A 124,608-nucleotide genomic window follows, 5' to 3' on the forward strand; every position below is an offset into this window, starting at 1 on the left:
ATTATCTAAACTTTGAGATATATATTTTTTATTTTTTAAAAGAGAAGTAATCAATCAATAAAATAATAAGTAATCAAAAAGCATTATAAAAATATTATTAATGTTGTGTTTATAAATGTATAAGTAAACCTTAAGTACAATATCTAAAAGGAACAATAAATCACTGTTTGTTGGTTGGTGGCAATGACTGATGGGCAAATACATTTTTGCTCTCAATAATTAGCAATGATTTACCCTTTTTCATATCAGAGTCCTTACAAGAAACCCCTACATTAATACAAGTTATTTCATTCAGGTAATGTAATTTAACAGGTCATTTATTCTTACCAGTGAGCAGTCCGAAAAGTCGCAAAGAATGCACATCTCTCAAATCCACTTTCTTCCACTAGCCAAAGCTATATAATCACTTACCTAAAACTACTATTAAGGGTTACAATATATGCATGTGCGAGTATGAATGTAAGTAAATATTAAATTCAGAGTAAATTGTTTACTTTTAAATTGATTTTATCATATAAGACTTTAAACAACAGCAAATAAGACTTAAGTGTAGTGTAGTGATAAATTTTGACTAATATTAGTTAATAATTTTTAATTTAGTTTTAGATTTTGATAAGGTGACTTATTGTATTTTTAGCAAAGAAACATTTTTAGTGCCTCAGCTAATTATTTAGTAAATAGATTATTGTGGTATTCATTAAAGAAAATTTAGCGTAACTTTGAACTAAATTAAGTCGTTGTGCTAAAATCCAAGAATCCGGACATTAAATGCTAATATGTAAAATACTTCGATAAGGATATTTTATTATACTAACTTAATTTTAAAAAAAGGAGTATATTGCCATTACTTTTTGATAATAATGTAAAAAATTTTAAAGCCAATAAAACTACGTATTGGCAAAAGTAATTGAGTTTTAATTAAAATTCTGACTGTCAATTGATTAGGTTGTCAATAAAACAGTCCACGTATTCCACACAATCTATGCATTGTTAATTCGAAACACGCAGTTTTCAGATTACAGACAGCAAACAATTGGAAGCCAGTAAAAATAGTTCTATAGATATGCTGGCCTATAGGAGTTAAGTTCCGGACACCGGCTGTGAATAATATTACCTCGTTGCCTCATTCTGCCCTCTACACCCTGCTGTTACATTGTCATTTTTAGCAACTCTGGCGATGATTTCTCGAAGCTTATTTTTATGCGAAATTTAATATTTCGGTATCAATTAACCTTAATAAATACGAACAAATACACATTAATGCTTATCAACTGTTTACCTTTTCCTGTTCCGCTTTTTTTTATTATTTGTTTAAGTTAATTGTGTATTTTAATTGTTAATTTTTTTAACGTTCTTTGGGTAAATTGTTGTTTTGCTAAACTGTACACACCCACGGTTTTCCTTTGTTTTGTTTTGGTACTGAGCTTTATTTATTTTGTTTACGTCTGTTGCCTTTCTGATCATTAAATTTTATTATTATATATGCGACAGTAACAAAAACCGATTCAAAAATATAAAGTAGGACTTTAGTTCAAAGACAAGATTCCTGTTTTCTTACTGGGTTTTTACGTATAGGTGTCACACTTCAATAAACAACAACATATAAAATTAAAACACTAGCCTACAAACTTAATATAAGATAATATTAACTATAGGGTATATATATATAATATTATATATATTCTGAAAATAATTTCGTTTACCGTAAACGAAAAATTCGTCAACTGTTTTCTGTTAGTAAAATTGTTTACAAGAGACCAATCACATTTGCTGTAGTTGTTCTATTAACAAAAAAATTATTTGAGTGTACTATTATTACCCAGAAAGTATATGAATAGAAATATTAAACAGGATATATGGATCAAGTGGATATTAAAAATTCTTTTTTGAATTACAATACTAATATTTAGTTTTAATAATTGTTTTGTTACGGGGATTCATAATGAGATATAGATATATAATAAATGTCTATATATTTATAATAGATATTCTCTTTAATGATAAATCACATTTTTGTTAGTATTAAGTTGTGGGGCTTTATACTGCAACATAACTATTTAATGTATATTCAAGACTTGATTCAAGGTATGTCTCTGAGTCTAATTTTTACAATAAATTGTAGTGCTCAACAAAATTTAACGCAGTTTATATTTTTAACTTCAGCTTTCTTTCGTTGTTAAATCAATTTCGAGGTAGTTTTCAGCACTTTTCTCTTCTACCTTCTCTTTTCTTCATCTCTTTTCTACCAAGAATTCAAAATCCATTCGAGTAAGTTCCTTGTTTTGTAAGATAACAACAATTTAACATATAGTGCCCTGTCAGATCTCATTCTTCTCTTTATAGAACCTGTACGTACCATTAAATTATATTCCCAGTTTCTCAAGATGATAGTCCCACCTGTACTCTGAAAGGAATCCTTTAATGATTTTTGATATGTTTCTATTTCAGTTGAAACTCCCTCATATCGATTTTTTTTATGATAGCACCTGTAAATTTTTCCAGTACAGCTTTTAAGATTCCTCCTCTTCTTTCTGAATGCATGAAAAGAGACAATTTTTTCTAAGCTGTAGTAGGTTCCTATCAAACAAGCAGTAAGGCTGCTTCGTTTCTTGTACATTTTTCTGATGTTCTGATACATATAGTGTTTATAGTGTATATAGTGTTTAATAAATGCATTAATCTAAATACAGAATCATTAACAATGTCTGAACTCATAATTAACTTAATTTAATTTCTTTGCTTCTTAATTGTTTGATGTCTCTACATAACAATCACTAAACTAATGCTGAAAATTATAAACTATTACTAAATCAATATATACGACTACAAAAGCACAACAAACAGAAATTGGCTTACGAAACTGAATTCATATTTAAACTACGGAATAAATCCACCATATAACTCATATACGCTGTTAGTGCTCAACTTAACTCACATATATACAGTAAATTTATGTCTAAATATCAGCTAACAGCACCAAAAATTTTATGATCACATCATGAAATTTATATTTATATATGAAATGTAATATTTCTTCATTTTAATAATATAACTAATAATAGATGACTGATATAATATACTTCTGCAAAAAAGAAATGTAAAAAAGAAAAAAAATTGATTTTATTAAAATACTCATAATTTGGTAATATCTTTTTTTGTTGTTGTAAAACAATTAATTTTAAGATGCAAGACAAAAATATATATCTTATGTACAAATATGAGATATTAAATATATAAGGTATACATGAATCATCTCAATATTGTGTGTGTGAATCTTCACTTGGAATAAGATTGCGTAAGTAAGCTAAAACAGCTTTGGTACCCTTTTCTAGTACTGAATGGCGAGGATTACGAAATGGGTTTCCAATAAGACACAAAAAACTTAAAAGTAAAAACAATTAATTTCAATCATTAACTCATTGAGCCTCACTTAAACTTACACAATATTTGTTAAATTTCCAAGAGTGGGGGGAACTTGACTGATATGATTGTTACTTAAATCAAGATTAAGTAAAGATTTCAAACCACCGAATCCTCTTTCAGAAGGATCAATGATTTTAATATGATTATCAGCCAACGAAAGAACCTCCAAATGCGGCAATTTGTAAATACAATTTGGAACATCTTCAAAGCTGTAAAATATTCTTTTATATTCTATTCTTAAATAAGAAAAAAAAGGCATTACCGATTGCTGGATAAATTGAGATCTGCTAAAGCTGTTAACTCTGCGAATTCATCTGGCAGTTCTGTTAATCCATTGGTGCACAAATTGAGAATCACTAAGCGTTTGAAGTATGCAATAGCGGGCGACAAGAAACGAATTAAATTATTTGACAAATTCAGTTCCGAAAGGTTCATCTCCAGGACAAAAATTCTGATAAATAAATATGTATAAATTAAGTTTTGAAACACATTTCTTTTAATATTCCTACCCATTCGGAAGACCATCCAACAGATTTTTGGATAAATCCACAATGGAAATAAGCTCTTCATTAGCAACACGAAAAACATCAGCTGGTATGTCCTGAAGTCCCATGTTCTTAACCGATAAGATGCGTTGTCTACGCATCATATCACTTAATTATAAGTTAAATGTATATCAGATATTGTATATCAGATACTGTAAGCGTATGTTTAGTTGAGTACTTACCGACTAGGATAGACAGTTTCATCATAACTTGTCTTAAAGCGTATGCGAGGACTGTTCAATCCATCCATGATGTTAGGTTAACTGTGATTGTTGTTATAAATACTAAACTTTAAAATGATTTTTTTAAGATATGATTTAGAAGAAGCAAGATACTGACTTATGCCCCAAGACATAACTGGGGAATCAATCAAAACATGATTATTGAACAGTAAGAATATATGATACTAGATATTACTGGATATCTCCTATAATTTAACTTTGTGAAAAATTAAAAGGGATTTTTTTTACAATTATTTGGTAATATTTAAAATATTGTAAATAGTTTACAAATAAATATATATAATATAATATATTTAATGTGATCGAAAAAAATATCAAACCTGCAGCCTCGGTAATGTATTAAATTATCAAACCTTACCGACCCTTTTAATGTCTCAAAAACAATTGTATAGAAAATTAAGAATTTTACTGATTTCCTGAGTTAAGAATCATATCTGAGTATTTCTAATTATTAGGTAGTATAGTAGTGACTGGATGGTGTTGTTACTCATATATCTGACAATACTAATCCAATTATACAAAACCAACAATCGCTCAATTAAAAAGTTAGATTGATTTTTTGATAAGATTAGAATATAATTGTTTATTACAAACTGCTCCAGACTGGTTCAATAGCTAATTCGATATTCCACAACTCAGAATTCCACCACTTGATCGAAACAATCAAGGAAAAGTGATTAAATTTGGCCAACAGAAACAGAGATGTATTTATAACAAAGTCAGACAGAGGTGTGCACTCTTTATAAATTTGGAACAAATTGACGGAACATGGTTGGGATGTATATGATATATTAATTCACTTAATAAGATTATTAAGATTTTTATATTTTAATAAATGTACTTACATAAACAATGAATACCAAAAGCGTTAAGAATTTTCAAGAAATTTTCTTACAGATTAATTGAAGGTCTAAAAATAGATCTTATATAATGTTCAAAGTATATGTATATATATTATGTATGTTATTATATATACAAACTACTGAAGAAGATTTTTTTTCTCACCTTTTACAATTTTTTCGTAACTTTTTATTACGAAAATTTCGACATTTGTTATAATAAAATTTTCGACCAACTTTGATAAGAATAAAATAAAACTAAATTTTTTTTATATCGATATATATTGTCATTGAATTTGGTCAAATACGTAGGTAACTACTTTAATATTAATAATAATATTTCTGTAATTTAATAATAAACTGTTTTTATATATATCCACGCTCTAGATATTTTGATGTTTACGAGATTTTTTGGTTAACGGCGAATGTATTCCTAAAGTAGGATCAAGTGGTATCAAAACGGTCCAATAGGCCCATGTCTGTCGCAATGAGCGTATTTCTCTACCTACGCTCTGGAAAAGAATTAATCATTACTTTTATTTATCAAATTTTTATATGTAACGTTGGTATTATATATGTAGTAATTATAATTATAAACCCTATTCAAGCTTGTTAGATACATAGAGCTACAGTTAGAAATTTTCCTTGCCATATCTCCACTGAATCTGAAAAATCTTTTCTCAATTGTTTTTAAAAAAAAATAACAAATAAATAACGTTTACACTGTGTATGGGGCAAGACATAAATTTAGTTTACTTACTACACTTACTAGGACCAAACCAGATCAATTGCCAACTGTTTAAAATTTTAATCCTTTTTGGTTCTACTGTAGGATTACAGTAGAAACAGTATTGCATAAGTTTTTCTCCCAAATAAACTGATCCAGTATTCAATCAAATCAATCTTATATATTCACCGTAAGTAGTATTCGTGGCAAGACTTATAGTCCAAGCAGTCATAGTCTAAAATTATTCAACATATTAGGTACTAATTTTTTAGACGATTTCAGTCAGATACAAAAATTTTTCCTTCCTAATGCTTAAACTGCTTCAAATTTTTTAAATTATCAGAATGGATTTATAGAACTAAAAAGATCCGTACTGACCCCATAATAATCTAACCTAATCGCGGCTATAGCAGTGGTCCACGAGATGGTTAAAAATGATCCATGTATCAAATTTAAACAAACAATATTATAGAGGTCCTTGCTCAAAAAAAGGTTGGGAATCATTGGATTAATGGTTCAATTGTATATTATAAAGTTATACACTTATAAAAAAAACAAGAGGAGAATTTATTATTTATAATTTTCAACTATCGTCTTTATTGATAACATCTGTAATTTCAATTTATAACTTACAATGCATATATTATATAATGTATACTTTAATCGTTTATTTATATATTATATATATATATATATTCAAATATTTATATATATTTTATGATACACAATATTATATAATAAAATTATTACTATTTAAATATATAGATATTTCTTTATAATTTTATATATACTTTAATATATGTTATATATAAATGAACAAATGTCCTTAATGAAAATAATTACATATATATCATATGTATGCTTACAGTTTAATTAAATTTAATATAAAATAATTATTTAAACAGAAACAAAACGTAATAAGGCGAATTGAGAAATATTTTCGTGAATTTATTCTGCGGTGAGATAATTTAGTTATATATTTTACGGTGATATGACTACAATGTTTTGTGATATTGATTTGTGCTTGAGAAGTGTTGGTGAGGTGTGACAGTGGGAACGAATGTTCTAAGGTTTATGCTAAAAGATATTCGTATTAATTGCCTTATAGTTGACTTTATTTTGACTCGCATGATTTTATAAATTTTGGATAAATTTTATATATGTGTATATATAAATATGTATTATATATAATTGCATTTAAAACTTCGCACAATTGAATAACTTCATAAGAACTTATATTAATTATATATTAATTTTTAAATTATTTATTGAATTAAAATAATATAAAAACATATATAGCACCGTGAAATATGCGGTTTATTAAAATATGAATCATTTTGTTTTTTGTTTTATTTGCTGTTTTTGTTTTGTACTTAAATAATATAATTAATTATGAATTAAAATTAAACTAATTTTTTTTAAAAACATATTAAAAATATTTTGTACATTTTGTTTAATTTTTACAAATAAAAATTTTATAATTAATTTTTTTTTAATTACTTTTTTGCATAAATTTTATCGTTGTTCATTTTAATGTATATGTAATAATATGAATATTTTATTTATTTGAATTATTTTTTTTTAAATTATTTCAATAAATTTCTTTTTTAACTTTAAAAGTTTTAATTGCAGTTTTCATAATATTGACATAATTTTTCCTATACATTTTCTATGAACTTGATTTGCTTGATTTTAAATTGATATTTAATTATATTTGCATTGTTATATATTTATATATGTATTTAATGTTTAATCATAATATTAATTTTATTTTACTTAAATGAGATTACAATTGCCTTTATAATTGACCTAAAATAATTCAAATGATTTATTTAATTTCGAAAGACCCTTCAATTTAAGTAATTAATATACTCTTTAATTTTTAATAGTAAATATTCGATTCATAAAATTACTATAAATTCTTTAATTTATTTTTGTAAGTGACTGTGATTAATTACATATATGTATATATATGTAATTTAGTTGTTCTTATTATACATATAGTTTATGATAATAATAATCTTCTGTTAAGACATAGGTACATTTTAAATTGCTGATTTTTTGAGATTTTTCATTGATTTTTAAGTGAAATATAGTAATTAATATTTATTATATATTATTACAAATTATATTAATTAATAAATGTACATATAAATATTTTTTTTTAATTAAACCAATAATTGTTGTTTGAAAAATAGATTTAGTAGTAAGTGTTTGGTGAAGGTGACGTAGTAGTTTTTTTTTTTAATTGAAATAGGCTATTTCATTTTTTGAGTGTTCTTTGTTTTTTTTTTAGATTTATATATATTTTAATATATTTTTGAATAGTTGTTATTAATTTAATTTTCTTTTTGTTTCAGTCTGGCCTTAAAATGTTTTGATTATTATTTAGATAGCTAACGAATTTTCTAATATTAAATAAAAATTCTTAAAAAATTTTTAAATTTATTTCATTGATTTTCTCAAGTCTTTTAAATTATTGTTGCGTTGTTACTTTATGTTAATAAGATATTTGCTTCTCGGTACTCTAATATATGCTCAGTACATGTTTCAACTTCATTTGTTTGGTCAGGAAAAATCATATGAATAACGACTATTATAGCTGTGATGTACTAGTGATAAAACTAGCTTATAATAAATTATAAGCATAATTTTTATGATTATTATAAAAATTTAATGCTCAGTTGATTTCCGTAACAGTTGTAATTTTTTAGTTTTTTTTTTTTTGTACATTTACGATTATTATTAATAAGTAAAAACAATTGAATTAATGAAGGTATCTTTTCAGAAGAAGGGTCTTTAAAGTCTTTTTCTGTTTACATTTATAGAAAAGTTTCAGCGAAAATTTAATTTTTATGTTATTTAACAACTAAGAACATTTTGTTTGATCAAATATAAGCCACAAAATAACTATTACTCCATTAAGTTTAACAAGAAGTCGAATTAAGTAGCTAACGTCCATCATTACTGATCATTATTCGAAGCTATAAGACTTGTGACTTGAAGCAGGAATATGTTTTGTATCCCAGTCCGGCTCTTTCAATACAGAAACTTAGATTCATTGGGAGATTTTTTCTTTAAACTTTCAGAGCTGGGTATATGATAGATCAAATCAATTTATAACATCATTACTACCATAATAATTTTTTTATTTTTACAAAAGTTCACTTTTGTAATAAGAGTAAATAGAAACCAATTGCAAGCAAACAAAACTAAAATTATAAACAGGACGTAGCTAGACTTTCAAGAAGGGACTTCAGTTCATTACCGTAATTTAAAAAAAATATTTATTTTATGAAATAATCATTAGTTATAAATATACATATGTATAAATGTGTATAAAACTCTTTCAAACAAGATAGTAGATGCACTAAAGGTAGATGCAAGTCCGTTCTAACAAGGATTTCTAGATGGACAGTTATTTCAAGGAAGGATTTCGGTTAATTTCTGTAATTAAAAAAAAATTATCTTGTGATGCATTAATAATGGATATTTATATGTATAAATATAGTTCTTCGCTTAATTTCAGGGATAATTTAGTCTTTCAATCAGAAATGGATAGAAAGAAGAGAGATATCATAATGTACTTCAAACTTTTATCAGTCCTTAGTTTTTCTTGTTAGAAATGGTCATAATAATGCTAATGCGAACATTTTTAATAATAAATTTAACAATTAATTTTAAGTAATAAATTAAGTGAACTTACTTAAACTTACTTAAAGTAAACTTTACTTAACTTGACTTATGATAAAAATTTTTGCTATGTAGACATTTAGAGAAAGATTTACTTTACTGGCTTCAAAATGAGCAAACATGTCTCTATAGTTCGATGACTAATTACACTAGTCAACAAAATTTTTAATCCGAACAACTGATGACAGTTTTTAATGGATATTGTGATCTTATTTGATCGATACTCATCTCAAATGTGAGATTAGTTTGCTGACTAAAATGTCAAATTTATTCAACATTTTGTAACTCATTATATGCTTTTCCAGATCTTTTTTCGTAACAGGTCTATTTATGATGTTATATTTGACTTTACTGTATTTTGACATACTACATATCTATAAAGAAGTCGTCAATAAGAAATTTTTAATTTTTAAAAGTATATGAGATTTGATTGATAATAGTATTATATTTTAAATGGGAGCTTAAGGTTCTGTATATATTTTTATCTTGCGTTAAAATACCAAATGCTACTGAAGTATATTTTTATGAGTACCGTCCAGCTAAAGAGTCTTTTAAATTCTTGTTTGATTTTATTTTTAGTTTTTTAAGCTACAATTAAATGATATGATATTCACTGATATTAAGAAAATATTAGTTATTAAGAAAAAAAATTACTGTAGTTTTTTTGTAAATAAAAATAAATAAATTTTTTTTTTAAATATTATTATATGACTACTACATTGAATTATAATTATCCAGTTAACTAGCGAGAAACTATGAATTTAGATAGATAGTTTATAGAAGATTTTAATATCAAAAGTACTTTTAATTATAATTTTAATTAATATATAATTATTTAAGTGCAACTATTATTTTTAAGACTGAGATATTTAGTGCTGTTTTAAATTGTAGTATGTGAAATAGTATGTTCTTTCAAATGCCTGACCTAAGTCAAAATGATTTTAATATATATATTTTATAAATATAGTTTATGAAACTATACAACATATGGAGTAGCAAAATAAATATATAAATATTAACAAATGCCATAATGAAGATTCAAAAAAAAAAATTTAATTTAAAAGTTGTAAAAATAATTTGCTTAAAATTCAGCAATTATTTAAATTTTTAAAATTTTTATTAATATTAATTAAATGCTTCGCAATCATTTAAATGAATTGCATTTACTTAGTTTTTCATCCAATATGACACTTAACGTTAAATTTAAGGACATTGATATGTGTTATAAATTTAATTGAATCTAATACATTCTTTGCAACTATCAACAACAAACTTTTATGTTTTAACATATATTTTTATATCTTTCAGATATTAACTACTACTAATTTTTAAGTTTAACAATTCGAACAAAACCATTTATTTTCAAAATATTAAATTCTGCTCATTCATTTCTTCAATAATTTTAATTTCTTTTAATTATTTTTTAATTTCTTTTAATTAGTTTATTTTAATTATATTTTTAATATCTTGTAGTTTGCTTTTGTTTTGTAAGTAGTCTTTTTGAGCTCTTTACTTCAGTCAATTAAGCTTTTAATTACTTTAAATTATTTTTAATTTTTCTATTTTATTTTTGAAAACATATATTTTTTGTAATTTTGCTGAATTTAATTAATTTCTCTTTTTTATTTTGCATAATTCTAAATAGTTTATTTTTGTTGTAAATATTAATAGTTTTCTTTATGTTTGATTTGATTGGTTTTCTTTCAAAGATAAATGCATTTAAATTTTCTCTCATTGATTTATTAGTATATATAAGTATATATATATATATATAAGTAGTTAGTTTCTTTCTTCTAACATTTTATAGTTAATTATTTAAGATGTAGTTTAATTGTATTTATTTTATTATTTAACTAAAATAATTATCGCGTTTTTGATAAATCGGCAGTGGATCGCTTGGTGATTCAGACTTTCGGTCTTCATCCTCATTAGTTGGTGAACTTTTCTTGGAACTAACCTTTGCCATTGCTTTTTCTATAGAAAATTGTAATAAATTAAAAGAAATTAATTAATAATATATTTAAAAGAATTTAACTAATTATTTTTTTAAATATCAGTTAATAATTTTCACTTTGCTTTAGTGCTGTAAAGAAATTCATTTGAGTTAGTAAAAAGTTAAAAGTTTTTATTTTTAATTATTTTATTTATTTCATTTACTGGTTGGTGTCCATTAAATACTTACACTGCAATTTTGAATTCAGTGTTTCTTGGTAAACTCGGTGACTGTTCAGTTTAGTGTTTGTGTTAGTTTCAACTATTTAAGGTGTTATTAGTGCTTTGATATTTTTATTATTATTATATATTGAAACAATATATTTTCTTTTTATATAATAAATTTTGAATTTCTTAATTATAAGATATTTCTCTAATATAGTGCATCAATGAAAATTTTCTTTTCATGCATCTTGAAATTGATGTACACTAAGAAAGCAATGTGAGGGGGGAGATCATTCTTCAACTAATTAATTTTACTCATAACAGGATTCTAGATCTTATGATATATATCACAATATTATATATATGAATGAAGTAAAATAATTTAAATACAATATATATATATATATAGTTGGACTATAATGTTTTGCGATATTGATCGATTATGAGGTCCTCCCAACGACTACCGCTGCAGTTGTGAATTAGAATAAGAAGAAAGAGAGAGAGAGAAGTAATCTTATCTAGCTCTGCTATAGTCTCGCACAAATTTACTTAATCGTCTCATTTTCTAGCCGTCCGATATCACAATTATAGGTATTAAAGACACTGCTTGTATTATTAAAATTGTACCAATTTTCTTAAAACAATTATAGATATAACCTTATAAAATGAGTTAGAATGGTACCTTCATTTTTGGAACCTAAGTGAGCTAGTTACTTTCTGAGACAGAATATCACTTGCATATATGCATCTATCTGTAATTCTTTGTTGCTTTTATGTATCTAAGTATAGTATTTATTTTGAGAATACAGTCCATATTATCCCCTGACTAAGTGAGATGGATCTCAAAAATAAGTATTGTACTCAAATTTAACATTATATATTAATATAATTCTCAGTAAAAAAAGTTTTGAATGGAATGGAAATTCATGTTCAAACAGTAAATATAAAATATAGATGCCTTTGTAGAAACCGCATGAAAACCGCAAATCAATTTGGAGTCCTTCCTAGTCATTTGTGTGTGGAAACCTACACGGCGAAATCCCACATTCTTTCGACAGTTATTACAGAAGTTGTTTGAAAGTTGAAAAAAATGACGAAATCTCTCCAGAAATAAGAGAAAGAAGAAGAAGTTTCCAGAAGATGTTATTTTTGAAAGAAATACTTTTATGACAGTTTAACAAAATGTTCATAGATAAGGACTGTGACTGCCTACCTTTGCTATTCTGAAAAAATTAATAATTAAAGAAGTACATCTTTGACAGTTTGTCGGATTGTTCTGCGATAGAGATGAAAAAACTATTATTTTGCTTAAATTTAACGAAGTGGATCTATTTTTAACTTCTTAGGTGTCTTGCGTGAAATGTAGATAATACCTAAAATAGCGAAGAGCTGCTATTTGCATATTTGCTGACTTGTAACTACAACTAACCAATCTAACCAATCTAACTAACCAATAATTCCAGTCTGATTGGAAGCTCAGGTATTAGCATAGCTAATAGTCAATGAAAGGATTACTTATCAATCTCTTACTGATTTTTCTGATAGCAATTATGCGTTTCATAAACTTAAGGTTGTGCTTTGGCTTCTTAACAATTTGAATGGTGTTCTGTATTTAATTTCCTTTTTTGAATAAAAATTTAACTCAAGCTTTCAAAGCGTAAAATTTCAAAATTCCCTTTATGCTTAGATGACATTACTAATATTTACCCATAAACTATTAATTTGATTGAAATTTTTTTTTTAAATGTCTATATAAACTTTTTATACCATTTTTCTTAGATTTTCATGGTGTTTTAGGACGGGACTTTGGCTTTTGTTTATTTTAATCTATATGTGTTTAAATAAACTTGACCTTTAACTTCTTGCGCAAATGTAATGAAATGATTTACTTTATAATTATCATAAATTTTATTTAATATAGCAATTCATATGCAATATAGTAATTTCGATATATGATTTAATTAGTTTAATAATGAAATTGAAGATTTTTTCTGATTATCTTTATTATGAATGATATCTGCAATTTATCAACTCATTTAACCATGCAAGGTGCACCTGGAGTAATAATTGCATTTCAACGTATATACCATATATATGAAAATTACACCGCAATATCATTTTATATAATTATAATCTTTAATTTTATAATAATTTTGTAATTTTTTTATATTTTATTATAATTTATTTGTATATTTCGTATTAAAATTTCCAATATAAAACAAAACGAACACAAAAGCAATTTGACAAACATATCTCAAGAACATTGAACAATTCTACGAAGAAAAAGTTAACATTAACTAAAGCATAACTTAAGGCGTATAGTAAAATAATTGCCTTGAACTAATGTGTGAATAGCTCTAATTTGGTGTTAATAATTAATAAAAATTAGTATTTGTGAAAGTGAAATATAAGTATTTTTATTTTGTGTATATTATATATATAATTTCAAATAAAATAATTATACAAACCTTTTTCAATTACTTCTTGTCATTGTTGTTGTTGTTGATGTACTAAATGTTGTTGTTTTTGTTGTTCTTGTAGATTTTTTTTTAGTTTTAGTATAAAAATTTGATATTTTGATATATGAAATTTTTAAACATTTAAGAGGTATCATGCTGTAAATTTAACGTCGCGTGTCAATTGTTGCAGTTTTAGTTGTTGTAGTTGTTGTGATTTGCTTTTGTACTGACTATGCGATTTTGCTGTATATTTTGTTATATTTGTTGTTGTTTTTGGTTAATGTAATGTGTTTATTTCAAACAAATTATTTTTTTTGTTTTTGCAACATATGATAAATATGATAGCATAATTATAGGCGCGCAACGATAATATGTTTTTATAATGTTTAATAATATTTAATATCACAAAAACATAAACAAAAAATTGTATTTAAAAAAACTATATAGGTATATATATATATGTATAAAATAATGCAAACAAAACAACGAACGCGCACTTAGGATCTCTACTTTTGATTAGTTTGACTATTTGGGTTACCTAAAAAAATGCAAAAAAAAATAAATAAATAAAATAAAATAAAAATCAAGGCAAAAATGAAAGAAAATATTATTTAATATATAAATAAAAATAAAAAATTAATTAAATATAATAATAATAATAAAATAATAATTTTTATTGTGTTAGAACTGTTATAAAAATTTTTGAACCGCTATGTAAAAACATTTGTAAATGAAATAGTTGATTAAAAAAGCTTTTAATGCAACCCCCGTAAATCTTAATTATTTAATCAAATGAAAAACCTTATATAAAAGATAATTAGATTTAGATTGTTTTTAGTTTTCAAATAATTTGATATGTAAATCTTTTATAACCCAAAGAAAAGTACTAGATTGACACATAAATTTGTATTAAAAAAAATAAAAGAAAAAATTTATTATAAATTTCAATGAAATAAGAAAATTTGGAATTTTGATATGTCGAATGTTTAGTGCAAAATGATGTTTGACATGAAAATGATTAGGATTTGATGGCATGAATGCACTAATGTGTGTGGAATCAGATTTGTGTGAATGTAGGGTGAATGAGTTTTTGTCATGTGTCTCGAAATATGTAATAAAATGAATATTGAAAGTTGATTTTTTGCGGAGAAGGGGAATGAGAGAGACCATTGATGTGACATGACAGATGAGTTTTGTGAAATTTCAATAAATTTTGATTATAGACGAAACGTTTTTATTCAATTTTCATCTAGAAAATTAGAAAAAAATACATATTGAAAAAGATAAATTGTAGATTAGACAGAGTACAATAGCACATATAATAGTTTTATTAGTATTAAATACATATTCATAGAAATATAACTGATTTGCTCAAGAAATATATATAAATATACATAATACATCAATAAATATGAACTTGTAATAATTACACAATGAAAATATGAAATGAAAATTTACAAAATTTTAAACAAAATTATTAAAATAAGAAAAAAACTTTAGAAATTGCCGTAACATATAAAAAACAGTACTGTCAACGATTAGTAGTAAAACACAATAAATGTTATTACATATATAAAAAACATATATAAAATGTTAATTTTTAAACAAAAATAAAAATTTTGTACTTAAACTTGCATTGCAGAACTAATTTCATATAAAATTCAACTCATAAACGAAACATATTTTACATTTAAAATTATTGTACAAATCATATAAAATAAATATGTAAACAGTGGCTTTGGGTTATTAACACTTCAGTGGGTACATTCTTTAGCTTGGAGTGGGTCAATATGGTTATGGTATCCAAATTTAATAGCACTTACCAGCTACTATTTTGCTCATTTGCATCACTTGCTGCGCCAAAATTTGATTCAATTGCAAGAGATGTTCGCGCTGTTTTTTCTCTGCATTTATTTTGCTAGGAGGCAAGGACTCACTTTCCTAATTTGTTAAAAAAATTAGAAAAATAAATATTATTTTATTTGCTAAACAAAATATACAGTTTTTAACTTACATTGGCTGTACTTATTGGCGCTTCAGCTAACATTTTTTTAATGGATTCCACTTTTTCCTGTCGACGTTTCTTTTCTTCAGGCGATAGTTCTGGAGTCTAACGAAAATATTTTTTTTAATTTTTATTCTAATTTATTAATTCGGAAATAATTTTTAATATATAACTACATAAAAAAGTCATACATAGTCATAAATAAACAGAGTTCATATATCAGCATATATCAGAATAGTGATTAGTTATTATATACGAAGTATGTAACAGTTATCATTGGTGTATAAGAACTCACGCAGAGAAATTGCGTATTCCCTATAACTCTCACTGCAGAAGTTGTAGAAACCCGCAGGAGAAAGAAACAATAATACATTTTCTCTGTGAATGCCGGCTCTAGCATCCAGAAGATATAGGTTCTTAGGAAAATACTTTTGTGATAGTTTATCAGACTGCTCAATGGTGAAGATGAAAGGCCTATTAAATTACCTAAATTCAGTGGGATGGATTTAGTCTCTACTCTTCTATACTAGGGTTCTTGCGAGGAATGTGGTAACAAAACGACGAAAAATCGCTAATTGAGGTACATTTGAAGGTACCAACCAACCATGTAACAGTTAATAATTAAATGCGGTTATTGTCTTAAAATAATGAAAATATTCAATATAAATAATTCACCTATGAATAATTATATAAATATATCCTGCAAACAAAAAACTATATCTCTAAGTGTGCCATGTGATATTATTCCAAAAACTTATTTATTTATATTCTATTGTATATTAAAAATAACAATAAGCCCAAAATGAAAGACAAGACAGTATCCAAAACAATTTTTAATAAAATTTGATTTGCGATGAACTACAAAATATGTACTAGTACCTTCTGCTCAAAAAGTATTCGGATTTAGTAAATAAAACACAAATTAAAATTTTATTCCAAATTTATTTTATGTTCTTCAAAATATGTTCCTTCTGAAGCGATACACATATGCCAACGCTTAACCCAATCTTCCATACACTTTTCGTCGGCCCGTGCAGGTATGGCTTTTAGTTTCTTCGGCGAATTCTCTTTTACCGATTCAATCGACTCAAAACGCTTACCACGAAGGGGCAATTTGAGTTTCGGGAACAGGAAAAAGTCGCACGGCGCCAGAAATGGCGATTATAGTGCCTGAGCGATGACAGTAGTGCCGTGTTTGGTCAAAAAATCGCGTACAACAAGAATTTTCCATAGTAAAAATCGCTAAATGCACTTGAGATAGTCTCACATTAAGAGCTGCTGTAAACAAACTAATTGACAGATGGCGCTCAAATGTCAAAAAAGAGTGTATCAACATAACTAAAAAAAAACCTTGAAAAAGGTCTATTACTTAAGGAGTAGTTAACAAACAACACAATCCGGATACTTTTTGAGCAGAAGGTATACTGGAAAATACAGTACTATGAATTAGTAAAAATTTTCAGATATACTTGTTCTCATTATACAAAACAGACTTTCCTATATCTTTAACTAACAATGCTATGCCAGTTTTCGGAATTACATATGTTGCACAAACAATACAGTCTTTTTCATACCAACCCGGAATCTGTGATATAACACTTTTCCTGCTACTATACTTACAATATACCACCTTAGTCATTTTGTTTCAAAAATGACAGCAGATTTAAAGCTTTAGTAACTATAATGACGATTAAATTTTAATTTAATAAAGTTTTTGCATTATATCATTATGTATGAAATACTTTATCAATGCTACATTCTCTATAATATATAGTATTTTTACTTGAAAATATATTGCACCCCATTCATGACTAAAAATATGTAAAGCCAATTTCAACTATAAATTATAACCCTATAAGTTGAACCCTATTTTGCAGAGACTTCATTCGATATAATGATATTATTTATTCATTCGATATAACATGCCCACCAAAATATCGGTTTGCTCGTATACCAAAGCCGAACAAATCCCAAGAATGCGTTTTGCGATCCTACTCGCGTCTATAAAACACACACTAGCTCTATAAAATTAAACTCTCAGCTTTGTTGAAAGTGATAATACTAACAGAAATTTTTCTTTAAAAGTTAAAGTAGTCTCTTATGATCCTTTTCGAATATAACATAATGGAGATAATTGCTTTTTTCTTAATAATTAGTAGAGACCTTCGCATGGATCTTGTATATTTTATTAGATATACTAAAAATTTGTTTTGCAATATTATGGGGCGTTTAAGTTAAGTTAATAAACAAATACAAAACAAAGTGGTACGTTCCAAAGTAATTTGAATGTTTACATATAAAACGAAAAAGAAAAGGAATATCACCATAAATTCCATAAATAAAAAAATTTCGAATAATGCTGTTAAGAATGCTATTAACGTAAGGCTTACCTTTTCTGGTATATATCGTTCCGGTATAACAATTTTGTTTGGTGCCAATAATAGATTATCTATTGTGTTTTCAGAAATTTTTTCTCCATGTCCCAATGCAGAACGTACAACGTCCGGTGCATTCATACGTGGACGTAATGCTACTTCCATGTCTAAATCATCTCGAGCACGCCAGTTAGTATTCTATAAAAGAAATTATAAATTTAATTAAAGTCAATAATAATATGTTTAAAGTTTTCAATAAAGAAATCATTTTTAACATTTAATAGTAAATATGTAAAACCCAGCAATTGTGAAAGCTTAGTGGAGCAATTATAGCAAAAGGATGTGAAGATTCGGAATCTAAGAAAAATATAAAAATTACTGAATGTCTCAAGTCAGTCAATTCAGCATTTCTGAAGGATGTGAAAGTATGATTCGGACTGTCCCAATAACCCATTTTCAATATATTCAGCATAACGACATGCTTTTACAAAGTAGACTTTCAACGGAACCGTGTTCCTTGAATGTAATGTTGAAATGGTTTTGCTCTTCCTATATGATTTGTTTTGTTTCGTAGGTTAAGGCATCATGTGCTATACTCATGTTGGGAAACAATCTATATATAGTATAATGTATGGCTATTTAACTTGAAAAGAAATCTTTAAAGTATCTAAAAATGTATTTATAAAATGTATGTAATGTTTTGGTATTCATTTTGAAAAGAAATTTTAGATAAAACTTCCCCCTCTTAAGAGCTTTCCCACCATATTTAAAGTTATTATTTATTAACACAAAACTACTTACATTTCTGTTCATATCATTCTCAGCTTGAACATGTTCCATAGCCTTCACATTGACATTGTTGGGTGCAGTATAGTGACGACGTTTCTCGCGTGGTACAGCTCGTCTATGTTTGTGTTGTGATGGGACCTTTTCTATAACTTTCTCAGTATCCTCAGAAGCTGAACCAGCAGACATTTCATTCATAATTTGACGCGCAACTTCACTTTGGAAAACAGGGCCTGGACTTAAATCGGTAATGCTTTTATTTAAACTCTGCATAGAATCAGTTTTTTGCCTTAAAGCCGTCTGTGAGGAATCTCGTGAGTGTATATTCATTTGATGTTGTTGCTGTTGTTGCAATTGTTTAGCAAAGTAAGCATTCGCTAATGGATTAAGATGTTCTCTGCTCGTGCCATTTGTTAGATGATGTGCATAGTTACTGTTCTTATCATAACTGTTACTATAGTAATCAGGATATTTCATGCCATTTGTTGTTGTTGAAGTACCATGATAATGACCATTTTGTTTGTTGTGATGTTTACTATGATGATGTCTTGGTTTTGGTGGTTCAGTGTAAGTACGCGGCAGTGATTTAGAACGGTTGTTAGTGTGATAATCCTCCATACCAATCATACCACCATTGGTATGTTGATAAGCGCTCATGGCAGCATGCATTTGTTCTTCTTCTAAAACTTGATCCAAATTTTGTGTGGAATTACTTAAACCACTTCGTTCACTACGATCTCTATGGCGTCGCTCCGATTCACGTTTCACAATGCGTACTGTTTTAATTTCCTGTTTTTCTTGATTACTCAAATTTGCAAATGGATTTGTGTCGAGAAAACCATCACTATCCACTCCACTGGTTTCGATATTGTCACTGGAATCGTTGTAACGATAGTGTTGACGTTCACTAACCGATAGACGTCGTTGTGGTTCGTTGTTCAGACTATCGCCAGTATTGTAATCACTCAATTTGCTCGATGTATTGGAACAATTCAATATATTTGCACTGGAATTGGCTGAACTGGTGTCCACATAAAGTGGTGTGGACAAATTTGTGCTGGAATCATTTAATTTGCGATTTACACTTAGCATTGAATCCAAATCGGTTTCAACCCAGCACGTAGAGTTAGCACGCTTCTTTATGCTACCGCCATTGCTGAGATTGTCCTTATTCCCGATTTCTTGGTACAAACGACTGGAATTCTCGGTTAGCTGTCGCACTGCTGTGCTGAGTTCTTGACGTTGTCGTTGCATATCACCCACTAGTGTTTGTACTCGTTTCAATTCTGATTCCAACATTGCAGTCGTATTGCTCGCGTATGTGTCGGAGACGAGTATACTTTGTGAACCACGCGTCGTTTGTAGTTTTTGGCGTAGTATCAGCAATTCCTGTTCCAAGCGCGTATTGCCAGCTACAGTTTGTTCCAATTTCTGTGGAAAAAAATTATGAATTCAATCAAAATTGTTTGGATTTATAAATGCCACATGCTGTTATGAGACAAGCATTAATTAATAATAAAGCAAATGCATTATGTTTTATGTATGCTGCCATGGATTCTTATTAGCGAAGTAGAAATAGATCGTCTGTTCTAAGTATGTGTCATTATATTGATGCTAAGAACCTGGGATCTGTATTTTAAAAGGTTATTAAAAAACGGTGTTTAGAAATAAATTTTGGGCTGTTAAACATATGTTATAAAAAAGGTTGTTAATTGAAGTGGCAGAATACCCGAATCTTCGAGATTAAGTTAGGAAGGTAAAAAATTGATAAATTATAGGTAGGGAATTGTTCTTCAAAATCTTGGAAATTGTAAGTGATATTATATACTTTTTGAGCTAAACATCAGGTATTATATTATATCGCGTTCAGATATATGTTGCACTCCGATATTGAGGGGGCTCCGATATTGAATCTAACTTTTATTTGTTTATTTACTATTATTTAGTGAAATAGTTAGTATAACAGTTTATGCACTATTATTAAATAGTAAATTTATAAATTTACTATTAAACCCTGATCATTTGACGATGATTAGGAACAATCATTTATGAAACCTATTAATGTATAAGTTTTTATATTATTGCAAAATAATTAAAATTTAATACGGAATGTTATAGTGTGTACTTATAAATAGAAGAATATCACCTATGGAATTGTATAGTTACAAACATGATCAGAAAAACACACTATAGCCTGTACTGTTAAGAGGGCTACCAAGAAGAACCCATGAATGGGTTACGTTTAAATAAATAAATGTTTGATTTAGAGATGATATCTTATGAATTATGTTTTTTAATGAACTTAATAGTTAGTTCTTATATGACATCGAGAGAAGAAAAAAATTATTATAAAATATTTATAAAATTTAGATTGTTAATTCTTTTCAATTGTTTAAAAGTATTATTTTTTTGATTGAAATTTAAATTGAAGTTAATAAAAGTCATGCAGAGATATGCTAATACGATATGTAGTAAAGAGTAATATATATTATTTTAATAGATTTTTATCAAGAAGTTAGTTTGAGGAAAAAGTTTATTAAATATTGAGCGAAAAACATGCTAAATATTTAATTTTATGAATTAAAAAAATGATTTTGGCATTTATGTTCAAAGCTTTTCAAATGACATAAATTTTATTGCAAAATAACAGACGACGAATTTCCACTAGGCACCTCGTCTACCTTAGAATTCTCCGCCAGTAATTGATGAACCCGCGATAATTCGCGTTCTAACATATGTTGCTGCTTTTTAGCAGCTTCTAGTGCCAGTGGAGGACCACTAGTATCCTGTATTCGAGCACGTAAACCACCCAAAGCGCGTTCCAAATCTTCTTTGTCTTTCTGCAAATTTTGTAAGGTACCCGATTCTTCTTGCAACAATTGATCCAAGTGATACAATTGTTCAACTTTAGACTAAAAATTTTAAAAAAGATATTTTAATGAATCTTCTTAATAATTTCGAATGCTGTTTCATTTTACCTGCAATTCACTATTATTTGGAGTCAAACGATCCCATTGCTTTTGCTCTTCTTGTAATAGACGACGTTCTTGTAAGCGTTGATTGAATTCCAAACGGTCAAGTGTCACTGCTTCAGGCCGTTGTGGTTGTCTTCCATTGACATCATTGCGATATAAAGAACCCAGTTTTACCATGTTATCTACTAGATTCACTAATGGTTTACTCTTTTCATATTGTCGCTCCAAATCTAGTAAATGTTGTTTCAAATAATCCAAACGTTGTATGCTTTCAGCTCGTGTTAGTCCCTCAGCTGTGCGAAGTCGATTCTGTAAACGAAAATAAGTTTATAAATGAAAGATAATTCTGGTAAAAAAATAAAACATTATAATTCCATTTCCGTGTGCTTAAAACTAGCAGTTGATGTAAATGACGTGCTTAAGGTCATTATAAATGAAATGATTAATTAAAACCAAATAATTCGAATGTTTACAAATATATATATATATATATATATATATACATATATTTCTATCGTTAATAATAGAGTTTTAAGCTTTACCACAGATCATTTAAAGTCCTTATATCAAAAAATTTCATCCGTCTTATTTGCTTAGCGAAAAAAATTAATAAAAATTTTTAGGCAAATAATAATTTAAAGACCATTCTTTCAATCCACACCAGAGAATCTCTGTTATCATCTACCATGATTAGTTTAACTAAGAATTTTAATTAAAATCATTTTTTTTTGTGAAAAGCTAGTCATTTGTGTTTTAGTCAACTGTTTCCACTGTAGATCTAATCAAATATCAAAATAGCTATCACTTGCTGTTAGGACTATAATTCATGTTCTAAAGGGTAATTTATTTATTTTATTATTATAATATATTATATTGTAATGTATCTTTTATTAATCAGTGTTAGGTTGCATGCGAATCAAATGAGACCTATAGCTCTATATTAACAATACAGATAGGCTTTAATACTTGAAATTTGAATTATGTCTAAATCAAAGGCGACTGTATTGAGTATAACAGCCGTGACGTAATTCTATGTCAATTTATATTTGCAATACTAATTTTGCGGTTGAAAAAACTAAAGTAGAGTGATAAAGTAACATAGAGTCTAATATAAGGCAGTAAAATAACATAGACTATATTAACTATATGATTTTACTGTCATAAAGTTTTAGGAAGGTTAAAGTAACACCATTTGTTTATGATTATTTCTTCTTTGTGGGTAATGAGGTGGAAATCTTCTTGCACCGTGACCCAGTTCTACTCTGCAGTATAGGAACTAAAATACTCCCTCTCTTTCTTTGGAATTGATCCCACGCAAAAACAAGTTTTGTATTACTTCGGGTTGAGTGCCTAAATACTACTAACGCAAACACTTAATAATTTTTATAAAATATAAATAAATTTTTTTTATTCAACAAAATATTTAAATTTGTGAATAAATAAGTAATGCATATAAAATATGTATGTGTGTGTTATAAGGCTCAATTATATTTAAGGGGAATTATGATTAATTTATGAAAAAGTGGGTTAGTATTCTCTGTGAATAATATACACATATATAAATATATAAATTTTTAATTCCTTTTCGATTCCTTATTTCTGGAAATTAATGTATAATTCTATATATTATAATTTTTCTATGTCTATATTTATTTTTATGTTATTTACATTTAACCACCGACACCAAAATTTTGAACTTCTTAAAACCCAAACCACTTAGAGAGATAATAATAAAAATATATGAACCTGTACGTCATGAATATCGGTGCAACATTGCTCAATCGCACGAGCTGTGTTACTATTTTGCCGACGCAATTGTATTAACAACAGAACCAATTCTTCGTGGGTGCGACTTAGTAAGTCTCCAGCAGAAACATCCAAGTTCTACATAAAAATAACGCAAGATTCAAATCAAATGATAGTTATATAAAATAAATTAATGTTAAAATTAAAATTAAATCAAACAAAATGTAATTAATAAAAACAAAAAATAAATAAATAAAAAAATTTAAAAAATTTAAATAATATAAATAAATACAATAATTAATATAATATATTATAAAATATTGACAATGTAATTATAAAAAATATTATATAAAATACACAATACTTATATGTATTTAAATATGGTAATAAAAATAAAGAAAATGTTTATTATTCTTAATTTAGAATTTTTAAGAAATTCTGCAAACTTACTTTGAATAAAAAATAAATGAGATTAAAAATATAAAACCTAATACTTGTAAATAGATTATAAACAAAAATATTATATAAAAAATTAAAATATATGGTTACATTATATAAAAAATTAAAATATATGCTTACAATATAAGCAGTAATAAAACCTTAACATATTCCGTAAACTATTAAAATTTTAATTTCTGTTGCCTATTGACTTACCCGCATTTGAGTGCTAGTCTCCCGTTCCAGCATATCGATTTCAGCGCGACTACCAACGCGTCTCATGGGATAAGCCGCTGATTGCTGTTGTTGATATCCGTTTTGCATATGATACATATTGTTGCCATAATAATCATCGCCACCAATGCTGCTGGGATGCAGTGGTGTGGATGTCGCCAATGCGCTGCCTGTGCCTGTACCGTAACTAAAGTCCCCATAGGTGCCATTTCGATCCGTAAGCGAAGTTGTTTTTGCATATTTGGTGTCATGTGCGGTGCCATAGTAGGAATTTGTTAGTTTACTCATTTGATCGTAATCGTTAAGTGGGTTTTGTAGCTGCTGTTGTGTGTGCGGAAGTTGTGGATCCGATGGATCCGGTTTCACGGTTAGATTGCCTTTGGGTAAGTTGCGTACATTTCGTACCGATATTGAAGCTACAAAAATGAAAAGAAATTACAACAAAATACATTTAATACGTATTCAAATGCATTTTAAAATGTTTTGTTCAAAAGATGGTTTAGAATTGCAATAAATTTAAAGATAATAAAAAAGATAAAAGTGAAATGTTAGAAGTTGTAGGGAGCAATGCGTTCTAAAAGATAAATATTTACAAAAAAAAAACTATCATAAAAAATGCAAAATAATATATTTCTTTGTTTATGTTAATAATAAGGAACTGCATTTTACTGTTCGGAATATGTAATATATTTTATATGAAAAATCTAAATTATACTAACTATAGATTGGATACATCAAAAACTTTTAAATATTAACTACTTTATTGCTTAATATAAAATTTCAAATGGTTCAAGTCCTACTACTCGTTCAGATATTTACTACAAAGTATTATCTCAAAATATGTAAAATACATACACATCACTTACTAATCACTATCCGATAATTTGTTTCAATAGACTCAATTTAGTACTTTAGATTTTAGGTTTAGTTTTGGATGACTTAATATGCTCTCAACCGATAAATACCATTATAATATTTATATAGAAACGGAAAAATTAAATTTTTTTCGAGGAATATCTATATTCACACTTGTTAGTTTGGTTAACTTTCAGATATTTCTAGTCTTTTGAAGACACCGAACATCCGAATATAAGTAAATAGATCGAATATTGTCTGGATAATCATCTTAAATTGATTGAAAGTACCACATATTAGATGGTGCAGTTAAAATTGTTCAAAGTTCGAAATAGTTGTTGTGTAGTTTTAAAATTGCATAAATTATAATATTGGATAATGGACTACAAAATTTTCTAGGTTCTTCGGTCATAAAAAACTGATATGCAGAATAATTTTCTTTCAGTCACTTTCAGTTCTTTCTATTGTTCTCTGATTAAATACCTGTAATATTCTCAAATTATTTCGAACTCCGTCGCTTCGTCTCTTTCTTGGTCATCCTCTATTCTACTTTTCTAGTACTTTTAGTAACTTCTACATATTAATTTTTTGTAACACAAGTTAAACAGAATTTTATCATCAAGATATAAGAATGTACTGGCTGTAGAGGCGTTCTTCTACAGTTTTCTTTTGATAGGAATTTTGATTATGTGGTTCAGTTAATAGCGTCCTAAATAATTACGTTCTTGTTGAACTGGACCGAATGTGTTTTGAAGTACTGCTTTTATTCATTGGCCATAACAAAGTTCCACATGTAGCTACTGGTCGCCGAACTATCTTATATATTCTCATATGTCTTCCTAAGTAAGTTTCTTCGATGTGTTTTGCTATTTTAGAACTAAAATTAAAATGATATCAATTATTTCAAATACAATAATATGAACTGCTCTAATACAAAGTGTGTTCCATTTGGAAATTTAATTTTAAAGTTGGCACCACCATTTCGACAATTGGTAACCGATTTCTATTCAGTTATTCCGTTGGAATAAACGTTGGTATGCTTTACACATTGCTGGGATCATTCATCCAATCATTTTTCAAAGATACTCCCAAACAGAATATTATGGTTATTGGAGAACTAGTCTGAATAATACACCAACATCGCTCAAATAATTACAGAAAATATTCAATGAGAGTATAGTTTCACATAGTAGTTTTATGAATTGCCATTTACGATCATATAATTTCACTCCTCCGTATTGTTTTTTTTAGGGATATGTGAAGGCGTTGATATATTTAAATAAATATTGGTACTTCGACGATAATATTCACAGAGTTATTGCCAAAAAAACGGCAATGATTGTTCGAAAATTGCAAAACTATTTGATTTATGCCCTAAATTATATTTAAATGGCATACAATTATGTTTTCAATTAAGTCATTTTTATAGCAATCACATGTTATCAATATATTATTTTTTTTTAACTTTTAATATTAAACCTCTAAAATTACATTCCTTAGGTATTCCTCAAACATCACCGAAAATGTGCTAGAACAGTTTTTAAAAAGACCGCCTAGCCTAGCACCGGTCTTCTAGTTATTAATAATTAAAATATTAATAATTTTGATTTTATTTTCATGGATCATATCTGAAATGGATCATTCATGGATCATATCTGATTTGAAGTACGTAATTCAATTCATCCATGAGCTACATACTAAAAAATCCATCCACAAGTGTTATTAAGTCTAGACATATTAATTCAAGAATCCTTTAAGCCACCTTAATTACTAAAAGCCAGTACACATTCAGCATAGAAGCTTCTACATAATAACTATGCGTATTATTTATAAATAAATTATTTTATATATTTTTATATTACCTTACTAAATTAATAATAAAGTAAAAAATAATGAAGGAAGTACTTTAAATAGAAAATATTTAAAGGGGTAATCAGTAATGAAATACAACATCAAAACAAAACAGCTTGTTGTCATAATCTAGGCAACTGGAGAAGAGTACTGCCACATGCCAAAATCTGATAATGCGTTGTAAATAAATAATAAGAGAGAATTTTTGGACTGACGTTGAATATTATTTTTGACTTAGTAGAACTTTGAAATGAACATTTTCTCATTTTAATGAGTCCGGTTCCGGTTTTCACTCCATCAAAAATGTCGGTTGTTTTTGTTTTTCAGTTTGCGATTTAACTTCAGCTCGAAGCTATAACTCGAAGCCTGTACCAAAGCCTCCTACTGAATTTGTTGGAGTTGCTATGTAGTAACTGACAAACTGACATAATTATTAACAAAAGTCTAACATAAGTACGGCATTGGTTTAGGTGTCTAAAATGAGATTCTGTGGCACAAATTTGGCAATATACAAGTTCAATTTTTTTTTTGGAGTCTAAAAAATATATACAAGCAAACGATTAAATCCAAAAAAGTATTATCTGGCTATACCCGAAATAGCTGATTAAAAAAGATTTTTCAGGTATTTACAGGAACTTATTAACACAATGGACCAATAGGCCTTATTGGATTCCCTAGGGATAACCTAACCTACAGAAACCTATTTAGAGTCAGATTTTTTAAAACTAATTCAAAGTTCAAATGAAAACTTTTTTGTAAAAATAAATTTTTGTATCTTGTATAAAATAAACGAATATATTTAACAAGAGTAAGGAAGTTTTCCATTCCCAACTGGTATATACCACTAATACTATCTCACTAAGGCAGTTTTGCTCATTAAAGCCGCTAGTAAAAATAATTTACCACACAAAGTGCTTTTATGTAAATGAGCTCATTATAAATAAATCAATTGATTTAAGGAGAAAAATGTCGAGTGCAACCCTTAAAAATTTATTTTCCACAAAAGACATTGTTAACATTTAAAATATTTGTTGTATGGTTTATAAGTACAATATTAAAAAAAAACAAGCTATTTCATATGCATTAATCAGCTCATGTCAATGGAAACAACTAAATCTGAATATTAGGAATTGTTCTGATGAAGGCAAAAGCGAATTCGAAATAATGATCGAAATAATATCTAAAATTTTAAAAAAACAAAAACGACTTTAAAATATTTTTATTTTTAATCTAACAACTTAAAAATTAAAAATAAAATTAATAAAATTAACATAAATAGTTCTAGCTGCAGTGGAAACATAATATACCTATAGTCATGTACGGTCAGTCTAAAAATTAATATATGTAATTAATAAAAAAATTTTTGTTATTGTATTTCATTATTATATACTCCTTTAATACTATATCATTTTAAAATATATACTTCATTTTAAATACTCTATGTTATATTTTGAATACTCTTAAATACTTATTTTAATCAACCACTTATGTTCAGACCATTTTTTATTTTTAATAAAATTTTAATATAAATTTTTTAGCTAAATTTAGGTTAGTTCTATTTACATAAAAGTGTTTGATATGTTCAGCGAGGATTAAGTTCTGAATGAAAAAAAAAAAACAAATCTGCATATTTTTGCCACTTTAGTATACGAAAATGCAAAATTATTTTACGAGCTATTGTTATTTATGGAAAAATGGCAACTATAAAAATATTTACAATAATAAAAATTAAAAAAAGAAAATAGAATAGAAGAATATAGTTTCTATTTCTAACTAATAAAATACTCATTCATATGAATAAAGGATTTAAGTAGCATTTGTTTTTTACGAGTATATATTGTAGAAAGAAAGGAAGTAAATAAAAGTAATATTATTTTTTTATATTGTATTTGTAGAATAAAATTTGCTTACCATTTTTAGCTTAAATAATGTTTAATTTTTATTATTTTACAAACAGAAATGCAACAATAACAACAAATAAAATAATAATTGCAAATTGAAAACAACAAAAGTGGAACACTGAAACTGTACCTACGTTCCGCTACGTTAGATGTCCTTTAGTGTGTATTTTTAGTGTATTTTTGTACGCGTAGTGTACTTTATTGTGCGATTCGACTGTGTAAAGTGCAATTGCTAGATTGCTAGTTATATGTGTGTGTGCACACGCTTTGTGTGCGTTCATTGTGTACTGTACATTTGTAGTTTTGTTCATTTTGTTGTGATGGCCAATTATAGTGTGAATTTACAAATAATGTATGCAAAAATCAACAAAATCAAAATCAACTAAAATTTCAAATGGGTTTTTATATACACAAACATATACAGTAAATGAAAATGTTATTGAATTTCTACAAAGTCTAATATTTGCAAATAAAATGTTAAGTAATTTTTTGCTCTTTTACATACTCGCGTTTAGTAAAATCACAAATTATCATTACACGTAAGTGTTTGTTTATATGTAAATATTTTTTATTTTACATTTCGCCAAATTAAAATTAAGTTTTAATTGATCTCATTTAGTCTACTCATGTATGTCATATGTTGATTTTTGCACTGTGTCCTCTAAACTAATACTATTTACATGTGAGTTTGTGTTGGCGTCTGCTTCCGAATTTGCATTCATTTGTGTTATGATCGTCTTAACAGTTGAGATGTTTGAGTTCTTATCTTCGGTATCATTACCATTATTGCACAGATTTGGCGTATTTATCAAGCCACTTGACATGGAATCCCAGTGACGCAGTGTTTCACGATCTATTTCAGCCGATTTATAGGAGTTAATTGAGCTGCTATCTTCTCGCAACACCTCATAAACATCGGAGGAATTCGGATCTTGCATGTCATTCATAGCATCTGTCATTAATTGCACATAAACATCGTTTTCATTATTTCTGTCTGCAACGAAATGTTGTTGAAGTACAGCACTTTGTTCAGCTGATGGTGCCCCAGTCCGCATTGGTTCGCTATAGCGTGGTTTGAAGCTAGCACGTAGCTGTTGTGATATATTATCATTCACATAAGTTACATCTCGTGTGATTTTAACTTTGGTGTGCTTTTCAATTTCTCTTGTTGTTGGTTCCAGTCTTTTACACACTAACGATGCACCCGCTATGCGATCGAGATCATCTAGTGAACGTGCATGTCGCTGTGATACTTTTCGCAAACTTTCACGCCACAGTGTGTCCTCTTCCCACAACAACTCACCGCTTTGTGGCGCACCTGGAACTGAAATTTTGCTGTCATTATTGTTACAGTTTTCAGTGATTGTCTTACGCACTCTATGAGGCGTATTAAGCTTATGGTGTTGACTATGTGGGGATATAGACTCAATAACATGACCACCACCAACAACATTTTTAAGTGCTACTTTCCCTTGCTTTACATTTGTGTTCTTAGCATAACGTTCACTTGTGGTTGCCACTACACCTTGAGATGTGCTTGGAAATGTGTATGCTTGGTGTAGTGACTGGGCATGGTCTTGCTCATTTTCTGTATTAGGCATGTTAGTTGATAATTGTGCTTGGTTATGAATATTTTGGTTAGTTTGCAAATTACGTAATTTTAGTTGAGGGCTCTGCATTTGCTGCAGATGGAATGCTTGTGAAGTGACACTTGCATTTTGAAAGGGTTCACCAGTTTTCAGATTTTTACCCGTACTGTAGCTTAATTTTTCAATGTTGGTTTTCATTTTATACAAGTTTTTACTATCGATAGCTTGGTCTTTATCTGCTAAGCTCTCTACATCAATGCTGTGCCGCTCTATTGGATTGTGTATATGTGCTATATTGGAGCCACTTTGTGCATGTATATCGCGTTGATTATTCAATGTGATGGTATTATTTGTTGTTGGTGTGGTTAACATTTCACGACTACTACTTAACTCTGAGTAATAGTAGGGTGCAGATTGTTCTGAAATATTGCTATTATTGCGACTATGCATGGGAGTTAGGAACAGACTTTGTTCTTGGTCCACTGAAGTTGGTGTTATGCTGGTAGCACCTAACAAATCGAGCACGTGTTCCATATTGCTATCCTTGGTTTCAACTTCTAACTTCTGCAAGGAATCAGTTGAGGAAACAAAATGTATATTGCCATAGAAATGCTCATCGTCTTTATTTCTAAATATTTTAGGTGGTTTAATTAAATTTGTGAGTATATTGGCTCCAGCAGCCGCGGCTGTATCATTGAGTAAACTACTAGCACTTTCGTAGGTGCTGTTATTGTACAAATACAAATCGCTGTTTTGTAGTTGATGCAAATATGTATCGAGATCGGATGAGTTGAGTGTTTCTTCAAATTTCTCGCTCAGTGATTCGATTTCACTTATAGATTCCTCAGACAATGGGCGACGTGAACGTTGTCGTTCCAGTTCAGAGTCGGAGCCTTGTCTATGACGAAATTCTACCGAATCGGTTTCACTACTGTCACCAGTACCAGTAACAGTAACATTAAAACTATACTTATGCTGCAAGGAGCTGTTTGAAGGATAACGTATGGGTGTAGCAACAAATGAAGGCGAGTTCTGCTTCAATTTATTGTAGAGATCAAAATCCGATGAGTTATTTGAGCTGTTATCAGTTTGAAAACTGTAATTGGAGTCAGAAAGTGTACGTTCATGATGTTTCAATACAGCTGGGTGTGGTGGTTTTAGGTGATTTGTACTACGTACTTTTGCAAATTGATCTGGTAATGATAGTCTACTACTTTTCAATGTTGCTTCTGATTTTGGCAAATTCAAAGATGAATTGCTGGAATGTATTTTTGGAATTTGTTCATAGGATAAATTATATTTACTACCACTACTGCTATCGCGTCGTTTAACAGTATCGTAGTTTTCTGAAGAGAAAATTTCTTCAGTTTTTAGCTCTTCCATTGGTGGTGGGGATGCAGGTATAGGCGGTGGTGGCACTATTTCACTATCTGAACTCTCTGTACAATTCGCCAATGGTGTTGAAGAGCCCAAATAGTATGAGGCTGGTCTAAAGGTATCTGATAAACTGAAACGTGAGCGAGAACGCATTTTTTTTGCATCAACATATTTCGAAGACTCATCATCTGCATCAGAGCTATCTGTATCTAAAGCCATAGTACTTTGTGAGGGTTTCAATATATCGGGTAAATCTTTACGTTTATTTTGTGTGCGTTCTGTGACTAGTTTTTTTGATTTCTTTTTTAAAGTATCCGTATTCTTTTTATTCTTTTTAAGTGTGGATTTTCCTGAACCACTTTGAGCTTCTTCCGTTTTCGTAGTACCAGCAGATTGTGTAGTTGTTGTGTTAGCTGCAGCGCTTGTACTAGCTGTAGACTTACCACTAGAAAGTTCCATGTATACTGGCTCTAATTGGATTTGTAGCTGTTTTGCTTTTGCTGCTGCACTTGTTATTAATGCATTTGTGGTAGAACTAATGTACATAACTTCATAGTTCGATCGGTTGTCATCATCATGCAAGCCTTTAGTCATCTCAACATATGGATTCTCCTCTTCCGCAGTAGAGTCACACATGTTGAATAGTGCCAGAGTGCCAGTAAAGTCAGTTTTCTTCGGTGTCATAGGCAAATAATGATTCTCATCGAGCTGTGCTTGATGTGCGATTAATGTTTGTAGTTCTTTACCGTTGTTGATGGATGAAATGTGCTCTTTTGTTAGCACTATTTTTAGATTTGTAGTTTCAATTGTGGTTGTAGCTTCGTCATCAATGTCAGCATCTTCGGCTAAAGCCTCATCAAGGTCGTCATCAGTGTATTCTTCACATGCTGTGTCATCATCTTCGTCGCATACTTCATCAATTTCCTCTTCCGCCTCAAGGTTGCTATCTATTTCAGGTAATTCAGTTTCATTTGTACTTTCTGTAGCACTAGATTCATTTGCACGTTTACTCAGTAATTCTCTAGCCTCTTGTGTTTCTTTGAAAATTTTTAAATTCATTAGCATGGGAGTTTCTTCTTCATCATTAATGATAACAGAATCGGTATCAGTGCAATCACTTAATGTTCGATCGATTAAACTTATTTCCTTATTAGCCTCAGTTATATCATTTGTAGTATCTGTGGATGTTGTGGCTTCTTTATTTTTGCTTTCACTTAAAATTATTTCTATATTTTCATAATTCTTAACGGGGGTGGTGGTTAAAGTTTTTGTATTATACACTGGCGTATATGAAGTAATTTGTGGTGATTTGGGTGCGGGTTTCTGCGGCAATATAGGCACAGAAGCCGACCTACCGTGCATACTCAAATTAGGAGCAACATCCTGAGTGGTTACGTTTTCAGATTTAAGTGCTGTCATATTGATGCGTAAATTTCTGCCAGTCAAATTTGTTTGCTGTGCATCCAAACTGCCATGAGTTGTACTTACATTTGCTGGCAACGGATTGGCTTTAAGGATTGGCTTAGTCGGGTCAGTGATTTTTAAAATTGGTTTCAGTTTTTTCTGTGTGCTATGTGTGACTGTCGATTCGGTTCTAATGTTGGTCGTGGGTGTTGTGTTTGTATTTGTCATATGTGTCAATGGTGTCAATGATGTCAAGTGTGTTGGATGTGTCGAATGTGTCAATCGTGTTGACTGTGTATTTTGTGTTTCAATATTTGCAGTTGTTATTGTTATTATTTTTGTTGTGTTGCATTCGGTGCTGCTGTTACTACTACTACACGCAGTAGAGTTTGCTTTTAACGCGCTACTACTGTTTCTAGCAGCAGCCGTGTTAGGAGTTGGTGTGTTGGTTGACCTTCCTGCCGGCGCATTTATGTCCGTCCCATCTGATATTGTTTTTGTTTGTTTATAATTTTCGTTTTTTATTTTTATGTTTAATTAATATGTCAAATAAATGTATTCACAAGAAAAAATGAAAAGAAAAAATGAACTTTAAATTAAAAAAAATTCATAAACAATGAATACAGAAAATATTTTTCATTAATGTATTTAGTGCGATTTTCGTATGATTTTTGTTAAAGGATTTTTAAAATAAAGTTAGCAACTTGAAGAGCACCAATTACCGATTTTAATTTGGGAAAAAAGTTTACAAAATTCCACTACTCAGAAAAATTTCAGGAAAGTCTATTTTATTTTGATGAAGGTATTAATGGCGTGAAAACGAAAGTTTGCACAGCGTGTGTAACTACGTTTAATAAAATAAAATTAAAAACAAAACAAACTTTTTCTAAAAACTGAAAAACCCACATCCTTAAAAATATGTTCCCAAAAAAAAAAAAACTAATATTAAAAAATTAAGTAAAAGAATTTTTTTTATAAATTGATTTTTTTCTATTAATATAATTTTTACTAATATATAAAATTTTATATATATATTGAAAAAGTTTTATGAATAAAAAATACTTAAAAGTTAAATAACTAATAAACCTACTATTGACTCAATAATGCCTTGCCTAAATAATTCTACCTCGCAAATACTTTTGTAAAAGAAACTAGCCTTTCGCAATATAATACAGAAAGTTAAGTATTACTACTCATACGTTTTCACATATAATTTTTATAGCCTTTGTATGAAACTATCTATGATACTTATTGCTGCACATTTGTTAAGTTAATTGCGATAGTGTAAACGTAATGCGAGAGGATTAAATGTTTAGCTGTGAGAGAAAGTTTCATTTCATTTCTGATTTTATAGAAATCCTTTGAAAGAGCGGATATAATCAAGTTTTATAGATCTCAATAAAATTAAATATATATTTAAATATATCACTTCCATTTCTTTACGAATATATCCAATCTAATGAAGAAAACTTCCAATTGGGAAAGTTTTCTTTAGTAATACTAGATTAAATTTTAATTAATCAACCAAATTTTCAATCTAATGTAATCGAATTCAAATGGCGAAGTTATCTTCGGTAATACTAGATTTAATTTTAATTAATTAACTAAATTTCGTGACAGAATTTCAACGAAATTAATTTAATGAGAAGAGCATGTGTCTAAACAAGAACTTGATTCTGTTCGAACATTAGAGTGTTCGAGCACCTTGAGTGCAGTACCATTCAAAAATTTAGATTCTATACTTTAAATAATAAAAATTAAAATGGAGTCAATTGATTTTGATTATTCCACAACTTTTGTATCTGTTTCGATATAGAGAAATATTGTCACAGAATAGAAATATTTGAAATTGTCTAGATTTGTCTCGCTAAACTTAGCTATCAAACATATGCACAATTAATGGTAAAAGTTAAAATTGAAATAGCGCTCAAGTTGGGAATAATATGGTATTTAGGTTAATGTTTAATGATATATGTTATAAAAATTTTATAATCATTACTAAATATTACAATAGAAAAACTACACAAGATCTATGGTTCGTTATTGTGGGTAGCAAATCTTATATAGATTTTAGTGAGAGATATTTAAGCGGCCGAACTTGTTAACATTATGTATTATTATTAACTCTTTATTACTTATATAGTATTATATATATTAAATAGTAAAGTTCATTATACTAAAGAGTTCCTACCACTAATTGGATTTTAAATATAAAATAGTTTCATATTTTATCAAGTTTTCTTGAAGGAGAGGGTTTTCTTTTAATCAACGTCTCTTTAAAATACTTTTTTCCATTAATTAATAAAAATAGACGTTCCTTCGACAAACTTTTTTTTTTTAAGCCGAAGACAATTCCGAAGTTAAACCATGTTACATTTAATAATTCCACCTATTTTGTTGCAATTTTTATAACTTTTATTCAATAGAGAAGTGTGATTATAGGTTATGCAAAAACCACTTTAGAAATAAAACCCCCTAAACTATTGCCTAAAATAATATTTTATCATGGAAAGAGGGCATATGAGGTAATGTGATACATCGATCACAAAAGTAAAAAGTAGTAGACAGCAATTAAAACTAAATTTCCGTTTTTTTATCCTTATATCTTTTAAGTGAATGATATGAAAATAAATATTGTTCATGAACCTTCTTAAATTGTTCCCCTCCCTGGACCACTTCCAGATCACATCAGCAGTGATCGTAAAAATAACGGAAAACATTAAGCCAATACTCGTATAAGAAATGGAGTGAACATTTCAAAATAAGAAAATTCAGCCAAAAACAAACAGAGCTAATAAAACTCCAGAACACACAATGTATGAGTTGAATTTGAAACAGATTGACAGACTAGACATTTCGAGATTGAAATACCAGAACAAGGTATGGTTCGTTAAAAACCATTAAGAATCTTTTAAGATTTTTTCATTATAAAAAATATATCGTCTGGTTTTTTTTCAATTATATTCCCAAAAACGTGGAATTCTCTATTTTAGGCAGAATTTTAGAAAAAATTAAATGTTAAAATCTTAATTATAGTTATCGAAGCGAGTAGGGTAGTACCAGTTTTGAATGTAATATAAAGAACAATACAAATGTTCGAATAGAAATGAAAAGACAACAACAAAAATTTTAGTTAATTTATTGAAATTTAGCTGACGATACAAATTGCAATAAATTAACTAAAACATTTGTTGTCTTTTCATTTCTATTTGAATACTCCTAAGTTTTAAATATTTTCTATTCATCACAAGACGCGTCATTTTCCACAAAAAAAATTAACAATAAAAATTAATAATTAATGCTTAAAATGTTTTAATTTACTATAGTTTAAATATATAATAAAAACATGATAAAATAAAAAAAAACTATTTTTTTTACATTTTCTTTGTTTTAATTAATTTAAAAAAATACTTGTTAATTGAAATTCATTTTTATAGTTCACTTAATAAATTCCTAAAGTCCTTATAATTAATGTAGGTTAACATAGCTGGAACCCATTTAATTTAATTTTTTTATTGTAACTTTAATTTTTTATAGTTTCCACCAACATTTTTCTGACAATTATTAAACAAATTTGCCTATGATTTACATGTATCCGTAAGTGTTTATATGTATCTATGTGTGATTTATATTTGTAACATTGTCCAAAAAAAAATGTTAACAACTCTGAATTTATTATTAAAATATTTACATTCCGTATTTTTTTTTTTATAATTTTTTGTTTTTGTTGAATTTTTTTTTTCCTTAAGCAGAATTAGTAGCGAAAAATGTTTATTTTTGCTTTGTAAAATATGAAAAATGTGCATTTTAACAGAAATTCTGTGTATCAAATAGGCCGCAAAATATTTAAAATATATAATATTACTTGTAATAGTGTAACATTGTTTAGCAAACTTTGTATCAAATATTTGTTTATATATTAAAAAAAAATTCAAAAAAAGAAAAAATTATTTGCATAGGAAGGACTAAAAAATCACAGATTTTAATTTTAATTTTAATACCAGTTTCATTTCCGTAGTAACGCTCGGCAGGAAGGTGAACATTGTTGACTTCTGTTGTTTGACTTTTATGGGTTATAAAATTTTTTTTATCATAATATAAAATTATTTTAAAAACTTTAACTTTTAAAAAGAAAAACAAAACATATATACAATATAGAAACAAAATACTATTATAAAAAATTTAACCAAAAAATTGAGAAGTAAACTAAAAAGCAAAAAATAAAAAAAAAACAAGCAAAGCACTTTTATGTACCATAAAGGAAATCTAATTTTATAGTTTAATTAAATTTTTTATCTGCTTTTAATAACATAAACAGTTATACCTATATATATATAGGTATATATAAACATAGACACTAAGCATTCTAGATAAAAGAGTACGTAATGTGCAAGCAACTAGAAATTCCTATTAAAAATGCATTTCCTTAAGCATAGCAAATACTCATATACTTATATGGCTTCTATTAGCTTCAAATATTTTTTAAATTTTCTGAGCAATACACTGGGAAAAATTTTTAATTAAGTTTGGTTTTTTTTTATTTTGTATAAAATATACTTTTTATATATTAATAAAATGTGGCTTTTTATGGTTAATAAACAAAAAATACAAAGCAATTTTTAAAATTGAAGTAAACACTTTGTATATAGAAAATACAAGAAATAATGTTTTTATAAATTTTAAGAACATTCTAACTCATAGAAAAAATAAAGTAATATAAATATAGTTTAGATTTGGCAGATCTTTGGACTTAATGAGAAAGTCATAATCCATTTACGCTAAAGCAAAGATTTTCTATAATGGTTCTATCATTTAAAATGCTCCCAATGCTTTCAATTTATAAAAATATTTAAGGAGGTTTTCGAGTGGTCGACTACAACAACAAAAATTCATTTTTATATTATTTTAATTAATTGAATTTTTGGCTAACTATACAGCTGTAATGACAATCTTGACAGATATATGTAGTAAAAGTACTATTTTACAATGTAATTAACATTATAAGTAACATTATATCTTGTTGTCGCCGCTTTACATCATTGTTATTATAATGGTATTCACGATCTAGAACTAACAGCTTACCTAGTAATCGAGTAATGTGGTAACAATGTAAAGTGCCAACAACAAAATACAGGCATTTTCTTTTTGCAACTTTGCAATGTTACTATGTTATAGTGAAATATCCGTTACCGAGATCGTTAATCAAGATTCTGAATACACCTTATCTTTCACTCGTTCTTTGAAATCATAATTATAAATCTTGTGTTCTCATCTCAAAATAATAATACGAAATTCTAAAACTCTCCTTACAAATACTGACACTTTTCAATATTTAGGAACTGCATATAATATTTTTATAAATAGTCCTGTTAGTTTCCACAATAAAAAGATGTCTATAATACCCTATTCTCAAATCAGAATTTTGTTTTTAGTATATTTAAGTTTTTTTTATATAAGAGATAAATACATTGAATTCTATATTTCTACAATTTATTTGACAGGCAAAAGTTAGTAGTTTCTATATAGCAAAAAAGATACACTAAAGCGATACTTTATTATGGGAAAGCTACGATGCGATTAAATAGATGAAAAAAAAAAAAATAATATATTAAAATACAATATTTGCAAAAAATGCCAAATTATATATCAAAACAAATTATGAATAAGAATTTCATGTTAATAACAAAATTTCGTTCAAAATACTATAAAAGCTATAGAGGCAAGCAATTTTATTATTGAAATACAAACAAAGTAGAGCAAGTGTAGAGAAAGTATAGCCAATGGTAGAATTAAAGTATAAAGAATTATATCATTTATAAAAGGCGCACATTGAAAGATAATTATTTAAAAAAAAAAATGAATCCACTTTCCCTTTGACATAAAGCCAAAGTGAAGGTAACGAACAAAGTTAATAATTCATACAAACATGAAACGAATAAATTTTGAATTTTTTTTGATAAAAACTTTAATACACATACCTTCATCATCGGACGAGTAACTATTATAACCAATAGGTCCAGTATTAGCATGCGTCTCGGAACGACTACGTTGTATGCCACTTACACCGCCTACCAAGCTATTTCCAGCCATAGGTGCATTTGTGCCAGCGGCTGTAGGTCCATAGTGTGCACCACTTGCCACAGTAGTTGAAGCTAAAAGTATATTAGGATTGCTGCCCAATTTGGACATAGCTGACATATTACTACCACTATTAGTTTGTTGTATGCCCTTTCGTGTCAGTGGTGATTGTAGCATACGCTGTTTCCATTCGAGCAAACGTTTCATAGATTCCTCACGCTTACGCTCACCATCCTGTGCTGTATTTGTATTGGCAGCTGTTGGCGGTGATGTAGCACCAACGCTGTTAGGTGTTGAATTATAATCATCATCAAAACCACCAGTTCTTTTGGGTAAACGTGCACTAGCCGAACGTAAAAATTGTTCATTTTGTTGTATAATTTGTTGCGTCGAAACCGCTGGTTGAAAATAGGAGCCTTGAGCTTGATGTTGTGGTGAAGCATGTTGTGTGGCTGTATGTGGATGCGATGATTGTGATCTTACATGTGAACCACCAGGTATTATACCAGCTCGACTCATGCGTGGTATGCTTGATGCACCATGTGTACCCAGTGCGTCATTCAATAATTCGTTACGTTTATAGGCCCGTTCATAGGGATTCTCATAACCGATTGTATTTAAGCCACTACCGACGGGACTTAGGAAATCTTGTGTCCTATAAGGACCAGGCTGTTGTGGTTGTGCTGCGTTTGCGCTTTGAGGATGTTGCAAATATAAAGCGCTTTTACGCATTTTATCAGCATAACTTGCTTCAGAATAGTAGAAACTATCAGGTGTGCGATTGATGTCTAGACTTGATTTTGGACGTGGTGCACGTATTGCATCCTGTTTGAGTGTCGGCGAAATCATACCCATTGCTTCATCAGCAGCAGCTTCTGCACGTGCTTCATACTCTAGGAAGTCTGCGGAATGTGGTCGCACTATTGCGGCAACAGGTCGTGAACGTAAGTTTATGTTACTGCCACTTTGATTGGATGCATGCTATAAAATATATGCAGAAGTTAATATATTAGTATAATTTGTAAATGAGTTCAAGAAAGATTATTTTTCCCTTAAATAAGAAACAAAAATGTAATTGATATTTAATTATGCACTTTTAAAAATATTGACGTTTAACATAATTTCTTAGTAGTCCACATATGATGAGAAATGTACATTGCCTTTTCTTCTATTTGTATATGATGCAGAAAGACATTTGTTCTGAGATAAATTTTCTTCTTTAAAGTTCTTTCACACATCACAAATATTCGAACAATCGGATAAATCAAATGTTAAAAATTTATGTCCCCTAATTTAAATAATATGATTTATTGCTAAGTTGAAGTTGTATTTTAAAGAATGATTGTAGACATTTTGTCATCAATAATGAACCTATTGAATTTCTCACTTCTTTCTGAGTACAAAAAACGCAACAGTCAGCTGCTTCAACTGAGCGTAATCTGCTCAGTTTTACGGTATTGGTGCTGATAGGTCACAGCGTAATACGAAGTCATGCTATGAAACTGGGTCTACCTTTTGTCGAGGTTGTGGCTGTGAAAATGAGAAGGAAAGCGTGATCCACCTCATGTGTCAGTGTTTATCCTTTGTTAGAAGACGATGTCAAATCATCTCAGACCCTTTTTTACCGACCTAACCGAGCAAAATTAAAGACTTAGCCAAGTTTATGTCAGTTTGGTTCACCTTCACCTAATGGTAGAGTAATGTTTTTCGGCGTTACTCGTGCGATGACCCCTAGTCGGTGCACATATAAACGCTAATCCATGGTACTACAACTGGCCAATATTTGAGACAAAATATTGGGATTTTTTAGAAACAGATGTGATCTTGTCATATTATTTTTAACTATTCAACTTCCACCTAGACTAAGAGGAAAATACTATAACGGGTGTTGTTATCTTCATCTGGTATTAAGACTCCTTCAATGGGAGGCATTCATTGAAAGAATTAAATATCTAATGTTCGGTTCAAGTTGATTGATTGCAGAAAGTATATGAAACAGTTGCAGTGCTTCACTTTGTGTGATTGTCAGTATATAAGTATTATTATTACCAATCATCCATCCAAAACAATATATAAAGATAAATATTATCTATGTATTGCATGTTACACAATATCTTTATTTGAACAACAACCAAATATTCATGCTATACTCGAGTGGAATCCGCAGGAAAGAAGAAATCGCGGTCGGCCTAGGACAACATGGAGAAGAACCATCAGTAAAGAAACGAGCAAATCATTAAGTGAGCTAAGAGCAATAGCACGCGATCATAGTAATTGGAAATCTCTTCGATAGATTGTTCGATAGACACAAAAAAATATACTACCTTTTCGAAATGATCGCTAAAAAGTTGACTGCCTTCGAGAAAATTATAATTTTTGAGTTCAGAATACAAATTCTAAAATGTTTTGATGTGTTCTGCCTTATTTGATGCACTGTTCTTTAGAGTTTTTTAACAATTATACAAAACAATACATTATATTTGGTACTTTATAGTTTATTTTCGTTCACTGATAATAATAAAAGTATTTGAACATTTAATAAATGACTAGATTATCAATACTTATTTTAGTTTATTTTTAGTAATATTATAGCTAGTTTTAAAAATTTAAAAATTTCATTGCTCAATTAAACTGATATTATTTTCTTTACTATAAAATGTGGTAAATTTTAAATGCGAGATAGTTTATATACTAATAAATATTTGAGCTCTTATTCCACCTACATTTTCATTTCCGCTTCTTTTTCCACGATATCATACTATTATTTTGTTTTCATTTCCTCCTTGTTTTTGATGTTCAAGTACTCTATTTGGTAATAAGCGAGCACGCACGCAAATCCCCAATTCTGACCCATAAATTCAGTCAGCAATAAATAACGTTACTGTTTTTCCTAAATTTTCCCTTTAGCAGCACACCAAACTCAAGAACCAAAGACAAAAGCTGTTACTTTAAAAATAAACGACGTCAGCAGCAAAGAAAATCGGAAAATCGCAAGCAGTGAGGAAAATGAAACACGCCCATGCTACGCTGCCACCCACTGACACAGTAAAACCTAATTAGAGTTCAACTAGGAGCAACCAAATCAAAACAGAAACAATAAGAAAAAAAGCAAAAACAAAAAGAAAAAGGAAAGAAAGCAAAAAAGAAAAAAAGAAAAAGACAGTAATGGAGAAGGAAACTTTAAAACCACGCCGACGTGTGCACCTGTCCAAATGGAAAACTGGCGCAACTGCAAGTCAAATTTAGACAGCAAAAGCGAGCTGAGGGGCACTCCTTTAACGGCTACCAACAAGTAAAGATACAGGCTTGTAAACAATTGTATGTACGTATGTGTAGCGATGTACCACAAAAGTTTATTTGTTTCAAGTCGAAAGTTTTGAAAACTGCCCGGTCCTGATGCTCTTCAGTTGTGGCGAGGAAAAAACGCAAAGGTGTACTTAAGCAAATTCGAGGGAATGTGTGCAGAAGGAAACAAATACTTCATACGAAATCCTTATAACCGTAAATGTTTTTTATGTTCTGCATTCACGTCTGTTAGTTTTGACTTAGGGCTTTATGATAAACGCTGAGTATGTGTTAGTTTACACTGGCGCTGCAGGAAATGGGTTACTACGTCAGAGAATCATCTTAATTTTATGCTACGAGACTTGCTATTCTTGTTGCGGTGTCATGTCAGTTTCATTACAGATGCTCTGTGTGTATCTTATGAGTCCAAGGCATTTCTCTTTTATGTTTCGCTTTTTCTTGGAAACTTAAACTACTTTTTTCTTCAAAAAATATAAAATTTAAATGCAAATTCCAAATGATTTCTTGTTTACGAGCAGAAAATTTCAGATATCTTATGCGCCATCATCATAAAGTTTCGATTCGTGCTATCCGTTGTTTTCAGGTTGATTCGAGTTGTAGTTTGTGTGTTGTTATTGCATTGGGGAATGACGTCTACATAATGGCCAATACTAAGGAACGAAATTAGTTTCCAATTGAGCGCATTTTTATAATAAAACGAGTTTCAAAAATTTAAATATCTCAAATTTGAAGCATTTTCAAATCAAATGATTGAATACTTCTTAAATGTTCCAAAAGAAGAGAAGATAAGCTTTTAAAAGTTAACTATTTACATTGACTGAAAAACGATTGGCATATAATAAAAAGAATAAATAATATATATTTATATATATAATATATATAAAAGCATATCAATCTCTCTTCTCTTCTAAATAATACCAATCTTGTACGGAACACTATTTATTTCGGAGTATAAAGTTATCAACAATTTTAACTGCCATCAGAGATAAAATTCTTTAAACTTTTTATATGTAGAGATTAGACTTCTAATTACATATTATAACATTTATGTAAGTTCATAATTAATACAATTTACATAAATGATGGTTTTGACTATATTAATTGACTTTAATAGAAACATCTGAAATTTTAACTGTAATTACATACTTACTAAAATTTTGATATCAACAGTTTGATTTAAGCAATATAATATAATATTAAACCTCAATGTCAACACTAAGTAATCACACTTTCATATGACGATCCAATTTTAAGCCAGAAGGATATCCCTTCTTTTATTAAATAATACTGCATAGTTGAAGTGGAAGGCTGAAAACGTAGGATGATGAATCTTACTTATTTAGCAAAGAAAGCCGTTTTGATTCTTTATTTCCCATAATTGTGGGTAGAAGGATGGACATACTAGAATGCGTCGGACGCATTCATAAATACAAGTACAAATAGTGATATTTAAAATATCACCGAGTATGTTAAAGATATGGCGCCCAATACTAGCTTAATTGTGGTTTCAGATAACCCTGAACATAGACACAATTGGTTTTCCGATGTCTTTTCTACAAGCGCTACAAACTGTCTCTTAAAAAAGCTAATATTCTTATAATAAGGGAAGCCAACAGGCCCGTCTGTACTTATGTATACGACATACTTTTTACAGCATTCAGAATTAAAAACAATACAAACACTATGAGCAAAAGATTATTAAAGAAATGAACAGGAACGACTTAGGTTATACCGATGGTCTGATTGATCCACTTAGGCCTATTGGTCCATTGTATTAAACAGGTACGACTTATTTAGGCAAATATTATTGTGTTCATATGATTAAGAAAAAGTGTTTACACCTAAAGACATGTTAGAGTTGGTTTGCTATCAAAATTAACCACAGAAATCACTCCACGTACCAAGAACATTTTTAGTAGCAAATTAAGTAAATAACTGAATAAGTTTAAATTGAATACTCTAAAGTAAAAAGAAATAGCTGCTAAGTTTATCTTAGACTAGGTGCTATAAATGTGTGAGCACGTAGTATCAATATGGTATGAAGAAATGTAATTATTGAATAAAGGTTCCCATCCCTATATGTATCGCAAGCTTTCTACATCTTTTATTAATTAGTACATATGCACATCCTAAACAGCAGACTTTTTTCTTTTAATAGAGGAGCTTTTAAAATGGTTCAGCCAAATCGGAGATAATGCAGATAATTTTAGACAAAAACCATTGTGTTTGTAAAAAGATCATCTATATACCGAAATATTATCCAAGAGTTTGCATTACTTTAATTTCTAAAAGCAATAGTAATAAGCTCAACTCAAAGCAGTTTCAATTTAAAGAAGAATATTAAGTTACTTTTTACTGAACCATTATTTAAAGAAATATATAATTTGTATTCATTACACATCAGAATATTAAATCAATATTTCGAATATTCGATTCAGTCGTGCAATAAATTTTTAAATCAAAAACAATCTTGGCACATTACAATGATTTCAACATGAAGGAATTTAAATGCACCAATCACAGAATATTCAATATATCCATAATTATTTATTACTTACCTCCAAATGATTTGGCGTGTATCTGTTCGGCATGGCTGGTACATGTTTACTGCCGTCATAAGTAGGGGGACTAAGTGGTCGACGATAACTAGCGGCTTCCTGCAATAAAGCCTCCTGTGCCGATGTTGGACCACCTTGTGTCATATTGTAAATGTCCTCGTAATCAGAGAAAACACGATTCTTCGAGCGTCCGTACGCATCTGGTGTGCGGCGTTCTGTATTTGGATAGCCAGACGACTGTGTTGGGTATCGTTGCTGTATAACCTTTTGCATGTATAATTCACGCTCGCCATAAATATCATCTGCACGTTGTTGTTGCTGTTGTAATCTCATAATTTGTTCCTCCATCTCCATGTAATCGTTATGTGTTTTGCCATATTCCTCACCGGCTAATTGCATTTGTTGTTGCAGTTGTGCTTCCAGATTATCGATGGAATATTGTTGCTGTGCCTGTTGTAAACGCAATGCTGTCGACACATTACCGGTACGCGTATCGTAAATAGCATGATGTTGCTGTGGTTGTTGAGATCTTTGTGGTTGGTATTGTTGTTGCTGCATTTGTTGTAATGTAGGTGACATGATGCCACTACGACGACTAGCGTGCTGCGCTCCAGTTTGTTGTTGATGTTTGCGTTCATTGTCAATGGAATGCTCAGGACTTGGGGATGAGTAGCCACCGTCATTAGTACGTCTTGGTTTTGGTGGTGCATTTGCATACAATGGTTGTGCTCCGCCACTATTACTACTCGAGGCAGAATTAGCATGTGCATTAGCTGCATTTCCACCATTTTCCGAAGCCGGTGTAACTTGGCCTTGACTCATCTTACTTTGTTGTGATTGTAAAGTGTGTATGCCGGAATCGGAATTTTCGCCACTATGATTGAGTGACGACGAGACACTAGGTTGTGAATTTTGATCTGATTCGCCACTGCTAGGTGCTTGCATCATTGTGGCTGCAGTCAGCGCACGTACCCATTGCACCATAGATTCAGCAGTTTCGGCGGCAAGCCAGTATGTGCGCATATTTTGATGCTCACATTTAAAAGCATATTTTCTATATATTTTATCTTCCGGCAGACAAGCAGATACTTTATATGATGGCAGTAATATTGAACCCAGCAGCTTCTCCTCCTCTGGGCCCTTATAATAATATAGACAATATTCAGCTAGTACAAACCAACGTTTACGCCAAACTTTAAGCCCATCTGAACCTTGTTTATATAGCCAGCCTGAAAGTGTGACTGGTGAAGCAGGCGGTCGCTTTGTTATGGGTGATTTTAGAGCTTGTATGGAGCCCACACTTTTCTTACGATCAAGCTGTATATGTGTTGGACTCTTCGTAGAGGAGTCCTCTGAACTAGGTGTAATTTTCTGTTGCACGCTACCTGGTTTAACGCCAGAAATTTGTGTCTGACAGGCTTGGTTAACAACGTGTCCAGGATGATTCTGTTGTATATAAACTGGACTATGTTCACTGCCAGGTGTTTGTTGATCAGGCTTAAGGCGCTGATGTTGCTGTTGTTGTTGCTGCTGTTGCTGTTGCTGTTGCTGATGTTGTTGCTGCAGTTGTTGTTGATGTTGTAATTGGAGTTGCAATTGAAACTGTTGTTGTTGTTGCGCATATATCTGTTGTTCTTGCTGCTGTTGCTGTTGATGATAGTACTGTTGTTGGTTCGTTTGACCTTTTTGATTAACTTTAAGTGGCCCACTTGCCGGTTGAAATTGGGTGGGTAAGTTTAAACTTGAAGGCGGTGCACGTTGATTATGTGCTGCGCCTTGCTGTTGTTGTTGACTCTGTTGTTGCTGCAGCGTCATTGAGGACACTATACTTGAAGATTGGCTCATATGGTAATGACCTTGTGGAACCGGTGGATTTAAAGCTTGCCTAAGTGCAAAAGTGCGTTGTTGTTGTTGCACTGCCTCGCTTTGTGTTAGGATCTGTGCCTGCACTTTAGCTTGCTGCAATTGTTGATACTGTTGTTGCAGTGTATTGGCAGGATTATTGGCTGATGTTGCTTGCAGCCGACCGGCTGCTGCCAAATAAGCTCGCTCATTTGGTGACTGATATATTTGTTCACTACTCGTATATGACTGGTGATAAGGTGAGCTATGAGAACTGCTCGACGCATTACCGCCAAGATTGTGCTTCATTAGCAATTTATTTGGTTGCGGCTGCATATCGATTGGCGTCAATGGTCCACCGCTCGATGAAGTAGCTGTAGGACTTTGCTGATAGCCCGTGCCACTCATATGATAACCACCTTGTGAATGATGCTGTTGTTGGAAGACTGGCGAATGTGTTGCCGTACGGTAATCGGCAATATTTGTTTGATATGCAAGCGGTATTTTCTTTTGTGCATTTGCCTGCTGCAATTGTTGCAATTTTTTGGCGTCCATTGTTGCCCCTGTAAATAACGGGGGTGCTTCCAACCTGCAAAAAAAAATGGGTTTAATAAATAAATTGTATCAACTGTACAACTAAATTAAATCAGTAAAAAAAATTTATTATTATTTTAAAATCGTCAAAAATATTAAGGAAGTTAAAGTTTGTCAAAAAATATTTCGTTAACCAAAAGTAAGCCTTCTGTCTCATAAATAATGCAAGGAATTTTGTACTTCAACTGGTCACATAAGCTTCCTTGCTTTTTATCGGTCATTGCTAAATTGCAAGTGCGTCAGGCACGCTGTCAACGTTCCAAATGAATTGTTGTGTGGTGCAAGCTTAATTGCCCTTAATTGATTAAGCTCACATGTGGCTTCTGCTGGAACGCATCAAATAGACAAATGGCCTATAGTGTAGTTTACAACAACACTATGTGCTGGTGGCACAAAATAGCGAGTGCGACCAAATGTTACTTGTTGGAATGCCAGTTAAGTAACGACTTTGTTAAGCCTGCAATTCACTGTGCTTCATGTATCCGCTCTTACAGGTGCGGATGTTGAAATTTTAATTACGTTTAATTAAATTTTGTAAAACCTGCTTCAAAGCTGTAAATCTGTAGATTTACCCGAAATATGTCAGTTGCAGTAATTCAATATGCTTTTGCCAATACTTACCAGTCCCATAACTGATAAATGCAGCCGAACATGTTTTTGGTATTTTTTTATTTATTTTACAAGCGAAAATTGTGCGATTTCATAAATAAAAATTTTTATTTTTAAATTTTTAATTTTAATTTTAGTTTCATTAGGTTTTCACTACATTTTGATATTTTTAGTTTTTTATTTGATATGTCGTTGCTAGAAAAATTTAAATTTATTTTACAAATTATGTCTTTAATGAGTTTTACTTGGCTCTGAGGATAGTGACCAGAAAATTTGCATTTTTACATAATGAGCTTTAAACAAATTAAACAAATAATTAAAATAATTTCTTGTAGAACTAGAACTGATTTTAAAAACAAATTATGAAGCATATACTAATATTCTTTTGTGATCTTCTATAACTAACAACCATATTATAAAATTATTATTTTTATTTAAAGACGCTAATGGTCATTGCAACTTATAAGATCTATTGTGCCATCCCTAGAGAGAGTCTCCTAAATCAATTTCGATAAGTTAAGAGAGTTTACAAACCTAATAACGTCTTTCAATACTATATCTACATATATATTATTACACACAATATATACATAATATATGTATGATAAATATATAATACATATATAATATACATAATATAATATAACTTGACACATGTTTCAAAATATTATTTATATTATTTAAATTATAAACAAGACTATAAATTATAAACAAGAGAAGGTAAATAATAGAGTACCTTTATTGATCTTAATATTAAAGACAGATAGTTTTAAAACATTCTGTGAAATGTGAAGTGAGGCTTCCGTCCATCTTATATATTCGTTTCATGTGACTGCCGGAAAACATGTCCCGTACATTATTTTATTTTCATTATATCGAATAGGGTCCTATATAATATATATGGGTCGATTATATAGGAATAAAATCTATTTTGTAGAACTTATATTGATATAGATAAATAGATATACAGATAAATATATAATAATATCTATAATATATGCACATATATATAAAAGGTCTATATAATGACCTTCTTTCTATATAATCGACCCATATATAGGTTATTATGAAAGTCCAATGAATGTGCTGGACTTATTTCCTAACCGTTATGTATATATATAATTATATATAAATATATATATATATATATATATATATACAAAAAACAAAATTAATATTATCCTGCAATGCCTATTGTAGGGAATATAATACAAAATAAATTTAAAAATATTTAAATCATTGGTTCTCTTATTTTTGTCCAGTTGAATTTTATGTTAAATCAATTTTATATAATATTATTATTTAAATTATTCTGAAACAAAAGCACAAAGATTAAATTTTACGGAAAGCATTTCATTATAACCCAATATATAAAAGGCTCATATTTTAAATGAACTTTAATTATAAAAAATAAAATAATAAATAAGAAAATTTAATTAAATTGTATTTAAATTATAAACAAGAGGAGGTAAATGGGAAAGTACCTTTATTGATATTTAATCATATTAAACAGAATTATATTAAGAGATAATTATTTTATAAAAATGATAGTTTTGAAAAAATTTATATGAAAATTTTAATAATATCTTTAATAATATTAGTTTTTTGTTATTGTGAATTCATTGCAAATTATAACAACTTTAATAAAATTAATTTAGCCATTTGGAATCGATTTCAGACACAAGAAAATAAAATTATTTGCCCAATTAAACTTGCTAATACCATTGGCAATTTATTGCAATCAAAATTAAATTACCTATTAATTATGAAGTAAAATGCCTAAATATGTATTTTAATTATTCATGAAATTAAAAAATAATAGTATTAAATATGTTTGATAAAGACACATTTCATGAATAATTTGCATTTTTAAATTTTATGCTTAATTACGAATATGCTTAATTAAAAAATAAGAAATAGAAATTAAATATAATGCAATATTTATATTAAATGAATTTTTACTTTTTTCACACTAATTAACATCTTTAATTTTTCATTATAAAATATATTCATAGTGTTTCTGCATGAAAATCTTTACTATAAGACTTTAAAAATCACAAATTAAAATTAAAATAAAGTATATTGCAGAATTATGTTTAGAAAAATGTACATCTAGAGTAATTTGTTTTTATCTTTATATGTGAAAATAAAAAACAAGATAAATAGACTCTTATTTGATCGCAGCGCCAATACTCTACAGTAATTTATTTCTATTTCTTATGCTAAAAAAAAATAACCCATACCATACAAACTAAAAGTTATAGTTATAGATTAGATCTATTATACCTGATTTAATGTAGATACCATTATTGAATTATTATCTAATTCAATATTGTTTTCACCATAACTCAAAATATAAATGTATTTGTTTTTTAATAATCAATTCGAATGGAAGTGCGGTTTTCCAGCACTATTTCCAGTCATGTTAAATGTTCCCATTAAAATGCAACCAATATGTTTTTTCAGTTAATTTACATCTTCATATTTTTAATATCAAATCAATATTCGCAGAACTCTTACACGAAGATTGCAACCTTTGAATAAAGATCTTAAATAAGTTGTTTTAATATAACATAAAAAACAAAATTATTGCATAGTATAGTTTTATGGATAATATTAGTTATTAAAAAAAGACAAAGAAATCATCTAACTATAGTTTTTAAGATAATATTAGTTACTAAAAAAAGACAAAGGCTGCCTTCAAAGTAAGTCCTATCTAAAGTAATATATCTATTTCAGCGCTCGACTCATTGCTCAATACATTTTTCATAGACTGATTGCGGTAAAGTGTTTAACTTCAGCCATTTTTTTTATGCCCTCAGTAAACTCAAAACACATACTTACTATTAGAGTAACTGAAACTAACTCTATATATCAGAAAAGGGAACCAGTAGCTGTGCAAAATTCAATTAAATACCTTCAATTGAGTTATAAATACATAAATTCACTACTCTCTTTCGTCATATAATGACTCCATAGAAAACTACAAGAAAACAAATAAAATATTTACTACAGTAATAAAGTTTAATTTTGGAAAAATTCTCAACACAAATTAAACGGACTCATTTGTAATCTATTTACATTTTAATAAAATACAATTAACGAAGTGAGATTGACTTCACTCCACTTATTCATACAGTAAGTGCTCAACTTAGCTTAAATGTATACATTGCAAACATTATTAGTGCTACAATGTTAGGATATCACTAAAATACATAAGTAAGAGATGAACATATGTTACTACATATTCTTAGGCAATACGACTTCTTTGATCTAATATATAAACTGTATAATATTAGTTTGTGCTCATATATAGTTCGAGCAAAAATTAAATACAAATTTTCGTATATATCCTAAACCAAGTAAAATAAAAAAATTATTCATTCTCCTTAAATTCCATAAGTAAAGAAATTTCAAAAAAAAAATATCTCAAACTTAGATACAAGATACAAAAGTTGCAAGAATTGCATAACCATAAATTTCTTAATCGTCTTTAAATTTTTTACTATAAAAAGAAGTGCATAATTCTCATATACTTTAGGCGTTAAAAGCAGAATCTTGTTGCATGTAAAATATTAAGGAAGTACAAGAAAGAAAATGCATTTTGCTGCATTTTGTAACGGTAGCGCAATAATGGCAAGAAAAGCAGATGCTAACGATCTGCTGTTATGCAAAATATATGGCCACATAATACACACAACAACTCCAACTACTTATGTACACATGTATTTATATATATATATATATAAGCATATATTATAAGAACATAAAATTTTATTTTTGTATCATTTTTTAAGCTTTTGTATTCGCTTTATTTTCACATTACAAGCTGAAGTGCCGTAAAGTATGCTGCACTATTTACTGACACATTTAGGAGTTAAGTAAGAAAACAGCAGGGAAATTTTGTTACTTTATGTTGAAAGTATCTCAGTTATATTCGTAGTGGATTTGCATGATTTCGTCTTACGTGAATTTGCAAGTTAGTTGCAATTTTACATTGTTTATTCCTTTTAAAGCCGTTGTGAAGATTTAGTTGCGGATATTTCTCTAGGATTTACGTGAATGATTTGATGTTCAGCCACTAGGAGAATATTTCATATCTGGCATTGTTACTACTGCAGCTGCTGCTGCATCTGTAAGAGCTCAACAAACAAATATGAGAACAAAATTTATCAAAATATTTTTCATTGCCTGCAGTAATTGTTCTTACGAAATACAATGGAATACTTTCCTTCAGCTTTGATGAAAAGTAAACGTAACGTAACAAATATTAAATCAAATATCTCTGTAGAGCAATAATAGAAAATTTTCAATATACTTTTTCTTCTTTCATTTTAAAATGGATTAAAAAGTTTCTAAAAAAGTTTCCTACAAACGAACATATATTCAGTATTGAATTTATGAAAATTCAAAGTGAAAAATTAAGCAAATACAAAGGAATTAATAAACTGCACAAAATATCTGATTGTTTCCATATATGAAAAATAGTCCTTCTGTGACGATTAAAAGCTCCTATCAATCGTGGAAAGCATAGGACAGCATAGGACGTAACTTAAGTAGTAGAAGAGCAGTAGCACAAAAAAATTATGTGGAAAACTGTTGGTGAAAAGGACGTAAGATATTAAATAATGGTTGGCTGCACACACATGACAATATAAATCAATAATTGGTTTGAGGTACTGAAGTTGTGCAATGGTGTTCAGCTGGTCTAACATAGCTCCAAATGAAATCTGGGTTACGAAAATTGTTGTGTGTGCTAGAAATTATGAAATTTAAAGTTACTGAACAGCGATTATTAGTACATGCTCTACATTCTACTGAAATAATATGTTAGATAAATTATTCAGCAATTTATATCAGTGCCATTATTTTAAGCGACAACGTTAATCATAAAAATACATGAAAATCACACAGAAGTGTATGGAAAGCGTTGCTCATATGAACAACCAATAATGTAGAGTAATTGACTTAAGGAGAAAAAAACTAGCACAATGGACGTTACTACAACGTGGATATTAAATATGTATAATGATTGTATATAAATAATAAATATGAACCAAACTGAACTGAACTGAAGAACTCTTAAAAAACTTGTACTTTGTGTAATTGTGCAGTTTGGCTTTATAAAAGTTACTTATGCTTTATATGCATAAGTTTTATTCGAACAAAATATATGTCATATGAAAGAAATATCTTGAAAAAAATAACGCTGGTATTATATGTAATAATATAAAACACAACACATTTATAAAATTTGGTACCAAACAAAAAAAGAAATATTAGAAATTTGTACTAAATATGCCAGAAAAACTGTCCAAATAAGTTGTACTCATTGCACGATACATTTGCTGGCATAAATCCAAAATATTTTGTAAAAAAGAATATAAAATCAAAGTTAAAATAATGTTGACAGATACCCAAAAAAACAAAACAAATAAACCAAATTTATGAAAATTATATGCTTACTTGTAGATACAAATGTATCCACATTATACATGAATACGATGATTTGAATACAAAAAAAAAATTTCAGCAGGAAAAACTGTCAAAAATTAAGGATAATTTGCTTGAAATTTTTATGCTCATTTGGCAATTTATCATAATGTAGAGTTACAGTAAATATTCTGCATATGAAAGAAAAATGTATGAAATTTTATTTGATATTATTGCATTTCTAAAAGAAAATGTATGAATAAATAATGTGAATATGTAATATATATATATTCATTTTAGAACTCATTTTTACAGTACCTTCAGGTGAATCTTAAATTAATATATAAGATAAGATAAGCATGAACGAAGTACTAGCGCCCACTTGAGCAGTGCACTGCGACCATGATTGATCTTTTGTGCTCAATTAATATAATTAATATATAAATAAATATAAGTAAAATAGCGACTGCGACACAGTGGCAACCGTCGACTTATATTATAATGAATAATTAGTTTTAATATATTAACAAGCCCCAAAACAAATTTTTAATTTAAGCATTTAATTTTAATTTAGTATATGATTTTAATTTTTAATTTAAAATGATAGTATATGATAGTAAGCTAATAAATACACGGTATAAATAATTAATAAGCTATAAAATATATATTACCTTCCATTAATTATGATATTCTTATATTAAATAGGATCGGCATGTTACACACAATTTTTTATGTATTTGCTACTTTCACCCATTCTACCTTCTAGTCATTTAAAATACTTATAATGTTTTTATAAGATAAAATAGCTTTACTAATTTAAGCTAATCAAAACTCTTGTAGAATAGGAGAACGGCCAAGAAAGTGTACAATATCTTCAATCTCAACTAAATTACACGTACTACAGAGCTTAGATCTATCTACATGAAATCTGTTCCCATTAAGCTGTAACGTGCTACTTCTTGCTTTGAGTATCCAGGTAATATGATTAATACGTCATCTAAATTAATACACTTATATATAAGTGGAATATAGCAGTGATATTAAGTGATACTAATACTAATTTAATGATATTAATTTAATATTATAATTAATTATAAAATTTTATTAATAAGTTTTTATATTTATGTTTATTTTGGTTAACAACTCACTATTGAAGAGATTTATTATGAAAATAAAATTAATCAATAATTTTTACTTTTTTAATTATTTGCACTGAAATGAATAATTCATGCAATTATTTAAATTGAAGTAAAATTAAGTCAAAAAACAACTGTGGCAATAGCAGAGTTCAGCTCAGCAACAAAATAAATAAATAAATATTTAAAAAATATTTTAGTTATTTTATACTTTCAAAATATGAAAACTGTAAAAAAACACAAATGCAAATTACAGGAAAATGTAATATTCAGAATTAATAAGGCTATGATATTTTTATGGAATTTAAATCTATACGGCTCATTCAAAATAAATATAAAAACTGCTGAAGTGGAACGTGAAATAATATCACAGCAATTCCGACAAAAATATAGACACTTATAAACTAATAAAAGTTCACAGGTCTTGCTTATCTTTTGACCTGAGTATATTTTTCACCGATCTGTAGGACTAAGCGTGTTAAATTTTATATATAGACTATATACAAGTCTATATTTTGTACACTTTTAGAAGATCGAATTACTATATTATTCGACTGGTATAGTAGTAGAATTCTGAACTTTTTTTGGTACTCCGGAGCGTCCAAATCGGTTGTAACCTTTTTAAGAGAAATAGAAAATCACGGCACACACTAAAATCTTCTTATATCAATGTTTTAGATAATAATGTCTGTTTGGGAAGTACAGGAGTAAAATTTTGTAAATTTTTGTAGTAAATTTCAAATTTACCTACAACATAATATAGATTTTACTTATATGATGATACTCGTGAATGGTAAAATATTCGCAGACTCCCTTGCCTACCACAATGTGAATGGTAAAATATTCACAGACTCCCTTGCCTAATCATAATAGCCAGTAGTATATTGGGTTATTACAGCAGATATGTTCTGGGCAGAGATTATATAGGAAGGATTTATATGTGAAACAAACTTCTATTCACTTGTTAAAGAAATATCATTATTAACATAAACCACAGATAACATATATTACTAAAGTATTAAAATATAATTGTAAGAGTTAGGTTGTTCTAATCAATACTGTCATTTTTTGCGAAACTAAAAGTGTTACGCTTCACTAGTTAGTCTCATTAATCACTAAATCATGTCTTAAATCCAGAAACAATAATCAATAAAAAATTCACAATAAAAAGTAAATTTTTTATTATTTAAAAAAAAATAATAAATGTTTAATGTAATAAAATTATCGACAATGAAACTTTCTCGCACAATTATTTTTGTGTATATCAAATATGTATGAAATAAAAAAAAATTAAATTACAGTTTAATAAAATTTTTAACACAAAATAGAAATTTTTTCTTTAGAAAAATGCTGCGAGCTGAGAAATATTCACACAGCAATTGGCAATATCTCAGCCACGAAGCGGGTCAGGGTTCTCTCCTTTGCAACTTTTCTTTGCCAAAATTGAATTTCTCAACTGCCAAATTAAAATTTTGTGCGCTTTCACAAAGTCCAAAAAAAATGGGAAAAATAAAATTTTGTTAAATTTTCAATAAATTTTAAATTTACATTAATTTTCAATAACAATTTTTTGTAATCAATTATTTACGGCTAATCTTTTTTTCCAGACAACATTTTAGAGTAATTTTAATTTTAGTAGAGAGAGAAATTAAAAATATAAAATTGATTGAAAAAGTTTAAAAAAAAATATAAACAATTTTAAACATTTTTGTTTAGGAAAAAAATTTTGATTGGCAGATATCAACCAAAAATATAAAAAATATAAATATCCATATGATATTTACTCGAAGTAAATACACAAATAAATATTTATTTTAAATAAAATGAAAATACCAATATACTATATAAAAATCAAATTCGAATATTTACTACGAAAAATGTAAATGTATTTATTTGTAATATACAATATATATAAATATATTTTTAAAATTAATCTTGAAATTTTATAGTCAAAGCTTTAAAACATGCATATGTGTATATTATAGTCTTATGATAACACTTATTTGAACTACAAAAAAAGCATTGAATTATACAAAAAAAAAACTTCTTACGATTATATGTTATGAAGAATTATATGATTATATATGAAAAATAATATATATACCGAATATATAGCCAACGAATACGTGATCGAGAATGAGTAATCCCAAAGGAGAAGAGGGGGCGTTTTAGTACACAGTAGGAGTCGTGCACAACATTCAGACGACGGTCAATGCATAAAAAATTTCAAGTTCTTGCCCAGAGAAGAAAAAAAAATTTAAATGTTAATTAAAACAATGTATTAACATGACACTTAAAACTTTTAAATACACTTTTGAATAAAGATTTTGAAAATAATATTAGTTCTCGCGGAACACTATCAAACTCCAGCAGTTCGTGTTGGCCAATGCTCAAAAAAGGAACATTAGAACTTTAATTGTGTTCTGTTTAGTCCCATACTGACAAACATTTTTAATTTAGAACTCAAACCAATACTTCCCAAAATTACGTGGAATATGTACTCCAAAAGACTTTGTAGCTAATTGAGAACTATTCGATATTCACATTTATTTACCTGACTGGAGTTCAAACTTTTCCTGATTGATAATGTAAACATAATTTTTTTTTAAATAATTAAATATAAGAAATATTTCCGAAAATACCATTTTCGATGAATTTTCAGCAATACTCGAAACCAGTCAAATATTTATTTTCTTTCAAGATTCTTGAACTTTCAAACATTTTTGTAGTAGTCATTTGTCTTAATTTATCTAAATTTCAATATAATATTTTGTATGAAAGTCTACCCGAGTGGATAGAGTGGAGGTTGCTATTAAGTTGGGATAGGAATGAACGTGTTATTAGCTCCCGACGGAGCAGAGCACTGCGACCAGATTGATCTTGCGATGAACAGACCCTAACCGAACAGAAGATATTCTGCCTTCCCGATGAAGCCCAGAATATCGTTCGCTGAGGACCTCCTAATGTCAGAAGACAGAGCAGTTCTCCTTCCAGTGACCTCCTCCTGGTCCAGATGAAGGCTAGGCAATCACAGAGAATGTGACTGAAAGTTTCGTATGCTTCTCAGCAGAATCACTCCATCTCTTCGGACAGACCTATTTTATTAAGGTGATAACGCAGTCCATGGTGACCCGTTATATATCCCACCAGCAATCTCAACTCTGTTCTGCTGAAGTGAGATACCTTACCATAACCATTAAGTTACCTACCAACTAAATTTAATCTGTGCTATCACCTCATTAAGTTGGGTCTTCCTGTACCCATCTCCAATCGGTTGGAATCCGTTGCTGTTAAGTTACCTACCGATTAAATTTAATCTATGTTATTACCTCATTAAATTGGGTCTGCCTGTAGTGACAGAACATCGGCTCCATCTGTCAGAGTATTAATCATCCAAACATATTCTTTCTCATTCTCAGGTCGCTTTCTGTGATTAACGAAATACAATTCCCTTCATTTAAAAAGTAAATGTTATAACAGTTTTTATTTAAAAAAAGTTTCTTTCGTCATAATTGACGTTAAAAATGAAGTTTCATAAATAAAGAATAATAATAATTTATAATAATTTTTAATATTTAAATTTTCTTTTAAATATTTTGAAATATTTAATTATTCGCACTTTCTATTTATTTTAATGAAAACCGAAACTGATACCAAATTTAACTTTATTAACATTTTTATTGTACTTTTTCTACAATTATTAAAAAAAATTTAAAAAAAATTTCAGAAAAAATCTGGGATCAAATATTTTTAAGTTTCTTTCCTATATAACCAAAGAGTATGAATACTTTAAATTTATAAAAAAATTGAAAAATTCAAATGTAAGACTAAAAGAAAAATAAAGAAAATTATGCTTTAACAGATGTTCCATAACAAATTTTTCATTTATTTATTTATTTATAAGCTATATACTCCCCTAAGTGTATATAATGAAATTAATACATTTTTAAATAAATAATTCAATACATTTTGTATCTTTTCACAATGAATTATTTATGTTGTACCTCATACAAATGTTCCTACATACACATGTTCCTACACATATACATGTTCCTAATATACACACACTTTTCATACATAAAGATTTGAGTAAGTATGCATTACTTTCATTGCGATACATATTATCTTATAAATATATTATAGATTTAATGATATTGCTACTGACAATCATGACAACGGTTACATTAGGGAAATACTCGGTTTGACAGATAACTCACTTTGAGGCTTCGTATAATTAATGAACGTAACTTTGTGACACTTTCCAGATATATAGATATATTTTATTAAATTCTGCATGTATCTAAATCCGTACGTAACCCACAAAATACATACAAAAGAAAGTATGTCTTGTATGAATATTAAATTTTTCGCATTTTAAGTTTGAACAATTTTGCAATTAAAAGGAATCCTTGCATTTAGTTGTCTCGTATAAACGCTATTCTGGTGCGGAACCAAACTATGCTCCTTGCTATTTACACAATTCCCACAACTACAAAGCCGCACACTTAAACGCACTGTGGATATGCACAGTTTAAGTTTCCATTCTAGCCCAGCACTATGCGTTAAACTACTCTCAAATTTATTAGTCTGTTTGTATGCAAGCACAGCTCATGGGTGTTGCACACATACAAGCATACAATGCTTGTATTGCCTATCACGAGCAATACGAGCAATACGAGGATGCATGACGCACACTGCAACAAAAACAACATAGAGCTTTATAAAATGGCGGGAAATCGCATGTGACAAGTTCATTTACGTTCAACGCGTGTCAATGCACATGTGCTCATTTGTATGGGTTTATGTGTGAGTGTGTGGACTGTTATTGTGCACATGCTGGCACAATAACTGTTATGTATTTGTGCTTCGGTTTTCTATTTGTTACAGTGCAAGTTTAAGCGCCGCGCCGCTGCTTGGCTTGTCCTAAATTCAATTTAAATCCACCTTTTCTCTCGTAATTTGAGTATTGACGCACGAATCGGTTTTATGATAAACGTTCCTTTTATTTGGAGTATGCCTTTTGAATGAAGTCTGCTTTATTTTTGGCATGATTTAATTGGACTTCCACAACACAATCAAATGACAAAAGTAAAATTACCCGCACATCGCACATCGCATAAGCCCCGAGCCGTAAGCCTTCTAAATCGTTAAAATGCAGTTAACAGCTGCTCCAAACTGTGAGCTCGGAATGAAAGCCAATTCCAAAGCATTTTTACAATGGCTCTTGTTTGATTAAAGTATCTACTGCCATTCTAAAAATATCTGTCCGTCTGTCTGTCTGCATGTCGTTTTTAGATATTATGAATGGCTAATGAAATTGTTTGGCACAGCTTGACAGCAGTCATTTTCCGTAATTTTACAAATTCTGAGTTACTTTTTTAATTTTGTTACAAATTTTATTATAAATGTTTTTGCCCTTTTTACGTATAGATATTTCCAATATTAAAAAAAAAATCTTTCAATAAAATAATTGTATTACATTACATAACTATATTATATTAAGATATTTCCAAAATATATTATGACATCCTCTCATTACTTTGTGGACTTAGGAATAGAAATAATACCAGCTCCCAACGGAGCGGAGCACTGCGACCATGATTGTTATTTTGTGCTGCAACAAACCCTAATCGAACAGAAACATTTCGATCGTTGAGAAACTCCTAATGTCAGAAGAGAAGAATAGTTCTCGACCCAGTGACCTTCTCCTGGCCCAAATCAAGGCTGGATTTCATACATATGACTGGTTTCATATGACTGGAAGTCTCGTTTGCTTTTAAGCAGAGTCGACAATCTATCTTTTCGGACAGAACCACTTTGTTAAGGTGATAAGGCATGGCATGGTGACCCGTTATATATCCCACCAGCAACCTCAACTCTGTTCTGCTGAAGAAAGATACCTTACCATAACTATAGGAATAAAGCAGCTTTTTAGCCTGACGGTTACCTGGAATGTCGCGCACGTAGCGACTTCTCTCGTCTTGTGGACTTAGTCTCTTTATAATAATTTTAGACTTATTGTAATTAATAAGTATATTATTATATAATTATAAAGAATAAGTAATATTAATTAAAAAATAACTATTTTAATTTTCAATAATTCATATGCAATATATAGTTTTTTATAACATACTTATCACTTATTAGTATGTTATTAGACCCTATGCTCCAATAGAAGGTACCGAAATTGATGATGCTGATTAATCATTTATAAGAATTTTGTATATATAATCATATTTCTAATCTTCACAAAACAACATTGTTATTATTGCAAATTTTCACTATTTCTTTATGCATAGTTTTTGCATTGTGTCTTTTTGATATACTGAACTTCTGTAAAGCCTTAAGTGTCAACTTCATTAAATTGCAAACCTTATACTGTGAAAATGAATTGGATTAAATTAATTGAAATTTATTCTTTCAGCAGAATAATAATTTGAGAAAAATAAATAATTAAAATATCTTACAAACTAAGAATTTTTGTAAAAATTTTCTCATAAACATTTTTAATCCTATAGGAGAAGTATTTTTGTTGAAAATTTATAATATAATTACATTTGTACTCTAAGACAAATATATAGTCACAAAATCTCTCTCTATGATTTTAAATATACAGGAAACGCCATAGCAAACGAGTTATCCAAAAGAGGTGCTGAAATTCATATAAATCAGATCAGATTTTGACAGTAAGAGGATTTTGTTGCCAATAAAGAGTTGTCATGATAAAGATAAGATAGGTCCCTAAATCATTTTCTATGTCTTTTTCCGAGACTAAAGAAGAAGCAACTTTAATGTCTTCGAAACAGTTTCTTCATTATACTGACAAAAGGTAAGAACTTGTTAAAAATATTCAGTTTTATGTGGTAGACTAAATGGTTTAACAGTAACAATGCCAAAAGATAACAACATTTGCTGTAACTCACCTTTCCCAGTTAGCTTTTGGTGTTGACTTAGATGACACAATGAGCAATAAACGGCTCTTAAAGAAAATACTGACAAATGGTTTAACAATGGCAATACTAGGACATTACAACTGTTGGTGTAACTCGCAATAGGCAATAAATGGGTCTTAAAGAAAGTACTAATATATATATTAGCACACGCCCATTAAATGTAACCTAACCTAACAGCAATTGAATATTAGCTGATTAATATAAAATCTTTTTTTTTTATATATGTATTTATATTCAAAAATATGTTATAAGCTACAGAAATAATTAAACCACCAAACGGCATTAATTTAATCGGATATTGTTCAATCATAAATATATTAAGTTATGAGGTTGCCCGCAGATAACCTAAGCAAATCGATATACATAACAAAGTTGACAAAAGGGTTTCAGAATCAATAGCATATAAAAGTTGCAATTAAATAACCTTCGTAGTAAACTAAAGTTTTAATTAATTAATAAAAATAATAATAATAGTAACAATAGTAATTGTCTAATTTAATAGTGCACATAATCACCCAAAATTTTCAAAAACAATTAAAAATTCAACAAATGAATATTAATTTAAGCGAAAGTAATGCAATATTTAATCAATGTTCAACCATCAACCAGTGGCATACTTATTTACAAAATATTTCTAACCCTTAATCACTTTCAGTGCTCGCCGCTTTACGAAGAGAAGTCTTGAAAATACTTTCAAATTTCACTTTTCAATTTACACCAACTTTTTAAGTACATAAACAGAACAAAATAAACAAAAATAAGATAATGAATGAAATTTTAATGAAATTTTAATGAAATAAACAAACCAATATATTTCTTAAAACAAAACTAATGAAGAGGAAGCACTAAGATATTAAATGTTAATTTTGAAAGCCGAAACTGAAATTCAAAATATAAAGGAAATATCTATTATTAGCATAAATACTCGTAAAGAAAATTAATAAAGTACGTTATCTTGATTATGATAAAAATAGAAGCATATTTTTAGGCTGTGAGACAGTAAAAAAATAAAAAACACGAATATAGGAATAAAAGCATAAAGAATAAAACACAAAATGTGAATTAATGAATACAAATGAATTCTACTACTAACTGTGGTGTTTAAGCTTAAATTATATTTGCATAGAGAATTACTTAAGGAAATACGTATTCAAATATACATACTTAAGTAAGTCAAAATAATTTTAGGTACATATATACAACATATCGCTCATGTATAAATACGTTTATTATAAGCTTAACCAATGAAGTGCTTATATTTAAGAGTACCACATAATGATGTCATTGAAATAAAAGCTATTTAGTCGACTTTACTTGCTATTATTATAATTTTGCATGTACTGGTCTTTTGTATATAGTAGTATGTCTACAATTTTGACGGTATTTGTTGTTTTTAGGTCTATAATTGGTTGCTTTAGCAAAACCTTAAGTAGATCTACTCATCAAACTAAATAATTATTAAGTAAAGAATTTTTTGTGATCTACAGAAACCTCTATGAGTATGGCAATAGCACGGAGAAGTGCACTTGTGCAAAATAGAAAAAAGTAGAGCTTAAATGTTGGTGCTTTGGCAGCACTGGAGTGCAATTATGAATCCTCTTTAGGCCGATTTCAAGTGGTACAAATAAGCAAAAGAGCATTTCATAACGAAACACAATAAAAACAAAAAAAGTTAGGAAAATGAAAAAAAAAACTGAAAGAAAAAATCAATGAAAATTATTTCCGCTTAAATGTGCTTACCATTTTCCTTTTAAAATTGCAGAATAAACAGCGTTAAAATAATTTTATGGTTCAACAGAAATTTAAATAGGTAATGAAAAATAAAAAATAAATACAAAAAAAAAAATATTAAATAAAATATAAATTATAAGTTCTTGCTTTTGTTTTTGTTGTTTTTGTTTTATTTGGCCTTAAAGGAAACGGAAATTTTTAGCTTAAAGCAAATATAAAAATATTTGAAAATTATTTTTATAAATAAAAATATAGGTTTATGTTGTTTGTGCTTTGAATGACCTTGCAATGTCATATAAAAATATTTTTATCTTCTTACAAAATAGTTTCTTTATATATTATTATGAAATTCTTAGTAAAAGGATGCTTGCTGCTTTGAAGCTGCGCTAAGCACAACCCTTTTCTAAATAGAAAAAAGGAAAAATTGTTAGGTATAAGGGTTTTTATGATAAAAAATATTGCCACATGTTTGGACTTTAAAAAATATCTTGTTTCAAAATTGTTTTTTACTAAAAATTTATTATATCTTTTCATTATTAACATTTTTGTGTTGTTGCTACAATAAAGAACTTATAAGATTTCATCCTTATCTATTTTTAGAAAACTGTAAGATTTCAGAAATATTATTTCTCTTTAATATTTTCTTATTATTATTTTTTCATAGCGATATACATTTAAGTATTTCCACCCAATTGTCATGATTATATCCTTGAAAGGAATTTATTTCAGTTGTGTATTACAAACAATAAAAAAATAATATAAGAAATATCAGTGATGTGCTAAGCCATGTGAAATGCTTATATAAGTATTAAAAATGGCCGCAAGTCATGTAACCTATTGTGACACTTCCGTTTGTGAAATACGTAAAGAATGATATGGTGTGGAAAATGAAGCACTAAATCGGTCATTTTTACCCTTGATTACTCGTACAAAAATTCAATGAAGTTCAACACAATATTCTGTTTATTGTGGAAAGAAAGAAATATAATAACATCAACTTAAAAGATAGGTTTAAAAAAAGAAATGATTTTAAGAAAAAAGTAGAAAAATAAAGTTAGATTTTAGATATAAAATTATTTCAGATGTGAAAAAATAAAAGCAGAAAAAAATATTTTTTCCGATGTAAAGATTTTTTTGAGAAAATTTAGTTTACGACAATTTGTACAAAATTAATCCTTTTATATTGTCATTTTATAATTTACGTTCTTTTATTAAAACACAAAAAAAGTTTTATTATAGTCAAGAAATCTTATTATAAAGTTATATATTTTTGTCATAAATTATTTTAATAAGGTACGTAAATATATTCAAAGTATATAGTGAATATATTACGGTCGCGTCATTTTCACATAAACAATTCACACTTGGCATAAAAGGAATATTTGCTTATGGCTAAGGTGTAAATAAGTATTTCCTACCAAACATTTTTCTTTCTAAACGCAATTTAGTACAAGTACGAGTCGCTCAAATATGCTGGCTTAGGTGAATATGGAATGGCATTTTCAGGTATTGTTAAAAGTAAGTGTTCCTAATGTATTTCACTTGCGGGAAATACATAAATTTTCCGCACACATATGTTAAAGTCATATACGCCAGGGCCAACATGATTTTATCTTCACTTTGTTATATTTTTTAGATATTAGTAAAGGTGAATGTGAGCATAAGTATAAAATATTTTATAGCAATGTGGCGACCTACTTTCTTCTCTACCTCTCCTTTGGTTTTGTTAGAAGTGCTCAAGGAAATACAAGGAAATACCACCTTTTCTAAAAATTTAAATGAATTAAATATGAAAGAAAAGGTCCTAATGGAAAATATGCATATTATAGTGGATATTCTATTAAAATTTTGAGTTGAAAGTCTGAAGCAAAAAAAAAAATAAATTCCTTTTATAAAAAAAGGGTAAAATAAACTTATCTGCTTAATTATATTTGGTACTGAAGTCTGAAATGTTTCAAACATTGTTCCTTTAGTCCTTAATTTATTCAATGTCCTTAAATACTATGAAGAAGGAATAGGCAAATGATATGACACAGATTTTACAGATAATGCGACTTAAATATCATTAAACACAAGGTAGATAAAACGAAAATTAAGTCAAAAAATTATAAATTTTATAATGACCATATTAAAAAAAAATACAAATTAATATCGATAATAGTAAACTTCTTTTTATAATGCAACAAAATATATTTTGAGAAAAATTTATTGTAACTTCTTGATTTCAAATATGCTAATATGTTAGGGCACATATAGAGAGTCTAGTTTTTCACTTCAATAAAAGTGTAAAGAAATTAGTTAAGTAACCGAGTAATATGTTAGTGTGAAAAAATCGGCAGTCATGAGTTGAAAATACTAAGAACTTATTTTTGATAAGCGGTGTAAGTCGGTTATACGCAGTAACGTATAAAATACATATTTTATTGATATTAATTATAAACCGTTATAGTTGTGTTATTTAGTGGAGAGCCCCAGAACATAAAGTAAAAGACGAACTTTTTCGGCAAAAAAGACATTTAACAAAACTTAATGACTGTCACGTTTCCATAACCACTTACATGGTTATCGATCCATGCCCATGGTGCATTGCCTAATCACAATATCCGATATTAATCGGGTACATGATATTAATCTTAACATATTATCTTCACGTTATGAATTATTGAAATACTGTTTTTTATGTCCTTTGTATGTGTAGTTACCTTCTTAACTGCATTTGTGGATGGTCCTGAGCCTAACTCATATACAGTAAAGTAAACATACGAATAAATATACATATATATGGTTATTAATAGCATACGAAATATACTAAATAATTGTATACAATATATTTATATATATTATAAAAATCAATAATTATTTTATTATATAAATTCATATTTTTTCTAAATAAACACATTTTCATTGAAATATAAAAAATATTTAATTTCAAATGGAAATACTTCAAACTATTATTTACACATTATTTAGTTTTAAAATTTAAATGTTTAAATATGATTTTATTATTTTAGATATTTTTTATATTTCGTTTTTTTGTTTATATTTTTCACACTTGAGTTTTATTTTTATAATTTTTTACCATATTTTATATATATAAGAATGGCTTTATATAATACCAAAGCTGAAACAAAAATTCAAAGTAAATGTCGTACATACTATCCGAACTTTCATGATAAACCATTGTCTGAAAAATTTTACTCTCGCCATGAAAATATAATAAATATCGGAAGAAATGTATCAAATAAAACGAGAGGAATTAGTTATTTCCTATCTGAAGAACAAAAAAAACAAGCTCCAAGAACATTTAATCAAACCTATGGTTGGTTTGCGAATTTAAAAAATTTCGAATATGAGGTGAAATCTCTGATAAACGTTAAAAGTCCTTTACAGGAAAAAGCCGATTATTATGGAATAAAAATAGATGAACAACGTGCTATAGAACCACGAACAAGATACTATGCTCCTGTAACGGAAAATCAATGTTATGGTTGGATTCAAAATTATACGTGTTTGGATATAAATAAACCAATCTTGTGGCATGGAGTAAAACTTGATAAATATTTGAAGAATGTTTTGCAAATTACGGATAAAGGCAACAAAAGAACATTGCTAAACCGCTAAATTCATAGTACTGAGATATACAGAAAAAATATTTTGTTTAAAAATACAAAATTGAATATAGCTATTTTTACAAAAAAAAAATTTTTTTTTAATAATTACATTGCGGATATTCGACTAAAGTATTTAAATATGAAGCCAATGATACGAAAGTGTTAAATTCTTGTTGAATACTTCAGGAAAGAGAGCTATTTTTATTTTTTTTTTTGGTGTAATCTAATGTACCGACAAACAACCATGTTGGACTTCCTTACTCAATAAGAACTTAGGTACGTAGCCAGTACGATTTGATGTTCAAGTCCACCAAATACAACGTACCTGTGTAATATTTGTTATTAATGCATCATGACTATTTAATAAGTCAACAATTTTTTATCAAATGATCGAAATTATCTAAAGGCACATCTTCCTAAACAAAGAAATTTCTGGCTAGGGTCTGCTTACAACTATCTTTCAGTCCTTACGATTTCTAACATTTCTCAAATCTCAAATCTAAGGCCATCACTATTCTTTTTCCATCTGGATTCACAAATAAAAATCTGTATCTGTATAGATAATTTATCATCATACTTGATTAACCAATGTGTTTCATGAGACTTCATTTAAGTTGCCTATCAAATACCTATACATACAACTAGAAGCTCAGGATTTATTTTTATTCTACACCATATAGTCAGGAATTTATATATTATTATAATATAATTATATAGTTATATGGTCAGGAAATTTTAATTTTGTTTTTAATTGATTTGCATAAATTCACAAAGTATTATGAATCAATTATAGCGATTAATCTAAAAACTGAAAACAAGTTTTTCTACTAACCGAAAGACAAGCCGATCGAAAGTGGTTCTTGGTCTGAAAAAGGTTTTGAACCACTGATATAGACAAACAGTCAGGCTTATAAATCTTTCAAGCTGATAAGGTATATAGATCCTTATCCTTACATTATAATAATTTTACAATTGTGTAAATAATCACAAATTAATATGACATATGAAATATGATATGATACGAAATACAATGTATGTGTGCGTAAGATATTTTTCTTAAACAACTGAGCACTGACTGCTTAATTAAACTACTTTGAAGCAAAATAGTTGCGCCATTTTATCGATAGGGTGTTGCTTATCGTTTCACAATTTTATGAAGAATATAATAAAAAATACAATTTTTATAATATTTTCGACAAATATGCTTACATGTAACATACATGTGCTTATAGTCTCTTATAGAGATTTCTAGGTTTAAAAAATATATTTTGTTTTCAAAAGAATTTTTATGTGTATATTTTAGTATGACATATTTTTTATATTAATTATGTTTAGACAATTGTATTTTTTTGCTAAGTTTTTAATGTTGATTTATATAGAATATACCATAAGATGATCAATTGAACTTGTACACTTGAACTTGTATTGCTAAATTGTAACCTTTGCGTTTCGCTGTATCAATGATTATCAATGTTATCACATTAGAAAATACCTTAACCCAGCATCTTAACAAAATACTCACTTATCAATTTTTAAAGCCCATCTCCACCTTTAAGCTATTGAACTGCAGTACAAAATAGGAGATTTGTATAGCGGAGACATAATGGCAACACAGCACTTCCGTTTGACAGCCTTTTTTAAAGTCACAACGTAAGCAGAATGTAACAAAGCAAAATGTTAGACTGATAAATTACAACCAAAAAGAATATGAAAAATTCTTACAAAGAATATAACGAAAAAAATTCCTCAACTGATGTTGAATGAAAAGAAATATTAAAAAAGTATGTAAATGTATAAAGAAAAGTGACACAAATGACACTGAGTAAAGAAACTAGAAGAAAAAAATGAATGGCTTTTAAAAGAGTTCAGCACGAGTACATACGCTGACATTATACAAAGTATGACAGTTGTCTGTTTGTACAATATAACAACTGAAACAATGTTACCGGGTATCTAGTAGATACTATCTGCATACAATGTTGCAGCAGCAACTAACAAGAAGACAGATACTCTCGTATCTATGTTAGCAGAAGTCTGCATGTGCTTATTATACTCAAGTATGTGTGCAAACAGAACGTAGTTATTTGCATACATAGAAATGAGATGCTATAAATAAATACTCAGATATACAGATACACAGATACACATCTGTGTATGGTGAGGAGCATACACTTCCGTTAATCAAGCGGAAAGTGAAAACAAAAACTTTTATCAACTAACCAACTAAACAACTGAATAGCAAACAACTAAACAAACAAACAGACAAACCAACAAACTAACAATATAACAATGCGTCTGACTGACTTATTAAGTGAAAGAAAGTCTGTCTGTTTACGGTTACATACACGTACTTGTATCTTTAGTACTTTCATGTTCGGAAATTAAAGTATGTTGGCATGTGATTACACTTGTGTTATTTCTAGGATGTAATTCAAGTCAAGTGTAGACTTTGAAGTATCCTTTTTCGTAAAAATGTGGTTGAGTTTATTGCAATGCAAAATTATAAGATGCAACAATTGCCGCAAAAGTGCATTTATAGGTGTCACCAAGTGAAGGATGTGAACTTTATGCAGTTCCACTTTGTCTGTTTGTAAACAATTAAATTTATTGAATATTTTGAAGAAGGTGGTCAAGTGTAAATACGGATAAATATTAATTAATTTACTAAATAATATTCCAATTAATCATATAAAAGTTATTAGGATAATTAAATTGCTAAAAATTAAAACGTTCCATTATATACATCCTGTGATGTAGAATACTTTATAAAATATATTTGTAGATTATTATGAATATAATAAACACTTATTTTGGTTTAAATAAAATTTGTTATTCAATCTGAATATGATAAGAAATATACTAATTAATTAATGTGTTTTATTCAATTGTTCAAATATACAATACTAGTCTTGATTGGTAATATAAATGGCTGTAATTGAATAGAAAATTTGTTCAATTAATTGATGCTGCTGATAATTTGACTTCAGTAAAAATAATCTCAGTCTAGTAAAACGAAGCAAACTGCTAAAAGCTTTACTGAATTTTGATTTAAGTAATATTTTTTTTGTTCAGTTCATTAATATCAGATTTGGGTTCAATAATGTATGTCTCTTCAGTATGTAGTACACATTATCGTTATGAATACCCCTTATTGAATCACACTAAATACTTGTGTACTATTATATTAAATTAAAATTAATATTACATATAAAACAATTAACTCAATACATCATGTGTAAAGTATTTGTAATTTTTTTAAACAGCAGAAATAATTTAAACATCATCGTAAATGCCAGTATGAATAAACAACACGTAACAGGAATAAATTTCTTTTCACTCCAACATATTTTGCTTTCTCACTAAATAACAACTGTTCTATTTCCCATGACTCTTTATTATACAATAAATATTTAGCTACAGATATATAAATGAAAAGCAGCAAAAATTCTCATAATTTTTATACTTAACTTATTTTTTATCGTAATCTGACATTTTTCATGTAAAAATCGAACTAATAAGATATTTGAAAAAAAGTCCCTATAATCCTTTTTAAAGGATTACCAAATTGACACCTTTGTCATGGTTTAAAAGGCTTAATGTGATGTGGAGCATTACATTGATCAATAATTCTACATAAGTGAATGATTACTTGGAAAGCCAATTTCTGTTTCGAGAAATGCATGTAATTGAAATTAAGTTCGTATCCTTATTTTACATATTTGTACTAAATTTAAGTAATTTTGTATGTTCCTAAAATTAGCATAATTTTATTACTAGTTTAGTTTTAATTATTAAAATTTATTTAGTTACCCTTGAAGATTCTTACTTCCATAGATTTTTTTTATTATAATTAATCTAATTTATGTTAATTAATTTACCGTATCTAGTAAAAAAAGTAAAGTGCATTTTAGTAAATTTTAAATTTTATATTTTATTTTGTATTTAATACGTTATTAATTCTTATAAATATAATCTAACGTTATCAATAATAATTTTTAAATATATTCACCATTATTCTGCATAGAAAGAGGAACAACCGTGCGTATGAGTTACAATATTATTTATAAAACAAATTTAAGAAGAAAGAAAGGTAAGAAAGGCAAAGAGTAGTTGTATTTAAAATTTTTTAACAAATTCATACATAAATAAACCAAACACTTTTTGACTGCTTACAAATGTTTGATAAACAAATAGAAAAATTAAATTTAATAGTATATCACCAAAGATCTCCATAGTTACAGTGATCCCCTTCGTTGATAGCACCCGTAACCATGCTTGCTTTCCAAAAATGTAATCAAATATCCATTTTAATAAAACATAGTTTATTGAAAAAAAATGTTGTCATATTTGTTGAAATTCATTTCTAAAAGCACAGCTGTAATATATACCTGGTTGAATAATTTATGAAGATTTTTAACTTATGTTACAAATATTTTGTATTAACCATTTAATAGATATTGTGTAGTTTATAGTTGCTTCAAATGGAGTTATAACGTATCTTTGTAATAAATAAATTACCTTCCGCTAAACTCATTTTCATTCAAGGAATTAGCTTAGTACCTTATTTTAACCCGAAGTTGGGTGGCAGCAAAGTAGTTGCTTTAATAAAATCTAAGGACTTTGCAGATCTATAGTGGTTTAGGACATATATGTTGAATATAAGGTAGTTAAAAATCGAACTCTGCATTCACTTATAATAATAATTTCAGAGTTCGATTTTTAAATGGGAAGAATCACTTATATAAGGTCACCGTGATTGACCTTATATAAGTCAATCACGGTCAAAATTTATATTCAACATTAGCTATCCATTATCATTGATTGCTAATGATAATTAGAATATAAATATTCTGTAGCTATATAATTAAATTGAGTTTCGCATGACTGAAACACTTGACAGGGTTATCTCATATATATAGTGTAAATATTTTATTTCGCTAGCTTTGAAAAACACAGAAAAGAAATCCAACCATGAAGGCATAACATTCTTTCTTAGTAAATTTTTGTCAGTGTTTTTTACAAAGATTTTTTTCTTAACATTCACTTATCTGACGATTGGTGTAACAAAAAATTATTATTGAAGTAAATAATGATTTAAAGATACTAATTGCATTTTGAATCATTTAAAGCATTGAAACAGCACGTGTTGTAGTAGAAGCATTATATGCACATTGTTCGCACTCTAAAAGCTACTAATATATGTTGCCAGCTACAATGTATCTAGCGCTGAGTCAACCAGTCTATATGTATTTTATAGCTACATGCATATTCATATAACCAATAAATAAATTCGCAAAACCACATAATGCGTTAATGAAATTTTCGACTTGCATTACTAAAGTTTTTTGACTTGAGGCAATAAAGTTGTTAGATAAAAATTATATAATCAATCTGGCAGTGACTTAGTTACTCTTGTTGTAATCCATTTTTAATTTTAAAGAAACATTAGTTGAAAACATAATGGATACATTTATTAGAAGATTAAAGTTTATAAACTCTCTGCAGTTTTCAGAGTTTTTATACATCAGATAGTTAATATACTCAATATTATGTTGGAATTTAACTAAAGCCTTTAATATACAAAATAAAAAACTTAAGCCTTTTTATACCGAATGTCTTTACCTATGATTTTTATATTATTTCTAAAATTAACTAATATCACTCACGAAAATATTACATAAATAAAATACTTGTTTATTTAATATATTAAAAAATTTTCATTCGAAAGGTTAAAGTGCGTGCAAAAAATAATATTAAAAATAAAACAAGCGTTTTATTGAAAATGACATTTTTCCATTTAAAAAATGAATTTAATTAAATAAACAATAATTTAATAAAACATAATTGCTTTTTTTAGTTGGGTTCGTTTCATATCTGTTAATTCTTGTGGAAAGGTTAAAGTGCATAAATACAAATTATAATAACTTAGAGTCAGGGAAAAAATAAAAAAGGTAAAATAGATTTGAAAAGGGTTACTTTGGTAAACAAAAGCGGTTTTAATTTAATCCTGGTAATGTTTTTGACTTCATAGTTCAACATGAAATAAATAAAATATGCATTTACTGAATGAATTTGTATACATCTTAATTAATATATGCACGCAAAGCTAAAACAATATTTAATTAATACTTTAACTATTATTTCTGCACACAATTGATATTATTCTATTAATAATTAGAGTAAAACACAACATCAGATAAATCCTATTAATTAGTTTAATGTAAACAATAGATCGACAGAACAAGATTATATGTACAATTTAGTTTTTAATCGAATATTATATTTTACCGCCTTCTTTAAAGATGGCTGTGAATAACCCAAACGTTGGAAATTATCAAAAAAATTATTTATAATTTTTAACTGACTTTAGAAGCAATTTAAGTATCAAATTAAAACCTTTATTGAAACTCTTCAGCATAATAAAAATAGCTTCTACCTTCAGTTATATATTAGAGCAGCTGGGACTTAATGCCAATAGTGCAATTCAATTATAGATTTAAAATGTGGTGATGACTGATCTGATGAAAGCAATGTATCAATTTGTTAATTAAAATATTCTAGTAAAAATATATTTTACCTGAAAATAATAGTAATTAATATTAAAATTATTGAAATATGTTCACTTCCATAAAAATGTTCACACTCTAGATTCTTTTCTGAAGTTTTAAGTATCGAATAAAATGGAAATGAAACTGGCATATAAACTTATATATTGTATGATTTTTGTACTACATTTGCTGTACTTTTGGATACTTTCCAAAGTTAATATTATATTTGGTAATATTTCTTATTTATTATTATGCTGGGTACTTGCGACTTAGAGATCTATTGTGCCCTTTTTTTTACATCTTACTCATAATTTATTTTCAATATAATTCTTTTCTAAAAATACTTATAAAATAGATGATATAGCCTAGTAAGAAAAGTCATTTAATTGGTCATTCAATTGCTTTCTTTACCGAAAATATTTACAAAATAGATGACATGACGTAGTAAGAAAAAGTCGTTCAATTAGTAAATTTTATCTAAATCTGTTAATATATAATATTAAGAATATTAATAAGCTCTTGATATAATAAAATATCAAGAAAATACTCTAAAAGTGGATAACAAACCCACATTAAATTTAAAATAAAATTTAAATTTATAAATAAAATTATACCCTATTAACCATTAAAAAAAAAACTACATGAAGCTACTTATAGCTCAAATAAAACCACGTTAAAGTTAAACAAAAAATGATTTTAAATTCATTTAATTGAAAAAAAAGCTAGAAAAAGTTGATAATACTTTCGATTGTGTAATGCAAAATTCTACATTGCAAAGGCGTTTCCGACGAACAAGAAAGTAAGTTCGGAAAAAAAGGAGTTCAAATCCTTTTAAGAGGAAAGCCAAAGAAAATAAGAGTGGCACATTTCAAGTTTTTACCACAGAATACAACGTAAATTTGACATAAAATTGCAATTTTGTTAGCATTAAAGGGCGTTGCAAATGAAAGCAGAAACGAATCGTCTATCTTGTAGACTTTTGCACCAGATGCAGCTGTTAACGGATTGCGTACACAGTCAGCAGCAGTTGCCAGGAGCAACCTCAAGCATTTTACTTTTTCATATTTGCTAGGAAACTATTTAAGAATTTTCAAAATAAGCACAATTCGCCTTTCGGTTGGGAACTGTTGAGTGTGTAAATTTTGGCAATTAATTATCATGAATCTCCGTGTAAACGAATATGCTGAAGCAGTAAAAAGAATTGGGAATACGGCCAGATTGAGAAACGCAAGTATGTTCAGTGTTAATTAATGAAGCTCTACTTTTACAGTTGTGTTAAAATATTATTTCAGTTGAGAGTTGGTATTAAATAATCATCAAAGGGTTTTTTTTTTGATATGCTCACGAGGTTATCAGCTTTCAAATTAATGGCATGAGTAATGCATGTTTGAAAAAATAATTTAATCCACAATGCAGGAGATTATCATGTTATATATGATTCCGAATAAATAAACAAGAGAATCAATTTAATTTTTTCTAGTTTACTAAACCACACCAAAAAAAAAAATTAATTCACATATGAAAAAGATTTAACTAAAGTTCTTTCAGTGGTTTAAAATGACTTATATTATTAAACAGTTTTGTGTGCTCATTCATTTCTGCTAAGCAGAATAGTTAGCCCTATCAACTATCAGAAGCTCAATACATTTTAAAAATATAAACTTAATTTTAAATCGAATATTTTATATTATAGTTTGAAAAATTTTTTTTATAAGCTCAAATATTCCTATATACCAGATGAATACAGCATACTGCTGCAGGCGCTAAGCCTGTTATGGAATGTTATAAGTATAGAATTACAGAAAATAAAAATTTAACTGAATGAGAATTATAATTGATTCACAATTCATATATTTGATATATTCACAATTTGTTGATAGCTTTGCGGCACTATACTTGCAAAAACAGTAATTAAAATATGATATGGTTAACAAAAGAAACATTAAATATATTTAGGACGTGTCCGAGTTAGGCTAAGATGATGTTAAACCAAATGGGAGTTTTTTTGGGATGTTTTGCACTGCACACATTTAGCCATTTATCAATACGTATCGACACGTCACTACATTATCGGCACAACTTAGAATTTCCCTCATTTAGAACGCAACTTAGCCTAACTCGCACACGTCCTTAGTTTCTTATGACTGAAAGTTTTATATTGTAGTCTCTTTTTACCACATTATATATCTTTTCATACTGATATAATATAATTTTAGTTTTTTGATCGAAATATGAATTTACCTATCTTCTCTATTTAAAGTACTTTGAAATAAAACACTATGCATAAAAATAACCATCTTGTAAGTACATAGTTTGCTGAATTTTATAAATATGTATATGCATATTTAGCTTAATATTGCTTTTAAGAAACTTCTTCGAAAAATACAGAATTATAATTATATATTTACATATGTATGTAAATAAAAAAAGGCTACTAATTTTCAACGTAAGAGGAGAAAACTTATAACATTTTCATGTGTTGGTTGTTATTTTGAGCTAAGATACGTAAACATCTTTCACACTTTTAAGTGAAAGAAGAAAATTTTGTATGCAAAATGTTGAATCTAATTTAGTTTACTTTCTAACTTTTAAGAACTTTTAGAAATATTTAAATATTACAAAATTTTCAAAAGGGATTTCATTTTCAGAAGTTTACATAATTTTAATTCAAACAATGTTTGCCTAGGTAAAAACTTTTGCTCAAAGCGATTTTTAATTACAAACGGCAACAGAATATTATTAAGTATTGCTGCTTTTGATTTCTCATTAATTTTTTAATTATAAATATTTTTGCAAATATAAGCCAAATAACTGTATATTTAACGTAGGTTTTGTACCACATTTACTGATGTAGTTAAAGATTATTATTATTGTTAGGGGATGTGGCACTGTGACCATCGGATCTATTGTTTCCCCTTCTGGGTTTGGAGTAGGTCTCTAAGACTAGTTGCGTCAATAAAATGTAGTATAAAACCTACTTTATAAAGTTTTATTGAAGATATCATATATACACAGCATTATCTACTGATTTGCAAAACTCGCTTGGAAAATGAGAGCATAAATTATTATCAATATTATAAGCAAATACTCTAATATATATAGTATAAATGTTTCCACTAAATTATTCTTTTGCAAAAACGAATTCATTTAACTTTTGTAACAAATTTAATTTTAATTTTTTTTTTTTGTGTTGATAAAGATTTATTTTATACACAATACAAAATGGAATGATATTATCATTAAACTGATATCTACTCTATATAAAACCAAACAGAATAAAATATACACTCAATGCTCTTACGCACAACTGCATGCATTTGTGCGAACATCAATCTCTAAGATGCACAATACAGATAACACACTTGACGTTCAACATTGATTACAAAGCATACATTTGCTTTTACGATTCAATTTATTTTTATAGCATCCCTAGAGTTTGATTTATATTCATGGTGAATATTGATTTTTTTTTTCAATTTTATAAACTTTCATTAGATTTTTATCTATTTAATTAAAAAAGTTGCATTAATCAATTTTCAAGTTCATTTCACCACGATTTAAACGCGTTACTCATACGCAGTGGTGTCCCGCGCTGGCACAAATTTAATGCTCGTAACTGCGTTCGTTGTGAAAGTGCGTGTTCATTTGACACAGAAACGCAAACAAAGTAATTACATACTTTCCTGCACAAAATTAATTTTGAATTTCAGTAATTTATCCCAACATTTTATCCTTGCCTGCATTAACTATGTCAAATGATAACTACAGAAACGTCACGCAGTGTATGTGTGCACATGCAACTGCATTAGGCGTGCATATAATGCAGCAGCTTGCAATTTCGAAATGCAAACAATATTAAAACTTGCAACATTTTCAAAATTTTTAATTTTTCTTTTAGTTTTAGCAGAAGTTCAGCGTCATTTTTAGTTTTTCTTGCAGGTTTTTCCTTATTGTTTGTAGCCGCAAAAGTTTTTCTATTTAAAGGCTATCGCACCACATGAAAAGTTTAGCAAATACGACGACGACGACAACGACTACCTTTTCGCAATAAATTTCATAGTAATTTTACTTCTTTTGGGGCGACTGGTTTGTTAGCTGTGTTTCATGTTTCATAATCGCAAACGACATTTTTATTGCATGCAACACGACAAAAATGGAAAGAAAAACATTTGGAAAAATGAAAATTTGAAGAAAAAAAACTTTAGCGAACAAGTGTGTCTGTTGTGCGTTACTTTACTGACAAAGTAACAGATTCAATTATGCGACAAAATTCCAATATAAACATATATACAAATATATATGTATATATATACATTTATACCTGTTGTCAATATAATATTATTAGATTTTATGGTATTTATCTGAAGAGAATTATGTAATTTTTAATGAATTCAAAAAAGATACAAGTATTAACATATTCAATTAAATAAATTTTAATTAAAAATTTTTATTGCAATAAAGAAAAATGAAAAATTTTAATCAAAGATAATGTTTATATCAGATTTGAGTTATTTAAAATACTCCATTAATTGTGAAATTATAGATATAAGGTGGAAAATACTATATTTTTCACAACAAACTTTTTACTTTTATTACTTTTTATTTTAAAAATTTATTTAAAAGTAATTAACTCTAATATTTTCATTATGTTTTATGTATAATATAAATATACAATACATCTTACAGAACTACATATAGAATTTATTCATATATATATATATTATTTTCATTCATGGTCAATAAAGTGATACTATACTATATACAAAATAAGTTTATAAGTTTTGTTAGATTCAATATAAATAATAAAAATATTACTTATTATAAGAAAAATTATTTATAAAATTTTTCAATTTAGAATAAAAACTATTTTTAAATTGTTTACTATATCAAACTACAATCTGCATGCCAAACTAAATAGAGACACACTTTTTGCAAGCAGAAACATAAGAACAAAGAACCTATATCCTTCAGGATAGTCTTTTCAATCTTTACCATTTCAGCATCTATTTATGCAAATGTTTGGTAATTTTGACATATATATTTGTAAGAGATCTACCTTATTAAAGCATATAATTGCCAGGACATAGTTTCGCCACAAATATCTATTTTTATGAAGTCCTGCGTAATTTGAAATGCACCTTACATTTTAGAATATTCAATAAACTAAGATTTAACTATCAGTACTCGATTTTTACTGGGTTTTAAATCGTTTACTGTTTTTTTGTGCTTTTTGCTTTATATTACTTTAAAAAATAACAAAACTTTGTAAACTAAAACATTAATTTTATTTATTAATTTCACACAAAAATAATAATTTATTTATTTAAAACAGATATTTCGGTATCCTTCGCAGACTGTCTTCAGTCTTATTGATATTAATACTTAACTTGTATTTAATATAAAAATAAGTAAAGTATGGATTATAAATCACACTTTTGTAGTTCTACTCAAGTTTTATCATTTAAAACACGTCACAATTTTATTTAATTATGAAGTTAATATCATATATACGAAATAGAATGAAATAAAATATTGACAGAGTAAATGGTTCCCAGTAAAGCAGGGTGAATTGCAAAAATAATACTACAACAAACACTTGCCACATAAGTCTCTCCCTGCCTTTCGATAAACAGCTACTTCCTAATACCGAAATGGGGTTGATTTCAGAAACCATATGTACTACATCAATAGAGAAACTAAGAAATTTTAAGTTCTAATTCTTCTGAAGAGCGTTAGTAGAAACAACTATCTTCAATTTTCTTATCTAGTTAATAATAGATAAAAATTTTTAATTTGGTTACAAAAAGCATGTGTACATTTGATTGATCTGGTTTTAGTACTGAGGTTTGAGAAATTGTTAACAGGAACTAAATCAATACAGTTAGGCTAATTACATTTCTTTCCGGTCACTGGTGAAAACGAACCCCAGCAGAAAAACCATGGTTCTTTTCAACATTTAATGTAGAAAATCTTAATGTAGTATCTTTAACGAAATAGATAGATAGAGCATTCTATCTGTAAATTCCTAAGTACTTTCTTAACATTTTTGCATATTTTAAATTATATAAACTAAACAGGAGACCAATAATTTCTCTGCAGGCAGTTCTTGAAGACACATCTATAAAAACTCATTGAGCTCTTTGATAAGTGAGTTAAAGTTCTTATGAAACTTTGAGGATTTTTGCGATCGTGCATTCATATTCTGATTAAGTGTTTTAAAAAGTATTTCAAAGCTCTTATAAAGGCATTGATTTTGAAAGAAATCAATGGTTTCTCGTATAAAAGAATGAAAAATTTTGGACAAATTTTTCGTTTTAACAGATTGTGTATAATAGAATACCTCTGAACGCTATTATGCTCTCACTTAAACTAGTCTGAGCGCATATAATATGACTATGAAAGCAGCCACCGACACAAATGGAGATAATCTATAAAAATATGAATAAGAAGACACTAAGAATGATTGGTGAAATTCAACAATTGGTAAACAATAAGGAACAGCTTAAACTTTTATGTATTTTTGCTAATAAGTATATTTTCAATACAGAAGTACAAGAGTTAGACATGAATGAAGCAGTTATGACAAGAGGTTTATGATTGCAGGACTAAAATACGTATAAAGAAATATATAACGTTAGATTTTCCCACCCGACTGTAAGATTCATAGCCCATTAATTTAAATTATATATTAATATTGCTTTAATCTTAACACGAGTACTATGTAGAAACTTCAGAAATACTTATACAATGACTTTATTAGTATAAATATTACTATTAAAACAATTAAATGCAATAGAATCTGAAAATTCATATGTATGTTTAACTCATAGAAATAGATTTTTTTAATAAAAGTATATTACATTATTGTCAATATTTTAATTGAATTGCTTTTAATAATTGTTTTAAACTATGTCAATTAATCTTATTATCAATTTACTTATGAAATATAAATTTACAAGAAAATAATTCTGTTGACTACTATTTATTTATTCTACATATATTGTTAAAATTGTCTATGCACTTACAACAATAAATAAATGTAATCTTATATGTTTATTTTATGAATTATATAATACTTACAAAAGTACTCGACATTCTTGTAAGTATATTTGTGTGATAATAATGTAGTAAAAATACAATTATTTTTATACTTATACTTAAAAAGAACAACAAATTACAGTTTTACTATAGAAATTTTTATTGAAATTTATGAAACTTTAGCATCAGAATAGAATTTTAATAGCAGAATGGAATTTGATATTTTACGAAACCAAATTGGTTTAAAATTAAATATAAATATATATTAAAAGCATTTATGTCTTTCAAATATAAAATATTCAACTCGGTCACTAAAATATACAGTACATGGAGCATTAACGCAAACATCAAAACCAAAAATATGTTATAGAATAAATTGTTTAAATAATTGGTTTTGCATGAACTAAATGCAATTAAAGACAATATTTCCTCTTTATGAAATAAAATAAAAATTTGCAGGATGAACTTAACAATATAGCACAGATACTTAATAAAAATGTTTAAAATAATATTAGTATTTGCAAAGCATCCTTTGTAGTATACAACACATATTATTGATATCACATAAAAATATATCAAACATTACATAAAAGGCAATAATAAGAATTATAAAAAATGTGTTATTATTAATACTTTCTGTTCATATTTCATATTACAAACACCTTTCAAAAATAATAACATCTTTAACTTAGTTTAATTAAAGTAATCACCTAAAGTTAACTAAGCCGAAAAGTACTGACCAACAGCGCTAAATACGGTGCTCAACACAAGATTAACCGTGCAACACAAAAAACTAGAAAAAATACTTGCAAACTATAATAATACGGTATAAGCAGTTATCAAACAATAACAACACCAAAAACAAACAGTAATAGCAATACTGTCCTTAATTTTTAAAACACCACCAAAATTGACCAGAAGTGCTCGCCAACAGCAACAAAAATAGGCAAAAAGATATAGCAAAGATAACAGTAATAACAATAACAAGAGCCACCTGAAATGCTAGCAAACAGCAGCTTAAATGGACCAATATACAGCAAGATAAATAGACCAGCACTACTTTATGGGTGTGTCGCATATAGCAAAGCTGCCGACTCTACTATCCAGAAGCTACAAGTTGCTCAAAGTCAGGCTCTCCAAAGACTCTTCAAAGTACCATGGTACAACCGCACAAATGACACGCTAAGATATGTTAGAATAGATCCAGTCAAAAAATACATAAGGGACAGAGCTTCGGAGCTATATGCGAAAACCGACAAGCGGTCCTATTTAGCATTATCTAATCTCAGAGTAATCACTAACCACACGGGGCGGTACGAAAACCTTACATCATTCATTGAATAATCACGAAGCTTATGAGCAATACATAAATTAGTTAGTGAGGTGGGTGGTACTCTCCAGCTATCAAAGAGTAAAAGTTACATATGTCAAAAATGAGTAAAAGTGCTAATTAACAGCACCAAAAGATTAAATTTATAAGATATAATTTTATATTGTTTTCGGAGTTATTTCAAAACACTTCGATCCCCTTGAGGTGTAACGTACAGGCTGATACAGAATACTAACTACTTATACTAACTTATCTAGCCGACAATTACTTTTCATATAAAATATATATTTTTAAATTTTTTAATTTATACTGAATTAAATTATTTAAATAACCAATAATTCTTAAAAATACATAGCATATAACCATCTGCTTAAAAATGCCTTAAAGTAACACAAATTAAATTTTTTTTTAAATATACAAAAACATGTGGAAAATGAAAACTTCATTTAACTGATGAAGAAGCAGATTGGACATCACATTTCTGTGTTGCTGAACATATTAATTAAGAATCACTCATACGCCATGTACATGCTTTTAGCGTTTATATCTGCTTGCGTGCAAAAATTGCCTGTAGCGCAGATGCAGCAGTTTAATTAGTAGTAAAAGTAACATTACATAAAAAAAGACAGGATAAAATATCTCTTTTTCTGTAATTTAAATAAGATTAAAGTAAACAAATACCCTTAAAAACTACATCAAATAAATAAAAAGTAAATCCGTAGAAAAATGATGCGATTAAAATTTGATCCTTTAATTTTGTAAATAAATGTTAAGCCAAAGTAAATGAATTTGGTATAGTTTAAAGTAAAACGTACTTTAAAAGTTATATTTATTAGATTTTCTCTCTCTCTTTTAGTAAGTAATAATATAATATAAAAAAGGCTTAACTAAATATAATTAATGTACCAGAGAAAATTTTTTTAAGCTAAATAACATTATAACATAACATTTTTAGTTAAATAAAATCCTTTTATTAAATTTATTATTTTCACCTAAGTCCTTTTTAATAGCATTTTATTTCTTTTTGAAATAAAGTTCACAAAGTCTAACAAAAGTACAAGTGTCTAAAAGTACATTTCAGTTTAAACAATATCAATCGGTTTAGTAAGACTTCCAAATTATAATTTACATAAGTGCTATACATCTATTTAGTGCAACATATATTATAAATTTGACATCTTAAGTACATAATATTTAACCTAATTATTAGAGACATTATAAACGATGATATCCAAAAATTCCATACACAGCTTGAAGTTACAATAGAATATATGGATATATTATTGATTTTTGTTAGTGTTGATATTAACAATACAAAAAATCTGATAATTAACCTAAACTTAATGTATGAAAAGTGAATTAAACACATTTTAGTATTATTTTATCAGTAAACTCTTATTAAACTAATTAAAAATAAATATTATAGAATCTAAATAAAAAGAAAGGTTAAGTCTACTTTAGTCAATCACAAAGTCAAAATAGTTCACACGTAAAAGGAATTTCTAAGTAATTGAAATACTTTCATAAAGGAAAGGAATATTGCGGGAAAGACTTTGTACATGCGACACTATGTTAATTCATAAAAAAGTATAGTCAAAAAAGGAAAAAAATTGATAAAACTCTTAAACATATACGTTTAACGTTTTATATACTAAGATATAAAATTATGTTTTTGATTTTTAAAAAGTGGAAAAAAAATAATGATAGCTTAAAGTGTCTTAAATCTTAATGAAGGAAATCATTAAAGTAGTACACTTAAAAGCATTACCAGAAAAATTTATTTTAGTAACTGACATTACAAAAGATATATACATCAAAAGTTAGATATTGATATATAGTAAGTATAAGTTTAAAAGTTTTTTATGTTGATATTGCAACTGCTTTATGAAAATAATACTGTAATAGTATTAACTAAATTATATATCAGAATTCATCTTGATATATTATAGGATGCATAATAAAGTTATTCTACTAATAAGGCAGTATTATTAACGTCTAAAAATTTTCTACATAGCAGTACGTTCAATTGCAGTTTACAGTGCGTAAGTTTTGGGGTGCGTTATGAACAAGTTGGAAAAGTCTTTAGATTTTTTATAGAAGGGATTTTATTCCTATTCACCTATGAGTCTATATTTTTTTCTCAAAATATATTTGAAAAATGTTTAATACGTTATAATTTATTAGTGATAATGTAATAATTTCTAGTACAGTGGTACAGGATATGAAATAAAATATACTGGTTTTAAGATTTAATTAATTTTTGTTGGTTTCCAATGGAAAGATTCATTTTATTTATTTTTATATCAGTTACATTAAGTAACTAAATAAAAACAAAAGAAATATAATTTGTTTTTGAAAAAAAATCTGAAGATGACTTTAGGTTATAGTCGAAATATTAGTGACAATATCATCTGTAGATTCAATAAATTAATATAATTTAATAAAAAAATAAGAAAACATAATTTATTGATGCTAAGTGTAGACTATAGTCCATAAATAAATTAATGTAATTTAACACAAATAAAATATTTTTTAACTGCAGGCTATAGTCGAAATATTGTAGACAATGAAATATAATTATAAAATTTTGATTTTATTTATCGACCTGGTTTTTTATAATGGTTTTTATATATATGTTATTTTTTATCCGGCTATATGTCCTTTTTTATTATATAATTCAATGTTTGTTTAATATTTTTTAATATATTCCAAAGCGCAAAATAGACAATAAAATAAAGAGAATGAAGTGGATATAGTTTTATTAATATTAATTTATAATAGATAGTGATCCTAATGATGACTCTCAAGGAGAGTCAAAATATAGAATATATTATAAAATATTAAGCAAACATTGATAAATTTAACAAAATGGGACCTATAACTGAATAAAAAATAATATATATAAAAATTATTATAAAATATTATTTTTAAAAATAATTTGAAAAGTTTTGTATTAGCTAAACAATTAGCTAATAAATTGTTTAATTTAATAAACAACTCAGAATAAAAATACTGAATCATGAATAGCTAATAATTAAATAACCCAAAAATAAATGCATTTCTTACAAGTATAAATATGTTTCTGTCTCGTTGTCTTGATTTTAATTTAAATTAATTCAAAATAAAATAATTATATCAAAAATTCTTAAAAAACATTAATAATATTCACTAAAATTCACTATTAACGAAAAAAATAATTAATGATATTAATATAAAAATATCAAATTTCGAACACTCCTTACGAAAAGTATTTATAGCTATAGAATTTTATTTGCAATATAAAAATTAATTGTGTTACTCATACGCAATGGTGAACACAAAATGTAAATTTCTTTTTCTAGTCGCTTGCCGTCTGCCAAGAATTTTTATTTTCATTTCAATTTTGTTTATATTTTCTTTGAATGTTTGTCTTAAACTTAAATTAAAGTCCATTAAAACAATGAAAAAGAAACCATATTTCGAACACTTGTTTCAAAACATAATTTAATTCATGAAAAATTCATTATTTAATATGAAGCACAAAGAACATTTTTTCATTATTTTCACAAGAGTTAAAGGAATAATAAAGTAATACCAACAACATCAACAACAACAACACTAAGCAATTAACACACACCGCCATAAACCTTTACGCTGGGCATGCATTGACACACGCATATTTAAGTTACAATTTTTTTCTGGTTGTAACATTCGCTTTTCTTGTTGTTGTCATTATTTCCTTTTTAAATTTCCTTCGTATTTTGCACTTGAGAACGGGCATATACACGCAACTAAACGCAAATGTTTATGAAAATAAACGAAAAAAAAAGCGTATAAAACGCGCTCAGTTACTCCACAAAAATACAAAAAAAAAAGTGAAAAAAGCAACAACAAACGAAAGCCAACACAAAAAGGACAAAGACGACGCAATAAGTCCACAAATCAACTAAAATTCAACGTGTATACACTACACTCAGTAGCGCCTCTAATGAGAGTACGAGTGAACGTGTTTTGGTTACAGAAAAAAAATTAATTAATTTTTTTTTTGTTGTTGTACATAAAATTAAATAAATTATTATTTTTGTTATAGTTTCGCTTAGTTACACTTTCTTCTAAATTTTATTGCTTTTGCTTTTCATATTCTCTACTAATTGCGAATTGTAGTAATAAACATGCACGTTTTTTTTTTTTTGTTTTTTTGTTTATTACAACAAAAAAACACAAAAAAAATTAAAATTGGTTGTTAGATTTACATAATTCAAAATCTCTTTTACTCCACTTTCTCAAGTAGAAATCAACACTACACACTGCTTTTGTTTTTATGCTTCTGTTATTTGGGTTCAGTTACTCCCCCCCTTACAGAAGGTGAAGCGCGCGCGTTTTTGCGAACGCATTAACCGTTTATATTGAATGTTGTGTCGAAACTGAAATCATTTTTTCGTTACCATTTGATAGCGCAGGATATGTAAAGGAATGCGTTTAAATGAGCAAAAGCTTCTCTTTTTTGAGTAAAAGCTAATGCGCGAAATTATCTGCTTATCAAAAGCACAACAAAGCTCAATTAAAGCTCTCGCAACACCACATATACACATCTATAAAAACAGGTTACATACAAATCATACAATTCTTAAGATTCATAAAATTCGGTATCGAGTGGACAAGTAGTACTGAATAAATTCAAGCAAATCGTATAAATAATAAAAAATTAAAATTCTTTAAAAGCTCGCATTAAAATTATTTTTAAACAAAAATAAACAAAAACTGCTTATGTGCTTTTGCTCAATTCAAAAGCTTTTATAATTTTTATATCGCACCAATTCATACATACAAGCTAACGTGTACTTATTTATATATTAGCCTCAAACTGTTATACTCACACTGCCTGCATGAAACGTGTGCACATTTTAATACAAAATAAATATTGGCTAGGGAGCTAAAAACAAAATAGAGTCAAAAAACAACAACGAAAAGCATTTGGCACAAAAAAAAAATCTTAAACACCGGCTCGAGTGTCAGTGCAGCACATAAAACAGAGCAGAGCCCGCAATAATGGAAAAGGTTTCGCATTATTTTGCAGTTAGCGAGACATGTATAGTTGCTACAAAAACAACAATAACAACAACAATAGCAACAGTAATGTTGTTTAAAAAGTAAATAGAAAATGAACAAAAACAAAAAAAAGAAAAACAAATGAAACTGAAAAATTTTCTGATTATGTTATTACTTATTCAAGACAAAATAAATACAATTTTAAAATAAATACACGCACATAATTAACTAAATTTATGTCTATTGGAAACATCAATGTATGGTATAAAATATTTGTAATGTGTTAAATTTTTTTTTTAAATGATTATAAAAATATTTTATGTAGAAATTTTTTCCCAAAGAGTACTTTTATTCGCCAATTTTTTTCTTTATATTCTGCTTCCGGCATTCTCATTCATGTCTGTCTATCTGCTTCTGGCACTTGTTCTTAATATCACATTGTTTTGTTTTTCACTGGGTTTAGTTAACTCATAGTTGAATTAAGAGCACAAGAGAACAAGCAAAAGTGTGTATGCAAGAACTACATACAAAATTGCAGCAATTTTGCAACAGCAATGATGTTGTTTTCTTCACTAAAAAAATTTAAATGTAGAAAACTCATTTAAGTCAATTGGGAGCCACTGAACTGACCGAGGACCTCAGAAAAAAAGCCCGTAATATAATTAATAGTTACACTGCTATTAACAACGAATGTTAAACTACGTGGATAATCATCAAATTTAGAGATATGAAGCAGTCATAAACTATACTGGATATATATTAAACTTCACTTACGGATTTTAAAGCAATATGTATATATGGTGGTATGTATGTTATATATTCTTATTAAATACATTATCCACTTCCAGGCAAGATATAGCTTCACTAATAGCTATCAATTATATATGAAAAAGGCAGCAACGATCTGCAGGATTGTAATATATAAATGTATGCAGTACATCCAAGAAAACTCCACTACCTACACCAGTATATATTTTTAAAGCAACAGTACCAATGGTTAAACACTTTTCAAATGATGGACATCCCGACAAACAGATAAAAAATTGAAATCAGGGAAACGTGAAAAATGTAAATAATATAATTTAGTAGAAATTTCTATTTTTAGAGTCAACATCATTTTCTGTTTTCTAATACATATAACATATATCATTTATACAAATGTTATATAATTCGATATGACATTTTCTATATATGAACATAAGATTCTAAACGAATCACCCTCCTTCGTTGCTAAATATAATGATCAAATTACATTTTAATATGAACATATGAAAATGTTATTTATATCTTTTAATTAATTTATTATCTATGTATGATTGTATTGAATTTTAATATGAACATTTTTAAAAATATTATTTGTACCTTTTAGTAAATTTATTATCTTTTATACATAGATAATATACATATTATTGAATTTTAATATGAACGTATTTAAAAAAATGTATCTGTGTATTTTAAAAAATTTAGTATCTATGTATAATGATCATATTGAATTTTAATTTGAACATATTTAAAAATTTTAAATATGTTTAATACTTGAATATAATAAAAAACGTTATAGAAAACCTTCGTTAAAGTTCTTTGGTTTTCATGTAACATGTGATAGTTTCTTGGTTAAACGTATTAAACATTTATATATTATATTCTGTTTTAAAATTAATATAATAATAAATTTTTTTTTATTTGCATTAATTATATATAATGGCGTTACGCTTTACAAAACAACTTACCTCAGTTAATGATTTTCAATCAAGATTTGATTTTAGGTCTGCATTTTGCTCAAAGAAGTCGTAAATTCTGCAAAAAAAATATATAAATATATAAAATTATTTTAATTAATACGTTTTACTATAGTAAAAACATGCACAAGTTTTAAATTTCAATTGCAAATTTTTAACAAATTTTCTACAAATGCCAACGAACAATAATTTTAGTTTAAAAAGAAATATATAAATAAAAATAAAAATTCCCAAGATTTTTACATTTTCCGTATGCAATGCGCTGTGCTATATGAAAATTCCGGTAACCAAGTCACGTGCAATGGAAGGTTCTCGCCACCGACTAAACGAACCAGAAACCCAACGAGTTTTGTAATTCGAAACACAGAACAAAAAATGAAGTCAAAATGGCTAAACACTTGCGTTTTTGGTCTAAAAGAGTGCGCGGAGGAGCAAACGTAATTTGCCTGTCTTGGCCACAAACTAATGACCAAAGAAACTGAACTAGCAACAATCGTTGGTGGTTACTGGTTCGGTTACCAAAGCCTGCCTGCCTGCGACTCCGTCTGCTATTGCTGCTTGGTGTTTGGTGTTTCGATGCGTTATTGTTTAATTTATTGGTTGCCATTGTTACAACTGCACTCGTTGTTGTTGTGGAATGGTATTAGGAACACTATTGTTTAATGCTTGATGGCTGTGTTGGTAATTGTTGGCTAAAAAACATGCCAATAAACAAAATGTACAACACTTCACCAACTTCAATATGGAAATAATTTATGAGTGGGCCACGACATTTGCATGCCAATGAGCAGGAATGAAAACAAAAATAAAGTTTACCACAATAAAGAGTTAACTTGCCGGTGAGGAATTTTATGTAATCCACAGTTTATTTATAACATTTAAACAATTTAAAATCCAAAAAGTTTTCTTTTTAAATAGAGTTCACATTTATATAATGAAGAATTTTTCAGTTTTATCGTCAGTTATGACGAAAGTCACTGTTTTCTTATTTAAAACAATAGTTTCTATTAAAAAAATAATTTCTTTCGTCATAATTGAGATTAAAACTCAAATTTAATATAGAATTATAATAAAAAAATATACGAATAAAAATATTGTTCAATTTTCCATTTTAGCCTAAGCGAATCATAGATTAATGTTAGCATGACTTTCCCTGTATTACGTTCCTAGATTGGGTTCTATACGCAAGAAAGAATAATATAAAATCATTCAATAAATAATTCCTCTACAAAAAAATTATATTGAAATCTTATTCTTAAAAATAAAATATCTATTGTTAATTAATATAATTATTCTCTAACTGTTTATGATTTCGTTCAAATATAATACAGCATGATAAATTGTTAATGAATTTTCACAGCAAATTAAAAAGCTCGAAGTCTAAACATACAACACAAGCACAGCTTTAGGTCAGTTGGCTACTGAACGCTGATTCTAAGCTTTAAATTTGGTAGGGCATGAGTTCAATTCTTAGTACTTGTAGTATCAAAAAATTATTTACGAATAATAAATAATACGAATTATTATTATTAATAATAATAATAACATAAGCAACAAATCGAAGATTACTGCCGATGGTAATACTCCAAAAATCAATATGTTCACCCAAAAATTCAATTAATTAAACACTAATAATATAATAATAAAAATAATAAATATTATAAACAGTAAAATTATTTAATATAATAATTATAATTATTAATAATAAAAACTTGGTTGTTGCAATTCACTATTGCTTACAAACCTCTCTATTTAATATAATAAAAAATATATAATATATAATATAATCCAAAAATTAACAATAATTTATTTATAAACAAAAAAATTTAATCAATTTTTAACAAATCTTTTAATTTATTGACAATTTTTTTCTATTGTGTAAATATTGAGTCAACGAATGGAGCACAGTACAAAAAAGTATCTTGTATCTAATAACTACATCTATTTTAATACTTCTAATACATATTAAATTTTTAAATTTTTCATCTTATTAATTCAATATAAAACATTTGTGTTTGAATTCCAATTTATGCGATATTAAAACAATAGAGAAGTAATTCGAGAAATCAGTATCAAAGGGAAGCCAATAAAATCCATTCCAGCGTACAATTGCAAAAATTCGTTGTGTTCACAGGGAAAACAGTGAGAAACTACAAAAATCGTACAAAATAAAAATCAATTTATCATACACAAAAATAACAAAACGAATTTTCCATTTGGTATCCATTAGGTAAGGTTTGGAAAAGGACATAGCTCCAGTATTGCTTAGTATAATCTCATCAACTGCACTACAGAACTTTATGGATTCAAACAGTCACAGCCTGCCAGCGGCAATCCAAACTAAACAAAGCTGTTTCAGGAAAAATATGTACAAGTAAATTTTCCATTTTTGGTACTGTTTTTTTATTCTTTTTTTGTTTTTTTGTTACTTTCAAAATTTAAATTTCAAAATTTTTGTTTTCACTATCATTTTGCTTTCATTTCGATACTACAGTACTCTGTCTTAATAGTGAAAAAAAGCGGACGGAATGGCAGACATTCTGTTTGAACTAATGGAAGTTCGAAATCCTTTAAGGAACTTTTTTGTTTGGTTTGGTTTTGGTTAGTGTTGTCTTAATATTGAAATATTGTTTTTAAGATTTTATGCAGAAAATCATAAAAGTTTGAATTAAAATTTCTTACAAAAAATAAACACATTTTTTGTGCTTTGCGGAGTTTTCCTTCTCATTGAACAACAATGCCATTTTCCTTGGAAAGTGTCAACTATGTTTCTTCAATGTTTCGATTTTTCAAAGTTTTTCAATTTATTATTAAAAATATGACAAAATATGTGATATAAATAAATTCAACATATATTTTTGCATAAAAAGTGATATGAACTTTTTAGTTCACTCACAGTATTAAGATTCAACTAAGTCTCAATACGTTGATAAGATACTCGGAAGCATAAAATCATCTTATTAATATATTTTAATTTAAAAAGAAAAGAATAGCTCTCCACAGGAAGAACTACCTAAATTGTAAATTATCATGACTTATATAGTATTTATCAAAAATTGTAAAATGTCACAGTATTATGTGACAGAATACATATTGAATTTGAACTAAATAAAACAACAAAAATAAAAGTAATATATTGACTTTTGCGTTATTAATCTTAATAGTATTTTTGTCAATAATTCAGCTATTATGCTTATATGAATAATAATAATAATAATAATATAATCATATATAGTCTTAAAATAAATTACAAATATCTTTGTTATAATTTAGAGAAAATAAAAGGTAATATTATTAAGCTAATTTTATTACAGTTACATACGATCTATCATTAATGACCGTAACACTGTGTCCATTTTTAGATCATTTCAAAAAAGTTATATTCAAAAAAACTTTAATTTTTTCTAAATCTATCTTCAACCACTCTGATTCATGGATAAATTCATTATGTGGAATTCCTCACCTGAAAATCCTCACCTGCAGAACAGCATTATCTTTGAGCTTAGTAGGCAATTTGATTTGTAAGACTCACTCTTCACAAATAAAACTTACACTCTGTAGCTAACTCATCCTACCTGTGCATCTGCATAGCGCAAAACTATAGACATTATCACAGACTGGTAAAGTAGCATTGCGAGGTGGGACTTTTTCGTATGATCTTTGAGCTTCTATAAGTTGTTGACGATCACCGCACTTAAATGAACCTTGACCTGAGTGAATTTTATCACGACATTGATAATTGATTTTTTGATAATTCAGCAAACTAATATCCAGCGGTTTCGCTGTGTGGTCATAACTGGAGAATGTCTAACGATAATCAGGCGAAAAAGGTCTTTAAAGCGGCTAATATGAAAAACATGTTTAGAACAATCCTTAAAATTTTCAATAAAAAAAAAGAAGTTAAAATAACCATTCTCAAAATACAGCTTAATAGCTTATTCATGCCATAAATGAACACTAAAACAATTAAAATAAAGTGAACAGTTAATCAACATTAACTCGTTCCATGTGAATATTTATTTACGTCCAACTATCAAAAGCAATGATTTGACACTCCAATCTATGAGATGTTTTCTTTAGCTTATAACATAATATATGTAAGCTGAAGATAATTAGAAAGGTGAAGTAAAGATAATTAGTCTAAATAACCAAGTTATAAGAATATTTAACTTAAATATAAATACACATTTAAACTTTGTAAAGAAATTTTCTTTTGTACTTTTGAACGAATGAAAAGCAAAAAGCATTTAGTAAACATTTAGGAAAACGAGAAACTATAAAGGGTATTTTCTTTTATGTTCTATTCCATGACATGTTAAAGTATTTAGTATGCATTTAGGAAAGCTAGGAAAACTGTATAAGGTATCTACTATTATTTTCTATTCCATAGTCATAAAAAAAATTATTTAAAACTCATAAAATATCAATGAAAAATATTATTTTATTTTATAATTGTATAACAAAAAATATTTCGTTTTCATCTGAAAGAACAAATGTAAACACCTCTTTTTACAAAATCCCATTAATTAACTTTTAATTGTTTTCATTTATGTAAATTGTTTTTTTAATTCTTTAGAAAAATAATAAATGAAACTGAAAACAAAAGTATTCATTATGACACATTTTAACAAATTAATTGAAACATTTATGAAACAATAAAATTTATTTAATGTAAAACAAAAATTGCTTAATAATTGTTATAAATGTTTTACTTGGCAGTTCCGGCTGCAGTCGAAACGAAAATGTTTACCAACGAAGAATGGCCACAATCCTTTTGTCCACTTGTCTGTCCGAAGCAATTTTAATCTACATTATAATGATTGCAAAAATCTTTAAAGTAAAAGCTTTTATTGTTGACCAGCAGTCAGCAAGTCCAGTGCACAAAAACAAAAAATAAAAGTTATTTCCTTAGAGAACAAAATTGATTTCAATAAAATATTTTAAAGTCAAAAGTACATACAAACAATATTTCACTGGCATGAATACTTTTGAACACTTGTGCATTTCGATACACTCCTGACTATGAGTGAAGCACTTAAGCAGGACACTTCTGAGGCAAGCTTCATCGGTTTCATGTAGTGAAAAAATATTTTGGTCAACTTCAGTTGGCACGAAAGATTGAACTTTTTATTTTATTTGACTTGGAAAATTAATCTTGTGGCAACATAGTGTATGTATGTATGTATTCAACCGTAAGCTGTTAGTATGTAGGATAAAAGGTTCTTTCGGTGTTAGTTTAACAAATTTTAACCCTACTGAAGCGGTTCAGAAAGAGGAAATCCAATTTCATTGCCATTGATATGGCAAACGAAATAAACGTATTTGCTTATAGAGATTTGTGTAACTTTTTCATATGTGCAGCATGTGAGGGGAAGTGCTGAATTTAGGTAATCTTTTTATTGATTTCAACTAATATTTTGCTTTAAAAATCGATTTATTGCAGTTTTTATATTTCTATTTATATTTTATGAAAGCGTGATTTTAGTTACGTGTTGGAAAATAGTGGTACGACTGAGTTTTATTGATACAAAAGTGTGAATTTGACAGAATTTTTGTTAAATCTTTATAAGAATCTTAGGACTAATTGGAGCCGATAACATTAACCTGCTTTATTAATAAAATCGAATAGCCTCCACGTGATACCTCTGGATAGTTATCTTACACCCATTGCATTATAATAAACTCAAAGTGTGTACTACAAATCTCATCGCAGAACCTAAAGCATTGGTTATGCACTCTTGGTGGTTGTGCACCCACCAATGTAGGATATAGAACAGTCTCGGAAGTAGACTCTGAATGGTTGACAACCAACTCAAACATATTAATAATTATGAGATAAGAAATTAAAGTAGAATTTTATAATTTATATATTATAGAAACATTTTTCACTGGAAATATATAAAATATATTTTAATCTTCTTTTTATTAAAAAAACAAAAGTTCCGTAATAAAATATTAATAACTTTCTGTATAACTTGGTAATTAAATATATATTTATTATACAGCAACAATTAATAAATAATATTTATATTAAATATCAAATTTATATTTTTAATAAAATCAAATTTATTTTTCTTCAACATTTTATATTTTAACTTTAATCTTAAGTCTGTAATATTAGACAAAGATATTTCATCAAGAAATTGTAAAGAAAATATCTACAAATTTTCAGTAGACATTCAAATTTAAATTGAAACGCAGGTAATAGAAACTTTCTTTGAAATTCCAACCATTTTCCGTAGTTTGTCCTTTTTCTGTCATTTGCTATTTTTAGTCTTTTCATCATCAACTGCAATGCCTCTTGAAGACTGAAGTACCTCTTGTTGTGAAGATCAAGGATTCCATGACTATTTTGCATGGCATTTACGAAGTTATTATTTCCAGCTTAAGAAAGATTAAGGTAAAATAAACAAATGAAAAGAGGTCCGAGATTAATATTGAATAGCTAAAATGAATTGAAATTGTAAACGACGAAATAAGAAACAATTTGTGAGAATAAAAAAACAATTTAAAAATTGTAAAATTTAAAATGAAAAATAAAAAATGAAAAAAATAATTATTATTAAATTTTGGCAAAAATAACATTGACATTTTCTCGTTAGCAAAGCATCAAATTAGTATTTAATAAATAAATTTCTATTGACTTCTGTGTAATGCAAATAAATGCCAACAAAGCAAATGATGGCCAATTGTGCATACATAAAGTGAAGCAATTTTTCATGCAAGAAAATGCAAACGAAAATTTATTGCCTGCACAATTATTGCCAAATCATTGGCTTGCATAATTGTGACCACAACTCACGCACACTAACATCTGCAATTACACACAGCAAACGCTGTAAATGCAACGCAAACTGCATTCAAACGCATGCAACCCACAGCTGCAGGAGCAGTAGTAGCGCCTAAACGTATGCTAAATTACATGAATACCAAAATCATAATTTTCATTAGCGGTGACAACAACAAAACCACATAGAATCTATTTTGCAGTTGTGCAAAATGGACATACGGATTCAGGATTCAAACTTTCATGCCTCGGTTGCTTTTCTGCCTGTACTCGTAAATCAGTAGAGTAGCTGAGCCAGAGGCTGTTTCTTGCAATTGTTCGTACGCACTAAATTTAACAGAGAAATGCATGATCCTCAACAAACACACCGGTAAGGCGAGTGCACAGGAGCGACGACTTTGTATAATGAAATATGTTTACAGTGATTTGTTAACTGGACCAAAGCAGTTTGCTTGCCTTGCCGTTGGACTACTTCGGTTACTATGATACTTTGGCAGCTATTTATAAACATTTTGAGCAATCTGCTCACAACTGTTGGGATATGTCAGCAATAACATAACAAACAATTACAATTTGCTTTGACTTTAAGTACAGAATGTTTTTGAATTTTTGAGATTTATTTGAAGCTTTTATGCTGAATTCATATGAACAAAGTAGAGTCGGCATATGAATTGGGAATTCATATGTATTTTGTAACAACCGTTCCTAAAAAAATTACTAACCAGTCGTATATCAGTGCTTTACCAGCCTTAAAATATTGTCATTACTCTACAAATGCATTTATCTGGAAGCACATGCTATGCAAGCGAACATAACAAACAACCACCTTCCCCATTAGACACTGCTGCTTATCTAGCTGGCGCCAGGTTAAGTGCTTCTAACAGCTTTCATTATAGCAACTACCAATATCTGTTTACGTTGGAGGTCATTCAACTTGGAGCCTCAAATGCAGCATTGCATTTGATTTGATGTATGTGAAGGCATAGCAACAGCCAATTTGCACTTTTAATTTATTTTGTGCATCGTAATAAGCATACACTGGCGTTTTAACCAAAACGAACTTAAATTATATATCATATTAATAAAACTTATATGGTATAATTGCTAAAAGTTTAATATTAGATTATCTTAAATTCTTTTACCTCAATAATGTCCATATGGGATCGTTCTTATAACTTATTATTCAATCATTGAAGTAAATTTCACAAATCTTAGAAGTACGAATAAACATGTTCTACGACATGGAAGCAACGTCCAATCAGTGATATGTTCTTTCATTAGTCCATACCACTGATGGATGATATTTGAATAATTTGGATATTACCAATTCTTTAAGTTTTCTGAAATGAATTTTCGATCAACTGTATAGAAAAATATCACTAATACTTCTTCATGCGCAATAGTCAAATATCAAGTTCAGTTTATAAAAACGAAATATTTGGCAATACCCGAAATAACTAAATGTCAGCTCCCAGTGGCTTTTAGAAATATGTGTTGAATAAATTCTGATATGGACTATAACTATTTTCAAAGATCATAAATAATGGATATTCAGAAATATTCTGCTAAATATCACCCATCATTTGGGTTGATCAAAAGTTCATCATAAAAATTAAATATTTAGCAATATCCGAAATTGTCAAATATCAGCCACCAGTGGTTTTTAAAAACATATATTGGATATAGATGGACAGTAACTATTTTTAAAGGTAATGGGTATATAGAAATATACTAACAATTCAACGTGAGTTCAATAGAAAGAATTTTTAAACAGATTAATATAATCTAGATTCGTAGGTTTACATGGATATTTCATTTATATGGAAGTTTCATTCCTTACTCTCTTTTATTGCCCCGAACTGTACAGAAGATAACATTTAATTAAGATAATACAGAATAACTCCATTTAATAGGTATACTTAAAACGACAATCCTGGCTAACAAAAGTTTTTAGTTAATTAAGAACTACTGTAATAGTTTAGAAGTCATATTGTATATATATTAAATATAACTTTCATAATAATCTCGATACACATATTGTTAAAGCATACTTAAAATATTATATTTAAACTATAACTTTTTTTTAAGTAGGCAAAATACCTACAAAAATGGTTAAACAAGAACGTCTACCTCATTAATACCATAGGATTCTTATTAAATAAATGCATGTATAAAGTAGGCGGTAATTTGAAACATTATCGCGGCATTCAATAAATAAAATCACCGTCACTTTTAAAACTATAGCACAGACTATTAAACGTATTATTGATCGAACTATTCATCAAACTAATGATCGAATTACTGATCGAACTAGTTATTGAACCAATAATCGCACTATTGATAGAAGTAGTAATCGAATGAACTGTTGAACGTGTTGTTAACCGAAAAATTTGTTAAACTATTGATAGAACTAGTGATTAAACTATTCATCAAACTATTGATCAAACTATTGAACGAACTATTTATCGAACTATTGATTGAACTATTCATGGAACTATTGATCGAACTATTGATGAAACTATTGATGAAACTATTGATCGAACTATTTGATCGAATTATATCTCGAACTATTGGTCGAGTAATTTATAGAACAATTGATCGAAATATTGATCAAATTATTGATCAAACTATTGATGGAACTATTGATAGAACCAATGATCGAACTATTAACCGAACTATTCATCAAATTATGAAATGATCAAAATTTTGATCAAACTATTTATGGAACTATTGATTAATCTTTTGATTGAGCTAGTGATTGAACTATTCAGCGAACTATTGATCAAACTATTTGTCGAACTATTGATCGAACTATTGATCAAACTATTTGTCGAACTATTGATTAAACTGTTGATCAAACTATTGATCGAACTATTAATCGGTAATTCTTAAATGAGAAGTTAAGGTGTTAGGCTTTAAAGTATAGACATTATACTTTAAAGCATAACTAAAACTGTGTCTATTTGAATGTCAGTGTTCCGTAAGACTTTTATGGGTGTCACATAATATTTAATGAGATTATACATAAATGTTTGATTTGATTAAAAAAGCTTTGTAGAACCAGAAGGTGCTAGAAGTATTTTCATTAATCAAACAATAATCGCGATAAAGTACTAAATCAAAAAAGAAACTTAAAAGATACCGCATATAAGATTTCAGATAAAAATTATAAATTAACCAGATCAATCAAAAATTCTTATTCTAATATAACTCTTTATATCTTTTCAGGAGCTTCATATTAAATTTTAATTTTAATAATTCTAACAAATATTATAGAACCGCCCATGCAAAAGTGTGAACAGCTTTAATGCACTGCAAATGTCACCACTGATGTATGAAGTTTATATACAAATAAACGCCGTAAAATATGCAAACAATTTTTGCTTTTACAGAAATCAGAAAAACTAAAAGAAATTCATAAACGAACGAGAAACTTCCTGTTTTATCCAAAAAAAAAAAATAAAAATGTATATGTAGAAGGAAAAAACAATAAAAACAACTGCAGGCAACTTTACAGCTTGATTAGAATTTTTAATGAATAGAATAAGCACAACATGCCTTGACATAGCCTGACGTTAACGAAAGTCCTCCAGTCCTTCGTGGAACGTTTGGCATGGAATACATTGAATTCAAGATGCAGGATTGCGCGAATTTGCACTTGGTAATCTTTGGCAGGAAATAATATAAGGGAATCTGTTAGTGTGTCTGTTAGTTGCTTCATATTATATTCATATGTAGTGAGAATGTAAAATAGCAAATTAACATGGAAACGTGCATATGCAAATTTCTTAAAGTTTATAAATGCAAATATTTTAATGCAGTTTTACACTTTACCGCGCTTCACATAGTAAAAAACAAAATAGAAACTTTTATGTCAATTGGCAGAAAACATTTGCTGCATTAAAAACTTTGTTAAGTCATTTACCTGCTAAAGGAAAGGTAAAGTCGTTTAAATTGAAATGCAAGTAAAAGTTATTGGTATTTACTTTTACTGGAAATAATAATAAAATTTTCTTTTTTTAAATTAAACTTAGTTTAGCATACTAATATATTTGTTTTAAGTTGTGCTAAAATTAGGTATTTTTGGGTAACTTTTCATTTTTTCTGGGTATGGGAAACTATTTACTTCACTTTAATGATACAAATTAATGGTTAAAAATTATTGTTATTAGTCGACTCTGAAAACAATATGAAGATATTGAATATGTTCCATAAAAATCAGTTTTGAGACCTACACTGTGAATGTTATATACGATGAACTTCTGACAATAGAACTTCCTGGTAAAATAACAGTTCTTAATAACCCAACAATTCGATTAATTTACGATTAATTTATACGATTAATTTTAAATAAACCAACACACTTATAAATCACAGTTTCTGAAGGTAGAGACTTACTTGACACAATTATAATTCGATATATATAATCAAATAATTCGTCCGTCACCTCTATAAGATTGTGTAGCGTTTAGTAAAGCTTCTAACACTACTATCCACCAGCTAGAAATTCCACAAAGCCAGGCTCTGAGAAGACTTTTCAAAGTACCATGGTACATTAGGACGAATGACATCCCCAGGGACCTCAAGAATGATCCAATCAAAAACTACATAAAGGATAGAGCCCTGAAATTATTTGCGAAAACTAAAACACTTACCAACATCACATTATCTAATCTCAGAATGGTTACAGGCTCCTCGGGGAGGTATGCAGATCTGAGGTCAATTATTGCTTAGTCTGATGAAGTGATAAACAATAAACCAGTCAAGGCATAAAGTGGGGTTTTAAAAATACATCGAGTTAAAAAAGAGTAAAAGTGCTCAAATGCACTGGCTCAAACAGCTTCAACATAATTATATATATATCTATTGCATTTAAACTTCAACCACGTCAACTTCAAATAGATTGTAATTAAAAAATAAATTGATATATTCATATGCAATTTTCTATGGAATATAAAACATTTAAAGGACGTGAATGTTTTAGTTTTACAAGTTATGAATAGATGGCGCTCCGCGCTACTTTTAAGTTATTGAAAAATCTATAGTAGTTTCAATAAATTAATGAATGAAATGATGATCATAACTTAAAAACTAAAACTACTTTCCTGGACAGCTACTTAAACTATAGTTCATAAGTAATACAATTATTGAATTTTGTATAAAAAATATTATATATTATTGCTTATTTGTTGTGTTGTTAAAGATGGGATAAACATTCTCTTAATGTTTATATGGCATTGCAAAAATGTGACATTGCAACTGAAGGTTGGTGGCTATTAAGTGCATAACTTGTTTCTATTGAAATGCATTAAATGTCAGCCAAGTACTAAATATTAATAAAAATATGTTATAATCTTAAGAATTTCAAATAGTTATAGTAGATATTCACGTTATTAAATTTTATTGACAATCTATACTGAAAACAAAATAAATGTTAGTAAATGTTTTTAAGTCTCATGAAATTTTCTTTGCTTATAAGCAATTATTTTATCTTATTTTCGCATTAATGCTTTTTTATCTCAATCAACAAATATAAAAACGAATATTCCATAGTAATCAAGTGCTATAGGCTATCTCAATTTATTAGATTTTCCGTTTTATATTCAGTAAACTCGAAACCGCAACCACAACTGCAAATTCTGTCACAGCGCATTTGCTTCACTGATTTTAGTGGTTTTTTGTATCTTCTGTCAACGCTTAGATTTGCTTGGCTCGCCAATGATTGAGGTTTCTCTCTAACCTGACCTAAACAATTTTTAATGCATTTAACATGATCATTAGTAAATCACAATCATCTTCGCATTTTGCACGTCTACTTCAATGTTGAAGTGGGTCAAAAGGTGAATTCGTCATGCGGTGCTCCTTGATTTATGTTTTCCACAGTTTTTTGTTTTTCAATTGCAATTGCAATTGCAGTTGCAATAGAAGTTGCAAATACTTTTTCTTTTCGAAAAATTGTAGGTAGGCGAACATTACAGATATTTGTGAAAATCTTGCTTTATTGTTTCCCATAACAATTTTAAGATTGTGATTTTGTGTTTTGTTTCGTGTTTTTACAAATTTAAATGTTAAAAATTGCGGTTTGCTAACAGTGAACTTGCAAGTTCTGTTTCATTTGTTTTTATGCGAATATCTTTAACAGTAATTGCTATCATTTTGCGTGGTTGCACTTTTATTTTTTTTTCTGTTTTTCTAAAAGAAAAACACGGTACTTCACGCTTCACAATTAGCGAAAGTGCAATTAAGTTCTCGACAAATCTTTAATATACAAGTGAAAACCGTGAAGAAGAATTGTGATATTATATGCTAGCTTAAGAAAATAAATGCCTAAACAGTTCGATTTGCTGGACCAAAAACAAAAAAATGAAGCTCTATTTTCTTTAAAAGAAAAGAGATTAGCTTTTTCCTAAAAACATTAGAATTTTGGTCCAACAATTAAACTATTATTTTATTAATTATCAAAGCCTTCAATTAGATTATTTCATATGGATATTCAATTTTTACCATCGTTGTAACGAACTACTTGAGGATTTATCATAAAAAATGTAAGGTAGATTGTACTTTATAGCCTATATTTGGTAAAAATAAAGTGCCAAATATAAGTAGATTACGTTACACGTTACACAAAAGCACAAATGACGTAGCACATGCGGCACTAACCTGTAATACGAAGGCAGTAGAACCCGTGGAAGATCACTCAATTCTTAACATAGAATCATAAACAATGAAACGAATAAATCGATAGGTGAAATAAGATATATCACTCGAATAGACAGAATTGTAAAAATTTTGTACAGACTCTTTGTGAATAAGCTAAGCTTATATATCTTATATATAAAATTAACATTGTCAAAATGTTAGTTACCGTACTCCTCCGAAACGGCTTTACCGATTTTTACCAAATTTTATATGCGTATTCAGTAGGTCTGGGAATCGGGCTACTATCTATTTATTTCATACCGCCTAAAGTGATATGGGTGTCCTATCCAGGCAAAAAATATCTTATTGCCTAACAAAAATTTTTTTATTTTTTTGACATAAATTTTTTTATATTTTTGAAAAAGAAAACTTGCTATGATATGTAAAGTTGTTGTCTATGAAAATACTGAATTCATAAAACTGCCCTCTAAAATCTGCACTATCGTTGATTCCCAAAATGCTCTCATTGACCGCGTATTTCCAGATGTACACATACAATACATAAATCATGGGTGGCTGGCAGAAAGAGCCATTGGCAGCAAAAAAAACGTGGACGTTGATGAATTAAACTTCAAGATAAAACAGACATTGCCAGGCGACTTAATATCATACAAATCGATCGATACATTTTGTGATACCAACGAAGTTGTAAACTATCCAGCAGAGTTTTTAAACTCACTGGATTTGCCAGGCATGCCACCACACATTTTACGACTGAAAGTTGGATCACCGATTATTTTACTTTGGAATTTGAACCCACCACGGCTATGCAATAGTACGCGATTGGTAATTAAAAAATTGATAAAAAAACATTATCGGAGCCACCATTTTGAATGGTAAGTTCCGAAACGAAAAAGTTTTATTGCCACGAATTCTAATGATTCTCACAGACAAGCCAATTTAATTCAAACGCGTTCAATTTCCTATTAGATTGGCATTTGCAAAGACCATCAATAAGTCACAAGGCCAAACGATGTCTGTTTGCGGTCTTACATATAAAATTTCCATGTCACAATGTTAGTTACCGTACTCCTCCGAAACGGCTTTACCGATTTTTACCAAATTTTATAGGCGTATTCAGTAGGTATGAGAATCGGCTACTATCTATTTTTCATACCGCTAAAGTGATTAGGGAGTCCCTACCCAGCAAAAATATCCTTATTGCTTTAACAAAAAATTTTTATTTTTTTGACATAAATTTACATCCACTTCGTTTCTTCGTCTTCGCCTTGCATGGTAGATGGAAAATGTACTAAAAATTTTTCTAAAGATTTCACTAATGATACTATAACAAATACCGACGGATATCCAATATATCGTCGAAGAAATCCCGATAATGGGGGAAAATGGTGGGTGGTGCCGTATTCGCCTCTGCTAAGCAAGACATACAATGCTCATATTAATGTTGAGTTTTGCAGTTCTGTGAAGAGCATCAAATATATAAGTACGTCCATAAAGGCAGTGATATAGCTGTGTTTAGAGTAGAAAATACTAATGTAAATGCTCCTCCAATGAACAAAAACGGTGAAATTACGCTCTACCAAATTGGTCGGTACATCAGCTCCGATGAAGCTGCTTGGCGTATCTTCGGTTTTCTAATTCATGAACGGGATCCAGCAGCTGTTCAGTTAGCCGTCCATCTTGAAAACGGTCAGCGTGTATTTTTCACGAACGAGACAGTGATTGATCGTGGTACAAATCCACCTAAATCTACACTCACTGCATTTTTTGAATTGTGTAATAGTACGGATGATTTTGGTGCCTTTGCAAGAACATTACTCTATTCACAAGTACCACGCTATTTCACATGGGCTCAAACAAAAAAATGGATGCCCCGCAAGCAAGTTTCACCAGTTGATGCATGTCTCAATTTATTTAAATCGAACGCTTATTTACAGTTAATCCAAGACACACTGAGTGCTTTTATCTTCGACTGTTGTTGGTTAATGTTACTGGCCCATTATCATTATTATTATTTACAGTCAATCCAAGACAATTTAAATTTGAAGATACAACAGTTGTTACCGGGGAACTTGGTATCATACAAATCTATTGATTTTAAATTAATAATTTAATAAATAAACTATAATAACTTAAAAATAATATTGTTTGACGTTTGTTATATTTATTTTCCTTTTCGTTCATAGCGCTCCATGCCTATTTCACTCATTACCACATACTTACACACTTATAATAAGTAAGTTACTTTTTGTCTACACTAGAATTTATCTAGAAACTAGAAATAATTTATAAGGCAAAACAACGTTTGTCGGGTTATCTAGTATATATATATAAATATTGTACAGAACATGCCATAAAAATAATAAAAAACTAAGAAGAACTTTGTGCTTCAGGGAATCGTATATGCAGTTCGAATATACACAGATATCCTTACAAAGTACTGCGCTATTGTACCGATACTTTAACTGTGACATATTCCGACACATAGTTTCTTTTGAAGTTACTACGATGAAGAATAGATATAATCAATCAATCACTTTCTATGTCTACGTCCAAAGAATTCAATAGTTCCGATCTTTCTAACATTTTTTTGGAGACACAATATTTATTGCAACTCTCTTATCTCAAGCAAGTCTGCGGACACTACAATGGGCACTAAATGTCTTTGCGTATAACTGTTGCAAGTAATGTCAGCGTCCTCTCAACATAAACTCACATTCAAATGATATCCATTAATATAATGTGTGATAATAATTATACTCTCTCATATTTTGAAGTAAATAAAAGTAATTTTATGGAAGAAGTTTCTCATTTAAAATTATTTTTAAAAAAATTTTGAAGACTTTTAACTTTTAATCTCAAAATTTATTTATTGGTTAAAATTTTTAGTAAAATCTTCTTTTCGAAATTATACTGGAACTACACTTATAATTATTATAGGTAATATTGTGATCCATTCTGAAAATTACAATATTGAGTCTTATAACGTAGCCATTTTGGCTATGATACAATTTAATACTTATATTTAGTATTTTATCTAGTTAAGATCGCCCAGTGAAGATAACTGGTGAATCGAACGTAGCAAATGTGCATCCATTTTCACTTCTATCTCGCAGTTCATATTAAAAATATAATTTAAAAGCCGAATAATTTTTTTAAAAATAAATATATAGATATATTAATATGAAATATATATATAAAATATTTTTTCAAATGACAGTTACTTATGTCATGGCAAAAATGGCAAATAGAAATAAAAACTTTCGATTAAGTTTCGTTTATTTGTTAAATACTGTAAAAAAGCCCCGCCTCGTAAAACTGAATCATAAACCGTAGTTAATGTGTTACAACCAGTACTTTTTACCTCATTACTGTACTCCTTCAGTTCCGTCATTTGACAATACTCGGTTCAATGTTTTTATAATATAAAACAAGAATAATTCAGTTCGTGATTTGGTTTAGTAACATAAACAAAATGAAGGTTGCGAATTAAGATAAGAACCGGTTCGCGGCTCATATTACAATGGCGAATATCATGAAGCACTCGATGACGTACTTATTGTCAATATAAAAACAGCATTTTTTTAGCAATGTAAGATATTAGACTAATTAGAAGTGCGAACTCAGACCTATACTTAAAAAGGCGCCTCACCAATGTTTGGGTACCTGGAGACTATGGTAGCATAAGTGCATAATATCAAAGGGATTTGAAGGACTTAAAATGTGAACTTAAAAATAACTACATTCTTTTTAAAAGATAAGAGCTTTTCTTACTTTTTTAATAATAAAAAATATATCTCTCGATATTCATATTATATATTATATATAAAGGGATGACATCACTGCAACGGCAGTATGCCAATGGAGTGGAATGACATTGCAGTAGTTGACAGCAGTAGTAAAAGTGAAGTACCTTCTGCTCAAAAAGTACTCGGATTTTGTAAATAAAACAAACAAATTGAAATTTTATTCCAAATTTATTTTATCTCCTTCAAAATATGCTCCTTCTGAAGCGATACACATATGCCAACGCTTAACCCACTCTTCCATACACTTTTCGTAGGCCCGTGAAGGTATGGCTTTTAGTTCGTTCAGTAACTTCTCTTTTACCGATTCAAACGACTCAAAACGCTTACCACGAAGGGGCAATTTGAGTTTCGGGAACAGAAAAAAGCCGCGTACAACAAGAATTTTCCATACTAAAAATCGCTAAATGCACTTGAGGTAGTCTCACATTAACAGCTGCTGTAAACAAACTAATTAACAGATGACGCTCAAATTTGTACCATATACCAAGAAAGGGTGTACCAACATAACAAAAAATTTTTGAAAAAGGTCTATTACTTAAGGAGAAGTTAACAAACAACAAAATCCGGATACTTTTTGAGCAGAAAGGTAGAGGAAGGAAGTTGATCGGCTAAAAGCATATGAGGTCTTGGGAATTTTACTGTAGTTAAACTTTTATAAACATATTATTTATAAATTATTTATTGATATAAACTAACATAATCTTTACATATATATCATGTCATACAATGTATATATATTGATACGATTATTACTAATAAAGCAATGCTTAGTACTTTTATACCCAAAATGCTGCCTTTTCCATGATTATTTATCGATGAATGTTTTTAGAACTACTAACCATAAAATTATGACGTTGAACCATAGACACCAATAATACTTTAATAATATTAATTAATTCTTAATAATTTATTAATTTTATTATAATTACAGCAAAATTTATTTTGTTTTTCAAATTTTATCAGTTTCTCTTTCAACTACCGCTAACATATATAGTAATATAATCTTGAATTAGTAACGCATTCGAAAATATTGTATCTCAAAATTTATTACAAACTTCAACTTGAACTTGAACTTCAAAAGCACTTCACCCACCTTGCAATTTTGATTGCTTATTGTGGTTTATTTTATAACAAATTTCCTTCTTTTTCTCCGCGGTGCACTCCATTCTGATATAAAATTACCAACGATTATGTATGCATTATTACATTAGCACTGAGGCATGAAATATAATTTTCTATCTCTTCTCACATAATGCGATATTTCTGTGCTATTATCGGGAGCAGCGTGCCATGAAGTTTAAATAATTAATACAAGCCCACATACTATATTTAACTCACTTTTAAATGCTGTATAAATACAAATATAGAAATGTAGTGTGGAATATGGAATATGGAATATGAAATAGTATAATGTACGCCGGTTTGTTTTGTTTATATTATATAATTTATAACTGTTTACATATTTTACTGAATTTAAGTGGCTTTTGTGTAAACACAATTGTCACATTGTGGCTTATGGCGTACTGGAAGGCACATATGCAATCATTCACGCCTTTTAATGGATTTTACTGTCCTATTATTGTCATAATTTTCAAATTATTGTGGGCTACTCGACAAATATTCCACAATCTTCCACATGACATATTTGTTAATTCAAACTGCAAATACCAGACTATTATTAAAAGTTATTAGGCATAGTAACATAACTCAAGATACTCAGATGAGGTAATAAAAGCATTATTGTTGATTAATAATGCTACAAGTGAATAAGATGAATAAATGTAAATAATAAGATACTTTATTTATTTGCAATGACAGAAACCTCAGTTCATTGTGTGCAAGCATTTTCAATTAAAACACTTTGAGTAACTCAAACCACACGCATTAGTTGACCAATAATACTTAAAGATATTTAATTAAGCAGAAATCTATTGAATCTATTTACTTATTCTTCTACAATTATTTTTAACAAATACTATTTTTCATTACCACAAAGCAAATCAAGCTAATTTAATTAAAAAAAAACATTAATTATTTACCATGAAATCTTCCAGGACTCAGACAAAGCAAAGCACTGATAACACCGTACTCCTACAAAGACATTCTTAAATTCTCAAAATGTAATTTAAGGTTGATAACGGGTTTCATTACAGGTCATTATGGTCTGAAATATCACCTTCATAAACTACAATTATCTGCTAACTCGAATGCAGATTATGCCTCGAAGATGAGGAAACGACCATGCACATTCTTTGTGACTGTCCAGCTTTAATAACGCACAGAAAAAACCTGTTTCATAAAGAATTTCTGTCACCAGAACAGATTAAGAACTCTTCTCTAGATTTAGTTCTAGACTTTATTCATAAAGCTTTAAGGGGCTTTGTTTAATCAATAGTGAAACTGGTACAATAGGTCTCTTCTGGCCGCAGTACCGGCTGTTGACCAATTTTCACGCCTACTCTTTTAATAATAATTAATACCATGAAATCTTAAATGTGTCTATATAAAGTAAATAATGTCTTAGTCCAAGAAGTAAAAACGTTACTTGGAATGAAATCTCCCATATTTAATAATAACCAATATTAAAGTCCTAAAAAAGCCTTTAATAAAAAAATATACAACATTTCAAAAACGATTCATTCAACTAACTTTAGGTATAATTTTAGGCTTTGTGTACTCATAGCACCCAATAACACTCAATATTAGCCGCAATTTTTTCTTTCAGAGTTGGTAAAAAACAGTATTAAGTCTGGTTAAATTAAGTTGGCATCACTTTTAAAATATGTTAAATGATTTTTTATAACATATGTGTTTTGTTATGTTGTGTTGTATAAATATAAAAATATTATATGAAATATAAAAATAGTCAAAACTAAAAATTAATTAATTTAAATAAAAGTAAACTAAATAAATATTACAAGGGAAATGGTAAGCATTTCTATCTTATATATTTAAATTAATTTATTTGTTTATGTATTTGAACTTATTAGTTATTACTGGAATTTTGCAACATATTTGCATCACACATTCACAATAGACTGATTTTTGAATTTGGCTATACTGATACTTAAAACGTAAAATTTTTTTTGCGAGTAAAACCTAACTCTGAAGATTTTAAGAGCATTGTTCTTGCTTCACATGCTTTTTTCATAAATTGCGAGTATTTTTTTGCTACTCTGTACGAAAAAGTTACGTATATAAAAAGTTATATATGTTTTAAATTTTATTCTAAGGCAGGCTATTTAACAAATAACCGAATGTTTTTTATTAACTTCCATATAAAATATGAGGACTAGTTTTATGAACCACTGACGTAAAACTCAATTAAATCCGAAATAACAATATCAAAACAATTATCGTAGCAATATATATACTTATATGTAAAGAAATAGAGTTGCAATATGATAAATCAAATTAAATAGTATATAGGTGGTTATTATTTAGTAATATAATATACAATACTTGATTAACATTGTTGGTGCTTATATACTTTTTTATGACACCCGGTTTTTGTAGTTATTTGCTACCGTGAAGTTAAAATTTTGACATTGATTTGCCTGCATTGTTTGTATCTTTATATAAATTCACTTCGTAGATTCATTTATTGTTCTCTCTATTTCCGCTTACTCTTTGTTTGTGTCGAGCAAATGCACATTTCAATTAAGAGTTTTAATTAAATTTATCATTTATTTTTTTAATACTCAAATAGCGCTACAGGTAGTTTATGAAATTGAATCTTTTATCTTAAAATTTTTTGTCGCAAATGTTAGAGATAAATCTAATGAAAATTGTTTTTAAGTTCATTTTGTTTTTATGAAGTGTACAGTCAATAATGAATAATCAAGTACACTTTATACTATTCTCAAAATCTTTAAAACATACTCATATGTTAATTAATTTTTTAATGATAAACAGGCGACATGAAGCTTCATGACGCATAAAGAAAAACTTATTACCGTCTCCCTTTGGCTATACCAAATTAATTTTGCAATATATAATGTTAAATGCAAAAAATAAATTAGTTTAACATTCTTATAATTGTCTTTCTAAGTACATGCAGAGGTAGAGTGTGGAATGATAAATATCATATGAGATAAGCAGAGGTACAATTATCTTTACTACATATTTTATTTACAAAAAAAGATACTTAAGGTCGGTGCTTAATGGGCACTGCATAATTGCAAGACATGCTATATGACTAGGTCTTCCCTATAATAAACTTTGTCACGATTATGGCTCTGAAAACAAGGAGGAAACTGTGCTTCATTTTATGTATCAGTGCCAACCTTTAGCTAGAAAAAGATTAAAAATCTTAGGATCCCTTTTCTTTACAGATCTGACTAAGCAATCATCCTAGGAATGACTTAACCAAATTCATGGAATTGTCAAGTTGGTTTACCTTTACCTAAGAGAGAGTCGTTGCCTTTTTCGGCATTGGTCGCATACTGACCTTCTAGGCTATGTACAAGCGAACGCTATTTCCTTTGGTACCACAACGGGCCATTATTTGAGCTCAAGTAGGCTTTTTGGGTGTACAAGGCCACCACTCCACTCGAACACAACCTAAACTAACTTAAAGTTAATTACCAATGAATTTTAATTATATAAAATCATCTGAATAACTTATTACCGGATTCAAAGGAACTCTTATTACAGTGGATTATCGAAAAGATCACAGACACTATTGAGTAAAAATGCTTTTAACAGTAACTTGAAAAGTGAAGAAGAAAAAGAACCACTGAATTGATTTTATTTTTAATAAAAATATACTACATATATTTATGTAAATACGAACATTCCTGATGTAGCACAAATGCTTAAGCTTATGCCTTTCTATGTTACCAATAAGTAGCATATAGATATGTAACTTCTGAGATATTTATCAAAAACTTTTAGAGATAAATTTGTTCTGGACAACCTGTATATCTATAAATTTCACTCATTATTTTTTGGTTTTTAGATATAGTAATCATTTCCTAACATTATTTCAGTTTAATCCTGGATGTACTGCATATGTCAGAAATGGATTATTTTATATAATATTATATATCTACCTATGACGTAGATAAGATTTGCCAATAGATACATTAGAAAATATTTTTTGGGAGTTTCTTTGCAGTGTATTATAAGTAGACTATATTGTGAAGGATATGCGAATGTAGGTCTATTCGCCTATTCTCGCCTTCCTCTTATAGAAGGATATAAACGAAGATATAAAAGGATGTATAAAAGGGCTCTTACCTTTATAAATAGAAGAAGCTTCAGCTTATCATTCAAATCATAAGGATCAGGATCAGAGCTCACCTAAAAAATAAATAAAATAAGTTTTCATACAAATGGTTTTATGAATAAATAATTGATTATAAATTTAGTAAATAATAACTGAAAACATAAAATTTTTTATTTTAATGAAAGATTATTTTAATCTGTCTAAAAAAAGAGTCAGTCATCTAACGATTAATATGCTCTGTGCAATATTTGTCATATCAAAATATGGTTCGTTTAACAACCACTGAACAAATTAAAATTATGAGAACTTACTACAAAAATAGTGACTGTTTTTTACATCACGTTTTCTTCATTGATAAGGCTCATTTCTGGCATAGTGGATATGTTCTCAAAGAAAATTGTCGCATATGCGGCATTAAAAATTTTTAAGTTAAAGAAGATTCATGAACAAAAATATATATTTATATATATTTGATAAAATTAGTGCACCAATATTCCTAATATTCTTTAAATTTTTAATTTTTTGTCAAAAGAAACAATATTCACCTTGTTGTCAAAAGAATTAATTAATAGTTATATTCTACATAACTGAATAGTTATAGTCATAGATATTTCTCAACTTTGAAAATCGCAAGACAATTGAATTTGTGTAGTAAATGAGTTTGTTAAATAATTGTTAAATTCAATAGTTACAGATCTCTTACATACCATACATCTAATATTACAAAGAGATTGTATTTATATGGTCCCCGACATAATGGGTGCTTTATTTTTGGCTAACAGTATCTGTTGAAAACAATCAAATTGGCCAATATATTCAGAAAACAGAGACCTCAGATTTGAAGGAATATTTGAAGGAAAGCAAAATAGTTTCGAGCCAAGATTAAAAGAATGGAATAGATACCCAACTGCTACAGAATGCGAAATCGAAAATTATTAACCATATATATTGAAGCAAAAATGTAAAGGAAGCTTTGACCTACACCATTTAAAGTCAGATCTCTTCTAATCGCTGCATATGTTAACGTCTAATGATAATTATATTTTTATGATTTTAATATTTCACATTTATTTATTAAATAGACACTTTATAAATGAGTTTATAAAGTATTGTAAGTTAACTTATACAAAAAATCGAAATTCTATGACAAAGAAAACTATTTTGAATAAATTTTTTAACATATATGTATATGTATATTCCAGAGTTTGGAAATACTGTATGCATACGTATTCGTAGATAATATTTTAATTAAAAACTTTGTTATTTCTAAATATTGAATTGTGATGCTATGATAATCCAATTTTCTGAAATGACTAATATTTATGCTTCATACACACTTCAGCAATATTTTTATGAATTTCTTCCTCTCCATAATTTTAGAAATTTTAATAAAAATTCGAAATTTGGTTATGAGATGAAAATGAAATGATGACTATAAATTTTAGTAGCAGATATCCAGACAACACTTTGCTTTTACTCTTTCCCAAATTTTTTATTCAAAGTTAAATATTGACATATTCGACAGCTTTCAATTTTCATAGCTGCTGCTGATATGGGCACCATCAAATGCTCGACGCACGGATGCAATTTGCGTGCCAATGCATTTATTCCAAAAAATCTGGTAGCAAAACTTTCTTTATTATTGAATATTGGCGCAACTGCTGGAAATCGTAGACTCATAGCAGTCGTGCTGAGAAATCGAGCAAAAAAAAAATATGTTTTTCTCTTTTTTAACTGCAAATCAATCTACCAAATGCACTTGGCGTCATTGGTGATGCTGGAAGCAACTTAAAAATTATTACTACAACAACACAGAAGCAAGTGCAACTACAACAACAAAGTCGAAACCAAAAATATAATGCATTCGTTCCAAATATTTTGTATACGTATGAAATGTTATATATGCTCCAGTTGGGAAACCTCTTGTCTCGTCTATGAAACAGAAAAAGATGAAACTGAAAATAAAAATAAAAATGACAGAATCATATGAGAAAGAGGCATTGCTGCTCTGGGCGCTACGTTTCATGCATTTTGGTGCCAAAAGCTTGATCGATAAAATTAACATGTAAGTTAAACGCTGCATGTGCCACACCTATTTTTTGTTGAAATGTGGCCATATGAGTAGAGGGAAGTACATGGTAAAATATGGCAAATTGCAACTTGCGGCGGTTAAACTTTGAGCCCATATATTGTTAATAAAAAGCGGAAGCATTCGTTTGTGCTCTGGAAACACGCAAAAAATAGAGCTATTGAAGCCAATTTCGTTACTTATGTGGTGTGGAGCTCTACTTTTTGAAACATTGAAGGCATTAAAGTGTGTATGAAAAATTCCAACGTAGATTATATATGAACACATAGTAAAGGGTTGGGCGCGAGTTAGTATTATTCCGAGCAATTGAAGCCTGCTACAGATTTAGGGTGTAACGATATATAAGTAGATATGTTGAAAAAATAGGAAGTGATGTTTTTATTCCTTTTTGTTTTTGTTGGAAAAGTTTATTAAAAGAATATATAGTGTGTTGTTTTACTAAAAATAAGCAAAAGTTTATAAAAATTAAATAAAAATAAATTTTTTTAAATACAAATTGATTTATTTGTTTATATATAAAATTAATGCCAGTTCAAAGTTTATTAGAGCAGTAATTATATATAATTTTATAAAGTGAATCTATTCTAAAATTTTTTTAAAAATAAAAATTATAAGTTCCCACAACACACTGCTCTTCCAATGCTTATTGCAAACTTTAATATACATATATATGATTAGAGTAAATGTTCGTTTGGCCTTTCTACTGATAGCTTATCAGAGTGCAATGCAACAATTAATGTTGCAATGTTGTGACTTCAATTTATTACAAATTGAACAAAAATCACAAAACATTTTGACTTTCTAATTCTGTAGTTTTTTACTCTCTATGGTAATAATATATTGTTATCTTCTTTTGAAAATAAACAACCAAATATGTTAAAAAAAATATACAAAAATCTTTAAACTATTTACATTCACTTAGAGTATGTGATTATTTTTTTTCTATTTTTTCAGATTTCTCCCAATATTTTCACATGTGACAATTCGAAAATCAAACAGCAATGCAATTACTTTGGCAACTCATTGGCAACAGAAACAATAATGACCATAAATTTGTCAACAACTTTTACTAACTGCAAACAACACTACGAAGAAAAATTAATTGTTTTGAATAAATGTGAAAAAAATGTTGTTTTCATTTGTTGTTTTTGTTTTTTTACTATTTTCAGTTCAACTGATCAACCGAATCCCATATAGAGACACGCTCCGCATTTTAATTGCTATTTGGAGCTGAGTTTTTCTATTTCTTTCGAATTGTCACTCCTACCAAACACTTAAAACATTATAAAAAAATGTATCTTGTGCAATAAGTTACAAAATGTTGCTACAAATTGACAAATCACGATTTTGATTTCATTTGAATTATTTTTAGAAAAATTCTTATGAAATGCGCGTGACTTATTTACTAAAAAAAACACTTTATATATAAATTGAAAATAATTAACATATTTTAGTAGAGCTCAACTTTTTTAAAATATAACTTTGAAGGTTGGTAAGTAATTAAACATGGTTTCTTAGGTACGTTAAACAATTTTCCGCTACAATTTACAAGTGAATTATACTCTTATAGATTACTATTACAAGCTATCTGACTTCATCTCGCATTCACTGCTCATCTTTGCAGAACTAGCACAGTTGCTAGAATCGTTAAGTGAATACTTTCATCTTCGCTAACAATAAAACTAATCAATTTGTTATTTTTATATCTGTTATAAATTGAACTTATTGCAAGATACTTAAGTTACCAAATGAAGCAGTCTCATAAAACATAAGTGTAATATATATATAAGCATATATACTCTAATATATATCTGATAAAATCTTTTCATAAAAACAAAAGTTTAAAGAGCACAATTGATGATTGGTTTTATGAAAACCACACAGATTTTACGTTCTTGAAGAATACAGTTGGATTTACTTACTGGCGAACGGCGACAGTTCAACGTGAATGATTCCAAACACTTAGTCATCTACGATAGGATAGGATTTCTGCTTCAGACTAGGCAGAAGAAGACTAGGGAGAACAAATGTTTTATTTCGATTTGCTTTAACCAGGGCTAAATATGAAATAATAATAACAGAATATAGAATTATATGAAAAAAATACCGAAGCTTGTAGTCGACTACAAGAATAATCACATGTAACCTTTAAAGTATTGTTACTTTTAAAAAGAAGTCTTTAATAATTAAAGTATATTAAAAACTACTAAAAACGTTATAAGAACAATAAACTTTCCAACTTTTAAATCAAAATATTATTAATTAATTAATTAATGTTGCCTCTTAAAACCTACATTTTTTTATTGGATATGAGTCTATAGAATTTCAATCCAATCTTAATTTTTTTGTAAATTTATTTTGTAGTGTAGTCTCTACAATTCGAAATCAAACTTATTTTGTAAAAAAGAAAAAACTCAAGATGTCCAAAAAAATCGAAAAGAGCGTAGAAAGCTCTCTTAGAGTCTTCGATGTTGTCTAATTTTTTTTTAACTCAAATTTAAAAACTATTAATACATCTCTAATCTAAAGCAAATTTTAAAAACCATGAGTTGATTAAACAAAATTCAAACAATTAAAATCAAATATTTATTTAGGTAGTCATCAAAAAAATATTTTTTTAAGTATAAGTTAAAAATTCCAGCAAAGCGTTTGAGGCTTTTACTCTCTTCTAAATGAACAATCAGTATCCGGTATCCTGAAGTAGTAGCAACATAATTTGTAAAGAAAATTATATACGTATTACGTATTATTATTCACAATCTAAAATGTATAAAATATTACTTAATGTTTCTCAAACTTTGTGAAACATATCACTGGACAGTTTTTAATGATATATGTCTTTGTACATATAAAATTTTTTTCACTTATTATAACATTTTTTTATAAGTGAGATTAAAATTTTATCGCATTTTAAAGATAATTCATAGAAAATTTTAAATATAAGTGTAATAATTAATATTGTATATACACGAAAATGTACAAATATAATACATTTTAGATGTAAGAGCGGTAAGTTTCGTATCTTCAAAGAAAACTACCATCGTCAAGAAAACGAAATATTGCTATAAAGCTAAATAATGATTAATATTTGTATAATAAGAAAAAGTAAATTATAAAAAATCAAACAAAAATCCTTCTTTATTCTCAATAAAGCCTATAAAACCTAACCTAGAAGATAACAAAGTAAAGTAGTTACTTTAACTAACTACAAACTGAAGTTTTTAGTGAACGCTTAACAGAAATTTAATGTAAATAAAGATTAATGAGGAACAGTGTACTGAAATATATATTTCAAACACCATTTAATATTATTCATATAAAAATATATCTATCTAACTTTACAAAAAAAATATAATCAAAAATTTCTCATTACCATAGGTAAAGTAGGTAAATCAAAGGAAAATATAAATTACTAAATCTTTTGATTTAGACTTTTTAGACAAAAAAAAAGTTTTTTCATATCTTAAACTTTAGGTGGATTAAATCGAAAATTATAATTAATGAAAATAGAATTTAACAACTTTCGCAATCTGCCAACAACATAGCAGCACAGAATTAAATTGAACTCAGTCTGCAATTTAAGTTTTCATCTCCGAGGCGTAGCACTTAAACTGTGTGCCCAACTGCGTTTATTTGCCTTCCAACAACGCCCAACGACGCTGTTTTACTATATCAGAAAAAGGAATTTGGGTCATAAATGCTTACAAATTATGAGGAGAAATTTGCAGCAAAAACAAGTCCGCAACATGCAACATTTTTCAGTTACACAAAAACACTGATTTTAAGAGGAAAAACTGCACAGATACTCTGATTCGTTTTTTTCCTACTCGTTCCTTTCCTTTTTATCTCATTTTTGCTTATAAGCCATGTTAAATCCATTGGTGACATAAAAAACATGTTTCGACCAAGTTCAAGGAACTCTTTGTAGGCAATATATAGAAATGCCATTTTAGGACGTGCTCTGTTCAACTTTTTGGCTTATTATGCGCCGTGTATGTGCGATTCGGTGCTGAGCTGATTAAAGGAGGCACTGGGTATGGGTATGGGTACGGACATGGGTTACTACCTTTGTTTGTTGTTTACATGTTTGTTTTTTTTATATTAAAATGAAAATTTGATCTTTAGAGAAGATAAAAGTAAAAATGATAATCATTTATAAAATTTGTTCTGATGTCTTGTTAGACAAGTCATTTGTTGTAGTATCACATATAATTAAGACCAAGAACAGAAGAAAAAAAAATGTAATGTTCACGTCAGTGACTGTAAAATATTATACAAAATTAGTAAAACTAATTTACTTAATGTATTTGTGATGTTAATAATAAAATTTGATATATCATTGAAATGATATACAATATGCAATTTATGTAATAAATTATATATGATTTCTTCCATGTCACAATTTATCCATTCCACACATGACTTAGATACTTTTCGTTTGAGTAAATTAACAACAACAACAACAAATACAACCATTTAAGTATCAATTGCTTCCGGCGAACAGGGACAATCAATCAATTTTGGTAATTGCTCCCAGCAGGCATCAAAAATCTTTCAGGCAACGATAAATGGCGGAGTATGAAAAATGATATAGCAATAATAATTTAAAATTGTCATGCTATAAATAAAAAAATAAATAAATGATTAAAATATATATTTTATTCCTGTATTTTTTAATTTGGAGTTAATACGTTCATATCACAAAAATGCTTTTCTGAAATAAAAAAAACTCTATAAATAGGATGATAGGAATAAATAATTCATATGTGATATTTGATAAATGCTTGTGTAATGATGTAAAAGGATAAATATTAGAACTTCAAATATAAAGTCTATTTAAAGTTAATTATTTTTGCCGAAAGCTTAATTTGACTGCTCCGCCAAATTTCAATAAACTAACTAAATTTATGTACTTGTCTTTTCTTTGCTATTCAAATACTTCTATAATTTCAATTTATTCCTTATTCTTAGCAGAAGCTTAAGAATACTACTGCGACTTATCAATTAGCTATACTACATGCTGCTGATAGTAACGCATTAAAGGATTAGCCATTTTCACCCCGTTCAAGCTAATGAATATCTGAACCTGAAAGACAATATCCATGTATTCTGTATTCTTAGCGGAAGCTCAGAGGTTATATTGATTTTCCAATTATCTCTACTACATACTGTTGATTTCACCTCGTTAAGAGTTCAACCTAACCTAGTCCGTTAAATTGGCTTTAATTTATGGCAATTATTGAAACTATTTTAATTTTTGAAAATCGGTATTCAAATTAAATCACACGGTTGTAAGGGGCTTAGATGTAACAAGCAATACTTGTTCAAATATAAGTATGAAAACAACTCTTTTTGCTCGCAATACACAAAAGTACTGAAAAACGTGGAGTACAAAGTATTTTATTGCCCTCGTTGATTTAAGAAATATGTGACAGATTTGAAAAATAAGACGCACTAAGAATTGAGATCAAAACAGACAATAGAACCTAATCACAAAGGTTAATGTTAACACACTGAGAAATTTAGTTTCAATAAGACGGCCTCCCGAAAAAATATTTGACATGGTGTGCGTTAAAGGAGAATACAACCATCCGGACAAGATAGATATTAAATACTTACGACGGCCTCCCGAAAATATATTTGAAATGGTGTGCGTTAAAGAAGAATACAACCGTCCGGGCAAGAGAGATGATAATGGGTTAAAGATTCATTCTTCTTTAAAGGTTTCAATGCTTTTCTCCAAAACAAAAAAAAAAATCCGACATGGCACCGTGTGAATTTTTCTCTTCCTAAAGCTGTAATTACAACTTTGGGAATTCTGTTTCATATATATTGGTGCTATAAAATGATATTTGCAAAATAAACAGCAACATATTACGAAAACTATATATGGAATTGGATTAAGCATTGGCTAACAGTTATATTACACCGGATGAGGTCTTCTTTAATGAACACAAAACAAATTTTGCCTGATTGATGAATAAAATATATATAGAGTAGAAAATATATATATTTTATATATATATAGAGTAGAATGAATTAAAATAATTCCGTATAGCTCTTATACTAAGTATAGAAAGTGGTACCAACAATGTCTTTTGTAAGTTTGCTTTATGTATGTAAAATATTGAAATAGTAATAACAAAATATAAAAAATATTTAAAATCATTCTATATGTTAGGTTGGATTATACCGGCGATCTCTACTGATGCCGTATATATAAAAAAAACTCAGGATTCAAAACTACCTAAAACCTTTGGCGAAGCCTAAAATGCTATTTAGTGACAGGTCCTGTAATTGGTCAAAATTCTCAAGAAAGGAGGCTCCTAAAGTCTTCAGCCGCCGCCGTGCATGAACTGGGCAAAAACATAATAGATAAGAGGCATTCTCATCGTCTTTCCCACAGCTGTGGAAGAAAGATTCAATTGAAAGGGAGACCTGTAAGTAAACCTACCAAAAGACTAATATCTCTACGATGTATCTTAATAGGAATTTTGGGTTTCCTTTTATCGGAATGTGTCCAGATTGCATACAGATGCCTGCATATCGTTGAGTCTTCCCATCTTTTATTAAAAATTAACCATTCTATAAGTGTATCTATTTTCAATTTCGATTCAAATTAAAATTGAAATGTTTTTTTTATTTTTCAATTAAAATATTAAACAAATTAAAAAGTAGAAATAATCACCAGATAAAAAGTTTCCATTTGTGTCAGTTAACAAAACAATAACATAATTATTACAAAATATACAACAAGTGCAACCTCACAGTTAATATTAATAATATTAAATTAGTTAATAAAACAAAAAAAAAATTTGGAAAAAAGAAGATATAAACAAAAAGTCGATGACAAAATACCGAACTCTTCAGGTCGCGTGAACTGTGGCACACTTTTCTTTACACAAAAAGGAGTTGACTATTTTTATTGTGATGAAAAAAAAAAAATTTAATAATAAAATATTTTTTTTTAAAAAGTAAAACTGAAAATGAAACTAAAAACTGAAAACTGAAATCGAACACGAAATGGACGCCCATTATGCACGCCATAGATTTTCCATGTGTTTCAGCCTTCAAGTTTATTTTGTTTTGAATATTCACAAAATAGTAAAAAATTGTTAGAAATAAATTGAAAAAAGATACATTAGTTATGCGGTTCATTGTGATATATTTTTTTTATTTTAGAAAACGTTATCCAATAGAAAATACCGACAGCGTTACAAATTTATAAAAACTTAATGATATTCATTATTATGTGTTAGATTTGCATGAGTAGCTTCGATTTTATTTTATAAAAAATTATTTTTAATCTTGAAATAAAAAACTTAAATTCATATTGAATGTTTTTAAACATAATTATGTTAAAGAAAGCAGAAAAATTTTGAAATAATATTATTAATTGTAAAATTGCCGAGTAAGCGATTGGTGTGGTCTATCAGTGGGTCCTAATGAGGTGTGAAGCAAAGTCAAGATAAATTAAATTTCAATTTAAAAAATTATTATTTCGAAAAAGTTAACGGAATTTCAGAAAAATTGCTACAATTTTTAAGAGAGAATATACACATAAATTCACATTTAAAAACTACTAATCAAAGAGAAGCCAAAAGATTCATCAATCCATCTATAACAAAACTGCCTCTAATAAACTTCATACGCTGAGCGAAAAGGATACTGTAATTCTCCCTGATTTAAGGACAAGAAACTACAGTTTAAGATATCATATAATTTATAGTAGATCTTTGAGAGACAACTTACAACAGAAAAGAAGAAGAAGAAAAAAAAGAGAAGATGAAGAAGCGCCAGAAGCTGGAAGAAGCGCCAGCAATGAAAAAATTCAAAAAAATCTGATTCAGACTAAAAGCTGTAACATATAAAGTGTAAATGTCTAAAAAAAGAATTGTATTTTATGGATAGACATAGAAGCTTCTGTAAAATGAATACTGAAGCGTTTGAAGATATTATATGTAATATCAGAAGTCTATCTGTATTAGAGATAGACTTCTTGCCACTTACAACATATAAAACATAATACTCCTCAAAGGTACTCACTCTTATTAAAGCTTAAATTATGAGTAAAGTAAGCACAATAAAGTTGAGAAGTATATTAGTCCTCTCTTAATAATGAAAGTATGAATTTTCACTGATAAAATCAGTAATTGCCTCAAAAAAAAGACGTTTAGAGGAAAATTATTCAACGTTCATTAAACTTTGTCTTCTGATTGTTCTCTGATGTATATATTTAAATAAATCTGAAATTTAGGATATATTTTTTTATGTATAACGATGACAAATTTGTAAAGTTGATATGAGCATTGTATAGTACATTCAGTAGCATTAAAGCTCCACAATTAATATTAAATTTCAAATGAAATATTTTGCCTAAGTACCTTCTGCTCAAAAAGTATCCGGATTGTGTGGTTTGTTAACTACTCCTTAAGTAATAGACCTTTTTCAACAACTTTTTTTTTGTTATGTTGGTACACCCTTTTGACATATGCTATAAATTTGAGCGCCATCTGTCAATTAGTTTGTTTACAGCAACTGTTAATGTGAGACTACCTCAAGTGCATTTAGCGATTTTTACTATGGAAAATTCTTGTTGTACGTGATTTTTTGATCAAACATGGCACCACTGTCATCGCTCAGGCACCATATTCGCCAAATCTGGATCCGTGCGATTTTTTCCTGTTTTCGAAACTCAAGCTGTCCGAAACGCTTACCAAATCGTGGTAAGCGTTTTGAGTCCATTGAACCAGTAAAAGAGAATTCGCTGAAGGAACTAAAAGCCATACCTGCACGGGCCTACGAAAAGTGTATGGAAGATTGGGTTAAGCGTTGGCATATGTGTATCGCTTCAGAAGGAGAATATTTTGAAGGAGATAAAATAAATTTGGAATAAAATTTAAATTTGTGTGTTTTATTTACAAAATCCGAGCACTTTTTGAGCAGAAAGTAGTATAAATTTAAATCTTTATTGCTACATCATACTCATTATGATGCAATAACTAAATGATAAGATATGTAGTCGAATTGGGTACGTATACTACGTAACTAAGTGATAAAATATATAATCACTTATATAGTAATTAATAATATTAATAATATATATAATATATATATTCTATTATTATACATAAGTGATAAAACATACTATATATATACATATATCATTTATATGTAAGTGATAAGGAAGTGTACTTTTCCCATTTCACTAACATATCAAATAATTTCTAGTGGAAGTGAAAAATTTGCAGTGCAAAAATCTGTAAAGGTAACTTTCAACCGCAACGTGATAAGAGTAGCAACCTCAAAGTCCACAGCTGCAACAATATATTATCAATAAGCAATTGTCGCTCTGCCATACATAAACAAACACAATTGCAGACGTGAAATACTATGTGGTTGCCACATACCGCAACATTTGCAATATGTGGCAATAATGCAAAGACTCCAATGGCTGCACTGATCTTCCAAGAAAATTGTAACAATTTTTACCTTTCGAAAGTAATGGAAGCACGTGTGCTTATACAAAGGATTTGCAATGTTGAAGTATTTCGCTTCATTACAACCGCACAGTGTAGGTCTGTAATGTTTTGAGTTTTAATCAAGCCTAACGACGTGAAAGATATTAGTTTTTATTTACATATAAAAATTTTCAATTAATTTTACTTTTACTTTACGTTAAACAAATTATTATTAAATTTCTTCATGTATATTATTTCAAAAGTGAAAGTATTTAAAATCATGTTTAAGTGATTTATGTATCTAAATTTTTTTTGAACTTTTTGTTGCAAATCAATGTTAACAAATGTTGATAAACAATATTGCCGCAAATCATTTTGACAAGCCTTTGCTGGCTGCACAGACACGGCAATGTTAGCGCGGGCCTGGCTATTTTCATTTTATATCGAAATGTACATCAACAATAAATCAACTCGAATCAATTTCAACGAGTGAATGCTGCAAAGTGACATATAAGTACTCGTATTCAATTACAATTGAAATAATAAATAATATTCATCAATAAGGAAAGGTACTTGAAAGGTATGAACAATTAAATTACCAACAATATATCAGCAAATCTGTAAACTATCCGACACTTGTGTTAAATAACAAAAGTTCAATAGCAGTTAAATTTTCATATAACACTTTGGTATTTTATCAGAGTAATAAAATAAAAATTTTTAATATCTTTAATATACTTTCATAATTATTCAATCTTTATTTATTTTTATAAAATGAAGTGCAAAATAGAGACGATCGGATGAGTAAGTCTGCAATATAGCAAGATACAAATTAACCAAGAGTTTCCCTTAAAACAAAAGCTACGATCTGAGAGATGCTATTTTTAATCAATTTTATTCTATAGAATATAATCTTAGATGTTAAAAACTTCCAGCTTGAACAAATTAGAAATCATTAAAATATGAATCAATCACTAAAAAGTATCTTAACCCAAACAATTTTCTGCATGTGGTTAAGGATTTTATGTTCTCTGTCCTCAAAACTTGAGCAGCAACAAAACGTTTTGTGAAATAACCTGACTATAAGGAAAAATAACAAAGAACCACAGCATACGAATCGCAGACATTATAGGACACCACACAGGTGGATGTGGATAACACAGAATACTTTATCTGTTATTGTATAGCATTTGCCAGAACTAGATTAAGATTATTGAGTTATGATGTCATTCAACAAAACTAAACTGTAAAATTAGACTTATGATAAGTGATTCTGTTTTGAATTCTTATAATTTCTTTTAGATTTAGGTACAATAGTCAACTGACTGAGAATATTAGTTTTTTCCGCCCTCAGTTCAAGAAAAAAAATTATGGTTTATTTAGAAGAAAGCCAAAGGAAATCAGCTTACCTAGGACA

General features: G+C 28.3%; 2 protein-coding genes across 10 annotated transcripts; both read right to left on the minus strand.

Annotated features, from left to right (window-relative positions):
* Positions 1–3,176: 3,176 nt before the first annotated feature.
* Positions 3,177–5,257, minus strand: LOC119682674 (leucine-rich repeat-containing protein 40-like). 2 transcript variants are annotated; one of them, XM_038096164.1, is made up of 7 exons: positions 5,216–5,257; positions 5,056–5,120; positions 4,151–4,231; positions 3,933–4,076; positions 3,686–3,874; positions 3,441–3,632; positions 3,177–3,381 (listed from the first exon to the last, which is right to left on the minus strand). In XM_038096164.1, exons 3-7 carry the CDS (start codon positions 4,216–4,218, stop codon positions 3,255–3,257), a joined length of 720 nt encoding a protein of 239 aa, XP_037952092.1. In that variant the 5' UTR covers positions 4,219–4,231; positions 5,056–5,120; positions 5,216–5,257; the 3' UTR covers positions 3,177–3,254. The 2 variants fall into 2 exon arrangements, with proteins under 2 accessions (XP_037952092.1, XP_037952093.1); XM_038096165.1 differs by lacking the exon at positions 5,216–5,257 and having other exon boundaries at positions 5,056–5,132.
* A 5,954-nt stretch (positions 5,258–11,211) lies between these two features.
* LOC119685493 (serine-rich adhesin for platelets) lies at positions 11,212–89,207 on the minus strand. Of its 8 annotated transcripts, none has more exons than XM_038099787.1 (12): positions 48,621–48,703; positions 45,564–47,994; positions 39,600–40,680; positions 24,627–25,060; positions 23,973–24,110; positions 22,230–22,535; positions 21,933–22,163; positions 19,267–20,682; positions 18,481–18,663; positions 16,100–16,195; positions 15,909–16,026; positions 11,212–11,443 (listed from the first exon to the last, which is right to left on the minus strand). In XM_038099787.1, the coding sequence occupies exons 1-12, from the start codon at positions 48,650–48,652 to the stop codon at positions 11,319–11,321; spliced, it is 6,591 nt and encodes a 2,196-aa protein (XP_037955715.1). In that variant the 5' UTR covers positions 48,653–48,703; the 3' UTR covers positions 11,212–11,318. The 8 variants fall into 8 exon arrangements, with proteins under 8 accessions (XP_037955715.1, XP_037955714.1, XP_037955720.1 ...); XM_038099786.1 differs by having other exon boundaries at positions 21,924–22,163; XM_038099788.1 differs by lacking the exon at positions 11,212–11,443 and adding an exon at positions 14,523–14,623 and having other exon boundaries at positions 21,924–22,163.
* Positions 89,208–124,608: the final 35,401 nt, after the last annotated feature.

The sequence above is a fragment of the Teleopsis dalmanni genome, chromosome 2 (genome assembly GCF_002237135.1).
Source record: "Teleopsis dalmanni isolate 2A chromosome 2, ASM223713v2, whole genome shotgun sequence".
NCBI classification, from domain to species: Eukaryota; Metazoa; Arthropoda; class Insecta; order Diptera; family Diopsidae; genus Teleopsis; species Teleopsis dalmanni.

Coding starts and splice junctions, on each gene's coding strand:
- LOC119682674 (XM_038096164.1), bottom strand. CDS start 4,218: ATGGATGGATTGAACAGTCCTCGCATACGCTTTAAGACAAGTTATGAT. Junction 3,875..3,932: donor TTGGATGGTCTTCCGAATGG/GTAGGAATATTA, acceptor TTTATTTATCAG/AATTTTTGTCCTGGAGATGA. Junction 3,382..3,440: donor GGAAATTTAACAAATATTGT/GTAAGTTTAAGT, acceptor TTTACTTTTAAG/TTTTTTGTGTCTTATTGGAA.
- LOC119685493 (XM_038099784.1), bottom strand. CDS start 48,652: ATGTTCGGCTGCATTTATCAGTTATGGGACTG. Junction 47,995..48,620: donor ATTTATCAGTTATGGGACTG/GTAAGTATTGGC, acceptor TTTTTTTTGCAG/GTTGGAAGCACCCCCGTTAT. Junction 34,107..39,599: donor TTACTCGTCCGATGATGAAG/GTATGTGTATTA, acceptor AAACAATATCAG/ATGGGACGGACATAAATGCG.